The 129,602-nt window shown below is 36.9% G+C and overlaps 4 protein-coding genes across 6 annotated transcripts; 2 read left to right on the forward strand and 2 right to left on the reverse strand.

The window, feature by feature from the left end:
- Positions 1-1,682: 1,682 nt before the first annotated feature.
- Positions 1,683-14,696, reverse strand: LOC111054866 (CCR4-NOT transcription complex subunit 9). The gene is made up of 7 exons (XM_022341983.2): positions 14,406-14,696; positions 12,464-12,605; positions 11,915-12,106; positions 9,441-9,564; positions 8,409-8,603; positions 7,114-7,205; positions 1,683-3,597 (listed from the first exon to the last, which is right to left on the reverse strand). The coding sequence occupies exons 2-7, from the start codon at positions 12,592-12,594 to the stop codon at positions 3,423-3,425; spliced, it is 909 nt and encodes a 302-aa protein (XP_022197675.1). The 5' UTR covers positions 12,595-12,605; positions 14,406-14,696; the 3' UTR covers positions 1,683-3,422.
- Positions 14,697-17,511: 2,815 nt separating this feature from the next.
- LOC111049930 (dynamin-like 120 kDa protein, mitochondrial) lies at positions 17,512-56,902 on the forward strand. Its single transcript, XM_039423034.1, is given in 21 exon segments — positions 17,512-17,712; positions 21,193-21,454; positions 22,346-22,478; positions 23,640-23,747; positions 25,534-25,632; positions 38,012-38,166; positions 39,750-39,913; positions 40,396-40,534; positions 41,102-41,230; positions 42,499-42,729; positions 43,785-43,930; positions 44,311-44,469; positions 45,499-45,686; positions 47,024-47,040; positions 47,042-47,239; positions 47,615-47,734; positions 48,457-48,594; positions 50,957-51,157; positions 51,746-51,839; positions 53,376-53,486; positions 55,420-56,902. Coding segments are annotated over 21 exon segments (2,901 nt in total). The 5' UTR covers positions 17,512-17,677; the 3' UTR covers positions 55,494-56,902.
- Positions 56,903-59,699: 2,797 nt separating this feature from the next.
- LOC111049928 (pyruvate kinase-like) lies at positions 59,700-62,371 on the reverse strand. 3 transcript variants are annotated; one of them, XM_039423035.1, is made up of 2 exons: positions 62,247-62,371; positions 59,700-61,383 (listed from the first exon to the last, which is right to left on the reverse strand). In XM_039423035.1, exon 2 carries the CDS (start codon positions 61,333-61,335, stop codon positions 59,785-59,787), a length of 1,551 nt encoding a protein of 516 aa, XP_039278969.1. In that variant the 5' UTR covers positions 61,336-61,383; positions 62,247-62,371; the 3' UTR covers positions 59,700-59,784. The 3 variants fall into 3 exon arrangements, with proteins under 3 accessions (XP_039278969.1, XP_039278970.1, XP_039278971.1); XM_039423036.1 differs by having other exon boundaries at positions 62,281-62,363; XM_039423037.1 differs by having other exon boundaries at positions 62,117-62,357.
- A 25,255-nt stretch (positions 62,372-87,626) lies between these two features.
- LOC120350196 lies at positions 87,627-88,823 on the forward strand. The gene has a single exon (XM_039422714.1). The coding sequence runs from the start codon at positions 87,627-87,629 to the stop codon at positions 88,821-88,823; it is 1,197 nt and encodes a 398-aa protein (XP_039278648.1).
- The last annotated feature ends 40,779 nt before the right edge of the window (positions 88,824-129,602 follow it).

Genomic DNA, 129,602 nt, shown 5'->3' on the forward strand with positions numbered 1-129,602 from the left:
CGCATGACGTCTTATTCATAATGAGAGTGCATATTATCAATATTATTAAGAGTTTTAATCATAATAGTTCAATAAATTATTGCAGTTCACAAAATTATAGACTTATGGTGTAATTTTCAAGGGCAAATAAAGTATCAAGACTTGATAGTAATGCAAATGAATTTTCCTACAGTTACCTTAAAAAGTGACCATTCCTGCACTGATTACAGAACGCAATCACTTTTCCGCTCTAGTGCGCAAAGTATTACTTTGCATACTCTTAATACTTTGCGTATTATCTTGCAGCCATCCCAATCAGCTGTTGACATTGTTGGCGTGTATTTTGAATGCGAATTTGTTCTATCAAATTTTTTTTCTGATTTTTAAATAAATAAAAATGAGAACTCATTAAATTATACATTTTGAATATTATTAATTATTCATTATTTCAAAAAATGGTTCATTCATAAATTATTGGTTGAAAAATTATTTAGAAATCAAGATTTACTCAAAATTATTCAAATTTTCAAATTAATTGGATTAATTTAATTTTTAATTTGAATAAATTATCGATAATTAATTTCCAATTGGATTATCAAGTTTAAAATAAATTAAAGTTGTTATTAATAACAAAATTATACAGACAAACATTTGATGGATTTCAGTCATCATTTTACCCATAATCAATCACTTCTCATATTCAATGGTAACTGTAGGAAAAATTTTATGTGAATTACGTGAAATATATTCAAATACTGTATTAAAATTCACGACAAGATATCAGGTGACATTTCAAAGTGATTCTCTCACTTTGAGAGAATTCAACTGCAGCTGAATATTGATGGTAGAAGCTAACCATCAATACAATACAAAACTATGATTCTTTATATTTTATTATGATAGAAATAATAGCTTGATGAGTATATGAAGTGCGGTTAAGGCGGAACAGGAGTGAGTGGCGGTGTAGATTTCTGTTTTGATCGCTGCCACTAACCAAAAATATTTAAATGTCATCGTGTTGAACCGAAATTGAGACTCAACCGTTCTGTTCACTCCCATGGTTTACATGGAAGCATTTACAGTGCTTGTTACAAGAAGGTCATTCTTTTCGTATCCTTAAGCCCTGTCCACACTGAACAAATGTTCGGCAAACATGTCTGTTGAGGAGCTCAGGGACAAACATTTTAAAAAGTTTGGACAATCATTGTTTGTCAAACAAAAAATTACTGTTTTTCCGAAAATTTTCAGTGTTGACAGCTGTGAAACATAAAACCTGTGTTATCAGGAGACGCGTTCACACTGGCCACGGCCAAACATTGTTTGTCAAACATAATAAAATTTGCCCAAACTGTTTCAAACAAACATGTTTGTCGAACATTTTTCAGTGTAGACACGGCTTTAGTTTATCTATATTTTTTAGATGGATATCACATCAGGCAAGAGATAATAGAGCTGGACTGCACAGGTCCGGTAATATTATCTGCCGATGACGTTTTCTTCTGATTAATCAAAATAGATAACTTCAAATTTCTACCTGAAAATTATTATCTTTGAGTATGGACAAACACTACTCCACCATAGATAGTGTCTATTCTTAGATAAATTGAAAAATGTAAATGGTTTACTTTTGTTGAACTGTACAATATTGTTTATACATACTAACACAATGGATTTGATTGGAATTAGAAAAAAATACTCCGATAATATTATCACTAATCACTTTTTATTTAGATGCAAATTTAAAAATAAAATTCACGTAAAATATAGGAAACTATTAATAGATCAACTAGATGCATTACAAATTCAGATTTATTCAAATAGCTTGATTTTATCATGAAATAAATCTTTGTCTGGAGATCTTATAGAGTTGACACATTGTTAAATGCAAGGATGAAATATGAATACATAAGATATGAAATGACAACTTTTGAGAACAATATTCACATTTCATCATGAAGCTTTCAGCCCAAGCTCATCGTGCCATTACTGACTTGAAACAGTTCATGGTTCTGGCTTATCAAATGCGGAAATAAATTATTGGTTTCTTCAAATTGACACACCTTTTGAAAAACGATCATGATAATGAATCAAAATTAAAAAATATTTTATTGAAAGAGCATAAAATACAATGATGATAAATTTAATTCAAAAAAAGCTTGATTTAAAATTTAGTTAACGTAAAGTCAAATCCATTAATGAATTCTCTAATCTCTAATAAATGATAACCTAATAAAATATAAACATTAAGAAAAGCAAAACAATGAGAGAGAATGAGAGAACCATGAAACACACAAATCTGAACATTCGTCTTATATAAATATATTTTGCAACATCAATAGAATTATCTTATAAGTAATATTCCGTAGTATTAATATACAAATTTAGACATTTTCAAGTAGATTAAAAAATATGAATCTTCAAGATATTTCTTCAATAGTAGATCAACTAATTTACAAATAAGTCATACTGATTTGATCAAGTAACTGCGCCTTCACCAAACATAGACAGCTATCAGGATAAATACATGCACAGGGACTGTTTAATGATTATCAAGAAGGGTAACAACTAATGCCAATAATTAAAAACTTCTACATTCTCATTCCAAAAGATAGTTATACAAAATTGAATAAAAAAATAAGTTGTAATTGAAGCAGTCATTTGAAATGCCCAAAATAAATAAACCTACGGATGAAATTGTTGTGCGTCGTGCTTTAAACAAGACATTTTCCATAATTTGATTAATTGACTAGTGACAATAAATAACATTGAATGTTTATTGCCATACAAAAACAATTATACCAAAAATATTGAGGAAACAAAGAATGATTGAACTATAAAAAAAAATTAAAAATATAGTTGTTTTGATGTCTGTACTATAAAACAAGATAATCAACTTTGGCATCATTGTTACAAGTCTTCTAGATTCTAGATGTAAGGGTTTGTAGAATTCCTGGCCTGCAATATTGATGTCTAGTCGGAAAATTGACAAGGATCACAAAACTGATTTTTATATAATGAAGAAAGCAATCACTAAATTAAATTAATAACTTCAGTCACATCCGTGATTTTTTCAACTTGGCTTCGAATATTCTTCCTGTGAAAAAATTATCATTGGAGGAATAATTTAGGGCCAGTTATTGGGTCATCCAATAGGATAATAAGGATTCAATAAATTTCAAGTTTTTAGATGATTCATTTTGTAAATGATCCGATTAGAGAACTCTGTATACAAGACATTAATTTATAGATATATACACGTTTTTAAACATTGATTTTTTTGCTTTAGTTTTCTCGATCTTGATTGGTAACATTATATGAATAATGCTGTAACGCAAATAACGTCAGATTATCACAAATCAGAAGCTAACAATACGGAATGGGACCATAATTCGAGTTGGAGATTGTTTTTGTTATCACATGTGATCAATTAGAGTTGAGTCTAGTCACTGCGGTACCAGTGGCGACATGCCTACGGTCACTCCGACGCCAGGGCTGGTTTCCAGGTTCTTGAGCAGCTGGGCCAACCAGTGCTTCGTCGATTTGTCCTCCTGAAGGCAGGCGGCGAACGTAGCATCTCGCAACTGATCCGGTAGGCACTGGCGAAGTGCTTCCCTAGCTCTGCAACATTTCAACAATTAATTTTAAACTGTTCAATTCAGTTTTGTCTGATAAACCTTTATTTGGTTTACTTAAATTAAAGTTATTTAAAAGTTATTTCTTGTTTAAAAGTATTTTTACAAAATTGAACTTAAACCGTGAGGGGGGGATGAAAGGAATTTTTTATAGAAGAAAATTTTTTTATTGTACCTTTTATTTCAGGGTGAATTAATTTTTTCAAATAATTGATTAATTAAGTATTTCAGAGAGTGCAGCTTTCGCAGTAAAACTCCTTCAAGGTGACCAATAACATAGTGGTAGAATTTGGCGTTAATCGAAGTTAAGAATTTCTCTAATTCGCATCTCTAAATAATTGTATCATGTGTGGTCAATGAATAAGTAGTTTAATAGAACAGAAACTCGAATAGTTTTACTTTCCTTGCCCTATTGCCATAGGTAAGGAAAGTATTGCTTTCCGAAAAAAATTAAGGTATCCCAATTTCTAAATTTCTATACGTTTCAAGGTCCCCTGGGTCCAAAAAAGTGGGTTTTGGGTATTGGTCTGTATGTATGTATGTGTGTGTGTGTGTGTGGTGGTGTGTGTGTGTGTGTGTGTGTGTGGTGTGTGTGTGTGTGTGTGTGGTGGTGTGTGTGTGTGTGTGTGTGTGTGTGTGTGTGTGTGGTGTGTGTGTGTGTGTGTGTGTGTGTTGTGTGTGTGTGTGTGTGTTGTGTGTGTGTGTGGTGTGTGTGTGTGTGTGTGTGTGTGTGTGTGTGTGTGTGTGGTGTGTGTGTGTGTGTGTGTGTGTGTGGTGTGTGTGTGTGTGTGTGTGTGTGTGTGTGTGTGTGTGTGGTGTGTGTGTGTGTGTGTGTGTGTGTGTTGTGTGTGTGTGTGGTGTGTGTGTGTGTGTGTGTGTGGTGTGTGTGTCTCATATCTGTAAAAATTTCAGGAGCACTGCACAATCTATGCAAAGTTTGATTTTAGATTCTCAATTATCAGGCTTTAGATACAATTTAAACAAAAAATTTCAAGTGGAAAAGATTGAGCATAAAAATCTCTACAATTAATGTTCAGTAGCATTTTCACCTAAAATTGAAAATAAGCTCTAAATTCGAGAAAAAAGATTATTCAATTGCAAACTGTTGGCAACTGTTGATTCTATTAAATCATTCACTATGAAGAGATAGCAGACTTCGTATGTCTGCAGCGCTATTGTCCTATCACCAGCTGGCTCAGATCTTAGAAAAGTAGACCTGAGATGCGCGGGAACACTAGCGTCAGTTGATCAATTTTCATAACGGCAAGGAAAGTTGTGTGAGTGCACCACACCAGATTTTTTTATTTATTTTCTGCTTTTCTACAAAGTCAATTGTAAGTCTCAATTTTCAATTTGTTGGTCACTATGAATTTGACAAGAAATATGTATTTTTAATGAGGTGTATTTAATAATTTTATAAGGGTAATGTGACACCAAGTTTGACATGACAGGAACGACACAATTGGAATAAAAATGCACTGCGCGTATACAAAATGTCCGGCTTTGTCTGGCATGATATGGTCTTACCTACTCAAATGCTGAAGACTTCCCACTCAGGGGACATTTTAACCATTCGTATCCGGCTTGGTTAGACATCACCCCAAGATTTCTTGCAACGATTTGATAAAAAGAATATCTCTATTCGTTGGCATGCTTTCAAGAAAAAGGAATATAATCCATCCTAATATACAGTATGGGGGCAATCAACCCGCAATGACAAAGTATAATAAAAGAATATATGGAAATGGGTTTATAGTGGTATTTATCAACAAATTGAAATTTTTATGAAAGCAGAAAAATCGTCATTTTTACAATTTGACTTTGGCAAGATTTAAAAGTACTTTACAAGAGCAATGGTGTGACGCCTGGCATATAAGTGTAAACATAACCTATTTTTGGACAATTTCTATCTAAATTTGGTGAGGAACAGTTTTGGGCTTCAAGTCTGTTGTTCCTTTCCCAATCATTCATAATTGAGGCGGTATACGGAAAAAGGGCACATAGAGCAAAATTGTGTTTTGAGAAAATCTTATTCAAGTTTTTAGTTTGGATGGATCAATGTACTTTATGATTGAATTAAACATTCTATTAGTACCAAATCAAAATTCATCATATTGATCTCATGTTGATCAATAATGATACATGATTACATTTCTAATTTATTCCAATAAATATGTTTGAAAAGTTGCTTGCATGTGCCCTTTATCCAAAGACAAATTTATTTTGTACAAATTCGGGTTTGATCAACTTCAAAACACATGTTATTCAATGCTAAATGCTGTATTTCTCTTAAATTAAAAGGTTATATACATATAAAAGAGTTTTCAATCATTTTATTAAAATATGTATGTTGAAAAAATCAATATTGAAATATGCATAGGTATTCCTAGCATAGGTTTGAAATTCACAGTATTGAAGCTTTCAGAGAAAAGCAAAGAACGATCTTGTTGAAATATGCATAGGTATTCCTAGCATAGGTTTGAAATTCACAGCAAAGAACGATATTTATAATAACATATTTCATGATAGTGAGCGTATTTGACTTTGATGAAGATTTTGACAGAAACATAGGGAGAAATAGTCTCACTGACCACCAAATCCCTCCTTTACACAACTGTTTATAAACAGTTGAACCAACACATCAGTTTTCAAGATTTTTGTTTGAGATTTTCAGGTTATATGCAGAACAAGATGACCGATCTAATAAACCAATCTCCGGAAAAATGGCATAAGTTCTGTGTCCTTTTTCCGTATACCGCCTCAATTGAGAATGATATTGTATGTATCAATGTATAAATGAATGTTATCTAAACAATAAAATAAATGCTCCTACATTATCCATTCTACATCCTCTATTCTTATACTACAGTACCAAATTTTCATAGTTATTTATGTTTGTGAATTGTTAGCCTTGAAAGCAGTATATTCCTGTCTAGAACTGGAATATTTTGTGTTTTGTGAAAGATAAAAATACGAATTTACATTGAGCAATTCACTTTTATTTGGGCATTGTTTAAAAATGCACAAACAGCAAACTATGTTGCTTCTATAGATCGGGAGTTGAATGTCAGCAACTTGCTTGTATTGCATGCTACCATTGTCCGATTACGGTCATCCGAATTCGTACCACCGACCGAACTATTCAGACCTGAGCGAACTACTTATAGTGAGAAAAAAGAGATTGCCGTTGTTTTCCTTCCTGAGCTAATAAAGTAGAATAAATAAAAATAAAGTAATTAAATCAGTAAGCCAATTCCACAAGAGAAAACGCTGCAGCTGAGTCTGACCATACTCACAAGACTATATACTTTTAGTAAATAAATAAACTAACACAGAGTAGACATAGATGTTGAAGTGATTCAATCTTGCAGACCTCTTGGCTACTTCCTGAGTTCAAACGATTCATCGAAAGGTACATTAAGAGAGCAACACAGTATTGTTTGAGTCTTTTTTGTGTCTGAGATGAATAATTCATCACATGGTACGATGAATATCAACTTACCTGGGGTTGTCGGACAGACGCAGGTAGCATCGTACAACATGTTTGAGCAAGCGAGCCGAAGGATCTTTCGCCAAAGACAGCACCATTTTACCCTGAGAACAACATCAAATGAATCAATCATCGGTTGGGTGATTATTTATAGCTTAGTGAATTCAATTTGAATCAAGAATGGTTTATAATCATGATATGACTATGTACATTCATGACTTGATTCATGTACATTAGTACTTGATACTTGAATAGGACATGTGAAAATAGAATATGATAACCAGAAGAATGTCTTGTATCTACTTAGACCAGAGGAATTTGGAGAAATTAATTTTCATTGTCTGATGTATTCAGCATCATTTTTTAAATTTTCAAGCCCAAAAATTTGAGTATAAATAACTAGTTATATTTACAATACAGAAAACACTATACTTTTACAATTAGAAGAAGGTCGTTCCAACTACATCTTTAGAATAGAATATATTTATTAGCCTCAATAGTAACGAGTGTTTCGAAAAGGACGCACATCGAAGTTTGAGGGAATATATTTTCTGCATAGGGAATATTTTGTTCCCCCAAACAACAGTTGGCACTACCGTACTCATTGTTGAACCGGCATGCACAATTTTACATTTACTAGTGCTTGTTAGTATTCATATTTTGTAATCTGTAGTGTCTGTGTATGTTCAACTATGGTTTTTTATAGTTGGTTTGTTCATTACTAGTGGAGGAAGCCATTTTGAACATTTATTGTGAAGTTTTAAAAGTAAATTGAATATAATGAAGGTAATAATTTCATACAGCATAACTTATAATTACTTTAATAACTTGATGTAATAAATTCACATTCTCAAACTTCCATGTGCGTCCTTTTTGAAACACACGTTACATCACACAATTTGACATATAGGCCATCTTAAGCTGGCCACTAACGATAGTACATGCTGCACATACACAGTCGACTCGCATTGTTGTGTTATCACTGCTGTTATCAGCAAGAGGCTTCTAACATGAAATAGTCAACAAGTAACAATAAATAAACCACTAGAAAATCACAAATTATAAAGGTAGAAAAATAATTCAATCTCAATTAGAGCAGCGAAGAAAAAATAAATCACAAAAAATGGAGATACAAAAACCTAATCTCAAAAAAATTGCTCGAAGCGTTTTGCTGTTATCACAGCTGTGATGACACCACAATGTAAGTCGACTGTGTATGTGCATGCATGTTATACCGTTAGTGGCCAGCCTAAGTAGAGACGTTCTGAATTGTGATGTAATAGAACTTCAGAATAAAAAAGAATTACCAGAATCATTGCAACATGAGAGAATCGATCGTAGGTTTGACATATGTAGGAGAGCCCACTGTCATCTAGGAGAATCTTCTGCAGGATGAAAGTAGCTACTGTCTTACTGAGTTCAGATCCTGATTCCATTATTCGTAAACACAGAGGTATTATCTCAGTAGTCAACAAGAACGTTATCACTTCTTGCTCGTCAGTCTGCAAGTGAAACATCTGATGAGTACAAAATCTGATAGAACATACAAATTTGTTATGAAACTTGAATGCATAAACAACTCACAAATATCAATTTTTTTGTTTAATGATTTATTGTTGCACTGCTTCTCAAGTGTTTCTTGAATCTTCAAGTACAAAGAAAGAAGAGTTATTATGAAACTTGAATGCATCTACCACTCACAAATATCTATTTTTTTCAAAATGATTTATTGTTGCACTGCTTCTCAAGTGTTTCTTGAAACTGGAATCTTCAAGTTTTCTTGAATCAAGTAGATGTTGAACATGTTTGACTTTTGCATCCAACTTCATTCTTGAAGGTACAATCCAACCTACAAATAAGACAATGGGAAAAACCAAAAATCAGTCAATGTAGAATGTATAAAAACAACCAGATAAAAAAAATGCTGATAAAGAAGAAAACTTTGAGATTAATTAGATTTTTCTCTTCATAATTATATACTTTTGAGGTTATGTAAACTTAAATTCAAGTAAACTTGAAAAATATGAACGCTTCCAATATCTTTACAATATCATAATTACCCTTGAAGTAATCAAGTAAACGAATGAAGACGCTGCATAAGCAAGGTAAGTTTGAGTATTATAAGACAAGTCCTAATAAAGTAGGTTTATTCATTTATTAATCAATCACAACTATATTTTATTATCATAATAGATAATACTCAATTACTTACTTCTTACATACTTACTTACTCCTTGGCTCTAAAACCCATTGAGGGTCTTCATAATACCAATGATAATAATAACAATGACTAACGGGTAATAATAACAATGAAAGGGTAGATAATAACAATGACTAACCTTCACAAGGGCTCCAATCACACCCAAACTGGTCAAACGCAGATATTCGAATGGCCGAGTTTTGCTCACAGTGTGCAGAAATGGATAGAGGAATAAGGGAATATGAGCTTGCAGGAAAAATGACCTGCAACAACATAAAACATGTCAAATTGAAAAATATATAAAAAGCGATCAAAATATTTTCTGATTGGAATTATAGTATATGTGCAAAATAAAGACGATTGAGCATGATTCTCAATTTTGATAATTTTTCAATTATAAATAGTTGCTGCAATCAAGAATATTTGAAATAATTCCAATAAGTCTATGAAAAATCTCAGATATTTCCAATTCAATAACTGTATGTGATATCTATTGTACAGCAAGGAAACCACATCAATGAATAAGTTAAAATTATTTGTAAAAATGTTAGTATAAATTTACGACTGCATTTATGTAGTGAAACTTGACAAACAGAATATTCACATCAGCCATTAACCGTACATTCATGTTGAGATGCATGTGTGATGTGTAAATTACAAAGCTTTTACGTGTCTGACTTGTATCGGAATATGTGAATAGGGCTTAATTTCTCACGGCAATTTGTAAAATTGGTAATCTAAAAAAATGTGCTTCAACGGTGTTTTGATACGATGGGAGCTCAACGTTTTTGTTCAGAGCGAATAGAATAGAATAATGAAAAAAAAACCAATAGGCAACATGGAGCAAAATGAAACCATCAACTACATGAGCTGAACCACCGAACACAATCTTGCTTTGTATTTCTAATCTATTAGAAGATAAATTATGGATTAATTGAAAGATAAATTATGAATAAAACAAGTTCTGATGATAATATTTATATACTTTACTGATTATTTTCATTCATAATCAACTTGAAAGCCAATAATTATCAATTTTCTAACATTTCGAATCGTAAACCAAAAACAAAACTAAAACGTTTGAAAATATTGAGATTTCACTCAAATTTCGCCCCGAAATAAAAAAAAACTATTTTGAACTGTTTTAACCTGAATGTGGGAGAAAAATAGTAGAAGAATCTGTTTGTCCTCACAATACTTTCAATGATTCAATGTTCATTCTATTTGATGTTACGGTTCAAGTTGGTTATGGAAACTCATCAATAGAAGCATTTTTCTTCAAGTTATTCATTCATTCCGTAACTGTGAAATACCAATAAGAGTTAGAAATCTAAGTAGGCTACCCTTTTGAAATTGTCAATCACGACACGTTTCGCCTATATAATGTCATTATCATTTTCTAATTTTTATTCATATTTAAGTGTAGCCCTAAAGAAAAAAAATACTGTGTAATACTATATGCTATTAAAAGGACCTAATCTGTTACTGGCATGATTTTCACTAGTTTATCTCATGTTAAAAATATGGAGGAAGCTATTACAAATAGCAACGTTGAAGCAGAGCTGTTATATCCGCTTAAACAAAGATATGAATATGTTTCATAATAGAGAAAAGATAGCATACGAAGATATCCCATGATATAGCGAGTTTATGTTCAAAAATGTCATCGTATGTTCAATCCGATAGTCCACATAGTTTCTTATTGCAAAGCTATGTGATGCAAGTAGTCTCTCATATTATGTCGTTCATGCACTCTTAGTCTGGCCACTAACAGGTAGAACATTCATGATAAACCTGCATGTCAAGTTTACATAAACACATACACATGTTCATTATCAGCGAGAGACTTCTAACATAAAATAAACAATAAATAAACCACTGGAAAATAACAAATTATAATGATAGGAAAATAATGTAACCTCAAACAGATCAGCAAATTAAAAATAAACAAAAAAAATGAGATACTAAAAATTGACATCAACAAATTTTGTTCGAAGCGTTTCGTGGTGATCACAGCTATGATGAGACAACAATGTAAGAAGACTGTGCATGGCATGTATGTTCTACCGTAGAGAAACAATAGTGTAAGTAGATATCCCATGGTTAAGGGCGTTTATGTCGCAACTTTTACTGTTATCTCATGCCGATATTTCACGTAGTTCTTTTCCGTGAAGCTGTGTGACGCTGGTAGTCTCTCATATTGTGCCGTTCATACACTCTCACCCGTCCAAAACCGTAAAATTCGACAGTAATCGGCTTGAGTTAACAGTAAAAGTTACGACATAAACGCCCTATACCATGGGATATCTACTTACGCTATTGTTTCTCAATGGTTCTACCGTTTGTGGCCAGCCTTACCCGTCCAAGACAATAGTAATCAACAATAGTCGAGCAAGTAATCGACTCGAACAAACGGTGAAATTTGGAACACAAATACCTTACTCCATGGGATATCTTTTTACGCTTTTCTGTATTATTAAGTATTAATAATCTGTTTGAACAAACAGTGAAATTTGGAACACAAATGCCCCATACCATGGGATATCTTCTTATGCTATCTTTTCTCTAAGGTTAATGTGAACTGTCTTAGGTTAAGTGTTAATGTGAGCTAACCTGGTATCAGGATGGGAGGCGACACATTGGAGCAGGGCGAGTGCGTTGCACACCCTGTTCGACTGATGAGCAGTAAGTGTGGGCGGATTAATCGCCGGGTAGATATTGATGATCTCCTGCAGCAGAGCCACTATTGTTCCGAACGAGTTCCATAGCATCGGAGCCAAGTCCGAAACCACTTCTCTCTTCTTGCTACAACAATCACAACACACAACAAATCATTGCAAACCCATTCATACAAGTCTTTTTTTGCTTGTATATGTTTTTCTAGTACATTGGTGTTGTACCTTTAGAAGTTGAATTAATAAATAAATGAAGAAACTAAAAAAAAAATACAAACCCAATGATAAATAATGTTTATTCTTACAATAGTGAAATATATACTGAAATATGTTTAGCCTTATTATATAGAATCAGATTTATCCTTATATTCTCTTTGTGTTATTGGATGGATTAAAAAAATGGTTCTATAAAAAAAACTATATAATAAGTGATTCTATATAACAAAACTTCTACGTAGCCGAGTATAAGTAAATGAAAAAGTCAAACCTTAGTTCAAGAAGAGCATTCTCTCGTGTCTCTGGGTTGGAGAGCTCAATTATCCACTCGTAAATCTTTTCCTTGTCAACAGCCTGTTGTTGTTGCTGCTGGATAATAGATGGACTCTGGTGAGTACTCATAGTAGAATAGGCTAGAAAATAGGAAGGAAACACATTAAAACACACGAATTAAAAATTGCAAAGTCACTGATTTCTAGGAATGCCTAGTTATTGATCTATACATTGAAAATTATAAAATGAATTTATTTGATTCGACTAAACCATTTTTGCATTTCTATCAAAATAATCAAGAGACATTTCGAAACACCGACAAAGTAAGATTCCGTCAATGGGAGACTAAGCCCCCGTGCATGCAAGCGATCAACTCAGTTGGTGAGGGATGTAAGACAAGCGTTTACTAAATTACTCAAACAAGTTACCTTTAACGTGCGGGGGTATCAATTTCTCTTCTTTTTTTGTGTAGTTGAGATAAATCTCTGATAGAGTTTATCAGAGATTGACAATGGTGTCATAACCAAAACCGGTCTTTCTAAGTATCAATAAATCTGTGTTTTTTGTCAATTTCTTAGTCTTTTTCATTTAGTATCTATTTCTATCAGCTGCTCAACAACTGAAAATCGCGCTTAAGCTGGAGACCATGGATAGTTGGGTCCACGTCAAAAAGGATGTATTCTTGGACGTACTGTACCAGAAAATATTTAGGTACCTGACAATTTATTATTCAACTTACAGTAAATTATTGTTATTGAGTCAGTTCTAATGTACGGTACCTATTTTCAGTAATAAAATTATTATCGATGAAACTATCAAATCACACATTTGTTCAGAACCTAATGCCTATCCACACTCTCACCAAGACGCTGACCAGCAACCAGCAAACACAACCAGCTTGTCCATGTTGGGTCTTGCTATCCACACTTCTATGTGACCGTTTGTGGATCAAAGCGTGATTCAGATTAAAGTGTGGTTGCAGGATGCAAAGGCTACTCGAATTGGCTTTCCTGGTCGTCTCTTCTCGTCTCGACAAAAATCGGAGCGGAGGCTAATGAAGGCAAACGCTGACAAAGCAGCCATCCACAATCTAGCATTTGTCCTCATTTGAACGCCCTTGGCGAAAGTGTGGATGCATAAACATAAAAGGTTCTTTGTGTGATTACTTATGTTTCAATAAAAAAATTGTAGGTTAGATTTTTGCTTTTAAATTTCAATATGTGGGTATTACTATTTTATAAATAAAAACATAAAGTAATTATTGAATAATGTTGCTTCATTGTCAATAGATAATAGAGACACCAGATACGAAACTCCTCCCTTGTTATTTTTTTTTAGTTAGCAAAAGGTAAATATGTTGTATTTTAAACTCAAGTAGTTTTAGCCGTCAATAGTGCCGCTGCAACAAAACCATACAATTGGGATTTATTGAGTAATTGAGTTTAGGTTATATCACTTAACAGAAGTTATTTTTTGAATAACAAGTTGTATTTCAACGTTAAAATGAGTTTTCGAGAATTACATTATAATTCTTCAATATAGCCTATTCTTTTTTAATTATTCTTCATATCTATAAATGTGTAATAAGTACCGTAACTGAATAGCTGAAAAGAAACTAACCTGGTATTACAAATTCATTGACCTCATGTTCACAATATTATGAAAAACATATTCATATTTAGTAACTTTAAACATTATTTTAGGTATAAAAGAGGATTGACAATCAATGACAATATAAATCATGGGTTATCTTGTTTATCAGAGTTATTTCATTCCGGCATAACCATTAACAAGCTGATTTGTAAATTAAAAATATCGAGACAAATGAAGATTGCATTAAAGATACAAAATTACGGAAAATAAAATTAATAAAATAGAAAGCAAAATAATAAAAAATATTATGGTATAAATAATCAAAAAGCAGTGACTACATTGCTTACCTCAACTTGATAGGTTAACTTATAGTGTAGATTTTATACAAGTTAAAAATGCATTATAATCAATAGCGAGATCAAATTGTAAGCGTTTGAAATAGAAAATAAAAAAGATTTACATTTAATGACCGTGGGCACTTTTACTACAAACCGAAAATAAACAGAATTAAATTTCACTTGGATTGCAGGATGCAGGCTGACTTGGGCTGTTTCGTTCAGTCTTGATGACAATGCGCCACACTCTCGCCAAGTTACTTGCGAACACTTTACTGTACTGCCGCTTCCACACACTTGCCAAATGCAGACAAATTAATAACGATGAGCGCGAAATTATTGTGGATGGCTTTAAAGAGGCAGCGCTCGCCTTCACTTTACCAGCAATAGCGTTAATGCCTTAATACCTTCTGCTTCATCCATCACCCACACTTGTGGGATCGATGGCGTCAAAAAACTCAAAACATGTAATTGAACACAACATGCCGTAATCGTTCAGACAGCAGCGAACAAGTGAACGCATTCAGTAAGAATTCATATTATCACCCATGAATTCATTCACACTGTAATATGTCTTGTCACACAGCAGCTTCCAGACAGTTATTGAAGGCGGCCTCATCCAACTACTTCACACCATTGAGCAGCTTAAGGGAGCGCAACGCATAATGACAGTCTTCAACCTCTACATTTTCAGGTCTGCCATTGCAGCTTTTCGGGGACTTGTTGCCTTGCCTACCAGAGGTGACTTTCATTGGCATGACACCAGGAACAGGCACAGGTGAACCTCCCTTACTGTATAAAAAATAGATTGGGGAGGAGTCAAAGCAGCTTGGCCTACCAGCCGGTGAGGATCCTCAACAAGCTGCCCATTTCCGCCAGAGGTTTGCCTGAGTCGGTCTTGAGGAGGAGACTGAAGAAGATCCTGCATGAAAATCCCTTTTACTCCTTAAGGGAATTTTTTGAATGTGATACGGCAACTGTAAGTAGCTACTTCTTGCAATAGCGCATTCACCTGCTGCTTGGTTGTATTTTTTGTGTTTCTTTTTTACTTTCTGTAACATTTTCATGTTCTGACTGTCCATCTAAGGACTTGTTTTTATTATTATCTTGATGTGTTCCCTTATGGACATGCCCTGGTGGCATGTCTGTGCTATGAACAAAAACCATTATTATTTTTTTTATTATTATTAGCTTGTTGAATAATTTCAGGGTAGAAATCCTATAACTGGCCTGTGATCAGTGGAGGCATCTCCTGGGAACATCCAATTGTGTTGTGGTGGTGGATGTCACCACAGCTAAAATAAGCTGCATACTCTTGACCTAAACCAAGCACATGAGAATGTAATGGCTGATGACCATCAGTACACCAAGGCAAGCTAATATGGACTTACAGTGGGCAAGATGGTCACTGCCTGTTATGATTCTTACAGCCCTCTTCTTCACCCTCAGGACATCAGCAGCCCCTGCCGAATGACCCCACAGGAGCAATCCATAGATGACATGGCAATGGAAGAGAGCGTGATACATCATAACCAGATACCTCTCCATCACTGGGCTCCTCATCATCTTGAGCAGCAGGAAGCAAATGTGATTGAGTCAGCTGGTTACCTGCTGTATATGACTGTTCCAGAGTTTGCAGTCAAACGCAAAACCCAACAGCCTAACTGGATTCTCAGGGACAAGCAGTTCTCATGTCAAGCTGCGGAAGATCCTTTGGGCCCTGTTCTGATTCAGCTGGAATTGATTAGCCAGAAACCATGAAGTGGTAGATCGAAGATGCTCCACAGATCCTCCAAAACACGCTTAAGCTCAGCACCCGACAACAGCAGAGATGCATCATCTGAAAACATCAGAGAGAAACCGTGGCCGTCAAGATCATTTATCATGACTAGGAACAGTGTAGGCCCCAGCACTGATCCCTGAGGAGCACCAAAAGCAACCGGAAGGGTCTTGGAGTTTACACCACTGGGGGAGACAAGCTGAGTCCTTCCAGAAAGGTATGAGCTCAAGATGAAAAGGGCTGAGTCCCTTATACCATAGAAACTCAGTTTTTTAAGTAGAATGCGATGGTCCACACAGTCGAAAGCTCGGCTCAGATCACAGAGAACCAGAGCAAGAGACTCACCATCCTCAAAGGCAGCATCAATCCGCTCTGCTACATGGTCGACTACACCTACTGTCAATCTTCCGACTTTATGTGTTGTGCAACAGTAAATAAAAGTGGAAAGAATCCTTTGTTTGTGCTTAATCCTCACTCTTGCCAAATCTGCCAAAAACAGATAAGGGTAGGGGTATAATCATATTGGATGCAAGAAATATGGTATATATGTTATACATGAGACCTCACTCTTGCCAAATCTGCCAAAAAAAGATACATAAGGGTAAGGGTATAATCATATTGGATGCAAGAAATATGGTATGTTATACGTGAGACCATACTTGACCATGCATACAGGTGAAAAACTTAAATCTTAAAGGAAAAGGAGCCATAGAAACAAGTTGTGATTCTTCTGACATTAATTACACTAAACGCCACCAGCAAGTGCACGCGTTCAATGTAAGAATATTTATGGCTCTTTTCAGATTCTTTTATCATCTGCAAGCTTGACTTGAGTTGAAGTGATTGAATATAGCACTAAATCTTATGACAATCATTTTGAATAATCCATTAATGTGAGTAATTTTAGTGAAAAAAGTATGTTTTCAAATATTGGTTTCTCATGTATGGCCAATCAGATGCTGAAAATGTATTTCAACTTAAGGTGCTCTTATCTCAAAAATATTAATCGTGATAAAAACGTTTTTTCTAGAAAATGTATATTATTTTAAAAACTTAATAATGTTTAAAACAAAAAGCTCTGAAAAAGAACACTATTTAACAATTTTAAAAAGCTCTATGCCAAATATTCAAATGAATTTCCCAAACTCAACAAGCAATTGAACAAGATTGAACAATAAATCAGACCTGAAGTACACTCTTCGAACAACTATAAATCGTCAACTTTCTTCACCAGCAACTACAATTTTTTTCAAAATTTATAGTTTAGATAGTAAACGTTCATAAGCAGTCTCTAATAATCAGTTAGCTTAGCTTCTCTATTGTTTACCGTACTCTATCATGAAAACACCTCTCTACTGTCACTGTGTCTGTACTCTGTGATCGATTGTCCGGTCGTACGACTTTTGATTTTTGATTTGATGTAAAGGATTTTTGTAGTTTAATAATTTATTGGAGATTATATTTGGATATGATTTATTAGCACTAAAATTATATTTTATCCATAATGATTCATCAAATGAATATCCGTGGAAAGTTTGGGTAAGTTTAAAGATTTATAAATACTTAACCTCAACTACACCCAATACGGTTTTATCTTAGGATAGAGACATAAATAGATGAATTGTGAAAGGTTACTTTTAATTATATATTTTCTTGATAACTCTTATGTCTAAGTTGAGATAATAACACACAATAGTTATTTTATATCTAGTCTATCTGAACTAAATATATATATTTTGGTTATCCTAACAAATTCTACGAATCTCGTAAGTTCTCTTACCTCTTTATGGAACTAGATAAAATTATTTCTCAATTCACAGTAAGATAATTGTAGAAATAAGACATAGTGTAAATTTTAATATATCTGATACAAAAATCGCTTATTCTCCCAGATGAATTTGTTGTAATAGAATATTAATGATAGTGGTGTTAATTCAATGATACAAGTTCAGTTATATGCCATAGTTGGCGGCTTACCTTTACCTTTATGCCTTTATACCTAAATTTGCATCGTTTACCCATAATATGGAATCGATGGCGTCAAAAACATAAAATACAATACACAAAAACATATATAAGGCATGTTTAGCAAGACAGCATTTCGACGGCTTAGTGGGGCCTAGCCCCCCAGGAATTTTGGTTGAACTTTTATGGAAATTGTGAATTTTAAAAGTAAGAACTTTTTAATGTTAACAAGATATTCAGTCCATGACTGGCAGTCGCCAGACAGACTTCGTCAAAGTTTAATACATTTAAAAAATTAGTTGAAATGAGTGCAGATACTTTGTTTTATGTGGATCTGTAGATGGACTGCAATTACAAATTATGAAACAGTCTCAAACTGTTCCTCATGTCCACTGGTTTCATCATCTCTCATTAAACACAGAGGGAAGTTGATGAGTTTCTCACCCAACAGCCTACAAAACTTCCTATACTCCAGCCCCAGCTAAAACACTAAAGTGGTGGTGTTCTAAATACGGATCACTTTTGGTGTCTAAAGCTAGAGTGGCAGCTTGCTCTACTCACAGACACCACCGACCCCACTGCTGTCCCAGACAATTCAATTCAATTCAATTCAATTTATTTCCATATGAAATTACAAATTTTTACAATATAGTTAAGTAACAATAAAATAATAAATATAAAGATAAATCACATTACTATTTTGTTTTAAAATTGTAACAACATTGAAAAGTGGAATCCCCCAAGAATTTCAAATTCAAATTCAAATTCAAATTCAAATTTTATTTATTCAAGTAAGTTACAATACATTCTGGTTCATACACGAATCTACAATAAATTACAGTACAACAGCCAACTATGCAGCAAATTTCACATATTATGAAAACTTATTAATTACAATGAAGATTGAATGCAACATTAGAATATTGATAATATAGTATTGTAATATAACTACATAAATCAGCGGTGTTTCAATAATGAATAAATGATAATTTCAATGAATAAATATACACCCCACTATATATTATATGTGTTGGGGTAAGACAGTTTCATGTTTTCTTAAATGTGAGTTCCTTTTTATTTTATTGTAATATAGCCTACGCCAAATTGAGCTGCCAAACAAGAATTTATTGTCTTTTTTGCATATTGAAATTTCAAGAGAGAACATTCAATATGGCACGAAAGCAATTTTTCAAAAACGAGTAAATACATGGAAAATCTTGAATAGTGATTTCAACTGGCTATGGATTTTATGTAACTAAATCTTCTTACTGTTGCCAGTAAAATTAAAAATGCGAAATGCCTCTAGGGGTAGGATAATCTTGTCCTCTTTTATTTGAGACTAAGTGTGTCTTTCTTTCTTGGATAGACTTTCAGGTAACCTATACCCAATGTATATTAATAAAATTTCCCTCGGAAAAAAATATATTTAGTTTGAAAATTTTGCAGAGATGTCTATAAGTTATGCTCTTGAAATAATCATGATCCATCAGGATTAGTCGTTGTCCACCTTAAATCTTTGTATTCCCTAGTGGAGGACAGTGGTAGTTCAAGGCAACTATATTTTGTAAAATTATCTTCAATTCAAGTCAAGCTACAAGTTTTTATCTAGCATTAGTTTCTAATAAACTCTTTTTTCAATCTATATATTTTTCCTATTATACAGAGTAAGGTTGATTATTATCATCATTCGTAAAATATTGTGAATAAAAAGTGCAGAACGTTGTACTATATTGTGAAGAAATTTATCCAGATTTAATTCCTATAAATAATTCCATAAAGCATAACATATAATTTGGAAAAAGTATCATAGATACTTTCATTATTGACTTCAATGCCTTGGACGAGATTAGCAAGTCTCTGCAGTATTACCTGCATACTGAAGCATTACTACTACTTACTACACTGTACTCAGGCTCGTATTTCGTTAGTAATGGTGATATCCCAAACTATCCAGTATTTCAAATCGGTGATATCTCAACGGTTTCCTGGCTGAGAGCCTAGTGAGGCACCAGCCGGACACAAAGATATATGCTGTCTTTAGCGTGCCTATAGTGTACTGAGCGCAAAAAGAATGTCCTCTAATCTAGCTCAGATATTTAATCCAGACGAACATTAGCTGTCACGATGTATTTTATCACTTTTTGCTTTTGGAAAAAACGACTAGCAGTCAAATATTTTACAATAAATGAATAAATCGCTCACTGGACAACGAGATCTTTCGGCAGTTTCGCCATCTTCTTGGTTGACAACAACTACGTGGTCAATTATAATAATCAATATAATTCATTATGACTGAAATGGATTCCAAACCTTGCGAGTGTACGGTTTGGACCTTATGATTTTGTTCACGCTAATCACAGTATGATCACAGTATGATCCATCGAGTTAGGATCCAATAGGTAGGACAAGTATTGAGAACAAGAATGTATTTTGTTAACAAAATGTATTAGCTAATACATCAACTAATGATGTCTGGGTTGACAACCAAGAAGATGGCGGAACTGCCGAAAGATCTCGTTGTCCAGTGAGTGATTTATTCATTTATTGTAAAATATTTGACTGCTAGTCGTTTTTTCCAAAAGCAAAAAGTGATTTAATAATAAGCAGTTCGTGATGGAAAACAACAGTGAAGATGTATTCTAATTACTAGTTCTACTTCAAAATCTATAAAATTGGATTTACAGTAAAAATTCAACCACATTTTCTCTTTGATTACGATCACAGATATTTTAATTGATTCTATAAATTATGCCTATACTATTAGATAATTATTGAAAATAACGATTTAAATATTAACAATATTTACTTTACACACATCTGACTACTCCCCCCCCCCCACCTGGTATTGAATAAAAACTGATGAGGCAGCACCGATCTATTAAAAAACCTATTCTTGTTTCTTTCAGGCTAATCAAGAAAAATATGAATGTTTAAAGCATGGTTATATTTTATTATTGCAAATAAACTTATTGAAACAGTAGGGTATTGCAAATTTAGAATTAGGCTATCCCTTGACGTCATAATTTAGCTATACACATTCCATTATTGTTTCAGGTTTAAGTTGAGAAGATTTCCCGGTGCAGCCCTTTTAGCTGTGATAAAATGTAGACATGGTCAGCTGCACTTTTCACACTGGTCGCGCAATGGTGGTTCGGCGCAGAGATATCGGAGACTGCTGGTGGTTCGACCTCTGCCTCATCAGGCCATTGAATCAAGGGGAGCTGCCATGTTCGTCGGCAAAATTCTCAAAAATATTTTGAAGATTCGATATCTTTTATTGGGTGGAGCTGTAGGAGGTGGATACACGTTTCACCAGGTAATCATTGTTTACAAAGTAATAGGCCTATTGTAGTGATTACTTGAAAATACTCTACCTAAAATTCTAATTAATAAACTCATAACTTGACCGAATTAATTAACTCATAACTTGAACAAATTCAATTTATTATTAAGTATTTCAATATTTGTCTTTCAAGCTTCTGAAAAGTTCTTAATATTTATTACAAATTGACTAATTATTCAAATTTAACTGTAGATTACTTCTACAGTTCACTTTTCACAAAAGTAAATGTTATACAGATTTATAATCAATTAATAATGTCATTAACTAATTAGGCTACATCTTTTTCGATGATGCATTTACGTATAATGGGACTTTGTACAAGGTTTAAAGTGAGTAAATAGATTTTTCAATCATTATTCTCACTATCAGCTATAATTGCATTATGAATAAAATTATTGTTCTCCCCATGTGAAATGCTTATATTTAGTAATAGTATATTTGTGTAATAGTAATGATTATTGTGTTCAACGATGTGTCTAGTTTGATCTCCAATAAACTATCAGAATAGTAGGCTATTAAACATTTACAAACTTTACAATATTAAATCAATCGTTGGCCAGTCTCAAGCTGGATAGATTCTGTCAAAAATAATGAAAGTAAAACATAAAAACACAAAGTTCGTCAAGATCGCAGATGAGGTCGTTCGAAGATGTGAGGATCAAATAACCCAAAGAAAATTGCCATCTCGCCAGCACCAAGAATCAAGAATGTTTTACTGTCACAAACAAAACAATTTCATTGACAAAAGTCACTTCAATACCATACAATGGCACACGAACAACTAATAACGTATGAATTACTTTTGCATGAACGTTTTCATGGCCTAGTTGATCTCAAATCTCATGAAAACTTGTTTATTTTCAGAAAGTTCAGGAATGGATGGATGCAATTCCTGACACGAAGTGGATTAAGGACTATATACCTGATAATGAACGTTTCGATTCCTTTAGAGCGAAAATGATCACTTTCAAAGATAAGCTTGGTGACTTTGAAATAGGTTTGTATAGTACACTCAGCTTAGTTTTCAATAACTTTTTCATTTTTGAATGCCAATTAGATTTGATTCATTGAAGCAACACAGTTTTATTTTGTCACATCCACATGTATTAGACATTAATAAAAAAAAATTATATCGAATGACCTGGCTGGCTCAGGTCTGGTGTCAGAGTTTCCAGGTCGCAACTGATCAATTTCAGGGCCTCTGACATGACCTAACGACTGCTTTTTAGGCAGCCGGGACCGACGGCTTAACGTGTCCATCCGAAACACGGGAGTGGCCCGAGATAAATATCTTGCCCGGGCCGGGATTAGACATTAATACAGTGTTAAAGATGTGTTGGTTTTAACACGAAACTGCAGTGTACTGTATTATTTTTTTTTTTTTTTGAGCTATCCAATAATCCACTGTATGTAATAATTATATTAAATAAGATTCCGAATGCATCAAAATTAGTGTTTCCTTTCTCTCTATCAAACTTATAATATACAACTCTGGTTTGCGCACAGGCATTTTTTGCCCATGCAGACCATTTTCTAAAGATTAATTTGGCTTAGTGTATTCATGAAGTTGTTTTTGTTCTTTGTTGCTGTTTTATATTGAAAATGAGTAGGCCTACATAAGATTGTTATATGTCTGTTAAAATGTCTAATAAATGTGGATGTGACAAAATAAAACTGTTTTTTTACAATTATGGAAAGATTCCAAAATATCAATTCTTATTCAATAAATTAATATAAATATTCAGAACATTTATAATGTATATCCAAAAATAGAGAGTAAAAGAATACCATTTCATTACCTTCGCACAGGCAACAAGCTGTGAGCATCAATTCATATACAAAACAGATCTTTTAGTAAAATCATTGAACGGGTTAAGTTTGAAAATGTGGTATCATAGTTCTTGTAAAAATAAATAAGTAATAAGTTATTCATGTTTTTCAAGTTGCAGACTGAATTGAGTTTTTTCCCAGTAACCTCCTAGAGAGGACCTAGAGCATGGGGTACTTTTCAAATCTGACATCATGTTTCTCCCAACATATTCATTCAATCATATCTATTTTCAACACCAAAACATGACTTTCATTTTTAAATTGATAGAAATCCTCTGATTTCACAAATTGTTATTCTAATATGATAATTTTACCTTCCATATTTCAGATCCTCGTTTGAAGCAGTTTAGCGAAAGTAGACTTGATAAGGTGAAGGATTGGTTTGACAGGAAGCTGGATGAAGCGGTTGTAGCTGCTAATGAGCAAGAGCAAAAGGGTGAGTTTCACTATTTTTAATTCATAGTAAAATTCTGTATACGTCTTTTACACACTTTTCAAACAATCTGAAAATTGAAGCACAGATTTTACTTTTAACGTTTCTACATTGTTTGTAGCGCTGCTCTTTCTGAAGAATTCAAAAGAAAGTTTTATTTTTTTATCTTCATCAGCTGTTGAGGCAAAGGTGAATTGTAGCACTTGAAATTTAAGGTTGTTCCATTCATCAATTGTTTCTAAAATATATCATTTCATTTTTTTCACATCATTTATATTTTGCCTAAGAGCCTGTTCACATGACAGCGATTGACCAACCGAGCGGTTGCTAGGTATAGGGAAACACATGGTGCCGTACACATGCAACACTCGGTTTGAGTAGTCGCCGGCGAATCGCGGCGGTTGTAGTTTCAGACTACAACCGCTCGGTTGCCGGGCGGTTCGATATACTAGAGCAGGCATGAGAGCGTACACATGTCTTCAGTCAATCGAGCGGTTTCGAGCAGAGCAATTCACATTCTATTACAATTTCAGTTCAATTAAAATTATTCATAAAAGTAGAAAACCATGTATCTAAAAGTAGATTGTTCATTCATGTATCAATTATTTGAACCACACTATACGATGATAGTTAACTTTCATAATACTTTTCATCTATAATTAAAACTTTTACTTCAAATCATGCACTTCTTCAGCTCCATATTATTATTAAAGAAATTTTATATTTTTAGTTCTGTATCTGTGGCTTAGTATTCATAATAATTTCGTTTGTTGTGGAAAAGGTTTACTTTTCAAAAATGAAATTAAGTTACTTTAATTTTTTTATAAATTTTACTTGAGTTCACTCATAAATTTTCAACTAGGTATTTCCTGTATGATATTTTTATAATGTTCATCAATGTACAATATGAAAACATTTTACACGCTCAAATAATGTGATATGATTTGTGATAATTGTCTTCAATTGAATTTTGTACTTTGTACAGTTTTAATTTATTTTTAAACTGTATATTGAATGATACCTTCTTTTGTTTGAAATTTTCGTTTCTTTTCATGGTTGCCTTGAATTGAGAAGAAAGTATTCATAATAAATATTTTATAAATGCAGTAAGTAACCACGTTCTTAACCACTTGAGACTTATACTCTGCATAATTTCTCCAAAAGCATATTATCTCTCGGTTTCAGAATTTTGAATGCTGCAAAACAAATGTTTCTCTCGAGTATGAGATAGAGATGGTGGGCATTTAGAAGAAAATAAAAATAGCGATACCACATGAATGAAAAAAATATATTTTCTTCTAAATGCCCACTATCTTTATCTCATACTCGAGTGAAACATTTGCTTTGCAGCATTCAAAATTCTGAAACCGAGAGATAATATGCTTTTGGAGAAATTATGCAGAGTATAAGTTTTACTCTTTTTCAAGAAAATTTGAATTCTTCTGGAATTCATCATTTAACCTATCATATAATCAGCAAAATCATTTCATAAATAACTCTGGTTATTGACAAAACTACAGATATGTCATGTCCACTAGTACTACAACTGTCAAAGTTGAAGAAATTGAAATATTTCAAGGAAGATCAAGTAAGAAAGTAGATAGAATATTCTTTCTTGTATTATATTTATATTTATTCGATATGGTATCCTCTCTACCTTAAGATCAAGTTACTCATTATAATAGAATTCGTTTGGAAAAGTTCAATAGATCTAGCCAGGTCTACTTTACAGAACATGATTTTGTCAATATTAATGGTTTAAATTCCATTCTTATCCCCGTTTGTTTAGCAATCCAGATTGATACGAAGTTGGGAACACTATCAGCTGCATCAATTCCTTCCGAAATGTCTGGCGGCGGGAGATACAGCAAGGAGCAATATAGACAAGGTGAGCAAATTATGAAGGTATTTTTCGAGTACATAATCAAGATTACTCATCTATACAATTTGAAATTAATTTCCTCCATCTTGAGCTCTACTATAATATTTTAGCTACTATAGATATGGAGCATTCAGAGTTATAATACAGTTATCATGTAAAAAGTAAATTTATACAGTAACTGAAGGATATAAGTGCATGCTTGCCTTTAATCTGGGATTAGTTGAATTCCAAGCAAATACGATCAGCTGATTCTAAATGGTTGATTTCGGCTCGTCCACCTTCACACATCTTTGAGAGTAATGGTAGGAAACTGTTTTATGAGTTCTGAGTAGATTTTTGCCCACACCTATCTCTATCAGAGTTCCCAGTGTCGCTCTGGGCCGGCTAAACTCAGTCGGCGACTGGGGAGGGCCGCGGCAGGGGACGGGAGTCTTGGTGGGGCGTCCGTCAACCACCCTCGCTCGGGTTGGGGGTTGAAACAGGGTTGTGAGTGCTTTGGAGAAATGTTTCCCTCTTTTAGGAAAGAGGGGCCGTGCTTTCGCACTGCCAAACAGGGTTGGTCGCGGAATGAAGGGAATAGGAACCTTGCAGTGTTAGTCGTGAGAAAGGGCTTCGTGTCGGGACTAAGTCTTAGTCCTTGGGCACCGGGTGTCCTCCCGGGGTCCGGGTTGGTCGCGGAGCTCTGGTAAAGGCCTTCCCTGGCCTTCCCAGAGGTCCTCTTTCGCTTCCGCACTGGGTCAGTGCGCTGCGGCGGCTCGCGCTCTGGACTTCTCTAAGTCCTACTTGTCGGGCACCAGCTGTCCTCCTGGGGTCCGGATCGGCCGCGGAGTTGCGGGAAAGGCTTTTCCACACCTTCCCGGATGTCCTCTTGCGATCCCGCACTGGACTAGTGCGCTGCGGCGGCCAGCACTCTGGACTTTCCTAAGTCCTACTTGTCGGGCACCAGCTGTCCTCCTGGGGTCCGGATCGGCCGCGGAGTTGCGGGAAAGGCTTTTCCACACCTTCCCGGATGTCCTCTTGCGATCCCGCACTGGACTAGTGCGCTGCGGCGGCCAGCACTCTGGACTTTCCTAAGTCCTACTTGCCGGGCACCAGCTGTCCTCCTGGGGTCCGGATCGGCCGCGGAGTTGCGGGAAAGGCTTTTCCACACCTTCCCGGATGTCCTCTTGCGATCCCGCACTGGACTAGTGCGCTGCGGCGGCCAGCACTCTGGACTTCCTAAGTCCTACTTGCCGGGCACCAGCTGTCCTCCTGGGGTCCGGATCGGCCGCGGAGTTGCGGGAAAGGCTTTTCCTCACCTTCCCGGACGTCCCCTTGCGATCCCGCGCTGGACTAGTGCGCTGCGGCGGCCAGTACTCTGGACTTTCCTAAGTCCTACTTGCCGGGCACTAGCTGTCCTCCTGGGGTCCGGATCGGCCGCGGAGTAGCGGGAAAGGCTTTTCCTGGCCTTCCCAGACGTCCTCTTGCGATCCCGCACTGGACTAGTGCGCTGCGGCGGCCAGCACTCTGGACTTTCCTAAGTCCTACTTGCCGGGCACCAGCTGTCCTCCTGGGGTCCGGATCGGCCGCGGAGTTGCGGGAAAGGCTTTTCCTGGCCTTCCCAGACGTCCTCGTGCGATCCCGCACTGGACTAGTGCGCTGCGGCGGCCAGCACTCTGGACTTTCCTAAGTCCTACTGGCCGGGCCCAGCTGTCCTCCTGGGGTCCGGATCGGCCGCGGAGTTGCGGGAAAGGCTTTTCCTGGCCTTCCCAGACGTCCTCTTGCGATCCCGCACTGGACTAGTGCGCTGCGGCGGCCAGCACTCTGGACTTTCCTAAGTCCTACTTGCTGGGCACCAGCTGTCCTCCTGGGGTCCGGATCGGCCGCGGAGTTGCGGGAAAGGCTTTTCCTGGCCTTCCCAGACGTCCTCTTGCGATCCCGCCTCGATGCCCCACTGGTGGCCTACCAATGGGGAGTCAGGTTTCGACCAAACCTGACGTGTTGTCGTTGGTCGAAACTGGCAACCCGTCGTCCGAACAGGTTAAGTGTCGTTTAACACTCGCCCCAAACGAGTGTAGAGCAGTGGAGTTCACTGTGTGAGAGGCTAATCAACTTTAGCCTCGACACAACTCCCGGTCGCTGAAGAAATCGGATTTCACGTAGTACTGGTGTACTGTGACGTTGCTAGCTGCTCGCTGCTTCCTTCTCACCTCTCTCGACCGCTCGACTTGGCTCTCCGAACTCGACTGCCTCTTGCTGGCCTTTCTCGAGCCTCCTCGGTGACCGAGAGGGAGGGGAGAGAGGATGCGCAGCAACGCTGAGCGGTAGGCCAGTGGCTGGCTTGAACGTTGACCCCTCAGATTCTATGAAAGATAGCCGAGCGTCGAATAATTGAGCCCTAAATTCAATGCCTTTCTCTAGTTACGATATACATCGTGACACACTGTTCCTACTAAGGGAAGGGGGGGGGAAAAGAGAGGGGGAGGAGAGGGGGGGGTGAGGATGGAAGGGGTAAACGGCAGACAGAAGGTCCCAAATGCCTGAGTACATTCTGCCGCCTCTCCGCCGGTCAACGCAGACCGAACATAAACTGGGCGCCAGGTTGGTTCCTCGCCAACCGGTGGTGATGCGTCGGCACCATCCGAAGAAATGAGCAAGCTACCCGGCCAGATCCTAGGCCTAGCTTCAGAGAAGATCTTGAAGATCTGCGCCGTGCTTTCGCACTGCGTTGAGACGCCGTGTTCGCACACTGCAAGAGACCGCCGTGTTTGCACACTGCAAGAGGCCGCCGTGCTTCCGCACTGCGATGGGGGACGCCGTGCTTTCGCACTGCAAGAAACGCCGTGCTTTCGCACTGCAAAGGACCGCCGTGCTTCCGCACTGCAATGGGGGACGCCGTGTTTGCACACTGCAAGAGGCCGCCGTGCTTCCGCACTGCAGATGAGAGTCGCGGTGCTCTCGCACTGCCAGGAAGGGCGGGTAACACACAAAAAAAACGAGGTGAACAACACCTCAGACAGGTTCTGAGAACCTAAATAACATTGCAAGGGAAACGCCGTGCTTCCGCACTGCAATGAGTCGCCGTGCTCTCGCACTGCAAAAATAAGGACGCGGTGCTTGCGCACTGCAAAAGGAACGCCGTGCTTCCGCACTGCCCGGGGCGCCGTGTTTCCACACTGCCAGGAACGCTATGCTTTCGCATCGCGAAAAGGACGCCGTGCTCCGCACTGCAGAGTTGCCGTGTTTCCACACTGCCGAGGACGCCGTGCTTCCGCACTGCAGATGAGAATCGCGGTGCTCTCGCACTGCCAGGAGGGGCGGGTAACACAAAAAACGAGGTGAACAACACCTCAGACAGGTTCTGGGAACCCAAATAATATTGCAAGGGAAACGCCGTGCTTCCGCACTGCAATGAGTCGCCGTGCTCTCGCACTGCAAAAATAAGGACGCGGTGCTTGCGCACTGCATGTGCCGGGCTTTCGCCCTGCATGGCCGTGTTTTCACACTGCCTTGCTCGCCGTGCTTGCGCACTGCATGTGCCGGCTTTCGCCCTGCATGGCCGTGTTTTCACACTGCCTGCTTCGCCGTGCTTGCGCACTGCATGTGCCGGGCTTTCGCCCTGCATGGCCGTGTTTTCACACTGCCTTGCTTCGCCGTGCTTGCGCACTGCATGTGCCGGGCTTTCGCCCTGCATGGCCGTGTTTTCACACTGCCTTGCTTCGCGTGCTTGCGCACTGCATGTGCCGGCTTTCGCCCTGCATGGCCGTGTTTTCACACTGCCTTGCTTCGCCGTGCTTGCGCACTGCATGTGCCGGGCTTTCGCCCTGCATGGCCGTGTTTTCACACTGCCTTGCTTCGCCGTGCTTGCGCACTGCATGGCCGGGCTTTCGCCCTGCATGGCCGTTTTTCACACTGCCTTGCTTCGCCGTGCTTGCGCACTGCATGTGCCGGGCTTTCGCCCTGCATGGCCGTGTTTTCACACTGCCTTGCTTCGCCGTGCTTGCGCACTGCATGTGCCGGGCTTTCGCCCTGCATGGCCGTGTTTTCACACTGCCTTGCTTCGCCGTGCTTGCGCACTGCATGTGCCGGGCTTTCGCCCTGCATGGCCGTGTTTTCACACTGCCTTGCTTCGCCGTGCTTGCGCACTGCATGTGCCGGGCTTTCGCCCTGCATGGCCGTGTTTTCACACTGCCTTGCTTCGCCGTGCTTGCGCACTGCATGGCCGGGCTTTCGCCCTGCATGGCCGTGTTTTCACACTGCCTAACTTCCAGCATCAGACAGCTGGAATGAATCTCCAACACGACCAGGAACTCGTCGTGGTCTCAGCAATAGTCAGCTGAGATACAGCTCCAATAATTCCAGGAGCTCGTCGAGGAAGTAGACTCAAGTTGCAGTCCCCATCCTCAAGAAGAAACGTGATACACAACAATGTACCACTTCACAGGAGGCAGAAGTTGATAGAGGCGAATTGGAGTCCAGGAAAATTACCAAGTGTCAGAGTGATGGATACTCTCAGTTAGTTCAGTGTATCAGCAACTTATTGTTCACAATAAAATATGAGAGATGATAATATGATGAGGAATACTGAATTATATGGTTGACATGAAGCCACTAGTTGTGATGTTACACCACATATTTCGATTTTATATCACAATTAAATGTGGTCGAAATAATAATTCATTTTCGATCTGTTATGAGGATCACAGCCTTCTCACTATATCACAATAATAAAATCGAAACTATAAATTTCAACTCAATATTCCACTTCTCACTGTTCATTTCAATAATGAAATCAATCACATGATTTACTTATGCAAAGTAACCTTCCATTGAATATAAATGACAGTGTGTTTATTATAACAGATAACATCTGCTAATTAATTCACAATCAGTGAACATTTAATGCTCAATCTCTCTTTCTCACTTCAAGACTTATTTCACCCCGAAATAAATCTCAATTTACTTTTTCAAAGTAATTACTCACACAAGGTGTGTATAATGACACAACAGCTGTTAATTAATTCACACTCAGCAAATATTGATTTTCCGAAAAATAATCACAACAATCAGCACAAATAGTAATAATTGAATGAATTAATGCACCGTCAATAAACTCATGATGGTAGGCTGAGTAAAAATTAGATTCACTCTCGAGACGTGATCTAATTCCAAAACTAACAATAGCACGATCAAACACAGACTGACTCAATAACAGTAGAATATCTGGAAAAACTAGAATTCACATGAATTCTATTTTATAAATTGTTATTGAAAAGGAGAAGTAATTCTCTTCTACAGACTAGAAGCTTGGCGATAGCAGTTAGCCAGTTGAGATAATGTTTATCTTATCTGCACAGCACAAGTAACTTCTCGATCCAACATAGAATTAATTCGAATTGAAATAATAATTATTTTATTCCAATTTATAGTAAGTCCTCCGACTTTATTTTCAAGTGAAATATTAGAAAATTTTTATCATAATCTGAAGCTAATAATCCCCGATTGTAGTACATCTCGACTCACAATCAAACGCAATTTATTCATTCCACATGAATAATTAATTGCAACGTAATTCACTTTTATCCCACAGTATAATAACGTCTGTTAATTAACTGTACCGTAACACTTTACACGGATTAAAGCAATTACCACCAGCTTCATTAAATGATTTCAATTATTATAACCATTACCTCATGGTTAAAATATTGGCCAGATCATACTGATCTATAATATTTTCTAATATTCTCTATCCACTCATTTCGCCATCAACTATTTATGGCAAGTAGAAAACAAGCTACTGCAAGTTTTGTTTGTTAACCTGTACCTGGTTACAACAACATCGGTAATATACCGATTAAGAAAATTAAGTCTAGTTGGAATCGACATTGGCTGTTATTAACTAGTCATAGACTGTAGAAAATTTTCTTGATTCCCCTTGCTTGGTCACATCATAATAAATTTCAAAATGAAATTATTGAGATTGCCTTCAGATCGAAAGAAATGCATTAATTTGTCAATAATATCTTTTCCGTCTAATTCAGCCATTGCTTTATGACTGATTATATCAATTAAACTGTAATGGTTGAGTTGCCATTTAGTTTAAGTAGAACTCTATTTCATGAGAAAAATTAAACGGAATATGCTGTTTCCTTTTAAAAAACTATTGACCAATTTCTTTCAATAACAATAATATGTCAGCCTTTTAATATTTCCATTATTTTCGGAATCGTGCTAATGCTATTAATTTTCAAAATTCGGCTAATAAATTCGTGCTAATAATTCTGAATTAATTTTCTTCAATTTCTATGCAATTTTGTCTTTGACAACAAAATTTAATTTCCTCATTTTAAATGGTATAATTTATGAATCAAAAATAGCTCTAAAGCTGTGATATGATTGAACTCTTTATGTTATTCACCCCTTCTCGCCTCTTACCTCCTTATTGGCGGCGCGTGACACCTCTCCGGTATCCCATCCTTCGGATAGGCAGCGACCCTCTATAGACTCGCTCGGCCTCCTGCTGTCCATCCGCTCGAATTCCGTCCACCTTTTCCGCAACTGCTCCATCACCATCCTCTTCCTCATCTTCGGGCAGGTGTGGCTGGAGCTTGGTGCCCTTCTCGTGCACAGTAAACCTCCTACCGGCACTCAACATTTCCTCGACCTCATATGGCCAGAAAATTCCGGCGCTAACTTCGCGGCAAGCTGATTAGCACCCGAGGACAGGTGACACTCCTTCCTGTTGACTAGCTGTCCAGAGTTCACCTTCCTTGTCCTCCTTTTCCAATTATAATACCGGTTGGCATTATAATTCTCGTCTCCAATATCTGAAACTACTTTGAGTGTAGTTTCCAGCACCGGCAGTCTTCTAGACTGCACTGCTCGACGATTATCTCCAGCTCCTTGCTGAAAATGATCCTCCTTCTTCCGCCTCCGGTACAGTTTTTCCGGACAGTTGAACCTCCAGTGCCCAGCTCGTTTACAGTGCCAGCAAATGAACTTTCCACGGGCTGGAGAAATTTTCTGAGAAATAAATTCCTCTTTTCCAGTCTTCCACACGGCTCCTACGTGTTTCTGGACTTGAGGAAATTTCTCCTTCTCCTGCTTCTTCACAGGAATAATTACAGGTGGCTTCCTTGACCTCCCTATGTCAGGCTGGGTTTTAACAGTAGCCAGCCTCAAGTTGACAGCTCCTTTTCCCACTTTTGGAGTGGAAATATCGTCTCCAAGGTGCTTTTTGACGAGATGAGGATCCCATTCCACTGACCGGGAATAGGGGTCTATTTTCACCCGGTGCTCACGGAGAAACTCCATACCAAGCAGGATATCTGAAGAAAGCCCATCCATTATTGTGAGTGTTGTTGAAAGGGATATTCTGCCGATTTTCAGGTTGGTTATAACACCACCTCGCAGACGTGCAGCCGCTCCGTTAGCCATAACAGCGCCGCGCTGCACAGGCCCTCGTTCCACTGCTTCCAAACTATTAAAAGCTTTATAGCTAATATAGTTGGACTCTGCTCCGGTGTCGAGAAGAGCACTATACTGTCTGTCTCCTATTTTCACTGTAGTGAAGAGACGGTTGTCATCCTGGAGCTCTGGCTCTAGCTGGATTTGAAGCGTTGTTTTAACCCCAGCTGTTTTATCAGAAGTCTTCTTCTGCTCTCTCTCACAGGAACAATTTGGTCGTGGCTTCCCGCACTTTGAGCAGAGTGAAACCTCCGGACACTCTGATCTCCAGTGTCCCACCTTCTTGCACTGCCAGCATACGGGGCCTTCTGGAGGTTGTTCACTCCGGCGCTGTGTAGTAGTCGTCTCCTGTCGAGGCTTGGTCTGCTTCCTCACCTCCTCCTGCTTCACAGCTCGTTGTCTCTGTTGAGCACTCTTTTCCTCGAACTTAATTCGTTCATATTGCCTCGCTAAGTGTAGCAAGTCGTCGGTGGCGTACACTTCAGCCTCCCTGATGTAGAGCTTGTAGCGTGGCAAAAGATTTTTGTACAATCTCTGTACCTGGCTACTCTCTGAAAAACCACCTCTTCTCCTCATCAGCGTTAGCAGCTCCTCAACATAGTCGTCTATGAGCTCGCCTTCTTTCTGCCGCCTGTCGAGAATTTCATTCTCAAGATCCTCCACATAAGTAGGTGGATAGTAACGAGACCGAAAGTCTCTCAGGAAATCGTCCCAGTGTCTCCACTGTTCTCTCCTATTCCTCATCCATAAGGAACATTTCCCCGCTAACATTTCAGGTAGCGCTGGAAATAACTGTCTGCCAGACAAGCCATATGCTTGTTGCAGCTCCTCGAGCCGCTCCATAAAACTTGGAGCATCTCCACTCCCATCATATGAGAGCCGCCACCCTCGAACCTTGTCACACACGGCACCCGGGTCCATACAGGATGTAGCAGGCACCGCTGACCTGGTAGGTGACCTCAACACATGCCTAGGCATGTTATTATGCCTCTCCGGCATCTCCGGCCTCACCAGTGCAGGCTCTGCCTCCTCGCTAACTGGTGCTGGCCTTCGCGCTCCTCGACGAAGCGCCTCCTCCCCATTATCCAGAACGGGGAGCATCGCAACAATCCGCTGTCGTTGCTCCAGTAGAGCCCTCCTCAGGCTCGTACTTGTGCCATCTGTCAGCACTGAGTCGAGTAGTAGATCAATCAAGCCCTGATCGTGCACTCTGTACACCCAGGAGTTGCTGGAGTCGCCATCAAACTCTGGAGACGTCTCCTTGGGTATTTCTTCCAGTCTGGAACATGCAGTGGCCTCCGCGACTGGTGGCCACAAAGCTGCAGCTCCTTCCTCTTCCTGACCTGTGCCAGCTCCGCCACCGATCCTGTTTAGACCGGCGGCCTCCACCATTGTCCTCCGGTGGTTTTCGACAAGAGCTCTCCTGAGCTCTGCCATGGTACCTGTTGTAGGTAGCCCTGCTGATGCTGCTAGATCCACTGCTTCATTCCGGTGGAGTTTGTAAATCCAGGACACTCCTGGATCGCTGTTATCCTCTCGCGCCTCCTGGTCTTCTCCGGCGCGATTACATTTCTCTTCTGCACTCATTGCTGTTTTACTCCTCCTGCCTTGGGCCCCACGTTCGTGTGCCAATCTTCTGAGTAGATTTTTGCCCACACCTATCTCTATCAGAGTTCCCAGTGTCGCTCTGGGCCGGCTAAACTCAGTCGGCGACTGGGGAGGGCCGCGGCAGGGGACGGGAGTCTTGGTGGGGCGTCCGTCAACCACCCTCGCTCGGGTTGGGGGTTGAAACAGGGTTGTGAGTGCTTTGGAGAAATGTTTCCCTCTTTTAGGAAAGAGGGGCCGTGCTTTCGCACTGCCAAACAGGGTTGGTCGCGGAATGAAGGGAATAGGAACCTTGCAGTGTTAGTCGTGAGAAAGGGCTTCGTGTCGGGACTAAGTCTTAGTCCTTGGGCACCGGGTGTCCTCCCGGGGTCCGGGTTGGTCGCGGAGCTCTGGTAAAGGCCTTCCCTGGCCTTCCCAGAGGTCCTCTTTCGCTTCCGCACTGGTCAGTGCGCTGCGGCGGCTCGCGCTCTGGACTTCTCTAAGTCCTACTTGTCGGGCACCAGCTGTCCTCCTGGGGTCCGGATCGGCCGCGGAGTTGCGGGAAAGGCTTTTCCACACCTTCCCGGATGTCCTCTTGCGATCCCGCACTGGACTAGTGCGCTGCGGCGGCCAGCACTCTGGACTTTCCTAAGTCCTACTTGCCGGGCACCAGCTGTCCTCCTGGGGTCCGGATCGGCCGCGGAGTTGCGGGAAAGGCTTTTCCACACCTTCCCGGATGTCCTCTTGCGATCCCGCACTGGACTAGTGCGCTGCGGCGGCCAGCACTCTGGACTTTCCTAAGTCCTACTTGCCGGGCACCAGCTGTCCTCCTGGGGTCCGGATCGGCCGCGGAGTTGCGGGAAAGGCTTTTCCACACCTTCCCGGATGTCCTCTTGCGATCCCGCACTGGACTAGTGCGCTGCGGCGGCCAGCACTCTGGACTTTCCTAAGTCCTACTTGCCGGGCACCAGCTGTCCTCCTGGGGTCCGGATCGGCCGCGGAGTTGCGGGAAAGGCTTTTCCTCACCTTCCCGGACGTCCCCTTGCGATCCCGCGCTGGACTAGTGCGCTGCGGCGGCCAGTACTCTGGACTTTCCTAAGTCCTACTTGCCGGGCACTAGCTGTCCTCCTGGGGTCCGGATCGGCCGCGGAGTTGCGGGAAAGGCTTTTCCTGGCCTTCCCAGACGTCCTCTTGCGATCCCGCACTGGACTAGTGCGCTGCGGCGGCCAGCACTCTGGACTTTCCTAAGTCCTACTTGCCGGGCACCAGCTGTCCTCCTGGGGTCCGGATCGGCCGCGGAGTTGCGGGAAAGGCTTTTCCTGGCCTTCCCAGACGTCCTCGTGCGATCCCGCACTGGACTAGTGCGCTGCGGCGGCCAGCACTCTGGACTTTCCTAAGTCCTACTGGCCGGGCACCAGCTGTCCTCCTGGGGTCCGGATCGGCCGCGGAGTTGCGGGAAAGGCTTTTCCTGGCCTTCCCAGACGTCCTCTTGCGATCCCGCACTGGACTAGTGCGCTGCGGCGGCCAGCACTCTGGACTTTCCTAAGTCCTACTTGCCGGGCACCAGCTGTCCTCCTGGGGTCCGGATCGGCCGCGGAGTTGCGGGAAAGGCTTTTCCTGGCCTTCCCAGACGTCCTCTTGCGATCCCGCACTGGACTAGTGCGCTGCGGCGGCCAGCACTCTGGACTTTCCTAAGTCCTACTTGCCGGGCACCAGCTGTCCTCCTGGGGTCCGGATCGGCCGCGGAGTTGCGGGAAAGGCTTTTCCTGGCCTTCCCAGACGTCCTCTTGCGATCCCGCACTGGACTAGTGCGCTGCGGCGGCCAGCACTCTGGACTTTCCTAAGTCCTACTGGCCGGGCACCAGCTGTCCTCCTGGGGTCCGGATCGGCCGCGGAGTTGCGGGAAAGGCTTTTCCTGGCCTTCCCAGACGTCCTCTTGCGATCCCGCACTGGACTAGTGCGCTGCGGCGGCCAGCACTCTGGACTTTCCTAAGTCCTACTGGCCGGGCACCAGCTGTCCTCCTGGGGTCCGGATCGGCCGCGGAGTTGCGGGAAAGGCTTTTCCTGGCCTTCCCAGACGTCCTCTTGCGATCCCGCACTGGACCAGCGCGCTGCGGCGGCCAGCACTCTGGACTTTCCTAGTCCTACTGGCCGGGCACCAGCTGTCCTCCTGGGGTCCGGATCGTCCGCGGAGTTGCGGGAAAGGCTTTTCCTGGCCTTCCTAGACGTCCTCTTGCGATCCCGCACTGGACCAGCGCGCTGCGGCGGCCAGCACTCTGGACTTTCCTAAGTCCTACTGGCCGGGCACTAGCTGTCCTCCTGGGGTCCGGATCGTCCGCGGAGTTGCGGGAAAGGCTTTTCCTGGCCTTCCCAGACGTCCTCTTGCGATCCCGCACTGGACTAGTGCGCTGCGGCGGCCAGCACTCTGGACTTTCCTAAGTCCTACTGGCCGGGCACCAGCTGTCTTCCTGGGGTCCGGATCGGCCGCGGAGTTGCGGGAAAGGCTTTTCCTGGCCTTCCCAGACGTCCTCTTGCGATCCCGCCTCGATGCCCCACTGGTGGCCTACCAATGGGGAGTCAGGTTTCGACCAAACCTGACGTGTTGTCGTTGGTCGAAACTGGCAACCCGTCGTCCGAACAGGTTAAGTGTCGTTTAACACTCGCCCCAAACGAGTGTAGAGCAGTGGAGTTCACTGTGTGAGAGGCTAATCAACTTTAGCCTCGACACAACTCCCGGTCGCTGAAGAAATCGGATTTCACGTAGTACTGGTGTACTGTGACGTTGCTAGCTGCTCGCTGCTTCCTTCTCACCTCTCTCGACCGCTCGACTTGGCTCTCCGAACTCGACTGCCTCTTGCTGGCCTTTCTCGAGCCTCCCTCGGTGACCGAGAGGGAGGGGAGAGAGGATGCGCAGCAACGCTGAGCGGTAGGCCAGTGGCTGGCTTGAACGTTGACCCCTCAGATTCTATGAAAGATAGCCGAGCGTCGAATAATTGAGCCCTAAATTCAATGCCTTTCTCTAGTTACGATATACATCGTGACAGAGTAAAATAAGTAGATACTTGACAAAATATTGGTGTTGCCAAATTGTGTGAAATTGCGACTTTCTCATGCAAGCCCATATAATTGGATACCTTGAATGTGACAATACTGATGGCGCTAATAGATGCAGCGTTGTCACATTGAATATAAATGGGCTTCAGTGAGAAATTCTCAATTCCACACATTCCGACAACAGATTTGGGCGGATGGAAGCTCAAGTCTCAACTTATTTTATTCAGAATATAACTAACTTTGTGAATAACCAAAAGTTGACGAAACTTGCAATCTCCTATTACGCTCTGTATGTTTCCAGCTGAAGACAAAATAAACGAATTGAAAAAGCAGCTCACTGACATGCAACTCAAGTATGAGTTTGAACTGATGAAACTGGAGAAAGAAAATAAACAGCTTCGACAAAATTTACTATTGAAAAGAGCTCTGGGAGACACACCCAAGAAGGAAGCTCAAGTGAGTATTCACTTATATTTATACAGGGAGTTTCAAAATGTTCTTCGGGGTTACAAAAATTCCTACAGGAAGGCTATTTCACTCACCTAAATGAAAGTTGTATGTGCATCTGCAGGGATTCAAAAAACAAGTTATTTGAATATACGAGATAAATGTCCAATGTGTGCTCCTTTGGTGATACGGCATACGTCAACACAAAAGTCTAGCTCTTGCCAAACACGCCCTAACATGTCTCTTTCGATAGAGTTGACCGCATTGATTATGCGATCCTTCAGCTCAGCGATATCGTTCGGGATTGATGGGGTGGAGACCTTGTCTTTCACATAACCCAAGAGAAAGAAGTCACATGGCGTGAGGTCTGGTGATCTTGGTGGCACAGAAAATGATGTTGGTCTTCCTCAGACCCGCATCTGAGGTTGATGGACAACCAGTTCATTTCCGCTTGCACAAGCAACCAGTTTCGCCGAATTGTTCGTACCATGCACGAATTGAACTGACACTATGTGGATCCTTATGAAATTTCAACCGAAACGCACGTTGCACAGTAATTACCGACTTTGACGAGTGAAATTCCAAGACACAAAACGACTCCTCGCTACCATTCTGGCAGCCACTTTTCTCTACTGTCTACACCTAGCGGGCAAACGGTCAACTAACTGCCCAGTACCTGTGGAAAAAACTGTTTGAATTGCTCTTTCCTACAGTATTTGTTCCATTATTGTAAGTGGAATAGTTATTTGTAATGAATTTTCGTAACCTCGAAGAACATTTTGAAACTCCCTTCTATGAATCAAATGTCAAACTCTTTATGGGCAAAAACATAGAATGGTCACACTAAACCATGCAAGGTTTTTCACCAGGTACCTGTATCAATAAAAATAATGTATACAAAATAGAAAATTAAACTTCTTGAAAATGTAAGTGAGGGGGAAAATAAGTACGGGAATTGGTCAGGATTGGGAAGAAGAGGAAATATGATCGGTAATATTGCATTCATAAATAAATAAACATTTTCTTTGTAATGATAACATAATACCAAGTCTTTCAAAATATTTTCCTTTTCCTTCCTATCACAGTCCTTTTCAGGAAGTTGTGATACTTTTCCATCAGTATTTTGTATTTTTTGTGCAGTTATTAGACCCAGTTGAGGATTTTCTCCCACTTCAAACTACATCAACAATACTCATCGATATATTATGTCCACCGCTTTTTTTAACCAAACAATGACTTCTTGAAACTTGCAAATAGGTTTGTGAGTGCTGTACTTTTATGTATTTTTTATAAATTACTGCTTTAGAAAACGTAAACAGATCAAGTTGAAGTTTTGGAACGTGTTACTTGGGCTATAAGGGTAATTTTAACAAAAACACTTATCCTAAAAAATGCAACTTTAAAAAAATTATTCGTTAAAACTCCCAAACTAACCTACCCTGTACTAGAAAATGAGTTTGCGAGTGTTTTACTTTTATACTGTTTTTTTTTATATAAAGTACTGCATTAGAAAACTAAAACAAATCCAGTTGATGTTTCGACACATGTAGGCCTATTCAACAACTCTGATTCTCGCAATATATATTTTTCAGAGATCACTGATTGACATGTATTCGGAAGTGTTGGATGAACTGAGTGGTTATGATGCGAATTATCAAGCTCAGGATCACCTCCCTAGAGTGGTTGTAGTTGGAGACCAAAGTGCTGGCAAAACGTCCGTCTTGGAAATGATTGCAATGGCCAGGATATTTCCGAGGTAAATCTTTAATAACATTCATTTTTTTCACATATTAGAAAAATTGGCAATTTTATAAGGATATTTCCAAACAACTGGTCAATAGCATTCATCATTTACTGTGCATGGAAAAATCTATAGTTACTCTTTTACTAATTTAATTTAACACTACTTATCATTTATACTTATGTAAACTAACTAGGTCTTCAGTTTTTTTTTCAAGTATAATGACTACCTACTTGAGACCTAGAATGTATGTACTACGGTTTTAGGTATGGTATAAACAATCTGAGAGTCTTTTTGAAAGCATTTTAAAGAAACAAATCCACATCCGTCCCTAATGCTGTCTACTGCCCATCACTGAGAATAATTTACAATATCACTTTCACTTGTAATAGAAAATGTAATATCTCTTCTTTGACATGTATGCTTTATTTTATTTTGTAACTGAGTTTTTAGGATTTTATTCAGTTTATAATATGTTTCATAATTTTGTTTTTCAGAGGTGCTGGTGAAATGATGACAAGGGCGCCGGTCAAAGTAACTCTGAGTGAGGGCCCTTACCATATTGCACAATTCAGGGATAGTGATCGCGAATATGATCTCACCAAAGAAAGCGATTTGCAAGAACTGCGAAATCAGGTATACTATGAATTATGTTGTAAAACTTTTTTTTAAAGATTTTCAAGATTTTAGTAGTTCCGAATTATTCATTTTCTGAATTAATCTTTTTGAATCCCCAATTCGAATGTAAATGTATAACTTCTCGAATTTTCAAGTTCATTTTTCGGCTTATTTAGATTGGAATTTAAAACATTTTTCAAATTATAACAAGCTGGAATCAAAAATGTAAATGTCTATTAGGTAGAAAAATCAATATGACTCAAAATACAAATTGACTGATAACGTTTGTAGAGTGAATATTGATTTTATGGAACTTTTCCATAATTGAAGAGACTTGAAATATTGTCTCGTGAGATATTTTTGACAGTATCTCAAGTCTCCACAAATTGACTGAATTATAAAAATGATGGAAATCTTCGAGTTTTAGCCAATATCTACTTTTCATTGATTGTTTTATGTTTATTTGTATCAGAATTGGAATTATGTAGCTTGTTATAGCTCGCTTAGTCTTGCAGGATTTTATCATGGATAGCTTATAGGTTTTGATACATAAAGCATTCATTTTTGAAGTATAAATTGTTTTAGGTAGAGCAACGGATGATGAGAAGCGTTATAAGAACTGGAAAAACTGTTTCAAATGATGTTATATCCATGACCGTTAAAGGACCAGGTCTGCAAAGAATGGTTCTAGTTGACCTTCCTGGAATAATTAGTGTAGGTATAATTTGATTACATTAAATAAGGTTTTACTAGTCTATAAAATATCAATTGAGTTAACATTCGAGTTGATTTAATCAATTTTTTGTCTTTTACTCTGGCATAGTTTAATGATGAACATCTATGAACAAATTCATGCTTATATTTGTAATTTTAAGTTTAACACTATTTGGTCATTATTATTGAACGAAAATCCAAATAAGCCTGCCCTGTTTACCCTGTTGTCAATATTTGCAGTAGCAGAATTCTTCGAAGTGATTTACAGCATTTAAATTTAATTTGGATTTTCTTTTAATAATAATTATTAATTCATTGGCATTTGAATGATTGCAATATCTCAGTAATTTCCATTATTTTGTCATATTTCTTGTCAAATGAATATTATGGCTAGATCTCGGTCATATAACTAAGATAATGTAATAAACAGGTTGATAATAGACTTATTTGATATTGAACTTGAGCTAATTAATTTGTTATTTCAATAATTGTGTTTGAGATGAGTGTAATAAAAGCCAGATTTCTATTATTCTGCGATTTTGCGGAAAAACTGGCTCAAGAATCCAGGGCGCTAGAGAATGCCGATTTACTATTTAGCTTTTACTGGTAAAGTTTTTTTGGTTCAAGCAACATTCTGTGTATCTTCTGTAGAATTAAATAATCTTCTGTATTCCATCTCAGTAAATAACTTGCACTTGAGACAGGTGTTTTTAGTTATGGAGACGGCAAAGAGTTCACTGAATAAAAGATATCTTATTAATCATTATTGTGAACCGTAATTTTTAAGCACTTGAAGCTGGATTTGTACACAACAGTGACAGTGAACAGTGAAAATATAGTTCCCATTAATTTTAATGTGATTATTCATACTCGCATGGCCGGGAATAGTACAAATAGAACTGGTGGGAATTATACTTTCACGGTTCAATGTCACTGTTATGTGCGAATACAGATTAATTCTTTTATAGAAAAAGAATGTGTCCCTTTTAAATTTTTAATCACTTTGGACAAGTGATAAATGTTGCATTACAGTAAAATTAAGTAGATTGAGAAGTAGTAACTTTCTGTCTCTCTGTCATTGTGGGTTAAGTAGAAGAGGGGGCTCTTATTGCCTCAACTTCACCCACATCACTTTTTATAATGCTATAAAGTGGAAATAAAAGACATTTATCTATCTGTCACTAACAATATATCGATGTCTTATTGATATGCCATCGTCTATTTAAATGTTATTATTTGTTGTGCTCATTTCTATTTTATATCCTCAGACTGTAACTAGAGATATGGCTAGCGACACTGGTGATGCCATCAAGAAGATGACCCAGCTGTACATGGCGAATCCCAATGCCATCATCCTGTGCATTCAAGACGGCTCAGTAGACGCCGAAAGGTCCAATGTGACCGATCTAGTGTCCCAGGTGGATCCTCAAGGCAAGCGCACAATATTTGTTCTCACAAAAGTTGATCTCGCCGAAGAAAATCTCGCCAAACCTGAAAGAGTGAGTTGACGCTGATTGAAATTTTTCTATCCATTGAGATCAGTTTCTTACAAGTAGATTGCTACACGGAAAAGTGAACTTTGAAATCATTACCACATTTAACATGAGATGTAAATACATTAATAGATCTTTGCTGGCTGAATATCAAAATAATATACAAATTTTCAAATTCATTCTGGTTCATGCATTTTTGTCAAATAGGGCATCTGTTTTTTGTATTCACTTTCATCAAAATAGATGTACCTTACACAAGACTGAAAAAAGTATTAACTAGTCCTAATCATGTATCCTTGAAACTTTTCAATATTCTGCCAGACTCAGCCAGAAACTTGCCTTTAACAGTATTCCGACAAAAACTCGAAAACCTTCTCTTACAGTACCCACTATACTCACTTTCTGATTTCCTCCAGCTGCCAATAGAGAATTATTTTTTGGAAACAATACTTAATAGTACTCTGTACTCTCTAACTTTATATTTTTATGTGTTTATATTTAAATGATGTATTATGTACGTTGGATTATTTTACTCTTGGTATTATTGTTTTATTGACGTATATGGAGGAAACCTTAAATAGAGGTTTCCAATAGCATTGTTTGTGTCCTGAATGGAATGAAACTTTTATTCTATTATAATGTATTTATAATGTATAATTTGACGTTTCCGATAGCATTGTTTGTATGCACTAAATGAATAAAAATCATTCTTCTTATTCTTATCAAATAATATAAAAAAAGCCAACTTGTATAAGTGTGATGGACTAAAAAATCCAAAAAGAATGTTGGACATGACTATGTTGGCTAAGAACCGAGCAATGTCATTTGCATAATAATTCTATTTCTTTTTAAAATAATTTGATGAATAATGTTGTAGTTTATAACTTCAATAAATTGAGATGAATATTGTGATAATAAGCTACTATGAACCGATCAATATAATTTGTGTGATTCTATTTCTTTATAAAATAATCTGATGAATAATGTTATAGATTATAAAACTTCAATAAACTGAGATGAATTCCACGGTAATAATCTACAAAATATTTCAATTCTTCTAGGTGAAGAAAATTCTAGCTGGTGAGTTGTTCCCCATGAAAGCTCTTGGTTATTTTGCTGTTGTTACCGGAAGGGGGCGCAAGGATGATTCCATCCAATCTATACAAGAATATGAGGAAGACTTTTTCAGAAAGTCCAAATTATTCCAGTGAGTATTTTCGTTCAAATCAATGTTGCACATTATGGTTGTAACAATATCAATTTAGTAATGAGTATATTTTCAATTTGTTGGGTAGATTACTGTATTTTTATTCAATCTGAACTCCATCTAGTTTGTAAGAACAAAATCCAAGGAGCAATATCACAATTAATAAATTTTGAAAACGTATTCTAATCAATTTGATTTAAATTTACACTATAATACACCATAATTTACACCATAATTTTTTCTGCATCGGAAGAAGGTCTTGCTTCAAAATAGTGCCAACACTTTATCAAAACATGCATGTGAAATGATGAAATACAATTTCAAAGTCTTTTTGTTTCAAAAAATAACATTCACTCAGGTGATACTCGTTTGAATTTCAGGAATTTATCGATCACCTCTCAAGTGACGACCCGTAATTTGAGTAGAGCTGTAGCGGACCGGTTCTGGAAAATGGTGAAAGAAACAGTTGAACAACAAGCTGACTCGTTCAAAGCCACCCGATTCAATCTTGAAACTGAATGGAAGAACAACTTTCCCAGGTATTTACCGAATATATAATATCTGTAGCTGTGGTTTTCTGTAAAGTGTGAAGTTTTTAGCTCATAAATTTCTAGTTTCATTCAAAATTTAGTCTTCTTGAATAATTATCAAGTTACTGTTCTAGATTTTTTGATTCTAGACTTTAATAGTATCTATTTGATTCAAAATTTGCTCGTTTATCTGAGTACCGAAGAGCGTAAATTGTATTTTGAAGAGTGAAAGTGACAAAACCAACATTTTGATTTGGACAGTATAGCATAAATTGGAAATGGAACAGTTTTGGGCATGAGCCTGTTGTGCCTTTCCTCATGTTAAGTATTTTTATACAATTTGATAAATAAATAAATATTTATTTACACTTCTTGCAAAAATAACTTTACATTTGATAGAAAAACGAAAATTCAGTTTTCCTTTATAAAGTCATACTTTACTGTATAGTACAGAATACTTGAGAACTTCTTTACCCTTCATAAGGAATAAAGTACTCACTTCACTTTCTAAGGACTAAAAGTAACCTCATCAAGTTGAAATCTCAAGTTTACGGGGGAATCTCTTCAAGTTTACGCATCCAAGGAGGACTAAGGGCTGAGGTTAGCGATTGGAGATTGGAAGTCTAATTGCAGGTTATCTTTGAGGTACGTTCTCGTTTACCGAGGCCGCTGACTGAGAAAGAATTCCATCGATTCTTATGGAATTTTTCACACTTTTGCTAGCTGCGAACATGTGAAAACTTATCTTTAGGAGTTAGACTATGAGTAAGCTCTTAGGAATGAATAATTTAATATATTGTTATAAAAATAGGTGTAGGAAACATTTTGTGTGTATTAAGAGAGTACTTAGGAAGTACTTTTTCACCTTCAGGGCGATTGTCATTTGCCTTATGGAGAAAAAGATACACTTCACAACCTAGAAACACAAGTAACTATTTCAATTCAAATTTTTGAGCAGTCTTTCAGCTGAACATGTTTCTATACATCTTTAACTGAAGTCTTCTTTCTGTATTTCAACCAGTAAAATGCAATTTGCAGGTTACGAGAGTTGGATAGAGATGAGCTTTTCGAAAAAGCAAGAAGCGAAATATTAGATGAGATTGTCAACTTGAGTGAAGTGTCCGTTAAGCAGTGGGAAGAACTCCTCATCAATAAGATATGGGAAAAAGTGTCATCATATGTCTTCGAACATATCTACCTCAGCTCTGCCCAAGCAAATGATATGAGTGAGTAAATTCTACAGACTTATGTTTCAATGTTTGTCAAACATTAGATAGTTCAAATACGATACGCCTTCCGTTTTTTCAAAGCTTTCAATATTGATAATTTGTTCGTATCGACCAAATAATGAATTGATTCGATTAACTCTAATAAATTGGGAGTGTCTCGATTAGACCAGGTTTCGTTTACACCAGGTCCTGTTCTACAATGAAGCTGAAAACCTGGTCTAAACGCACACCTCGGCTAAACGAGATGGAATGCTTCGATTAACCCAGTAGTTCGATTACACCTGGTGGTCTTAACGAAACCTGGTCTTCGAGTTACAGGACCTGGTGTAATCGAACTACTGGGTTAATCGAAGCATTCCTTCTCGATTAACCCAGTGTTTCGATTACACCAGGTGTAAACGATACCTGGTCTAATCGAGGCACAGGACCTGGTCAAATCGAGACATAGGCTAAACGATACGGAATGCTTCGATTAACCCAGAAGTTTGATTACACCAGGTCCTGTGTCTCGATTAGACCAGGTTTCGTTTAGACCACCTGGTGTAATCGAACACCTGGACTAAACGAAATACACCCAATAAATTGGTTTAATATTTTAATAATAATGAATATAATCTACGTATCATAATTGACCGAGAGTGGTAAAAACATGAATAATTTGAAGTATAAATCAATAAATAAGTATAATATAAAGATAAAGTACTTTAATTTAATACTACTCTACTTTAATATAAAGTAAAGTATAATAAGTAAGTAAATAAGTATAATGAATAAGTATAAAACTAATTATTCGAAGTATAAATCCTTGAGTCAACTTGATTTCCATTATTTTTGAATGAGTAATTTAATTTTTGTGAAGCTTCGGTTGTAAAATGAGAATTGGAGCTTGTCATTCTTATTCCTTGAAAACTCAATTAGAGGCTATTAAAAATTTTATTATTCCTTTTTTGACCATTCTGTAAAATTTTCAAGTAAAATTGCTCTACTGATTTATTGAAATGCTTTAAATGGGTAGTGAACGATTGTAGTTTAAAGTAATAATGCTAAATTAATCAACTAATAGTTGCACTTGTTAATATTAATACTGTGTATTTTTCTCTTTCTATAAAAAAATCTTTACAAGGATAGAAGTAACTCTCAATTCCAAACAAATAATTTCAATTCAGCTTGTAGTATTTCTGTTTTAGTGCAGTATTCTCAATCATATAATTACTTTCTATCTGATTTTACTAATTACTAAATTTTATGCTAAAATGGAGTATGTATTTTAATTTTACCATTCAATGTATTCCACTTTTTGTTTATTTTCATTACTCAATTGCGTTGTTTTGCAGAAATGTTCAATACAAAATGTGGATATTAAATTGCGGCAGTGGGCAAATGAGAAACTGCCCAAGGACTCTGTGGATGCCGGCTGGCAAGTTCTCAAGGAGGAATTCACCAAATTCACTCAGCGCGGCATGAATGACAAGAACCATGACAACATTTTCGATGAATTGAAAAAGTCTGTTCTTGAAGATGCCGTCAAAAAACATGTTTGGGAGGATAAGGTAAATCCTAAAATATGTTGCGTCTATCATGCATCAAGTCCGGCTTTGAAATAACTTAAATTTTGAACTGTGTTTACAGAAAAGATATATGAGATACTGAAAGCATGATTTATTATTGTGATACCTCCCCAGTGGGATAACAATTGAACACTTACTACTATCTCATTTTACATGATAACGTTTTAAAATTGTATCTGTTCTCCATTCTCAGTGATTTAGTTTTCTTACTTCTCACTTCATACTCAGTGATATAGTTTTCCCAGGATTTCTCCATCTTATGCGTTGTATCTCCTCTTAAAACTAACTGAAGGCTACTTTGTATTGTGTTTTTCATATAAATATGCGTCTAATACTTATTTTGTTCTAATTCCCTAGGCGAATAATGTACTTAGGGTGATGCAGTTGAATATATTGGAAGACCGTTGTATCCGAGATAAACACCAATGGAAAAATGCAGTTACGTTCTTAGAAAATAGCGTTAAAGATGAATTGAAGGTAATTGAATTATAATTATCAATTTATTTCTATTATCTCCATGACCAATAATTGTGTTGAAAATTTACGATACATTTAAATTTTTCTATTCTACTATAATGAATGAATCCATAACAAATAATGACTATAAACTAGGTCTGCAAATTTTATTTTATATTTATATTCATGATAATATTGTAATATTGGTGAAAAATTCAATGTTTATGTATCTTGTTGTTAGAAGAGGTTGCTTAAAATATTGAACTGATAGTTTTTGTTTATAGAATTGCACTTTAAAAATAATATTGTTTAATCTGCAAATCAATTGAGCTGTTGGTGAAAATAAAGTCATTTTAAAAAATAACATTATTGAATGAAAATGTAGAATGTATTTGAAGTGAAACGTTAACTAATATTTTGTGTATTATGTAGATTTCTTGAGGTCTTTTAGATTTCCAAGCAAATCCAGTTATAGATGTTCGATTCACCAACAAAAATGTAAACTTATGGAAGATGCTTTCAAAACTTATAACCTCATACCTATGTGTCTATGTTTTTATTTTCTACCATGTAACTGGTGTTTGTTATTGGGTATTAAAACTATTAAATTTGAATCATATTTACATTTTTTCAAATCAATACTTTGTCAAGCCTTTCTGCAATATGTGTGTCTCTTTGGTGAACAATTTAATATAATTCACACTGAGTCACAATCACATTAATATGAACTGTTGTGTTTAAAGGCTGTGAATGAGAGATTACATGAAATGGTTGGACCTGGAACGAGGGAAAAGTGGCTGTATTGGAAGTATTCAACTGAGGATCAAAACAAAAAATCGGCTGTGAAAAGTGAACTAGAAAAAATTCTCTATTCGAATAGGGTGAGTGAAAGTATCCAGGATCTCAATCTAATATTGCTTAATTCGTAATAGGAACTGTCAAGAAGTTATTTTTAGTTCTCCTTCTATATTATTTTAATTAACATGTTTTCTATAGTTTATCAGCCGATTAACCGAAAATTGCAATTGTAACATATATTATTCTATTACAGTATTTCAATTGCTTTTGTATCAATAACTTTGTTTCTACTATACTGCGTAACCTTTAATTTCTAACTTTGTTTTTTTTTTTTTTTTTCTTAGTTGTAATAATACTAAAATACGATTGGTGGATTGTATTGAATTCTTCAATTTCCATGTCAGTGATTCATTCATTTATTGTAAAAAATCTGACTGCTAGTCGTTCTCTTTAATAGCAAAAAGTGATTTTATTGAATTTAAATTTAATTGCACTATAATTTAATAGTTTCATCCAATAAAATATGCACACTTAGTGCGGATACTTGAGGAATTATAACTTGAACTAATTGGAGTTTCAGTACTAAGACAGACTTTACAAAAACGTATATTACTATGTAATTGACGATATTCACATTTACCGACAATTTATTGGCCGCGTTGACAGGGATCAGTAATTTCATGCAAATCAGACGTGGATGAAGCTTTAGCTATCTCAACTAGGATAGGATTAGTTATCCAGTCAGTCTGTTAGGAAAACAGGTATTGGTTTAAGTGTTTGGATATTTTGGATTTGAATGAGGTAAAGGAGGCCGGGTTGCTAGTGGTCAGGAGCGTTACAGTCTGCTAGCACCGCCTGGTTATAGTTGGCCAAACGAAAATGGGTCCCTCAAGGTCAAAGCTTGCTCTTGACACCACGACCCGTCTCTACCAACACTGTTGCCACTTTGTACTAAGGGTGGCTATTAAGAGAGAAAGTGAATGTGTGTGTGAGAGAGGGTGTGATAGTGAAGTATTGTTATTGTGGGGAGTATTGTTTGTCTTCTCTGTCCAAAGCCTGGATGAAGTGTGATGGGAATCAAATGAGAATTCATGCAAATTGAAAAATGCAGAGTGAAGTGGGCACTACAAGAATATTGACTGAAATAAATAAAATTACATCACTCCACTTCCAATTGATTATTATAAAAGTCTTCAAGTAACCTTTATGAAGTAATAGCTCAGTTTATAAATAGTTGCATTTATAAAGAAAAATCTAATCATCATTATAAAATTGGATTTCTTGATGTCATGACTCAAGATAGAGTTATACATTATACATAACAATATTCTTTCCTTCATTTCATGATGAAGAATATAGCGGATGATGGGAGGAGGTAACGGGGGATGTTATTGTTCTAACTTCAAAGAATGACACAATAGAACTTTTGAACCTGACGTGCTCAAAAGAATTTGTGACAGGTAGTGACGGAAAAGAGGTGTAGAAATATAGTCAATGTATATAGACTGGTCGAGTGAGGGGTGGCCACCAGTGGCAACATTGCATTGGCCTTGAGAGACCCATTTTTGCTTGGTCAACTATAGTGAGTTCGAATCCCGCCGATGGAATGGACGTTTGATCAACAACTCATCAAATCACCCACGCACTTTCCATTACAAACGCTCAGACTTTATTATGTTGACATCTTATTTTTGGTCGCAATAAAAAAATAAGGGATAGTCAACTAAATCAACGAAATGTTTCCACCAAATATCTAAAAACTAATAACTAAATCGTTGTCACGCGTAGATATTTTTTTATTGTTATTTTTTGTTGATATTTTTTATTATTATTGTTATTTTTTGTTAAAGGTAATTGAATTACTAATAACAATTGTTGGAATGGCGTTAGGGGAGCATTTTTCCTTATTTACAAACGTGTTGATGCTTTCGCCCGAATTGATTTGTATTCATATTGAATGAAAAAGACTAAGAAATTGTCAAAAAAACCACTGATTTATTGATAATTAGAAAGACCGATTTCGGTTATTACACCATAAACTGTTTATCAGAGATTGACAATGGTGTAATAACCGAAACCGGTCTTTCTAATTATCAATAAATCAGTGGTTTTTTGACAATTTCTTAGTCTTTTTCATTCAATATGAATAATGACCACAATATCAACTTCTCAACTACACAAAAAGATTTGTATTCACTTATCAGTCCACTTGGAATAAATCTCAAACTACCTACCTTTCGCTCCCATCATTAAGAAAGTTCCAGTCCAGCCTTTCCATATTTGGCTTTTATTATTTATGGGACTAATCTCACCTCACTTGACAGCTCTTTAACAAACAAAGTTCTATTGTAAGGCATTCTAGATATTCATTAATTTTTTCAACTTAAGACGTTTAAATTTTGTAACGAATGCATTCTTCTATAGCCTACTGTGTTCCTTTTTCAGAATCATAATAAATATCTGAGTGATGATGAGCTGACGACAATAAGGAATAATTTGCAATTGAATGATACAAACGTTGACAACCAGCTCATCCTAACCGTATGGGAGCAGGTTTATCGGCGAAATTTCCTCAATTTGAGTCTGGCAAGAGCCTACGACTGTCGGAAGAGTTTCTATTTGTATCACGAAGGATTAGAATCAGAGGTAAGTTCCATTTGGGATTTTATTTTGATAATTTGTATATCTTATCTTAATTTATTACATAATTTGTATTATATTCCTTTATTTTGTGAATTTGAATTCTCTATTATTTCAATGTTTTAATGGTCAATCAATATATTTCATAAAGTTCATGTGTTGAGTAACACGTATCATCTCATTCAAGGAAATCACAATAATATTATTATAAAACCAAGTTGAACTGAATAAAATATATTAGCTTTTTGTCCATCCTTCAAAGTTTGTATACTTTCCGCATTTTGTAAAATATCAATGAAGTACGATACTCATTTACATGAAATAATAACAACATCCGTTGTGTTATATATTATTCACTAAATAGTTTAACATTTATAAGTTGCCACTTTATTATGAAATATTTATTTAAACTGCTCTTTAGTCATAACATAATCTTTATTATTTGTATGTTGAGTCGAGTTGAAATTTGTGGTTTGTCTATCTAAATAGAACAAGACACATTGTGTTATTATTCCATTATGAAAAATTCTTTATTTCTGAAAACTTTATATTCTGATGTCGAATTGTTATTGAGTTTTATTTTTGAATTTGCAGGTAGAATGTAGCGATGTGGTTCTTTTCTGGAGGATAGAACAAATGCTGAAAATTACAGCAAACGCTCTAAGACAACAAGTCATGAACAGAGAAGGTATTAAATTGAAATATTATTCGCTTCATTCCCTTAATTCCTGACGATAATCTAGCTTAAAACCACTTTTATATTAATTGTTTGTTTTTTCATAAAATTAAATATGTATCAACTAAATTCATTCTTATGTTTGATGTCAATAATATTATTAAAAAATCGATCGTTAAGTTGCTTTTATGTTCACTCTCAATGGGGAATTTAGATGAAAAAAATAATTATATTTCTATCTATTGTAGAATAATTTTCCTCCACCCACTCACTATCTAAAGTCGTATTTTACTTTCTGGAGCAAAATATTGGAAAAACTAAAATAATACTTTTCCCAAAGTAAGGGACTTGGAGTAACTCCATTTACCACACATAGCTTGTGTGTGTCATATCTATGAGTGTTTACGTCTATTAAATTAACGTCAGTCATTGGAAATAGTTAGCGGGTTAAACGTTATGTTGGAAGAAGCTCTTTGAAGCAAATAATCACGATAAAGAATAGATGACTAATATGTATTGTTATAAATTAAGATGGAGGAACATTGCTGTGTAATTCACGGGTCCAAAGTCCATAGATCCCATAGGGAATGGGATTTTTTGTCCTTACCTTCACTCGAGTGACAACTGCATGTGCTTCTCAGGGAGACAATTGTTAACTTTATTCCCTAGATGTACAGTTAACTATTTTTCAAAACGCAATTTATGAATCAGGAGACTTCTATGTGATTTCTACAATGGCTCTTTCATACCTGGGAGTCCGATCTCATAAGATGTCAAATTATAGTGAGATTAACTGAAAAAAATCTTCAATAAATTATACCTGAAGTTTCAAACTTCGTTGTTTTGGAGATCAAATCATGTAGGTGTCGTGACGTTCTTCATACCTAGTTTCGTCTTTACCATAGACTTTTTGAATCAGGTGAGAAATTGAATACGTTCAAATGCTCTTTAATAAATAATTATTATTAAACGAAAATCTAATTACAGTACAGCATTTAATTTGGATTTTCGTTTAATGATAACTATATCGACTTTTGTCGCTTTATGAAAACTCCATGCATATCTCGTAAATTTGTTCCTGAATGTTGTTCTATAGTTTTAAATCAAGTGTTCTGAATAAAAATGTTGAGGCTCATTGACAACTCAAATTATATACTCAGGTGCCTTCCGAGTATGGCAAGTGTTTATGTGAACTATCCAAGGACCCTATAAGATTTGAAAAACATCATTTAGGAAGAAATTCACAACATAACGTCTCAACACCAGCTTAGCTTAGAAGAGTCATGATAAATTTCAAAAATTGGTTCAAGGTATTTGATGTATTGAGAATAAATAAATAAAGAACGTCACTTCTAAATTTATTCAAAAACATGTATAAAACTTAATGTGTGCAATTTCATTTTTAAACATAATAAAAACTTCTGATCCATAAAATTAGTTTGATTCAACGCATGTTTAAATTTCATCAATTGTGTAAAAAATGTAATGCTACTGCCAGAGCATTTTTGAATTTTCACTTCATAAAAATAATTTGTCATACATTTTCAGCCCAAAGGTTAGACAAAGAAATAAAAGAAGTTCTAGAAGAATACAGCAGAGATCCAGAGAAGAAACGAGCTTTACTTCAAGGAAGACGCGTGGAATTGGCCGAGGAATTGAGTGAGTACAAATATAATTATTGAACATTTCCTATCCTATTCAGTCGTTTTGACTATCGTATTCAGCAGTTACAAATTATCGTTTTAGCTGATAACTGGCAACTATAATAAATTCTATTAGTAAATCAATAAGGGTACAACCATACTGGAAGTGAAGCGGAGTGTGGCGTAGCGTGGCCAGAGCGTTCATGAAACACACTGGAAGCGTCTAGAAAATGGCGTTGTCCAAGTTTGCACGGTCATTACTTTGTGAAAACAATTACTTAAAGTATTGGATTTTAATTGAATAGACTTAGAACGTTGTCAAAACGTTCAAATATTTCACAACATCTAACACTACAAACTTAATTATTGGATTTTAGCTAAGCCTGCTAGGGCAGAGTGGGTTAATGAAATTAACTTGAATCGTAGACTTTTTGGTGAATATCACCATCTGTTTAATGTTTTAAGAAAGAATGAGTCTCGATTTTTCAAGTACATGCGAATGTCAACTTCAACCTTTGATTACATTTTAACAAGAGTAAAGCCTGATGAGGAAAAACAAGTCACTAATAATTAGAATTTTAATTCCAATTATTGGAGGAATCCAGTATCTGCTGAAGATTGAGTGGAATATTTCTAATAATTTATTAATTCAAGCCATCTAAATTTGAAATTTATAGTTTTCATGTTTATTTTGGACTAAAATTTTATAAAAATTGTACACTTGAAATTTAACTTTTCTTGGACTTTGTCGCCTATAAATTTGGAAGAAACATAGCTCAAGGACTACCTTATTATTTTATCAACCAATGTTATTACATAAGTCTCAATTTTATTGTAAATAAATAAATGAGGTAACCATATTTCAAAGAAATTTGAATGAAATGGATTAGAATAGCCTTACTTTTGATTTCAAAGTGCAATAGATGAATGTTTTCTTTTAAATACAAATAATACACATTACAGGGGAATTTGGGCAAACATTAAATGTAATATACTAGTGTACTAGATGGTAGTAGAAAATGTAGTAGAACAAGTGCATTATTATGTACAAGAGTAGACTACGAAGACGTAGCCTACATTAGTAGGGCACTCGAACTTTGAAGCTCCGCTCGTAGACGCTCCAAAGAACAAACCAGCTTGATCTAAAGTTTGACGCCATGCTCCGCTCCGCTCTGCGAGTAGACGCTTCCAGTGTGTTTTAGCTCATTACTTAACATGATATTGTTCACGACGCTCCTTGCCGTCACGTCACGCTCCGATTTCAGTGTGGTTGTACCCTTAGTGAATTCATAAACTTGAGAATTGAGCCAGATACAAGATGATATGCTAATATCAGTGGGATGACGTAGTGTTTAGGTTTAGAATATTACCAAGTTGTACACGAGATCTCGATAATTAATTTCGTTGTCTAGTTTTATCATCCATATTATCTCACTAAAAATTACAAACAAATACTAATCACTACAAATAATGAACAAAGGTTTTGTTCATTAGTTGATTAGAAAAAGGAACAGCTACTTAAGTTGTGGGTGTTGATGATCTTTGAGATTGGATAATATTGAGGAATTTTTATATTTATTTTTATAATTCATTAAGTTCTTCCAATATCTCTCTGTTCTCAATCTTAAATCATCAGTTGATGGAATTGCAGTCTTGATAAATTATGGTGTCTTGATGAACGTGAAGGGAAATGGCAAATAATGGACCTTTGTAAATCAGAAATATTTTTTATAAGGCGGTTAAATTACTTGAGATTAAGCACCGTTTGTCATTGGATCTTGTGCAACTGGCCAATTCAATTTTGTTTGGTCAATAAAAACCGTTCAATGTTAATGGACTCTCTAGGTATGTGAAATGGTTATGCATCATTGGGGGGCTCTCAATTGTTGTCCTTTATAAATGTTTGTGTATACACCAAATTGATTGCATTTATCATTTGTTTTTTACAGAACATGTGAAGAGGATACAAGAAAAACTAGAAGAATTCATTCAAGCTCTGAATAAAGAAAAGAAAGAATACTGAGTGTTCACGTTGGGAATAACCTCTTCACTTGAAAGCGATCTGAGCCCCAGTAGAAGCTGGTACTTTCCACTAGCCTAGGAGCAAAGACAAGGTGCTTGATAAGATGACAACGATCTGAATGATCTCATCTTAGTGAGCATAAACTCTCCTTATCTTCACCATAAATAATTAAGTTATTGTTGATTTTGCTGTGAAGACGAGGAATGAGTTTGTGATTTAAAGAGCTAATTCAAGACACTGTATTGTTAAGTAATGCAACCCAAACTATAGAAATGCAATATTTGCAATTTTAGGGTTTCTTAGATCTGGAAGTGCATTGTCGTAAATGTATTTTTCTCAACGAAAAATTTGGACCTCCTTCAAGATGTACATAGTCTGATTTCATCTATTCAACGTCTTATTTCTTAAAAAAGTCAATGATTTGTATTACTCGCTGATTAATGAACCATGTGGATTTCTCATGACTAGTCATTGATATTTTTAAAAAACCTAGCAAGATTGTATAAAAATAATCATGCAACAGTTACTTGTTATCGCTAATAGCCTACTGTTATTGCAAATGAACTTGTATTTTAAATTATGAGCAGTAAACAATATACTCACTATGATCGCTTCAATATTTTTTGCATTTTCAAGATACTAATGATTTCTTAGTTCTTCTTGAGCAGCATAATTCATTACGAGCTAATTAGAATATTTTGCAAAGAAAACTTTATTTTAATCCCTCGAATTGTTCATTATGTACAGACCGTGATTGAAAAGTATGAGTAGATTAAATAATTTTAGTAGTTATTTTGCTAGCTGGCTAAAGGATAAATCAGAACTCGGACTGCTATTGTTTACCCGTATAAAATGTATCCATGAACGTCACGAACATTTTTAATCCGAATTCCAAAACCTGTTAAGTTTTTTATTAGTTTCTACAATCCTGAATTTATATAATTCTGTTATCGTTATGCTTCTACTGTTTACGTTGTAATTTAAATGCCTTGATAATGATAGCTGTGTAATGGCGAATTCACCTTGCAGGGACTCAAATTTGAATTATTTTGGATGTATTTAATTTATCGTTTCTGAAAATATTTTCAATTTTTTGAGTAAGAATTCAGTAAAAACAGGTTATATAGAAGTAACAGAACTATTGACCCCTTATTGTATTTTCTTCACAAGAAGGAATTCGAAATGAATTTCAGTACTGTATCTGAATTTTTCCAGTCTCAATGTAAAAGCTATTTATCATTATTCCTATTGTTGTTTTTGGAAAAACTGAAATATTCTTTGCCAAATTGTGTCATTGTATCAAATTTATCATAGCTTTAATTTATTTTTCAGCGAAGAAATTCATCAGCCGTTCTTATCTAAATTGAATTTGTTTATTGCTATCAAAATAAATTGAGATAGTGACGTTATTTGGTGGTCTTTTCTACCTTATCAAATAGATTTAAATCAGACTTGAAAATCCTCTAGTAAGTTACTGGTGAATTTTCAATAAGAAATTCATTTGCAAGCTCACAAAAGCCAGATGCATTAAATTATCTATGATCAATTAATTAATTGGAGTATAATATCATCAATAAACATAATTTTGACTTTGGAGAACAAAATGATTTCGATTAATTGGAAGATCAATTTCAACTGGATAAATCCGTAATTGATTTCCTCATTCTGCTATAAAATAATAAAAAACTTTGATTGATGCATCAATCAAATCCATCCATTAAGGATGCCTTTCGCAATGTATCATCGAGAAATTTTAGTCATCTACTAAAATCCTGATTTTATTTTCAATTCCACTTTATTATTGAAGGTTAAAGGACTGAAGTTTCACCAGTACAGCTGATAACTGAAGATCTGTTGGTTTCAGAACGAATCAGCAATCCTGTTAATTGAATAAAAAAGTGGAATTGGCAATAAAGTCAATGTTTTTTTATAAAATTTTAATAGGAATTGATATTGTGGAATTAATTGAATTGATTAATTAATCCATAATTGAAAAAAAAAACAGTTTTATTTTTGGCACATTCGCATTTATTAAAGAAAAAAAAGTTGTAATATATCAAAAGGCGTTGAACCACTGATATCCCCAAATTCATTTAACAGTTACTGTGTTGAGTCCGTTGATAGGGTTAAAAGAGAGATTGTCAAACCTGATATATCAGTAAAAGATTGTATTAATAAAGTTAATGTTAGGCTAAATAGGTGTTTCGAGTGGAGACCTGTCACAATAATTGATGTTTTAAAGGCAGCAAAACAGTTAAATAACTCTTACAGCTATGATTATTATAACATGTCGAACAATTTTTTGAAAAAAATAATACCTCACATTGTGCAACCACTGACCGCATGCATAAACAGAATATTGCAAGAGGGGAAATTCCCTGAGGAACTTAAAATATCAAAGGTGTGCCCTATTTTCAAAAAGGGGTCTAAAGATAAACCAGAGAGCTATCGTCTTGTGTCATTGGTGCCTGTTCTTTCTAAACTTATTGAAATAATAATATGTGAGCAAGTTGTTGTATTTTTGGAGGAAAATAACTTATTATCAGGAGTTCAGTTCGGCTTTAGAAAAGGCAAAGCAACTGTTGATGCAGTTGAGGGTTTGGTCCGTGACATTTTGCAGGCATTTGAAAATAGGTCTTATGCACAGGTTACATTCTGTGACTTAAGCAAAGCATTTGACTGCGTCGACCAAGGTGACTTGATAGAGAAACTTCATTATTACGGTTTTCGGGGAGTTTCTCTAACACTATTTGAGTCTTACCTGAAGAATAGAAAGCAGACCGTCTGCGTCAATGGAGAGTGGTCTGATGTAATTTTCCTGAAGTATGGCATACCTCAAGGATCCGTCCTGGGTCCTCTATTATTCCTTATAAGTATCAATGATTTGCCTCACAATGTTTCGAGCAGAGCAGTATTATATGCGGATGATACTACCTTTTTGAATGTCTCTAATGATATAGCTAAGCTCTCAAATGTTGTTAATAACTCACTTGATGAAGCAGGAGCCTGGTTCAGAGCAAATGGATATCTTTTAAATGCTAATAAGACTGAAAATGTCATATTTAGTCTGAGACCATATGATAATGAATATACTCAGCAGGATATTGTAAATAATGTTAAATTTTTAGGGGTACACATTGATCATCAACTGACCTGGGGAAAACACATTGATTATTTAAAAGCTAGGCTTTCAAGAGTCATCTATCTCATTGGACGTCTGAAGCAATGTGTGACTCCACATAGTGTGAGAATGGCTTACTTTGCGTTTTTTCAGTCCCTTATTAAATACTGTCTTCTTGTATGGGGCAATTCTCCGAGGGTTGCAGAGATATTGAGGTTGCAAAAGAAAGTTGTTAGAATTATCAATGCTTCAGGTCCCTTGGATCACTGTAAGCCTATATTTATAAAATTGAATATTAAGACTGTCATCAATCTTTATATCTTTGAACTTGCTGCTTACTCTTTAAAGAAATTACCAGAAACAACTCTTAATGAACATGTCCACTCACACAGCACACGTAATAGGGGTAGAATGAATTTCCAATATTGCAGATTAAGTAAATCTCTTAATAGTCACTGTATAATGTACAAAAAGGTTTACAATAGTTTGTTGGGGTCCATTAACAAATATGATAATATGACTTTTCTCAATAAACTGGATATTTGGCTGAGTGAAAATCCTTTCTATGACATTGAGGAATTCTTTGAGCATCCACATATAATTATTTAGTGTTAAGTATTAGAAGTGCTGAAGTGTTGTTTCAGTCAATTCTGTTATTCAATTCCAAATTTTATTGTCTGTCCTGGTGTTATTTTTAAAGTTTATTTATTTTTAATGTTTAAATTCTATATATATTATGTTTTTATTCATCTCGGCTTTAGACTAAGGACTATGCTCCGTTTTCATGACTTTGTCAATACATGTATAATTGTGAACGACAATAAAAACATTTGATTTGATTTGATTTGATTAGATTTGTTGTCAGGACTGCAGTTTCGTGTTGCAACCAACACATATACAGCTGAAGTTGTAGAATAAATCTGATAAATGTGGATGTGACAAAAATTAAACTGTATTTTTCAGTTATGGAAAACTTCCACAATATTAATCAAATTAATTCATATCAATTTTCAATCAAATTTTATTGTTTGGTAAATAATTGAAATTGTAAACATCTTTGTAATCGAGCATCCTCAGCTCTCACACAATTCAATGTAGAATTTATTGTTAACTTGAGAGAGTTGGCAACATGATAACACAAGAGAATGAAATGTTTTACAAGAACAGTAATTAATTATCCTCTAAATTGCATTGTTCTACTTTGATGGTATTTAAAAGTCCAGTATTTGGCTTCCAGCTGCTAACAACCACCACCAAGTCGCCAGTTTCAATCATGCCGAGGTTCATGCCGTACTGCAACGCAAAATTAAGACATCTCTCCAAATAGTCTTCCCAGTTGTTGCCGACGGGCTCTTCGAAAAGAACGGGGTTGAGTGACCGGTAGAAACGCATGTCACTGATTGGTTTAGCACTGCTGCAGACGGCGATTACTGAGCACTGTGGACGCAGCTTGGACATGAGCTTCACCACTTTGCCGATGACCGGCACCGGCAGCGTCACGATCGCACTCGCCTTGCATTGGATTGACGACTGCACCGCCATGTATGCCACTGCCGAATTGCCCTCCACCGACGACCTAAACAGCGACACGCTGTCATTGGAGATGCTCAGACAGGCGTCCGCCTCCAAACACATCTTATCTGTGTATTTGATCGATTCCAGCAAATACTGACAGTTCTCATTGGACAGCATGAGACAATCTACACCCAGCATTATCAGATGCCCCAGATCACTCAAGTCGGTGAATTCAGGCACAGGAGATACAGTCATAGATGGTAGTATCGGGTCGAAACTTACAAAGGGCTTCCCAAGCTGGTTGCACACATCTAGCAGAGACTTGTGGTGGTAGAACACTGATTCTCTAGCAAACTCCACAGATAAATCCATCCTTGAAAGAACAATACCGTCTGCAACCTGCAGTATCTCTTTCAAACGTTTCGCCCCAAATTTGTTCTCAACTTTAGCAAACACTAAAATTTCTCCAGTCATTTTGTAATCGAACAACATCTGCTTTATTCTGACAATGGATTCAGCAGACATGGTGTACGAATTCATTATGCAATCCACTTTTTGGCTGATTGCAAACTCCAAATCAGAAATGTCTTTTGGTGTGAAATCCAGTTTCTTCCTGAATATGCCCTGACCCTTGACATCTTTGTAGCTGCCCAACCAGCCTCCGTCAACAATGGTGCAGATGAGATTGGGCTCGTCCACTCGGTCTACCACCAGCATTATGGAGCAGTTGTTAATGTACAACCTCACTCCTGGATCAACAACATTGGTCAGATCCTCATAATCTATGTACAGAAATTTCGCATTACCTTTCATTTTGAATTTCTCGTCTGTTGTCAGGGTTATCACAGCTCCACTCTCCAGGAACACATGTCCATTCTCTAAAGCTCCCGTCTGTATTTCTGGGCCTTTTGTGTCAACTGCTATTGAAACGTGTACTAGAAACTTTGATTTGGCGCTCACATTTTTGGATGCTTCTCTCACGTTATCAATTATTTTCTTGTAAATACTTTGATCGTGGAGAGAAAAGTCTATGCGTGCGATATCCATCCCTGCTAAGATCATATTTTCTATTTCGGAGACAGTGAAGTCTGGGTTGATGGTGCACATAATTTTTGCATGGCGCACTGAATTGTACATCATCTCAGGAAATAATTCGTTGTTGATTACGTTTGAACTCATTGAGCCAAACATTTTTCCATTCTCCATTCTTCAGTGATTGTAAAATTCCGTATTCTTTAGTGATAAATGGTCACTCTGAAATACAAGCAGTAAGCGTTTTATTCTTATGTTTAATCATTCAATGATATAGCTCAAATGTATACTCAAAATGAAAGAAATGAATAAATAATTCAATAAGTTTATAATAACTTTTTAATGAAAAATTAATAAGAAGAGTAAAGTTTTATCCTATAAAAATTTAAAAACATCATTTTATTCCCAAAACAATCATTTAAAAAGGCTTGATAGATGGTGACCGTGGTGTTTGAAGACATTTTATCTTGAGTGCACCAGTACCACCTATCGATATTGAAATATTGATTTCAAATTGTATTAGTGGGTATTTATTTTATTTATTGGATAGAGTGAACATTATAACAATGGTATTTATACTATCAAAGATAAAACTGGATCTAATACTGGGTTGCACAAAAGCCGGTTAAAATTTAATCATGATTAATTTCACGACAACCAATCAAAGAAGGCGTTTTTGAAAAGACGGCTTCTCTGATTTGTTCTCGTGGAGTTAATGACGATTAAAATTTAACCGGTAAGTTACTAGACCTATTGATACTAGAAAAAATTAGAATAGGTACCTAAATAAAAACAAATTAAACCAGTTGTCTATCTAATAACTTATAACTGAAATTAAAATAAAATTTACTGGAACTCGATACGATCAGTGCAGCTTGGATGTTTGTTTTATTGTGTTCAGGCCTAATCATTCTGACAAACTAGGAATAGGCTAATATTAGCCTACTTTCTCTACCTTAGCTGGATACCATAACCTCAACAACGAAAAATTTAAAACTTCAGTTTTTCACTATTATTGTAAGGTAGGCTACTTTCTATGCTCTACATATTAATAATTTTTGAATTTCCAAGAAACCTCAACTAACCCCAAATCTGCTCTAGAATAAATTAATATCTTACGATGCAATCCAAATATTATGAAGCTATAATTTCACGATTATTAAAATTACTATCAATCTTTTCTAACAAGATTATGTGATCCCACTGTGTAGAAAACAGCTGAAAAAAGATTTTCCATTTGTCACTTCCTCAATTTAGGTTAGTTTTCATATATAATAGTGATTTTAATATAATTATGCAATAAATTTATTTAATTTTCGAAGCATTTGGAAAGTTTACAAGTATCTTTACTCCATGGTTTGAGTTAGACTCTTGCAGTGTTAGTTTTTGAAAATTAGTTTTTTTATTATTTTCTTAAAAATCTGGTGTGGTGCACCCACACAACTTTCCTTGCCGAGTTACCGTTATGAAAATTGATCACCTGACGCTAGTGTTCACGTGCATATCAAGTCTACTATTCAAAGATCTGAACCAGCTGGTGACAGGACAATAACGCTGGAGACACACGAGGTCTACTATCTCTTCATAGTGAATGATTTAATAGAATCAGCAGTTTGCAATTGAATAATCACATTTTCTGGAATTTTGGTAATAATTTCGGAAAATCCAGAATTGAGCTGATAAATTTCGCCTGTATTTTTACTTTCCTTGCCTTATTACCATAGGTAAGGAAAGTATTGCTTTCCAAAAAAATTAAGGTACCCTAATTTAATATTCTCCATATGTTTCATTACTTTCCTTGCCCTATTACCATAGGTAAGGGAAGTATTGCTTTCCGAAAAAAATTAAGGTACTCCAATTTCTAAATTTCTATACGTTTCAAGGTCCCCTGAGTCCAAAAAAGTGGTTTTTGGGTATTGGTCTGTGTGTGTGTGTGTGTGTGTATGAGTGTATGTGCGTCTGTGTACACGATATCTCATCTCCCAATTAACGGAACGACTTGAAATTTGAAACTTAAGGTCCTTACACTATAAGGATCCGACACGAACAATTTCGATCAAATGCAATTCAAGATGGCGGCTAAAATGGCAAAAATGTTGTCAAAAACAGGGTTTTTCGCGATTTTCTCGAAAACGGCTCCAACGATTTCGATCAATTTTATACCTAAAATAATCATTGATAAGCTCTATCAACTGCCACAAGTCTTATATCTGCAAAACTTTTAGGAGCTCCGCCTCATCTATGCAAGGTTTGATTTTAGATTCCCAATTATCAGGCTTCTGATACAATTTAAACAAAAAAAAGTGAGAAAAAGATTGAGCATAAAAATCTCTACAATTAATGTTCAGTAACATTTTCACCTAAAATTGAAAATAAGCTCGAAATTGGAGAAAATGTGATTATCCAATTATTGCAAACTGTTGGCAACTGTTGATTCTATCAAATGATTCACTATGAAGAGATAGCAAACCTCATGTGTGTCTCCAGCGTTATTGCCCTGTCACCAGCTGGCTCAAATCTTTGAATAGTAGACTTGAGATGCGCGTGTACACTAGCGTCAGGTGATCAATTTTCATAACGGCAAGGAAAGTTGTGTGAGACCAGATTTTTGAAGTTCATAACGCTATTCTGCTCATCATTGCCATTACAACAGTGATTTTCAACCGTATTTAAAATTTAAAGTACCGTTCGTACCTCGACTGTTCGTTCAAAAGTGTTATTTCGGCAAAAAGTAGGCTACTGTTGAAACCTCGTTACCCAATGTTCATGCATGTAGTCAAAGATTCTACTGCATTGAGTAGAATAGTAGATTGCACCAGTTTCACTTCTGCTCACTTCGAATGGGAATGATTCTATGGAAGGAAACTTTTATTTGTTGAGATGTTGAACAGTTGATACCTGCTGCAGCCGGAAATCCCCCGAGGGCTCTCGACCCGGACCCTTATCAGTCTGTCAGAGGCCTTTTTCGTTGTCACTGCTCGCTATGGGATTTGAGAAGCGAACCAACATCGAAAGGTAACCTAGTATCGTGTAACACGATTTCGGGCGAGGGAAATTTCAAGGTCAAGTCCTTGGTGAATTGTGAGAAGCAACTCACTGAAACTTCTAGAACATTCCTCTGTTTAGAAACTTGAAATAAGCGAATACGATGAACCTATAATCTTAACTTACTGATGCTTTTTAAATCTTGGGTGAACTGACGAAAGGCCAAAAGGATGACTCTTCTTCAATCGAGATCTTATTTAGCATTTGATATAAATAACGTTTGACAATAAATGCGTTGGAAATAATAAACGACGAATTAGTAATAAAATGTGAAGATTGACTCGTCATTTGAGAGCATCAGAGAAGACATACTTAGTTGTTAAGTTTATATCAATTTATTCCAAGAGCTTTTCTCGCTTTTTTAAATTTAACTCGAGATGGCTTCAAAAAGGTATATTTTTTAACGATTTTCAGCGTTGTGCATTTCTCATGGTAATGATACCAGTATGGTTCTACCAGTATATTTATACTCATAGTGCCAGTGCACATCAAAAGCCGGTTGAATTTTAACCGTGATTAATTCCACGAGAACCAATCAGAGAATCCGTCTTATCAAAAAGGCCTTCTCTGATTGGTTCTATTGAAATTAATCAGGGTTAAAATTTAACCGGATTTTGTGCAACCGGGCGACAGTCTCCCTGATTTTCCCATTTATTTCAGCACTTTTGCTCGTTCAACTGAAAAACTTTTAACCTGAATCCATTCCATAAAAACGTAACAAAATGGAACATTGCAATATAATTAGTGATTATTTCATCTCATTTCCTGATAAATTCGTATATTTTTTACGATTTTTTTATTGCCATTGACAATATGCTTACTGAACGCAGCTGTGGAACATAGGGTAATTCGATAGTTTCGCACCACAAACACTTTCAAATGGACGGTTTTTCTCTGGGATTAGATACATATATTTCTTTCTATTACTACATTGGCCATTATAATTGGGCATTAGTAGAATACTTGGGCCTGGTTGCACAAAAGCCGGTTAAATTTTAATCGTGAATAATCCCACGAGAACCAATCAGAGAAGCCGTCTTATCAAAAAGACGTTCTCGTGGAATTAATCACGATTAAAATTTAACCGGCTTTTGTGCAACCGGCACTTAATACTTTTTAATTATTACTGAGCGAAACTGCTCCATCGCCAATCTTAGTTTTCATTGTTACTCTATTGTTTATAAATTTGTAATACGTATTCCAACTAAGTACATTATTAAGGCGATCACACACAGCAACAGACAGAAGGAGGAAAAATCTGCTCATGTCTACATATGAAGACATTTGATTTTTTCCTTCTGCTGCTGTGTGCCTGTGTGAGTTCGGCTTTTAGTATGATATGAAGAGAGATATAGATAAATACTTCTATATTGCTTTGCTGTAGATAAACGCTGTACACGTAAAGGTACGTTTTCGTTTATGCATAAATTTGCGCAGTCCACGAGGACGAGCATTGTTGACATTCATATTGTCCAAATTTCAAGTGTGCTAAAACAGCTGATGAAATAACTTTTCATTATTTGTGTTTATTATTCAAGAAGCAAACATTTCTAATAATATCAACATATTGCTATTCAAAAGTATAAAAAAGTATAAACTCAATCTCCCCCATTAAAACATTATTGAACATAATTTTGAGGTTATTTAGACAAATTTAAATCTACCCAACTTGAGATCCTCACCCAGTCGTCGTCGACGACGGCATTTACGCACAAACGAAAACCCAGTTTTAGAGTATATCGAGTAGACCTTTGACGAACGCCATTTTCGTTGCTGAAAATTTTCCGAAATGTAAGCGCGGCTACTACTGCGGGGGTTGACAGAGAGGGAACGGAAAATTGAAATGGAAGGGGAGTAATGGGAAGAGGGATGGAAAGGAGCGTGGGTCGTGGGGTTGTTTCGATTCGACAGGAGACAAGATGGCGGGATCCAGGATGCACCCGAATGCAGCAAGGGGAGTGGCCCAGGCCCAGTGCAGGGAGATCCCCCTGCCATCGATAGGATAGACCAGCTGCACTGCGTGACGCCTAAAAAATGTATTCACACACAGCAGACGTCCACTAAATACACCCAAGCCTTGCATCTTATTAATGACGACGCTGCATCTAATGACGACTTTCATTCGAAAGGGGCACGAGCCCACCTTTGTTTGCACGCATGCGGCCCACCCCATCCCGACCCAACTATAGTATTTTTCCGAAAACTCTTTATTTCGAAATTCACGTCACGATCGCTGTGCCTTCTATTGTCAACAGCTAGCGCCTGCCTATCTCCAGCACTATCCAAACCTAAGATAATGTACGAGAACAGAATCATCAAAACTACCCGAATTTAGAATATTTTAAGTGAAGAACAAAAATTATCCAATATTATCCTGCTATTTAAATCATGTACAATCAATTTATCCGTCCTTCAAAATTAGTGTATTCGAATGCAATAAAAATTCTTCAATGTTTACAACCAAGAAGATGGCGGAACTGCCGAAAGATCTCGTTGTCCAGTGAGTGATTAATTCATTTATTGTAAAATATCTGACTGCTAGTCGTTTTTTCTAAAAGCAAAAAGTGATGCAATAAAAATCTCGACATAATCTTTTATCATAGGGAAAGTTCTGTATTTCGAAGGAGGCTGAAAATATTGGTTAATCTGGTGTATTGGTCTATTCACATGATATATGCAGTACAGTTGATTTGTTAATGGAGAATACTACATAATGTCACTACACTATCAATCATTGTTAAATCGCATTCACATTCATGAGTTCATACTAGTCTAACCCATTGCTTTGAGATGATGTAGCAGAAAATGAACTAGTCTCTCAAGGGAATATTCAAGGAACAATTTTGTGAATTTTCTGCAAGAATTAATAGACCTATCGTACTGTATAAGTAACACTTGTAACATTGTATTATCGAATTGAATGATTTTCTAATTTATTGAATGATAATGAAGCTACTCTTTATTCTAAATTATTTCATATTAAGTAGAAGAAATTGAGAACGGAATTAAACAAGCAGAAAAAATAAAGTATGAGTGAATAAGAAGAATGAGAATAACAATGTTAGCTTTTAATTAGTTCATTATTATACTCTTCAATTACAAAACGATCATTCAAATTAATTAAGATCGGGTAGATTCCAGTAATCAAAGATAATCAAACAATTAGTTGGTAAACGACTTGAGAAGTTTGTAATATGAACCATCACCCCTTTTCCTTAAATTATTTTTCGTGATTGTCTTGTACAAGGATGCAGCAATTTGTTTTGAAAATAGTTGAAATCTTCATTGGTGTATTCAAAGTCTGACAATAGTGCTCAAATCTCGACGCCTGGTGCCTGGTACCCTGGCTACCCTTGCACCAACCATATTCAATTGATCGATAGATGAGCTTATTTATTAAAGAAATAGTAAAATAAATATCAACAGTTAATTTCTATGATTTACGAATTAGAACAAATTGAAATCAGTTGAGCCATGCTCCGAACAGTAGTTTCTGTGCTTCAATACTATAAAAAACTGATTTTTATATCAGTTTTTGAAATTTATTAAAAATATTTTGAATGACAAACATGACTATGGTCTCATTTTGCAGATAGGATCACATTCGAATGCTGAATGCTGAATGTGCTTTGACTGTCATCAAAAGCGACTTGACTGTTTCAAATATGAACGCAAAAACTATTCTACAAGGGAACGAAATTCCAGTAAACGCAAAATCTATTCTACAAGACAAAAAAATCCCAGTTCTATAAGTTGGAGTGGAAGACAAATTTACTTTAGTTTTGATCCAAGTCACATCAAGGAATTTACTTGGATGTTTCATATGATTTTCCACTTCCACTCCAACTACTGTGCAACGGTTTTTCAGAAGTCGAGCATACAAAATTATACTACCAATTCTTTGGAAAGTAATTATTATCTGGTATTATTTTTACAAATCAATAAAGATAATTGATTTCAATGAATTCAAAGTTCAATCTATTCTCGTACAACATAAATGAATTTCCAACCAATTTGAAGCCATCATCAGCTTCTTGAATAATGTGATGTGTTTTACACTTTATATGGAGTATGAGCTTCCTTCAAATAATCATGGCTTTTCCTTATGGTTCTACTTCTTTGTTTGTGGATACATTAACTTCTCAATTTCATATTGATTTCTGAATTATCTATACTATAATAAAGGAGAGAACTGGCTTATACACATACGGGATAGGAGAATCATGTTTGACTCATCATCACGACTGAAGTACTGGACTGATTAAATTGAAAATTTGCATAAATATGCTTAATTAAACGAGTTTGGTTATAGGCCTATTTTCAATTTTCCAAGATTTCATTACGTCGAGTTTTCAGTTAGTAAAGTTTTGAAATAGACCCTTGCGGAGCACGGGTTACTTGCTAGTCTAGAATCAACTGAAATAATCTCGGCAGGAGATGATCCCGTATTGAAACGTATAGAATGTTTCGTAACATTATAAGCGTCGCGAATCTTACGTAAGTTAGAAGGCAGGTTTACAGATCAGATACGGTACTCGAACTTTGAATTCAAAACTTCTCAGATGTTTAGTAAATATTGAAAATGAATTTTATTTCCGATGAGAACAATAAAAGTGAGAATGAGTGATGAAAATGTGGTGATGGAGTGGAATCTGTTGCCATGTTGACCGGAGACGGGACCGATCCCGTCGGTCTTAGCTACAAAAAACGTCTCAAGCTTTCTCAATCCTCACGTACGGGAAGGGACCGAAGGAAGCCTGTTCTTGAGCAGGTAGAAAATGTCCTAGAAAATTCCATAGCAGCGTTCCGGACCATTCATCACCCGTTTGAAAAGCTTTAAACTCTCACAGTGTTTCTTTCACAGCGGGCCAGATGAGAACACTCCCAGTACATTTTTCAAAAACAGCAATAGAAGACTGTACACTGTAGGTGGTGGAAGTGGGAGACCATTTCAAAAACTCACAAAAGATCTTTCAAGCTCTCCAAATTCTAAATGGGAAGATAAAAAGGAGAAACACATCCTTATCCTTCAGAAAAGGTTGAAATGTGCAGTGAAGGATTTGTATAATTACTGCACTAATTAGAAGCTGAAACTCGTATGATATAACTTAATAGATAGTTATTCCACTGAGCTCATACTAAAAACTGTACTAGTATGATTACTATTTTGCTAAACTTCACTGGAGATTGTGGGCGTCTCTTCTCTATGCGTCTTCAGCTTTACAAATCGATCTCACTAAATTGTTCATGCTTATCGATAATAACAATTTTTTTGTTGATATTTTTTGCTAATAAAACCAATCATTGTATCTCTATCCATTTTTATTCGGACTTGCATTCATTGGAAAGATGTTCATAAGTCATGTGATAAAGCATTTTTCTGTGAATTTTATTAGATGAAGATTTTTGAACTCATAAAAGGACTTTGTTGTAGTTCAGACACTGTGTTACTTGTAAATATTTGAAAAAAACACTTACTTTTCTTGGAGTATTGAGGAATGCATTTCACCCCTGAAGAGGAGCTTCATCAGAGGATCAGCTTCATCAGGATCATCAGAGATCAGATTCATCAGGATCAGCTTCATCAAGCTCCTCCTCAGGAGTGAAATGCATTCCTCAATACTCAAAGAAAAGTAAGTGTTTTTTTCAAATATTTACAAGTAACCCAGTGTCTGAACTACAACAAAGTTATTATAGTGTTTCGTCATGGAAAGCAACATTAATTTCATAAAAGGAGTTCTATTGAAAAAATACTCTGTTAAAAATTGAGACTATTGAAAATTGAATAAACCATACAGTAATTACTTTCGAAATTTTCGATACCTTATTCTATGTATTTTCACGATAGCTACTTGTTGAATACAAATATTTCCCCTATTACGCATTTATGCCGTGGTGAAGCTTCAGAACTGCTGGAGGAAAACTGCAAGAAATTGTACAAAATTAATGTTTCTGAGAAGTGATACTCCACATGTATAGATTATCCAAGTCCATGAAGTAAGTCCGTAAATTGATTCAAAATCCAAACTGATTGATTTCAACAATTCAATTTGTTGTTGATACCGACAAAATTCTAGAAGGTGTGATGTGGAACTTTCCCATAATTGAGGAAGTCTACTATAATATCAATTCTCTCAATTGATTTTAGTATATTCTCAGTGATTTTGATCATTCTCACTCTCTCTTTACACGATACAATAGAGTTTTCTGACCTTGAAATTTTTTAATGATCTTCATTTTTCAAGTATATCATTCAAAACTGTTAATGCTTAATGCTTTCCCAGCAGATTATTGGTCATTTTCTATAGTCCATTGTGCATTATTTTCTTTCAGAACAACAATATTTCAATGATTGCTTTGATATTAATATAATATGAAACATATTTTTCTTTCAATATACTCACTCAACATTTGAATATGAAATAAATACAAACAATTTGAATAAAAATATACATACAAAATTCCTAGAGAAAGAAGAAATTATACTCTGTCCAAATTCGCATGAGCTCTGAAGGATTAAGCCGACCCTCCTACTACTCACACACACACAAGTGCAGTTTCCTTATGTGTGTGTGGGTAAAGGGACGGTCTGTCTACCTGTATACTATGTAGTATATCAATTGCGCAGGTAGGCCGGGCGTGTGTGCATGCGCGTGGGGGAGCGAGGGTCGGCTTAATCTTTCAGCGCTCATGCGAATTTGGACAGAGTATAATGATCAATGATGTTCGTATTACAAATAATGACCATACACCGTATTATTCAAGTTCTCTACGAGTTTTTTGTGTATCTTTTATGGAAAAGGGTGATTGGAACTATTCCAAAGATTATTTATTCCCATATCTCAAGAGGGTTACTTTTTAATCTGAAATTAAACTTTTATTCATTTTATTGAAGAGTTTCGAGTTACGGTCTGGTTTCAGGTTCATAACGATGAAGGTATAAGGAGAAAGTAGCTTTCTTTGATAACTCATCCAAGTAAGAAATGAGTAGAATATTCATAATTTTGTCATGTTATAAGCTCCTGGAAACTGGAATACGGAAATTATGTTATTCATAGGCCTATACATTCTTCTCTTCACTGATGAATGAAGTTGAATTATACTGTACTTTGAAGTGGAACACTCACATCTTATAAGATAAAAGCCAACAGAATATGATTGATTAGTGATTCAAAGTGTCCACTTCAAAGAGACTACTACATAGACTACTACTACTATAATATCAGACTTATAAGAGTCTACTACATTCTTTGTTTTTACATGAAATTGCGGAGAGTTGTCCAAAAACCATCTTACTTCCTTCGCTGGTCGCTGCAGAAATAAAACTTGTTTTTCTCTTACAATAATTGACCGAGCGATGTGAGGTCTAAGATTCAAGTCGACGGTTTGGCATTTCTCTTAATGTTTGAATGTTTAAATGTTTTTATGTTGCGCATTTACGGCGAAACGCGGTAATAGATTTTCATGAAATTTGACAGGTATGTTCTTTTTTCAATTGCGCGTCGACGTATATACAAGGTTTTTGGAAATTTTGCATTTCAAGGATAATATAAAAGGAAAAAGGAGCCTCCTTCACACGCCAATATTGGAGTAAAAATCAGACTATAGAATTATTCATCATAAATCAGCTGACAAGTGATTACACAGATGTGTGGAGAAGCCAGTCTATTGCTGTATTTCCATAAGGTCTTTAGTTTCAATCAGGTACTTGTGGATGAGAATACTGCGTGAGGTCTACTGTTCACAGAACTACTAGTAATTGAACACGTCATTGATATGAGTAAATTTGATCCAAGATACGGATATACCTTGAATGACATGTTGCTATAGTGAATAGAGATGAAATTATAAAGTTAATGCTTTATTTCAAACTGACTTATCTTTGTAGCCTCATGAAATATTTCGAATTTATGCAGTGCTTGGATTCTATTACGGTAAGTAATTTATACACATTGCCCACAAAAATTGCTCAAAATCAACAAAAACTACATAATCGACAATATAAACTACATACTCGTAGCTCCCTATTTTAGTCCAGTCAATATAGACATGAAAAAGGGGGTGTACTTGCAATTTCTATTGTAGTACTGATTTTTCAATATATTATTTGGGTTCATAAGAGAAGTCCAGAACCAATTTCTTCATGCAAAATCTCCTTGTGCTAGATACAGACTGGCCCAAAAACCTCGTATTTTCGGCTCATTTTCCAGTTTTCAGCTATTTCTGCCAAATCTTGTGATCGGACAGAAAACTTTGCTCTTGTCTTTTTTCTAGATTATGAAATTCTGAATAGAATGAGATCATTCGGAACTCTCTATCTCCAATGAGTACTGAGTTATGATTTTTCAAAAATGAGTGAAATTTGAAGAAAAAATTAATTTTGATGAATTTTAGTTTTTGATCAACAATATCTTCCGATTGTTACCATTTAGATGTATAATTAAAAATCCCTCTGGGCGTATTTTTTTGCTCTACAATCTGAGATCAGGTAGAGCGCTCTATCTCATATAGATTTCCCGGTACACCTGACAACAATGCTCCTTGTATTGTGAAAAACACCTAATTTTCAGCTTCAACCATCATCACCAACTACATAGTCTTCACATTGATATTTCGCACAATGACATAAGTTCATAAGATTATGTTTTACGAGAATCACCCGTTAGATGCACTTCATTCCAGTATTTCCTGGTGGAGCGGCGCGCTTAAGGACTCCTCAAGGATCAAAACTTCAAACACTTATAACTTCTGACACTATGCTCAGATTTCATCGTACTACACTTAATTCTTCTCGGCTCGTCAAGGCGGTCCAAAATCATGCATAATAAGTCGAATTCGGTCAAAAAGTGGAAAATTTATTGTTGAGTGTACTAAAGCCCATATTCCAATACACAAAAAATGGCCAATTTTTCGTTTACCGGTAAACATTTTACTTTCAAGAAAACTTGAAGTGGAACACCATTGGTCACCCATTTCCTTTTCTTATGGTTTACCCTTCAAATTAAACTATTATGATCGTAAAACAAAATGGATTGATACTAAGGAACACCTATGTATCTATTTTAGTTTTTATTGCAGTACATTTTCTGTCCAATTCCTGATCAGTTATACTCATAAAATACATTTTTGAGAAAGTAAGGATCAATAATGCTCATCACTAATGACTTTTCCACTAATTGAATAAAATTTGAGGACTACTCAAATTTGTAGTATGTTTAGAGCTTACTCAAACAATAAACTTTAAATTGTAACACTTATAAAATAGATTTGTATGCTAGTCTATGCTTTTTGAAGCCTTTTGATGTCACCCCAGAGTTTTGAAGCTATCAACATTTTGATCATTCCTTATTAGAGTTCTCATTTCAGGTGACATTCAATGAGAAATTGATGTTGCAAAATTATGAAATTATTATTTCTCTGGAACATTCATACCAAGTCACAATTACTCAAATTTTAATTGCCCAAAACCACATTCTAAAATCACTATTCTATTCTGAACCATGATGCTTTGCAATGAATCTCAAAAAGAATATAGTATTCTCTTATTTATTCAAATGTAGGAAAGATGTAGCTCTGATTTGAGTTCGGTTTTATACTGTGGTTCAAAATATTTTGAATAGTTTCCATGAAGAAATGCGTGAAGTTCGGATTTTGAGCGTTGCGAGCGCTGCGGAACATTTTTGAAACTATCTGTGGGGTAGGATTCGACTGTAGAAAGTGGGGAGAATAGAAATAGTTTTGCCGGGTGGTTAGAAATAGTTTTTCTTCTATTCGAAAAGGGAGAGTTGGGTTCACTCTTCGTAGTAATTTAAAAAAGGGAGGCCAAATGAAGGGGAGCGCTAGAATTAGACTTTGAGGGATGACAGGCTGATAGTTTGATAGCGAGTGTGTGTGAGTGCGCGCGCGCGCCAAGGGTTGCCGGCGACTCTCGAATATGATTGGTCGAACCAACAGCAGCCATCTTTATCCAGCACGCGTTGGCGGGAACACGATCTATAGTTATAATAATACATCACAGCTACCAGACTGTCTTTTACATTGTGGTCTTTCATTGAAAAATATCCAATAGAAACTCAAATATCATGTATAGCTCAAAATTATTCAAAGGTTTATAAACGCAAATAAAACTAACTATGAATCAAAGATGCTAAAAAGATGACAAATTTATTTTGCATCGTACACAAAAAATCAAATAATTGGATTCCTTGAGATTCTCAACTATACAGTATTAACAAGTTTCAAGTTCAACGAGCATCGTTTAATGTGTTTGTGAATTAGATTTCAATATGTATTTGTATTTATGCCAATTGATTGATAGATTTGGCTTACAATGCTCAGCGTCATGCATTTTGCATCAGATTGCGTTGTATTCAATATTTGCCTGTTCTTGAAATCACATTACGTGATTTTAATATTTTTGAGACGTCCTGTGATTACACGATTAGAATAAGTTTATTAAGCTTTAATAATGATAGAGTAATTCAAAAGTATTTTTAACAAACAATAGATGTGTCTATTCTGAAACAATAACATCGAGCAGTCTGTGTTTCTCTAGATGGTTTAAAAGTTTATCAAATCTAGTCAATACTGCTATTACACTAAAATTAGTTTCCAAATAATACCAAATTCATTGAAAGGTGGATAAATAATTCTGTAGAGTTTTGACATCCTCATCATAATCTCCTCAGCAGGAGTAAAATGCTTTTTGCAATGCTAAAAAAGTGAGTAATTTTAAAAATATAACTTTAATATATTGACTCTTCATTGATTTTTACAACAAGTAGATCATCAAAAATGATGGGGAGAAAAACTTACTGTGAAAAAAATGTGTAATATGTCATCTTATAACTCAGTATTTTGTCGTGTTGAAAATATCAAAACTTATTCCGATCAAGCTTGAAAATAATGAAGATACGGTAAGATGTGAGTAGTAGGAAAACACTTCTACTCAAATTAGATAAGATAATGCATTTAGTTATTCCAATTCTTATTCGGAATCTACTTCATTATTCCTTACCGATATTACTCCAATCACGAAAACATTCAGACGAATGAGTGGGTTCAACTAGTAAGAAAACATTGTGAAATCTATGATCTACTCATGAAAAAACGATTTTGTTGAGGGAAATGGAATACACAAATTAATATTTGTAAAAGTATACAAATGTGAAAGTATCATAAAGTATTTGTAATTTATAGAGGAATTTTATAATAATGCTATACCGGTACTGAATACAAGGGATAGAACACATAGCATAATGATAATGAGTACTACCAAAGAGGATAATAATAGAATAAATTCTAAGAATAGATTAATAATTATCTTTTATCATATGAATTGCAATTTAATTTGGGAATATCTTATCTAATATTATTCATAATTGATTGATCATACTGACTGATAAATGTCATGCTTTCATGATAATTCAATGGAGTTTCAACCGGTTTAGAAAGTTGAAATACTTCACCATATTAAACATTATTTGAGAATAATTGAATACTGTAGACGTGAAGTGTACGATTCAGTGGATCAGAATGTATCGTCCGAATGGTAGATCCCTAGAGGAAGACGAAACTCAGGTAGAAAAGGCAGACCTTTTAGGAGACCTAACGGTACCACATCCCCTTGAACAATGGAAGACTACCCTCTACAATATTCCTCACGTTTTGGAGAAGTATTGTGAGAGTGCACTGAAAGGTGTATTTTTGCGAATTCCATCTTTTCGAAGAATTTTGGTGGCTGTCTTTGCTTTTACGAATGTGTTGAACAATAAATAATGGTGGAGATTCATTGGAATCATGGAGAGAGTGTAACCAAACAATAGTTGGTACTTGATAAAAAAAAAATATTATATTCATATTTATTAGGTAAGCTCAAACAATACATAGATCGGAAAAGAAAAAACAGGTTATTGCCCAAAACTTCTCCAATTTCCAAATTTAGTTTCATTAATATGTGAATTAAAATGGCGTAGAAATTGAAGGGAAGCTATCGCTGGAAGAGTACAACAGTTTACAGTAGTATTTCCAAATAAAATATTGAAAAAATAAATGCGAACAAACATTTGAAAATTGTGTGATGTGAAATACCGAAATTCCACAGATATTATGAAGATATGGAATCATTTATTTGAAGTTACGGAATTTTTTGAACAAAGAGTTGGATATCCGCCAATTCGATACAACAATAAGAGCATTGTTTTCTCAATAATATATCTTACGAAGCAATTGAATACAAGCTAAACCGGAAGAAATAAATGAGGTCTATTGGCGAAACAAATACGATTCAGGGAGCTCTTCATTGGATTCAGTCCCAATGAAGTTGGGAATAACTGTTGTTAAAATAACTTTGATATTGATATTGTTTTCACACTGTTTTATGCTTTAATAACTTTGATATTGATATTATTTTCACTGTTTTATGCTTTACACTTAATTATAATAATAATGTCCATTAAATAATTCATAAAACTTGTATTTGTTCCAATTATGCTTCTCTGTAAACCAATTTTCTTATAAAAATTTAACTCCAATTCATAAACTCTATTTCTTTATTTTGTTCTATTTTCCTGGAGACTATAGCTTTCAGATATATGAGTTTGAATCATGCTGATATATAACATATTGATACACAAATCTAGTTAATCTGGATCTACAACTTACGTTTCAAATGCAGACAACAATTCAATTCAATTTTTCTCAATCCAAAAAAATAATTTATTCCGCACAACATAATACTATTACAAAACATTGTACCATCTAACAATACCATAAAAATACTAATGAAAATTATAAAGGACATGTTTGTCATATCATTTACCAACAATTGAGAACGCACTACAAAAGAACTTAACAAAGCAACAGAAAATAATCCAATTAGAAATAACACTGATACTATATTGAAATCACAGAAGGACAGTAGAAATGGGAAAAGCAATATCTGGTCGCTTCTTCAATTTTATCAATAGATGCTTTTCTAGATCAATATCATTTTTCGTTGAAAGATCTATGCCTCTCTATAAATTTAGTAGTCCGGCCCGATTTCATGATGATGATGATGATAATGATTATGATGATGATGATGATGATGATGATGATGATGATCCACTCATGCAGTCAACAGTGTACCCACTCTTTAATTTCAGACTCACTTGATTAGATAGTTGAGTTTAAAATCTCTCCGTATATATCGGAAATGACTAGCATTGCGATCCAAAGATAGGAGATTTTCTTAGAAACGAATCGATGATTCAGCTCTATTCTCTTTTTATAAGGAGGAAATGCCTTACTAAATCAGACTGTTTGCTCAGGTCAGACAGCCTTTATCAATAACATATTCCTATTTATTAGCTTCTGAAACATTTCGCTTCTGGGTTACAGAGCAGCCTGTTCTCCATTACCGCGATTCTATCACTTTTCAACATTCCTTTCGACAAATGAATGTTTCTCTTATATTTTAGTGGGAATCTAGGGAACACAAACAATAAAACAGTCTATAATATTTGATAACAAACAATTTCTCAAGTGAGTGGCTACCAACTATAATTTATACAGAATGTGCTTGAGCCATAAATAATAGATCCATTCTATAGTGAGGTCCACGTTATAATGACAGTATTTGATCAACATTGGTGTTGCTATCTTTGTCTATCATTCAACAAAGCAGATAGTGCCATCATTTTCCAGCTCAGCAACGATGCCTGATCAGTTTTTAACAATATAGAAATATAATTAATCAAAAAATATTGAATCATTCGACAAAACAAATATCGCTCTCCTATAGCTTCGCAACGTTGCCAAATCCATTTTTACAATGTAGTATAATAAATTAAGGCAGAGAATCGGCAACGCTGTTCTCCTATTTCTATCCACTGCCATCATAACGTGGACCTCACTATAGGAACAATGACATACCAATAATTGTTCATTTTCGATATCATTTATTTTGAATATCATTTAATAGAAATTGCGCATTTGAACAATTTGATTTCATAGAAATCCGATTTTCAAAAATGTCTAATCAAACCGTTTTTCGATTAAATATCCGGTTCATATGAAAATCTTGGATATTAGCTGAGTAAAATATTAATATTCTTGATAATTCGCTGGCATTGACTTGGGAATGAATTAAGCTATACGCCCACCAACGGAGGCATTATTTATCGGACAATAGTGTGGACCTACTCATTTGGACACGGTGCGTCAGATTCGAGACAGCCGCAGCCCGCAACCCCTCTCTTATTATGCATGCTGGCCCATTTCTTGGCACAATAGTGGCGTCATATCCACCCCCACACATCCCCCCTCCCCAAGGGAACACGTCTGAGAAAACTATGCTCATATTATATAATATTTATATGAATGTCGGATTGTCGGTTGTGAGCAGAGCTGTTTTTTCCAGATCTTTTCCTTCTCTTGCTTCGCATTTTCTCTTCGTCTTCACTGCGTCCTTGTTCTTGAGTACCACCGTCTCGCTCCCTTGTGAATAGCTTACATTAAGTTATCAATTTATCATAGCATGCCCTATGCTGGCGTGTCGTTGTCGGGTTTTTGTTGTTTGGGATCCAACTCGTGCCTCCGCCTCCTGCATCTGGGAAAACAGCACAGCCACGGCCTCCTCAATACTTGTTATTATTTCTGTCTCATTCACGCCCGCTGCACCAGGTGACACGCCGTCATCCCCTCTCTTCTTCTCACCACCAATGTTTAATTTTTAATTCCGACCGGCGAAGGAGAGAATTATCGTCCCTGCATCACATTCACATCCACAGAGGCAGTTTCCTGTTCCTGGCTGAAACTTCCTTATTTTTTGTTTTCCCACCCGGATAGTAATTCCTGTTCTTTCCTATAACTTGAAGGAAGACATATCAATAACTGCATTCCTCAATTCGATTAATTTTGCTGTTATAATAACATAATACAAAGTTTTGCAAATGGTATACCTCATACCATCTTTCGATTCCCAAAAACTGTTTTAATTCATCTCAATTATTCTTTTCTCCCGATAAGTCCAATGAGTTGTGCGTAGAATGCCATTGAGTGCTAGATGAATGGTAAACCCATACATGAATGATCGAACCCATGTCCTATCCAATGTAGCGATAGAAGACTCACATTGCGATGTTAGCACTAGACAGACCATGCCAGCTCGACAGTTGTAATTATTGTAATCAACAATGGTTTCGAATTATTTCATTTTTCAAGTCTGAGAAGAGTTTATGGGAAGTAATCTCAATAACTTGATCGAACAAATTAATAGTACTGGTTACTTAATAATTAATCATTGGAGTTAATAAACGTTAGCGTATAGAGCATGTCTTTTCCTGCGTTCACAATTGTGCCCCTGGAGCTGTGGATTGAAGCAACAAGCGTTACAGTCAAGTACGGCGCTAACAAGACAAGTTTGTAATGTTTGATCCGTGAACTGTGAAGAGAAGTTATGAACTTTTGGAGGAATCTCTCTCTACTATCATTCGACCTACAAATAATAATTGACAATAGTAGGTTAAAAAGGCCGGTCCTGGGACACAAGTGTCCCAGACTCCCCCTTTACCTCAAGGTCATCCAGGTCAACCACCCCCAACCTCAAGGTCATCCAGGTCAACCACCCCCACCTCAAGGTCATCCAGGTCAACCACCCCCAACCTCAAGGTCATCTAGGTCAACCACACCCACCTCAAGGTCATCTAGGTCAACCACCCCCAACCTCAAGGTCATCTAGGTCAACCACACCCACATCAAGGTCATCCAGGTCAACCACCCTAACCTCAAGGTCATCCAGGTCAACCACACCCACCTCAAGGTCATCCAGGTCAACCACACCCACCTCAAGGTCATCTAGGTCAACCACACCTACCTCAAGGTCATCCAGGTCAACCACCCTAACCTCAAGGTCACAAAAAAAAAAAAAAAAAATTAAAAAAAAAAAAAAAAAAATTAAAAAAAAAAAAAATTAAAAAAAAAAAAAATAAAAAAAAAAAAAAAAAAAAAAAAAATAGAAGTATTGAGTTCCCAGGAAATTGACATAGATAATTTGCATCGCATATCCTGTTTCAATTTTGATAAGAGTGAAAGGAATAAACACTTCATAATAGAACAAATTCACATCTGGACTAAGAATAGAGTTCGCGGGAAATGATTCACACCACATATTTCCTGCTTTCATTTTTTATTAGATGGAAAGGATATGCGGTCAAGAAGTGGAGCTATTTCTAGGACAGGAAACCATAAACAGCTTTACTCACAAACTAAATAAATGGGAAAAGTGGGAAAAAAGGGGAAAAAAGGGGAAAAAATGGACATTGTGTCTTGTGCAGTCATGCCACCAGTACGTGGGTGATTTTCGTATAGTAATGAGATCACGCCAGATGAATATGTCCATGGTAGACCTACTAGATCAAGATGTCCATGGGAGACTCTAGATCAACATGGCCATGCTGCTCTAAAGATCAAAATGGTATTGAAAATAGATATTTTCAATGACTCCCACTCCATGTTCAGACATGACATATGAACATTCTCAATGACCCTCACTCCTCCTGTCATATGGACCATCATGTCTGTATGGTATAATTGGGTCGTCCACCCAGTGGTCAGTCAGTCAGTTCAATTACTGATCAGTTACTGATCAATCACTGTTCAGTCACTGTTCAGTTACTGTTCAGTCACTGTTCAACTGTTCAGTTACTGTTCAGTCACTGTTCAGTTACTGTTCAGTCACTGATCAGTAATTGAACTAACTGACTGACCACTGGTGGGCGTGGTCATTGGTCATATGACCGGGGAGGTGGAGTGGGGTCGTTGAAACAGCCTTCATTGAAAGCATAACAAGATGATTTCTTACCTATATGAATATGGTTTGGGAACGAGCTGTGGAGGGATCTCTCTGCAAACGAGTCCACTGCTCATACAATCTGCGCACATGTCTTCACCCTACATTCACATTGCAGGACTTTTTGGAAGCAGTTGTTGCAAGGTCAGTCAAGGTCTGTGCACCGTACTGTGAAGAACAAGCATCCATTGTTATTACTACTCCAGTGAGTACTGCAGCTGTTACAACAACTCTTGCTGCTAGCATCACAACTACTCAAGCTAGTACTACTCCAACTAGTACTGCTGCTACTACAACTCCTAACAGTGTGCCAGATCTAGTAACAACATCAGCCTGCAGTGGAGCAAGCAGATATGTGTGAGTGTGGAGACTGTCTACTAGTAACCAGCAACCAATGGATTGTGCAACCATTTCTGAAGTTTGGAGATAAGGACCTGCCTGAACCGTTTGGAACGGCTCAAAACTTCTTGAAGACATTGACATACATCTTCCACGACGCTGAAGTATCAAGCTGCACCGATCTATATGAGGGAGCAGTCATCTTGAAATTCATGTTCGGCAGAGGATTTTGTGAAATAAGCAATCGACTAGGAGATTTGTATCACTACATAGTTCTTCATATATTGGACTGAAATATTATCTTTGTGCACTATATTTATATATTTTCATGCATACACTGTTAATAAACATTTAGTAATACCACAATTGTTACACATTTTATTCCATACAACCTTCAACTTCTAGAGTAAGCATTAAGGTGTGAGATAAAGCATAAATTACATCCTATACTGTTAGTCATCCAATACAATAGGAATCATCCTACTCTGATAAACTTATCTTTATGCAGGAAGTTGGTTAATCATGACTTCCGCCAACATCATGGTCTGATGAACTTGTTGCCTATATAAATGCTTATTAACAAATTCATATCGCCATTATGGATAAGACAGCGATAGCGCGAGAGCTGCACAGACAAGCTCGTCGGAATTTTCCGACAAGAAAGGTTATAGTCAAAGGTCTTGACGATCTCTATCAGGCTGACCTTGTTGAGATGATACCGTATGCTCGACATAACAAAGGTTACAAGTACATTATTACAATCATAAATTGTCTCAGTAAGCATGCATTTGCTATACCAATAAAAAATAAGTCGGCTGATGAAGTGGTTAAGGCAATGCAACCTATATTTGAAAAACATCCAATGAAAAATCTACAGACCGATGATGGTAAAGAGTGGTTCAATACAAAATTCCAACAACTTGTGAAACAGTATAATGTGAATCATTACTCAACTAGATCAGATAAGAAGGCATCTATAGTGGAACGCTTCAACAGAACACTTAAACAGTTAATGTGGATCAAGTTCACTGAGCAAGGAACCTATCGTTGGACAGACATTCTAACCTCACTTCTCAAAGAGTATAATACCAAGATTCATCGAACAATAGGTATGAGGCCAGTAGATGTGCAGAAGAAGCATGAGAAAGTGCTGCTTTCCAGGCTTAGCAAACAAAGACGAGAGTATAAGGATAAGTTGGATAGTAAACTGAAAAACAAGTTCTATCCTGGTCCTGGTCAAAACATTGAGCCAGGCGATAAGGTGAGAATCAGCAAGTATAAAAAGACTTTTGACAAGGGTTATCTAGCCAATTGGACAAATGAGCTGTTCACAGTAACACGTGTACGTCACACAGTACCTGTAACATATGAATTGGAAGACTATAGAGGTGAACCCATTGAAGGAGGATTCTATTCTGAAGAAATTGTAAAGACAAAAGTGCCCAGTGTTTTCGAAATTGAAAAAGTTTTGAGGAAAAGAGGAAATAAACTGTTGGTACGCTGGAAAGGATATAGCTCCAGTCACGACTCATGGATTGATAAGAACGATCTTGTATAAGATGAAACAGGTTGTGCAACAGAAAAACCAGTTTAGAGTTATCGATTTTGACAAAGTGATTAGGGGGTGTGGCTTGGTGGAAATGGATACAAAGAAAAAGCGCCATGGACCATTGTTCCCCAATCATATGAGATGTATTATATGTGGACCTTCTGGTTGCGGCAAAACCAACCTACTATTCAACATGCTTTTTGATGAGAAAGGAATTCAATTTTCAAACATCTACCTTTTTTCAAAGACTACATTCCAGTCCAAGTATGAGCTGCTCCGTACAATCATGCAAGGACTTGCAGGAAATGGAATAAACTATGTCGAGTGTGATACAAGTGAAGAAATACCCGACCCGCATGAGCTGCCACCCAACTCAATAATTATTTTCGACGATGTGATTTGTGAGCAGCAGGATACCATCAGGAAGTACTTTAGTGCAGGCCGACACAGTGACGTTGACGTGTTTTATCTAGCACAGACCTATAGCCGCATTCCAAAACAGCTGATTCGTGACAATGCAAACTTTCTTGTCATGTTTCAACAGGATGAGCTAAACATGAAACACTTGTACCGAGATCATGTCGGCGCTGACATGACCTTTGATCAGTTTAAGGATATGTGTAACAAGGTTTGGTCATCAGCTGCACATGCATTCATTGTCATTGACCGCTCATCAGGAAAGAATGCTGGACGCTACAGAAATGGTATCGACACCTATTTAGTTGAGGTGTAAGTCTAGTAGAGTATCAGTCTGTTATTGTGAGGCAAGCAGGATGGTTAGACCTCGTCAGAAGACATTGGAGGAGGTAGCTTCTACCATCAAAGAGATTGCAAAGCTAAGACGTAACATCAAGAGAAAGCATAAGGAGCTCACACTTGGAAGAGAATTGACAGAGGAGCAACATGCAAAACATTTCAAGCCGCTAACTGAACCACTGGAAAAAATTATTGAGACTTTTCAGATTCCTACAGCACAGCAGCAACGACCTCCAGCTCAGCAACAAGCACCTCCAGCTCAGCAACAGCCACTGGCTCAACCATTAGCAGAACAACATCAGCTTATACCACCTACACCGCCAACAACACCAATCCGACCCAGACATGTTCGACGTCTATTACCATCACAACTAGAAGTTGTTGAGGAGCAGGAGGAGCAGGAGGAGGAGTCACCAACCTATGAATCATTTGGAGAAGCAGCAGGCTCCACTCCGGCTCCAAGTACTTCAGCAGTTGCAAGAAAATTATTGTCTGAGGCTAGGAGTGATGAGGAGGAGGATGAGGAGGAAGAGGAGGAGGAGGATATTGAGGCAGTGTTGAATAACAGCAGTCCTAAGGAAGTGTACAACATTTATACTCAAAGTGGATTGAGTGGAACTAAAGTGGGTCCATATGTTTATAGAGCAATGTTGAATGATAGTAGTGCAGATACTACATTTGGACCAAGATTAGTTGGAAACAAGTACTATTTGGGTAGTAGACGTCTAACCTTTGGAAGTGATGGCTCAAAGATTGAACTGACTGACCCTACAGATGAAGAACATAAAATGATTTTTGATGCAACAGCCGGACTATGTGAGCTGATTTTTAAAAAGAAGCCTAACAATCAACTTGTCACATCACCTGACTCAAATGCATACAAACGCATTCTGTATTTGACCAATTTGTATAGGAAAAACTATGACCCAGTTGGACGTATTATAAACTCCAATGATGCCAAGTACAAGAAGACAATTTACTCACTGATAAGGAATGGTAAGCATAGTGGGAGAGGACTGGTGACACCATTTAATATGGTGGCAAACAATCAAACTAAGATTGAGTACGTCTACTACAATGATCCCAATGAACTTGTGGACAGGCTGAAACTATTGGATCAGTCCAAGGCAGTTGGTAACACTGGACATGAGAATGAAATCAATTCAATTTTAGAAGAGTTGGTAGAAGGTGGCTACATAGTTGCTAATCCTGCATACTAGTTTCACTATATAAGAGACATTGCTTTGCTTATGTATAGCAGTCAAGTCATGGATTCCATAGGAAACATTAATGCTCGCTACAGGCGTTTGACCAATTTGGGAAATCCACGTGCTGACAGGGATGCTGTCAACTTTTCAACATGTAGAGAACTGATTTCAATGTGGCTGCCAAAGACAAGGGACAATACCACATCACAGGTATTTACAAGTCTCAATGATTCAATACTTACTGATATGATGGATCCAATTAAGCCTACTGATGGAGTGAACAATCGATATCTTGAGAAGAGGCTGATTGAGTTTGCTGGTAAAATGTTTTCATTGTATTTAGACATTGTGTTAGATCCGAAAAATACTAAAACTATGAAGGGATTGTCACCCAATGAAATGAAGAAACGTTTCATAGATCTTATGGGATTACCGGAACCCCCTCCTACAACACCACCCACACAAACATTGTCCACACCAAAAAAAGTATAAAACCAGCTGCTAAAACCGTTAAGAAACATTAGATGGCTGGATGTAAGAGAGAGAGGAAGTACCGGGGAAGAGGGGTACTGTCATCAATTGCAAAAGTTGCAGGTTCAATAGTTAAAAAGAGTGCTGGAAAATTGGTGAACAAGGCAATTGACATTCTACCTGTTGAACTTCACATCCCTGGTTACCAGTACTGTGGACCAGGTACAAAGCTAGAGAAGCGGTTGGCACGAGGCGATCCCGGTATAAATAGTCTTGATCGAGCCTGTAAGGAGCACGACATTGCTTACTCGAGGAGCAGTGATACAGCGAGCAGAGCAGTAGCAGACAACATTTTGACAGATCAAGCTTGGAGTGTGGTAAACTCTTCAGATGCAGGAGTACTTGAGAAGGCTGCAGCACTAGCAGTCACCAACATCATGAAGGCTAAGGCAAAGTTTGGGGGAGGAGCAAGAAGTTGTAAGAAGAAGAATTCTAGGAAAAGTCGGCACACATCGTCCAAGAAAGGTAAAGGACTTTATCTAAGACGTCAGCAGACATCATCCAAGAAAGGTAAAGGACTCTACCTGAGACAACAACGCAGGACGCAGGGAAATGGGGCACGTCGCCATCAATGTGGCGGCAAGAGAAGATGCTAGTTGCCCTACCTGATCGAGCCCTTACCGATGCTGATCTCCACAAGTATGCATGTCAACTGAAGCTAAAGCACTTTCGAGGAGTGTTTATGCGGGATGCTCTACCATTGAATGGACCCTGGAGGAGAGAATGCGGCATTATCAACCTGGACACCAGCACTGGAGCTGGCACACATTGGGTGTGCTATGTGAAGAAGGATGATGTGTCTCACTACTTTGATGGATTTGGCAACCTGAGACCGCCACAGGAGTTTATCAACTATATGCACAAAGGACTGGAGCCAGCATCGAGGATTGAGTACAACTATGATCAGAAGCAGGAAGATCTTTACTCACACATCTGTGGGCATTTGTGTTTACAATTTTTGATTGATGAAAATAAATAAATGATTCACTATCTCTCTTGTACATTATTTCCATCCCTATAAATACCGAGTGTAGGCTGATTGCTACTCATTGTGCAACTGTATGTTGAGCAGGCAACAACAATGATGTTGTGTTTTGGAGGTAGGACATCAATACTAAAGAGTGACTTTTATCCACCACTTGATGTGAGCAGTGGTGAATGGGAAATTGGTCTGATTAGCTTTACAAGTTGCAACTCAATACCTAATATTGAGGAAGGTTTCAATAATGTACTACATTTTTATGCAAGTAATAGAATTTCTAAGAAGGGTGTTACTAGTGCAGAGATAACACATGATGAGCTACGGAGTATGGCTAAAGCAAGATTTGAAGAGTATTGGAGCGAGGTGCTTAAACATCAGAAGCATAAACCTGGCAAGTCTGATGATGATGATAAGGATGGTACAGTATTGCCTAAAAGGACTAAAAGGAGAATGCCAGCTACTACTGTTGACAAGGAGGATTTGGTTCTGCATCAGGTATCATTACCAACAGGTAGCTTTGAATTTTCTACAATTACTGACTTGCTTGCACAAAGGCTGTCGGAAAATGATGTTGATTTCCAGGTGACTGTAGATCCATCAACCTTAAAGTGTATAGTTTTGAGCAGTGCTAAGCTGGATTTACGACCACAAGATTCAATAGGGAAACTGTTGGGTTTTACCAATACCCAGTTCATAGAGCCCAACACATCTACTAGAAGTGATAATACTGTACAAATCAGTCGGCCTAATGTGATACGCATCACCTGCAACATTGTGACTGGATCTTACTCTAATGGAATTACAGATCACGTGATCTATGAGTTTTACCCAAACGTTGATCCAGGGTATAAAATGGTGGTGACTGTGCAGAATGTAATCTATTTACCTATAGACATCAAGCAGATTGGTAGCATTACACTGCAAGTAGTCGACGAGTACGGTCGTCTTATAAATAATAGAGGCGAGGAAATAAATATTGCTTTACATTTGAGACAACGCAAGTGAAATGGTGCTGTTATTTGAAAAGTGGAATCAAGGATTGGATATGGAGGCTGCAGTCCATCCTCCTCCTTCTTCTTCTCTCCATCATCATCATCCTCCTTCACCTATAAAAGAAGATAAAAGGAAAGAAAGATTCATTCAGCATTCAACCTTGACAAGGTTAACATCTAGGAGCATCAAGTATTTGCAAGAACGAGGCTGTCAAGTTATACAATAGAAGAAATGGGAGTTTTGGATGTGACACGACAAGGACCTTCGTCAGACGATAGTATCATTGGCTATGACTATCATTCTCATGCCCCCTATACCACAAGCTTCAATGCCAACGATGAAGTGAGGATACCAATCCAGCAACAGGACATTTACACACTGCCATCGGAGAGCTATCTACATTTGGAGTATACTGTGACTGGAGCTGCCAACGCTGCTGTGGCCGGAACTCCATGTGTCTCTGGATTCTTTGCCAATCTGTTTTCAGAAATACGCTATGAAATCAATGGTGTGGAGGTGGACAGCATACGTAATCCAGGTATCACCAGTCTGATGAAGAATGCTATGACATTCGAGCGAGATGAACGCAGCAAGATGGAAGCGGCCGGCTACAAGTTTAGTTCAACCACTGGTTTTGCTAATTTTGCTGCAGATGGTACAAAAATGGATGTACCTCTACGATACCTGCTAGGTTTTGCTGAAGACTATAGACAGATTTTACTCAATGTGAAACAAGAGCTGGTGTTGAGAGTCAGTCCTAATTTCAATGACTGTGTGAATGTTGCTGCTGCCAATGTAGCAATCACAAAGCTTTTGTGGAGAATGCCATATTTAGAAGTGGCAGATGATGTAAGAATGCGTCTGCTACAGATTGTACAGAATGACACACCAATCAGTATACCATTTCGACATTGGGAATTGTACGAGTACCCAACCTTGCCGCAAAGTATAAAACATACATGGACTGTTAAGTCAACAACTCAACATGAGAAGCCGCGCTACATTGTGGTTGGGCTACAGACTGCAAGACGAGGTGTAGCAGCAGCTAACAGTTCAAAATTTGACAAGTGTAGTATGAAGGATATTCGAGTGTTTTTAAACAACAAATACTACCCATATGAGAGCATTGATGGTGATGATAATCGCATCTACAACATGTATGCAGCTTTCAATGGAGTCTACAATCATGATAATGCTCGCTCATCTAAACCTCTGCTTGAAACAGGAGCTATAAGCACTGATAATATAATGTTGTTTGCTTTCGATTGCTCCCGCCAAAATGAATCACTCAAAACTGGAAGTATCGATGTGAGGATTGAGTTTGAAGCTACTGACAACATACCCGCCAATACACGAGCCTACTGCCTAATGATTCATGAGATGACTAAACAGTATCGGCCATTGACTGGTCTAGTACAGTCAGCATAGAGAGAATATAAAATACTTATGATCTGGATTGTGCAGTTCATTCTTATGTGAAGCATTGAGTGATACAGTCATGTTCAAGTCGGCTACTGTTACCTTCTCTACTAAGGAAGATGGAGAGATAAGTGAAGGAGAGGATGTGTTAGACAAATCATTGATGAAGGATGATTCTACAAGTACTACAGACCTACATACTGCTTCTGATGATGGCGTGGTATTTGAGGACTGTAGTGGAGATGACAATTTTACAGCATTTACACCGAGAAGAGCTAGCAACATTTTTGGTCCACTACCACTCTACCTGATAAACTTCCAAGGATTTGAAGGACTGGATCATGATTTCATTGTGAAGGAGATGGCAGTACTGGAACGTGATGATAATTATCATGTAACAACTCATCACTACTTTTTTGAGCCACCCTACCCAGATATGCTGTTGAAAGCTAGTGCGGTGCTTGACAACAATTGTCTACATCAAGCTAAACATGGACTAAGATGGTCAGTCAAGGGAGCCGATCAACAACATCTTCCCTACAAAGCTCTGAAACCAATTGTTTGCGATATGATTGGTCGATGGCTGTCTGACAACAACTTGGGACAGTCAATCAAGATCTTTGTCTATGGATATGACACAATCGCTCAATTGGACAAGCTGCTGCAGCAGGATGATAAGGAGAATATAGAGTATGTCGACTTGACATCACCCTACCTCTACTACAAGATACCGAACCTGGAGGAATTGTTGAGGACTAGCACTGGACATGGGAGCTACTGCCCGGAGCATTACCTACTCAACTATGTGGAGTCTGTGCGGAAGAAGCTGACTGGATCAAGGAAGGAGCCTATGGATGCACCACTACTCTGCGCACTCAATATTGTGAACTCAACCCATGATTGGATTATGAAGACAATGCTGGAAGATAGATATTTTTGTCGTAACCTTTTCATGTCGATAAATAAACATTTGATTTAATTTACTGTTTTATCATTCACTTTTACCCCACCACCATCATTATAGACTATATATATAAGTGGAGGCGTTTGTCTCTCGAACATCAGTCAATCGCTAACTGTTGACAATGTCATACTTTAAAGGTTATGTTCTGTTTGGTGATAGCCAACGAGTACCTTTGGATACTATCTACAGTCTCAAGTATAGTGAAGTAGCTGTTGTAAATTTGGATGAAGTCTATAATTGGCAAAATGAAGATGTCAAGATTGAATTAATCTTTGATGATCGTTCATCCCGAAAGTATTGGTGTGAATTTGAATGCGGTGACAAGAGTCTAACTCTTATCAGCAACAACAGGAAGGTGACCTTTGCAGGATTCTCATACTGCAGAGATGATGGACGTGTGAAGAGATTCAGAGTTACAGAGGGCTGTTCAGGAGACCCTGCTCTACTAATATCTATCTACAGTGCTGCTTTTCGGGATACTGTACAAACTGATGGAGTATGCAGCATTTCAGAACGAGAGGAGAGGTCAGCAGAGGTCTATCAGGAGACCACAAAATATAGAAGAGGATTTTCAATGACTAATATATATATTCTGTTTTATAATAGAAAATAAATGTATATGAGAAGAATAAAAATATGGTTTTCTTTTCTCTACCCACTACATACAAAAATAGTCATGGTATTATCTCGTTGACAGACATTTTCAATGATGCAGGACATTTGAGTTCAGAGTTTAGAGTCCAGAGTCCAGAAGTCTGGAGTTCAGAGCCCTGAGTTCAGGGCCCCGAGTTCATATAGGTAAGAAATCATCTTGTTATGCTTTCAATGAAGGCTGTTTCAACGACCCCACTCCACCTCCCCGGTCATATGACCAATGACCACGCCCACCAGTGGTCAGTCAGTTAGTTCAATTACTGATCAGTGACTGAACAGTAACTGAACAGTGACTGAACAGTAACTGAACAGTTGAACAGTGACTGAACAGTAACTGAACAGTAACTGAACAGTGACTGAACAGTGATTGATCAGTAACTGATCAGTAATTGAACTGACTGACTGACCACTGGGTGGACGACCCAATTATACCATACAGACATGATGGTCCATATGACAGGAGGAGTGAGGGTCATTGAGAATGTTCATATGTCATGTCTGAACATAGAGTGGGAGTCGTTGAAAATATCTATCTTCAATACCATTTTGATCTTTAGAGCAGCATGGCCATGTTGATCTAGAGTCTCCCATGGACATCTTGATCTAGTAGGTCTACCATGGACATATTCATCTGGCGTGATCTCATTACTATACGAAAATCACCCACGTACTGGTGGCATGACTGCACAAGACACAATGTCCATTTTTTCCCCTTTTTTCCCCTTTTTTCCCACTTTTCCCATTTATTTAGTTTGTGAGTAAAGCTGTTTATGGTTTCCTGTCCTAGAAATAGCTCCACTTCTTGACCGCATATCCTTTCCATCTAATAAAAAATGAAAGCAGGAAATATGTGGTGTGAATCATTTCCCGCGAACTCTATTCTTAGTCCAGATGTGAATTTGTTCTATTATGAAGTGTTTATTCCTTTCACTCTTATCAAAATTGAAACAGGATATGCGATGCAAATTATCTATGTCAATTTCCTGGGAACTCAATACTTTTTTTTTTTTTTTAATTTTTTTTTTTTTTTCCCCTTTTTTCCCACTTTTCCCATTTATTTAGTTTGTGAGTAAAGCTGTTTATGGTTTCCTGTCCTAGAAATAGCTCCACTTCTTGACCGCATATCCTTTCCATCTAATAAAAAATGAAAGCAGGAAATATGTGGTGTGAATCATTTCCCGCGAACTCTATTCTTAGTCCAGATGTGAATTTGTTCTATTATGAAGTGTTTATTCCTTTCACTCTTATCAAAATTGAAACAGGATATGCGATGCAAATTATCTATGTCAATTTCCTGGGAACTCAATACTTCTATTTTTTTTTTTTTTTTTTTTTTAATTTTTTTTTTTTTTATTTTTTTTTTTTTTTTAATTTTTTTTTTTTTTTTTTTTTTAAATTTTTTTTGCAAGAAAATTATTGTCTGAGGCTAGGAGTGATGAGGAGGAGGATGAGGAGGAAGAGGAGGAGGAGGATATTGAGGCAGTGTTGAATAACAGCAGTCCTAAGGAAGTGTACAACATTTATACTCAAAGTGGATTGAGTGGAACTAAAGTGGGTCCATATGTTTATAGAGCAATGTTGAATGATAGTAGTGCAGATACTACATTTGGACCAAGATTAGTTGGAAACAAGTACTATTTGGGTAGTAGACGTCTAACCTTTGGAAGTGATGGCTCAAAGATTGAACTGACTGACCCTACAGATGAAGAACATAAAATGATTTTTGATGCAACAGCCGGACTATGTGAGCTGATTTTTAAAAAGAAGCCTAACAATCAACTTGTCACATCACCTGACTCAAATGCATACAAACGCATTCTGTATTTGACCAATTTGTATAGGAAAAACTATGACCCAGTTGGACGTATTATAAACTCCAATGATGCCAAGTACAAGAAGACAATTTACTCACTGATAAGGAATGGTAAGCATAGTGGGAGAGGACTGGTGACACCATTTAATATGGTGGCAAACAATCAAACTAAGATTGAGTACGTCTACTACAATGATCCCAATGAACTTGTGGACAGGCTGAAACTATTGGATCAGTCCAAGGCAGTTGGCAACACTGGACATGAGAATGAAATCAATTGTATTTTAGAAGAGTTGATAGAAGGTGGCTACATAGTTGCTAATCCTGCATACTAGTTTCACTATATAAGAGACATTGCTTTGCTTATGTATAGCAGTCAAGTCATGGATTCCATAGGAAACATTAATGCTCGCTACAGGCGTTTGACCAATTTGGGAAATCCACGTGCTGACAGGGATGCTGTCAACTTTTCAACATGTAGAGAACTGATTTCAATGTGGCTGCCAAAGACAAGGGACAATACCACATCACAGGTATTTACAAGTCTCAATGATTCAATACTTACTGATATGATGGATCCAATTAAGCCTACTGATGGAGTAAACAATCGATATCTTGAGAAGAGGCTGATTGAGTTTGCTGGTAGAATGTTTTCAATGTATTTAGACATTGTGTTAGATCCGAAAAATACTAAAACTATGAAGGGATTGCCACCCAATGAAGAAACGTTTCATAGATCTTATGGGATTACCAGAACCCCCTCCTACAACACCACCCGCACAAACATTGTCCACACCAAAAAAAGTGTAAAACCAGCTGCTGAAACCGTTAAGAAACATTAGATGGCTGGATGTAAGAGAGAGAGGAAGTACCGGGGAAGAGGGGTACTGTCATCAATTGCAAAAGTTGCAGGTTCAATAGTTAAAAAGAGTGCTGGAAAATTGGTGAACAAGGCAATTGACATTCTACCTGTTGAACTTCACATCCCTGGTTACCAGTACTGTGGACCAGGTACAAAGCTAGAGAAGCGGTTGGCACGAGGCGATCCCGGTATAAATAGTCTTGATCGAGCCTGTAAGGAGCACGACATTGCTTACTCGAGGAGCAGTGATACAGCGAGCAGAGCAGTAGCAGACAACATTTTGGCAGATCAAGCTTGGAGTGTGGTAAACTCTTCAGATGCAGGAGTACTTGAGAAGGCTGCAGCACTAGCAGTCACCAACATCATGAAGGCTAAGGCAAAGTTTGGGGGAGGAGCAAGAAGTTGTAAGAAGAATTCTAGGAAAAGTCGGCACACATCGTCCAAGAAAGGTAAAGGACTTTATCTAAGACGTCAGCAGACATCATCCAAGGAAGGTAAAGGACTCTACCTGAGACAACAGCGCAGGACGCAGGGAAATGGGGCACGTCGCCGTCAATGTGGCGGCAAGAGAAGACGCTAGTTGCCCTACCTGATCGAGCCCTTACCGATGCTGATCTCTACAAGTATGCATGTCGACTGAAGCTAAAGCACTTTCGAGGAGTGTTTATGCGGGATGCTCTACCATTGAATGGGCCCTGGAGGAGAGAATGCGGCATTATCAACCTGGACACCAGCACTGGAGCTGGCACACATTGGGTGTGCTATGTGAAGAAGGATGATGTGTCTCACTACTTTGATGGATTTGGCAACCTGAGACCGCCACAGGAGTTTATCAACTATATGCACAAAGGACTGGAGCCAGCATCGAGGATTGAGTACAACTATGATCAGAAGCAGGAAGATCTTTACTCACACATCTGTGGGCATTTGTGTTTACAATTTTTGATTGATGAAAATAAATAAATAATGATTCACTATCTCTCTTGTACATTATTTCCATCCCTATAAATACCGAGTGTAGGCTGATTGCTACTGTGTGACAAGGACAAGGCATATTACAGTGCAAATGAATTCATGGCTGATAATGTGAATCCTATTATATTAAGCGAGCAATTTCTGTATATATTTGGTTATTTATGTCCAATGGATTTCTAAAACGGCTCTAACGATTTTCACGAAATTTAGAACATAGTAGGTTTATGATATAAAATTCGATTGCACTAGGTGTCATCCCTGGGAAAACTCGCTGAAGGACATGAAAAGGATAATTCATCCTTGGGAAAAGATTAAAAATTTCGTCGTCTGTCGATAACAGAAGATGCGTGTGCCTGTGTGGGAGATCAGCTGTCTAATCAATTAGCTTACCGTATTCGCGAGAAATCTAGAACTTTTAATTGACTCGATCAAAATAATCTGATTTGTTGACATGACAAAAATGGTATATCATAATATTCAAAGTTCATAACTATTTTACAGTTTTAAGTGTTATTTTGTTATTCAATTTGGTTTGTAAACAATCTAAATTAGAGCTTTTATGTTTTCAAATATTGGACTAAAAATTGACCTGAATTCAAGTGTATGGAACATTACCTACTTTTTGGAATATTTATAATGTATAAATCAAAATTCGGGGATGAAACAGTTTTGGGCTGTGCCTGTTAGTCCTTCCCCAATCATTTTAAAGAATTGAGTTCTGTTTATCAATAAATAAATAACGAGCGAAGCTCGGTGCCCCGATATTGAATCTTGAATCTAGCCTACTGTGGTGACGCCTGTTTTTCTTTTCAATATTGAAATGTCTTTAACGTAATAAATGAATATTGATATCAGAATATTTGGTATGTCTATACCATAGGATAATAATACAGGAAGTATGCTTTCTACTAGTTTTGTACTGGCTATGCTTTCAACTACGATACTTTCTCTATATGCTTCTACTGAGTGGTGGATATGCTATATTTGGCTCAAGATAGAGGAATTTTGTTGACATTGACGGGAAATGGGTGGAGTGGAGTGGAAGACGTAGATCGGTCATCGAACCTGGGACAGTGACGCACTCACGCATCATCACTTGGAATTCCGAAGTAAATTCCTGAACCGGCTCCCGGCCTCCCGGTGGCGGCAGCCTAACCATTGGCGGCTCCTAACCTTCTAACCGCCCGAATCAAGTTCAACTCTGGAGAAGCAGAGCAGAGAGACTCACTCATTCAACTGGGCGTCTTATCAAACCCAAACTGCTACTTAGCACTACATTTCGGCTCTTTAAATGCGCATAGCGAGTCCATTTTTGTGTCTCACTGCAGGCTGCATTTTTGCTAGCAGCCTCCAGGTATCCAACCATGCCCGGAATGTGATTCTAAACAATTTAAGAAAGTTATATACAGTTATCTGAAAATAATGCCTTTCACTCACTTGAATATCTGAATACCTAAATTGAATGTAATATAAATATGCTTTATCATGTATGATTTTCTATCCAATTGTGTATACTTTTAAAATTTATGACTTACCTATTGCTCTTGTTGTAGCTTGATGATTAATAAAATCCCATTATATTAAGCGAGCAATTTCTGTATGTCTGTTTATATTTTTATATCTGGTAATTTTTATATCTGGTTATCTTTATTATGGTTTTTTATGATATTCCTTAACAAGCTGCCTAATGTTGTGAAGCAGTTGGATGAGGCCGCCTTCAAGAGAACTGTCTGGAAGCTGCTGTGTGACAAGGACAAGGCATATTACAGTGCAAATGAATTCATGGCTGATAATGTGAATCCTATTATATTAAGCGAGCAATTTCTGTATATATTTGGTTATTTATGTCCAATGGATTTCTAAAACGGCTCTAACGATTTTCACGAAATTTAGAACATAGTAGGTTTATGATATAAAAATTCGATTGCACTAGGTGTCATCCCTGGGAAAACTCGCTGAAGGACATGAAAAGGATAATTCATCCTTGGGAAAAGATTAAAAATTTCGTCGTCTGTCGATAACAGAAGATGCGTGTGCCTGTGTGGGAGATCAGCTGTCTAATCAATTAGCTTACCGTATTCGCGAGAAATCTAGAACTTTTAATTGACTCGATCAAAATAATCTGATTTGTTGACATGACAAAAATGGTATATCATAATATTCAAAGTTCATAACTATTTTACAGTTTTAAGTGTTATTTTGTTATTCAATTTGGTTTGTAAACAATCTAAATTAGAGCTTTTATGTTTTCAAATATTTGGACTAAAAATTTGACCTGAATTCAAGTGTATGGAACATTACCTACTTTTTGGAATATTTATAATGTATAAATCAAAATTCGGGGAAGAAACAGTTTTGGGCTGTGTCTGTTAGTCCTTCCCCAATCATTTTAAAGAACTGAGTTCTGTTTATCAATAAATAAATAACGAGCGAAGCTCGGTGCCCCGATATTGAATCTTGAATCTAGCCTACTGTGGAGACGCCTGTTTTTCTATTCAATATTGAAATGTCTTTGACGTAATAAATGAATATTGATATCAGAATATTTGGTATGTCTATACCATAGGATAATAATACAGGAAGTATGCTTTCTACTAGTTTTGTACTGGCTATGCTTTCAACTACGATACTTTCTCTATATGCTTCTACTGAGTGGTGGATATGCTATATTTGGCTCAAGATAGAGGAATTTTGTTGACATTGACGGGAAATGGGTGGAGTGGAGTGGAAGACGTAGATCGGTCATCGAACCTGGGACAGTGACGCACTCACGCATCATCACTTGGAATTCCGAAGTAAATTCCTGAACCGGCTCCCGGTGGCGGCAGCCTAACCATTGGCGGCTCCTAACCTTCTAACCGCCCGAATCAAGTTCAACTCTGGAGAAGCAGAGCAGAGAGCCGGACAAACACTCATTCAACTGGGCGTCTTATCAAACCCAAGCAGCTACTTAGCACTACATTTCGGCTCTTTAAATGCGCATAGCGAGTCCATTTTTGTGTCTCACTGCAGGCTGCATTTTTGCTAGCAGCCTCCAGGTATCCAACCATGCCCGGAATGTGATTCAAGTAGTATTCAACCAATCATTAGACGTCGATCCTGAAATTGAGTCTTAATTCGCTCGAATAATTGTGGGAGAATGGAGCAGATCGAGAAATAGAATCTCAGGATTCAATGGGATACTAACTGTAGAAGAATGGTTACATAATTCATGGGACTTTGCCCCGGTTACATAAAAGTCTGTTAAATATTCTCGTTGATTACGAGTCTGTTAAATATCTTTCAAGTCTGTTAAATATTAACGTTGATTAAATGACGGTTGAATATAACGAGAACCAATCAGAAAAGCAGTAATCGTCTTCAATTAGTATTTGAGATTTGATCACATATTATTAATATATGATCAAATGATAAAATATGTAATATGTGATCACAATAATTATTAATAAAATGTGCAACAGGGCCTTAAACTATAATATTGTCTACTTGAGATTCATTTGTGATGGTCTATTCAACCTGACAGTACAGAGATAATTTCAGTTCCTATTGGATGCTATACTTATAACGTTATATTATTGTTACAATCAATGAATGATTGCATATCCCTGCTACTAACAGATCTTACATTCGTATTTCCTTTCCTTATATATAAAAATGAAAATAAGATACAAATCATTCTCATACTATACAACATACATGAATTCTTCGGGAAATATTGGATTGTATCAAGTGGAAGATTATTGTAAAATTGAAGTGATATTGCATTTAAATTTAATGCTAATGATATGAGTAATTTGCATAGTTTGATGGAACATGAGTAGAGTAAATTGGGGTTTCCAGTACTAATTATTTTGATTGGAGATTTTTTGACTTGAGAAAGATATTGGAGGCATTCTGTTTGGAATGGAATATTACTGTTCTCTAATATATTAGAAATATTAGGATTGAAAAGTATTATCACTCTATTCTTCTTACGAAATACCATATTATAAAAACATTGAAATGAAACAATCTTCCTTTTTCTGAGAAGTCCATATCCGTTTATAATATAAGCCATTTTTGAACCAATGTTTGGCTTTCCTTACCTTTAATGTAATTTGATCTCGATTTAAAACACAGTGGAAAAGCTTTGCCCTTTGGATTGATGAGCGATTTGTAAACTCAATAATATAAGCTCTGTTATCACGAAATTGGTTAATGAAGTTCATTTTCAATTGGAATATAATCTTTATTGCAATAAAGTGTAATATCCTCTCGATAAGCAGTGAACCACACCATTTAATAGATTGGAAAATGAAACTAGGAACAAGAATGTCTTGGGAACGTATTCAGATGAAGCGAATTCATATCCAACGACATCAACAGGAATTCAGGATGTTTTTTATCATCTGGTTGATCAATGGGATCCACATTCCAGTCGAAACATGGTAACAGATTGAAAAGTCGAAAGACGTTAACCATGAAGGTAGGCAATTTGAGCCACTTGTTTTATTTTTGACAAACACTGGGAAGAACGTGAACATTGATTGAAGTCTTATGAAAAGGAGGCTAGTGATTTCGGTGAATAGAATAATTTGAATGGAGAAGTGATAGTAGTAAGCTACATGGCGGCCAAAAAACGAACGTGGAGGGGCCAACAAACCAGTTTTAATTTTTGTTAGGCTACTCAAGCGGGCACAAGCCACTGCTCATCATAGAAACGCTACACAAAGACAACCCTTGCTTCTTATTCAAATGCATCTACCACCAGTAGAGTTGGTTTGGCACAAGGTATCATCCTCACTTAACGACCATTACCCCATTTTATACTCGCAAATAATACAAAGCACAAAGCACCTTGTCCTGTCCATTGCAACACGACAAGACTAAATCAACGGTAGACGCAGACTACAATCAATTCAACGTTTCAATGGAATCTAGCCGCCTGCCTTTCATGAAACTACAAACTTTGCATTTTCTAAATCAAGATTTTTTTTTCAAACGTATAAATGCGATCTGCTGCAATCAGATCATCACATAATTATCTATTTATTCAAGTTTCATGTGTGTAGAATCAAGTGATACATGTAAACCACTTAAAATTTTATTTTCCCTTGACTTGATAGAATATGTGGTCTGTTAATGCTGGTCACACACCGATTAGTCAAGACAAGACTAGTCACGTTTAGTCACAATACTGCACATAGTTGCTTATGGAGTCATGTCTAATTGCAATGACTAATCAGTGTGTGTTGCGTCATAAGCAGCAATGTGGAGTATTGTGACTAAACGTGACTTGTCTAATACATAGCCTATCATCTAACCTCATCATTTATCATCTGCGATAATTTATCATAATAGATTCGGGATAATTCCTTTTTGCGATTTTTTCTACATTATACAATTATTTTACAAGTAAAACGGTGATAATGTCTACAGATGGAAATTACTGAGATATTGCAATTATTTTTAAATGCTAGTGAATTATTTACAGCATTTAATTTGGATCTTCGTTTAATAATATATACGGTGATAATGTTATTTAATGAATTGAAAACAAATATTTCTAAAAAGGTTTTATAGATGTCTCCAAAGCGGTTTAAATATAGAATTTTCTGTCGTTGAAGAGAGTCACAACAAAGTAAAAAAGTTAAAAACCACTGACCAAAGCCAAGGAATAAGTAGTAGCCAACCACAAAATTTTTAGTTTGCCAGCGAGTTCTCCAGCCTGGGGGCTTGTCGCGTACTAGTTTAGAGACTCAAGGCTTTTGACGTTTGTGGCTTCGACGATAACTATCGAACGCTTTGAGCAATCAACTTTGAACCCTTGAATCCTTACTCCCGGTTGCACAAAGGTCGAATAAATTTTAAGCGCGATTAAATGACCGTTAAACTTGAATGCCACGAGTTCAATAATTTTTCGGAAGGGAATATTATTTTATAATGAGGGAAGGGAATAACGAATTCAATCAACATTTAATCACGGTTGAATATGTATGAGCAACCGGGCCATATTCTTGGAACCCTCGGAATTTTGGAGAAACAACTGAAAAATGCAAACTGGAAATGTGAAAAGTAGAGAGTGTCTTTCAAACTGACGCTTAGAAAAGTGAGCATTTAAACCAGTGGGTTGTATAAAAGTGTCTGTATTAGTCTGCATTAGGGTGTGATCACATTCAATGCTATATGGGCAAGTGCACGTCATATCATGCATGAGTCGAAAAACAAAATATGAAAGTGTCATTGAAACACGTGGTGACTTGCATGTAGCTGCTCAAACAAACTGAACGCAAATAGCAAATGCACGCGTTAAGTGTGAGTGTACCTTTTGCTCTTTCTAGATTTCGTTCCTAATCTGTGCGCTTGGACATGCATAACCAAGCGTGCACTTCCACATATTCAATGTGATCACACCCTTAGTGCTTAGTCTGCATTAGTAGGAGGCGGATGTCAGACACTTCGTTAGATGCAGACATCATTAAAAAAGAATGTTTTTAACAAGAGTAATACTACTTCATAGGTAGTAATTTTCTAGTTTCCGGATAGTTTGTGTAATGCAAGTTTACATTTTCAGTTATTTGAACTCTTTTGAACTCAAATAACTACTGTATAAGCTGTGTGTAAGTCGGAACAGGCAATAGCCTAATCCTTGCACGTAAGATGATGATGATGATTTTCAGTATAAACAGTCCTTAGTGAAATGAAGTCATCACATACTACTGAAGTAATGAATCATTACTTGATGAAAACATCACATACTAATGAAGTAATACTACTTCATAGGTAGTAATTTTCGAGTTTCCGGATAGTTTGTGTAATGCAAGTTTACATTTTCAGTTATTTGAACTCTTTTGAACTCAAATAACTACTGTATAAGCTGTTTGTAAGTCGGAACAGGCAATAGCCTAATCCTTGCACGTAAGATGATGATGATTTTCAGTATAAACAGTCCTTAGTGAAATGGAGTCAACACATATATAATTTAACAAAACACTGCATTTCTGGTCTCATTCTTTAGCATCATATCGGAGCACGGGTTTCATTCTAGTTCTCTCAACTAAACTCACTTATGAATAAGTCAATTATAATCAAAAAGTAAGACCAATAATGTCATTTTTGTAACAGTATAGAACATATCAAAATGTCATTTACACGTTTAAAATGTGTCAGTTTTAAATTAAAAACGAAGTGGATATCCTATCTCCGGAGGATTTTTCATAATTTTAATCTAGAAAGGCCCAGAGGGGCAGTGAAATTAAAATCGTCATCCAGAACTTCAGAGCTCACACCCACACACCGATCCACTTTCAAACGTTCAGGGCTCCACACTCACTTGCTTCTTTCCTCTTCCAAATTCAAGTATTTCAGTACTCAGCTATGATCGTCATTCCAGGACAGCTACAACTCATCAATAAAAAAAGTACCAAGATGAGTTAGGAAATGACATCGATATGATAAAACCTATACCGAAAAAGATTTCATCGTAAATCTTCAATAAAATACAATCTTATAATAATGTTAGAACTTTATCAATTTGGTGTCTTTAGCATTGATGCATGAGTTATTGACCGAACGTAGTGAGGTCTATGTTTTAACTCGGATGTTCTTTTGTTTGTCTGTATATAAAGCGATTACGGCTAAACGCGTTGATAGAATTCAATGAGATTTGGCAGGAATATTCCTTTTTCAACTGCGCGTCGATGAATACACAAGGTTTTATGAAATTTTGCGTTTAAGGATAATATATGAAAAGAAAAGGAATTCCTCCATACTCTGATATCACTATACAATATCATCTGCTTCGAAGATAGGATCAATCAGACTATAGAATTATTCATAATCAATCAGCTGACAAGTGATTCATTGCATGCATTACCATAGAGAAACAATAGCGTAAGTAGATATCCCATGGTACAGGGAATTTATGTCGTAACTTTTACTAGCGTTAAAAAGTTTCCGCTGCCATGGAATTGAATTGAATTGAATTGAATGACTGCCTTTATTTTCGTAGAGAGCGAAGTTAGGGCGCAGTCGGCCCTCTCTTACACTTAACTCTCTATTACAAGATAACAATACAAAAAAATACAAATAATATGATAAAGAAAAAAAAATATTACAAACAATATGAAAAAAACAAACTATATCTACTTATTAAAATAATAACAAATTTTAAATAATTGAAAAGAGAACAAAATAAATTAACTTGGAAAAAAAATGTATATAACAATACTGATTAACAGTAGTGATACTTCATCACTGTAGTGAACAAAAAAAAAAAAAAAAAAAAAGATCCTAATGTATACAAAATACAAAAACGACAACTATAGTGTTTGCTATACATTCCATTCCTACATATTATTATAAATCTTGAAGTGAATAAGTAAATCACATTTATATTTAATTGATTGTAAAAAAAAAAAAGACCATCAAGGAGCCAATTTCAAGATTCTACATTCACACACACACACACACACACCACACACCACACACACACCACACACCACACACACACACAACACACACACACACACACACCACACACACACACACACACACACACACGTACAAAGAAGATATATTGATCAATACACAGTCGCTATAAGTCGCTCCAGCCAGCCCCCCTCACAAAGTTCATGACAGCCGCACTGAACTGGGATGGATTGCCGCTGAATTGCCCTCACCTCCATTGGTAGCGAGTTCCACAGTCGGCAGGCAGTCACATGAAAAGACCTGTTATAGACCACCGTACGATGCCTAGGCACAGTCAACACAGACAAACTATTTCTAGTTCCACCTCTCCCAACCTCTCCCAGAAATCTAAATTTAATACTCAAATAATCAGGGCTCTTATTGGAGATTAGTTTAAATAGAAACATAAGTATGCGGTAGGATCGAAACCTTTTGAGCCTGAGCACGTTAAGCTGAACGAAGTAGGGAGTGATATGTTCTCCTCGATCTAGATTATTAACAAATCTTAAGCAATAATTTTGAGCTCTCTGAAGCCTATCGGACAGTGCCACAGTCATGTCATGGGTAACAGCGTCACAGTAGAGAAAGGTCGGAAAGATTAGGGTCTTTACCAGCATCAATCTTACCTGAAAAGGTAGAAAAGGGCTGATCTTCTTCAGAGAATGTATGCCAGCAAAGACCCTATTACAAGTGCTAGTAATGTGTTCGGTCCAGTCGAGATGTCTGTTCATTAAGACACCCAAGTTTTTTACTGTATTACAGTACTCCAACTGTTGGTCATTTATTGTCACAAAAGGTCCATTGGCATAGTCAAGGTTAGGTAAGCGTCTATTATGTCCTATTACTATTGCTTTTGATTTATTTTCATTAATGTTTAAACCATGTTGTGATGTCCATTCCGTGATGCTGAGTAAGTCAAAGTTCATTTTGTTAACAGCGTTGTCAAAGTCGTCAATGTCAAAATGCAAGTAAATTTGCAGGTCGTCAGCATACATGTGATATTTAGTATTGGTCAGTCTGTGAGGTAAGTCATTAATGTATAAGCTGAATAACAGAGGGCCCAGCACCGATCCCTGTGGCACACCCCTATTGACCACTCGCCACCCAGATTGACCTCCATTTGCCAGTACACACTGCTGTCTATCTGCTAGATATGATCTAATCCAGGCAATGCTGTTGGCTGAAAAACCCAGATTAATCATTTTTTTAAGCAGAAGAGGATGATATATTGAATTAAAGGCCTTACTCATATCAATCAGTACCATCAGAGTGAGCTGTCCATTATCCATAGCCAAGCGTATATCATCTGTTACACATAAAAGGGCACTCATAGTACTGTATCCCTTCCTGAAGCCTGATTGGAATTTATTGAGAAGATTGAACGTTGAAACATGACCATTAATTTGTTCATGTGCATATTTTTCTAGCCCCTTGGACATGACAGACAGCACTGCAACTGGACGATAATCAGATGGAGAGGAAGGATTGGAAGTTTTATTGAGAGGGATGATTTTGGAGGTTTTGAATTCAGTGGGGAAAACAGAAGAAATGAGTGAAGTGTTATAGAGATGTGTGATGAATGGAAGGGCAATAGGCAAAATAATTTTGATAAATTTCATTGGAAGCAAATCAGCACCAACAGCTTCACTCCTGATGGACAAGATTGCATTCAGTACATTGGCTTCAGTGTCCGCAGCAAAGTAGAACTCATCCTGCCTTCGAGCTGTCCTGTACTGGTCTGTATACTCTTGTGCCATATCCAATGTCCCTGGAATATCCACAAAGAAATTATTCAATTCATCAGGGCTGTGATTCAGTATCAACCTGTTCCTATCCTTGCCAACTCCGAGTTTCCTCAGTGTTCGCCATTTGGATGCAGTCGATCTAGCAGACCCAAGAGTGCTGCGGAAGTATCGGCACTTGGAGTTTCGAAGTTGCTGTTTGCAGTGATTCCTTGCTCTTTTATACTCGGCAAACAGCAGCGGGTCACGTGAGCGCCTGGAAAGTCTACATAATCTGTCTCGCTCCTTCATCAGCCGCCTGATCTCAGGACTAATCCATGGCGCCGGTACTCTTGTTACGCGCCTTACCTTAGGAGGTACAAACTTGTTGAAGAGGTAATGTGTATACTCATAAAACATTGTCAGCATTTCATTAACATCATTTGTAAAGTAAAAATAGTACCAGGGCAGACCAGACGCCTCTCTAAAAAGTTCAGGATAGTTAATATTCTTGAAATCTCGATAATGAATCAATCTTGGCTCAGGCTTGGGAACTTTGATGGCATAGACACAATAAATAAGGTCATGGTGTGACAATCCTGGAGCCGGCATCTGCCCATGTGTTCTGACCGCATCCTCCTCTGAAACAGCAATCAGATCCAACAGGGTGTGGGAGGCTGAGGTATGGTGAGTGGCCTGCAGAGGCAACAGGGATAAATTACAGGAGTTGAAAATTGTCATTAATTGATTTTTCTCAGGTGAATTGTGTCTAAGTAAGTCCGTGTTAAAGTCACCCATGACTATGATATGTCTGTAGGCAGCCATACTCTCAATGAGGGCAACTTCAAACTCCTCCATAAACCCAATGTGCGGAGGTCTGTAGCACACAGCGATAAGCACCTTGCTCCCATTGATAAAAATATCCAGAAGCATGAACTCTGGTTTACTTGCTCTGTTTGTGTCGGATTTAACAATAATTCTAGGCTTTAGAGCATGCTTCACATAGGCTGCAACACCACCTCCGTTTTTATGAAGGCGATCATTTCTCAGCAACGAGTATCCCGCTAGTTCAACTCGGCTTGAAGGCACGATCGGTTTTAACCATGTTTCGCATACCAAGATCACATCACACTCCTGTGTCTCAAACATACAGCGAAACTCATCAATGTGACAACCTATAGACTGCGCATTCACATGAGCTACTTTGAGAAATTTTGAATAATTAAGAAAATTATTGCGGAGCTGCTCCCCAACGCTCAGCGCGGCGCCGTCATCATTTCGATAACTCATTGGCTGAGATTACAATCACTAACGCGAGAGGAAAAGGCCGACAGAGACAGACCCCACAACCATAGACTACATCAAAATATCTTCTCAACACTATCACACAAACATTCATACTCCCTTGCATACTTATTAATACTAATGAGATATAGATCATGATGCTTTAACTAAATTTTAAGATTAGTAGGGATAAAAAAAAAAAAAAAGAAGAGGGAAAGCAAGGGTAAAAATAGGTGAATTATAAGCGCGGAGAAAAAAAAATAAGCCCACCAGAAAGCCAGACGAACATCATTGACTCCAATATTATTATATATAAAAATTTTAAGTTCGATGATTATTGAATGAAACATTTAAGATCTTCCAAGCAACAAGTAACAGAACATGAGAGCTGACAGCCTGATGCTTAACAAGATGAGTTACTAGAGCAGATATGTAATAATTTATTATTTAAATCAATTCAGTGTGATACAAGAAATATAATTGGAAGTGATAAGTGAAAGGATTCCTATGCTTAAAGCGCATTTAAAGATAAATTTTCATTTACATCCTTACGAAAAAAAGAAGTAGATATATCAATAAAGTACAAAAGAAAAATCATGCTTTTTATTCTATGTAATGATATTCGATTGGTAGTGTCCATATTGGAAGTGAAATGTGGCTTAAACTAACAAGATAGAATGAAGGCATGAGGAAAATCATCACAAACTGAGAGAATTGATTTGAAAAATAGATAAATAAATAAATCAGTAAAATACCAACAGTAATAGAACATAGCACAAACAGCATTGATCTACTAAAATATAACATTCATACATAAGAAAGGAAACAGAAGAGAGTGGCAGATGTATAGGATAGCAATGCAGATAATTAAATAGCAAGAAAAAAAAATAATTACATTTAGTAGGTAACGAATTGTTTTGTAAATCTGATCGAAATAATCAATCTACTAAATACATGAGAAATATATTAATTACATAAGAACAATTTGCATTCGAATACTATATCAACTAAAATGCATCGCACAAGATAGAGTAATTTGCAAAGCAAAAAAAAAAAAAGAGAAAAGAATAATAATATTCATCTCAAGAATGATAAGAAGAATAAATGAATAAATATTTATATATTTTCTAATGAAAAAAAAAATAAAATAAATAGATTAACTTACCCGTGATTCTCATCTGCAAACCCACAAATCTACCACACTCATCCATCATCAAAAAAGCTTACATTATCTATTCTGTGAGTCCACAATGTCATGATTGCTCGAATGAATTTTTCCGTTTTCGATCCATAAAATTCTTCCATCGATTGTCCATACATTCTTGAATCCAACCCTTGCTGCCACCTGCCTGAAGAAGTCATTCCGCCGCTTCGTGAGGTCCTCGCGAATCGTGATAGGAGTGCCTTTGAGCCGCCGCCTTCCCGAGATGACAGCACGCCGAGTTTGGTAGCTGATGAATTTTACCAGGACAGCTCGGCTCCTGGACTCGCCGGGGGCCGAAGGGCGGCCGACGCGATGACATCGATCAATCAGTGAAGTGTCCACTTTCAGGTCAAGTTTCTCGCTAAACATCTTTGTAACGACAGTTGTTATATTCTCCCCACTGACTTCAGGTATGCCAAATATTCTGACATTGTTGCGTCGTTGATACTGCGCTAATCCGTCCATTCGGCTCTCCTGAGACTCCTCGCGAGCAGCATAATTTTTACGTATGACTGCCACTTCATTAGTGAGTGATTCAATCTTTTTTTCTATTTCGAAAAAGCGCGGCTCTATTACATCCATGACATGAGAAGTGACAATCTGTTTGAGTTTATCAATGACTTTATCGGCGACCCGATCCGCCAATCTGTCAAGGAATTCGTCGTTAGAGATGAACTCAGATAAGACTCTCTGAATGAGACTCTTCATTCCGCCGTCGCACTCCTCCTCGTGACCGGTAGGCGTGGTGTGAGGTGGAGGTGGGTCGAGCGATGCAGCCGAATTCTTGTCGCCTGCCTTATCTTTTGAAGCCTGTAACTTTGAGTTGCTTCTAGTACCAAAATTCATTTCACACGTTACACTTAGAACGTTTCTACACAAATGTCGTATGTCCAATCGCAATGAAATTGAACACTTCTGAAGATATCACTTCCCTACAACTGGTTGCAAAAAATCAAGTCACTAGCACCAGAACTTACGATAAAAACTCGAGTAAAATGCGGAGCCGACACAAAGCACGTCAAGCAAATTTCATGTTCCTTATCTCTCCCACCGTAGGAAAGTATTGCTTTTCAAAAAAAATAATGTACCCTAATTTTAAGTTTTCTATACGTTTCAAGGTCCCCTGAGTCCAAAATCATGATTTTTGGGTGTTGGTCTGTGTATGTGTGTGTGTGTGGTGTGTGTGTGTGTGTGTGTGTGTGTGTGTGTGTGTGTGTGTGTGTGTGTGTGTGTGTGTGTGTGTGTGTGTGTGTGGTGTGTGTGTGTGTGTGTGTGTGTGTGTGTGTGTGTGGTGTGTGTGTGTGTGTGTGTGTGTGTGTGTGTGTGTGTGTGTGTGTGTGTGTGGTGTGTGTGTGTGTTGTGTGTGTGTGTGTGTGTGGTGTGTGTGTGTGTGTGTGTGTGTGTGTGTGTATGTGTGTATGTCTGTGAACACGATAACTCCATTCCTAATCAACCGATTGACTTGAAATTTTAAACTTAAGGTCCTTATACCATGAGGATCCGATAATAAGAAATTCAATAAAATTGAATTCAAAATGGCGGATAATTACTAAAAAACCATGTTTTTCACGGTTTTCTCGAAAACGGCTCTAACGATTCTCTTCAAATTTATACTATGGATAGCTATTTATAAGCCCTATCAACTGACATGAGTCTCATTCCTGGGAAAATTGCAGGAGCTCCGTAATATTCTTGAGAAAAATGGCAAATAACTACTAAAAACCATGTTTTTCACGATTTTGTCAAAAATGACTTGACCGGTTTTTTTGAAATTCATACCCTGTATAGTTATTTATCAGCTCTATCAACTGGGATGAGTCTCCTTTCTGGGAAACTAATGGGGGGTCCAGCCCATCCTTGAGAAATGGACTTTGTAACCTCGTTCTCGTGCATGAGGTAGGTAGGTAGAGCAGTTCATAAAAAGAACACATAGTCGAGATATTTCATCTGTAGAACAGCTGTTTTGACAACTATTAAGAGAATCATCGAATTTCACAATTTACACAAAGGTAAAAGTACTCTGAAAACACACATATAATATATTATAGAAGTCTGATCGTAGTTTCAAATATGTTGCTGCCAATCGTCATTATGTTATTCCCCTAAATTATTCTCGTTTGAGAATGGGGCTTACAGTTCAATGAGCAAGGAAAGTTGTGTGAGTGTACCACACCAGATTTTCTATGATGCGTTATGTTTAGTATCAATATTCGCACATTAATTTGAAAAACAAATTTATTAGTAGATTGAAAATAAAATAAAAAATGATTAAATAAAATAGATAATGCTGAAGAAATTATAATATTCTTGATTGAAAAAAAATATATAATAGTTAAGAAATATTTGTATCAAATGTAAAGATTATCACGGAACTGGATAAATTATCATATGGGATAAAAATTCAAACATGAACTGAGTTTATTAAAAATAAGTGAGTTTTTGATCTTGGAGAAAACAAATAACAGTTTTTAAGAGTAAATTATGATTCAACTGTGAAGTGTGATGCAACTGAATTAACTAGAAAAGGTGACATCAGATACTTGTGGATGAGAAAACTGCGTGAGGTCTACTGTTCACAGAACTACTAGTTATTAAATGAAAAGCATTCCCTGTTCCTCCCTTGCTTTGCTCTCTACAGTGGCTGCGTCACATAAGTAGATGGAAAGATGTTGTGAATGATTGAAATATTATAGTGCTACAGAGTGATGTGAACAAAAACTTTTGTTTTGATTGGTAAAATTATCAGCTAAAAGCACAATGGGTTCATTCACATCAGTTTAAGCAGCTTTCCAATCCGATCACATTTTATGATCAGTGATGACCACAGGCTAGAATGGTGCATGCGATACATGCCTGGAATCTTATAATATTAATTATGTGATCTGTTCTACCACCACCCCTCTTTCCCACAGTAATATTGGGCATGAGTAGGATCGGAACAATATATAGTAATATATTATTAGACTAGCCGTCAGGCTCGCTTCGCTCGCCATATCCGTCCCCCTGGACCCCCGACTGGATCGTCCAGAAATGAGATCAGCGGCTACATTTTTCATTTGAGCATGCTTCATTCCATCAGAAAGTCAAAGTACCGTACTGAGAAAACGCAGAAAAGCTGAGAAAAACGTTGGAAAAACGCTGATTTTGGGCGTATCATTGATGACATATTAAAGTCACCTCATCACAAAATTTTTAGACCATAGCTAAACCTCTGTACCAAATTTGAACATTTTCTGTCTATTACTTGATGAAAGAGCTGAGAAAACGCAAAAAAACGTTAATTTTGGGCGTATCATTGGCGTTATTTCAAATTCCTTCTAACACAACATTATTACACCCTAGCTTAGCTTCTGTACTAAATTTTAACAATTTATGTTCATTTGTTCTCGATAAAGCTGAGAAAGCGCTAAAAAACGCTGGAAAAATGCCGATTTTGGGCGTATCTTTGGAAATTTTTCCAAATCCGTTCTTAGTGCGCCTCTAAACGGTCAACTGAACATACCTACCAAATTTGAACGTTTTTGGTCCGGTAGATTTTTAGTTCTGCGAGTGAGTGAGTGAGTGAGTCAGTCAGTCAGTGAGTGAGTGCCATTTCGCTTTTATATATATAGAAGATTACACTTTGACGTGTCATAGACTGCAGGAGAGCTGCTTCCTTGATGTAGTTTCATATGACGAACAAGTAAAGTAAAATAAAACGCTGCATGATACGTGAGGCACGGCTATTCTCGGTTTAAAGAGAATGAATCACAACTTTTTATCATCATCAAAAGGTGATTCAATTAACTGCATACTGAAATAATAGCATTCAAGTGAATTTGGCAAATCAACGCTTACATTCGAAGATGTGCTAGCCCCTTTAAGGTAGTTATATTTAGAGAACGACAGTTTTGTATTATTAGTCTACATATATTCTTGCTATATGTTTGAAAAACTTCTAACATTGCAATGATATGAATGAATCATAATTATTTATTATGGAATGGACCATTGATTATCAATCATTGTTGACATCTCGTTTGAAAGAATGGTAATAAATTGAGAATCAAGAGATTAATTTAATAATGAACATTTTATAGTCGGATGTAATTCATATTCTTGTAAGAAGTCACTATGATAGCATGGAGAAAAGATAGCCAAGTGGACCGATATAAGTAGCCAATATCCATCTACTTTAACAGTGTTAGAACAGTATTTGATTCTTATGAACAAGTAAACAGAGAGCATCTTTATGCTATCTTCTCTCTATGCTAATAGTATCTGTTAGGTCGGAATAATTTATTTATATCAACCGGTTAGCTGATGCGAAAAGTTTTTGCACACGCCTTTTGTCAAGATGAAGTGCACAGATGAGAAAGGTTGTCATCCGAATGCATGCAAATGCGAATGCAATGTTGTACGCATGCGCCCACCCACGAGAGGGGCGAGGGGACGGACATGTGGCAGCAGGTGGAGTGCGGAATTAATTTGCGAAAATTATACAATTGGCAGAGGGAGGGAAGGTGCAAATGCTATTGTTGAGTGAATTGCAGCGAGTGCATCGGTGTGGGCTCGTGCTGTCCAGTGGCGAAAAGGGGTGGCCACCGGCCAAGGGTTGCCAATGCGGTTTGCGAAACTCCCTTCGCATTGCAAAAAGCCCTTCGCAAAAAACACCGGTTGCGATTCTCGGCCGGTGCTACACGTGTGCACCACGTGCTTTACCCCACCTCACAATCGAGCGCGCGTGACCTCTTGTCCTTCTAATTGGTCCATCTTCACCAGCACTCCACTCCATCACGTTGTGCATTTCGCATGCCAAAAAATTGCCAGCATCCTTTACATTGCACGCTCAACAAGTGGATGTTTTCACTCACTCTATTGCGCCCTTAATCCGAATGATGATACTTTCAGCAATTTATTTCGTCATGCACATGATAACCTGTTCTAAAGGCATCTGATTAATAATCGATTATGGAATGAATTCATTCAATTTCTTCTATTCATTCAGAATCAGTTATTTCACTTGGAGCTGATACGAAATTCAGCATTCTTTAATTTCAAGGAGTAGATATATTATCGATTTCATATTTAATTTTTTGGAGATGTAATGGTAGTCACAAGAGTGTCAGAGACTTGTTGCTTACTAGGATAATTTTGTCATATCATAGGATAATATTGTCATTCATGGACAATAACAATCCAGGTAAGAACAACATTGATACAATTAAAGTACTACTTACGTAATCCTTCCAGGAAGTAAGCAAAATTTGCGCTGTAGTTCGTTCTCGACGGGACATGCAACAAGACTGAAATACTGAAATACGTATGTCAGACAGAGCCTTCATTCAGTAGGAGCACGCCATAAAACATCAGGTCAATCAGGAATAATGGCAAATGGAATATGATGAAGATGATGATTGACCGAACGTAGTGAATAATACTGTACAAAGTACAGTTCCCACCAATCCACAATCTTCAATCCATGATCATAAAATTGCGGAGAATTGACGAGAAGCATCCACATCTGTATTTTTCCTATAGATTCCTCCTTAAACCTTCTATGATCAAGAAATATGCAAAATTCTATATATGAATCCTACGTAGGTTCTAGGGCTGGATTTTCCAATTGGCCCGTGTCAAAGGGTACCAATTCCCAGGGCACACGACCATAGAAAGAAAAAATAAAAAACCTACTAGTTATTTGGAGTAGCCGAAACTCAACATTTTTTTGAGTTGACTGAAGAAATCAGGCTAACAATACATTCTTATTTCAAAGTTCATTGGATCATATAGTTTTCATAACATCCCAGATAGCAATAAAGAAGTAAACTCGTATTGTTTTTTGCTGGTGGGGGAGTCCCTAAAGGAAAGGTTCCACCTAAACTAAGTATATAATAATTCAAGCTGCCAGTAGGCCTCACGATTATTATATCAGCCGGGAGTGACAGTTTAACGAACCCAGATAACAATACTGCAATCACTTATTATGGTTGATGTGAGTAGCTTTGGGCCAAACTCTCAGAAAAAGACTGCAGGTTGCTATCAATTCAATAATTCCTTGCACAAAAATTAGAAACATGCTACAAAGAACCTCCATGTAATAGATAGATAGATAGATAGATAGATAGATAGATAGGCTGCCTTTATTTTAACCTGGAGGGCGAAGTTAGGGCGCAGCCGGCCCTCTCTCCCACTTAACCCTCCTATACAATTCTAATGCATCTACATTGCAAACAACATAAGGAATTAATCTCTTAAATATAATAATAAGTAATATGATAGAAAAAAAAATATGTATATACAAATCAATAATTGAAAAAAAAAATTAATTTGATTTAGTAGAATATATTTTGGACTGAAATAAAATTAAAAAAAAAGTTGGAAAATAGAGTTATAGGAAAAAAAAATTTTTTTTTTATTTTTAAGCAAGAAACAAGAAAATTTCATGCAAACACACACCTTTCACACAAGCAAACACACCACGCATACACACCTCCTCATCCTATGCCCCGATCGCCCTCCCTCAGCCACGCCAAGACCTCCGCGCCGAACAGTGTCCGCCTCTCCACACTCCTCAAAGATGCGGGTAAGCTATTCCACAGTCTGCAAGCAGTCACACAGAACGACCTATTATATGTCACAGTGCGATGGATGGGAATGCTCAACAGGCTTGCACCATGCCTCGTATCTCTTCTGTTGATTCCTGCGAGGAATTGAAATTTCTGACTCAAGTAGAGAGGTGACCCAGTTGCCAGAACCTTGTGGAGGAGCATCAGCACATGATAAATTCTGCTGTCTCGAAGCTTCAAAATACCCATCTGAGTGATGTAAGGGCTTATGTGGACGTCCCTTTCAAGGCCAAAGACGAATCTCACGCAGTAGTTCTGAGCCCTTTGCAGTCTTTCAGAAAGAGTCACTGTCATGTCCTGGATGACCACATCTCCATAATGGAAATGCGGAAATATCAAGGTCTTCACAAGCATTATTCTCTCCCGTAAGGGGATAACAGCTCCAATTCTCTTCAGTGAGTGAATGCCTGCAAAGACCCTGTTGCAAGTCTTTGTCACTTGTTCAGTCCAGTCTAGATGTCTGTTAAATGTAAGTCCTAAGTTTGTAATGTTTTCACTATAATCCAGTCTATGAGAGTTAATTTCGATGAAAGGTCCATGGTTAAAGTCAAGTTGGTTCAAAAGTCTCCTATTACCTATAACGATTGTTTTGGATTTTGATTCATTAATTTTCAATCCATGCTGTGCTGTCCAGAGTGAGACAGCAGTCAGATCCTCATTCATGAGAGTAACTGCTTCACCAAAGTTATCAGTCTTGAAATGTCTATAAATCTGTAGGTCGTCTGCATAAAGATGATATCTGGAGTGTCTGAGTCGGTCAGTTACGTCATTTACATACAAACTAAACAGTAGTGGTCCCAAAACTGAACCCTGAGGTACCCCCCTGTTGACCACCCTCCATCGAGACGTGCTGTCCAATCGAACACACTGCTGTCTGTCAAGAAGGTATGACCTCACCCATGCCACACTTCTCTCAGAAAAACCATAATTTTTCAGTTTTTTCAAAAGCAGCGGGTGATAGATACAATCGAATGCCTTGCTCAAGTCAATCAACACCACCAGTGTAGATTGTCTCCTATCCATGGCCATTCGAATGTCATCTGAAACACAGAGCAAAGCTGATGTGGTGCTGTGTCCTCCTCGGAATCCAGACTGATGTTCGCTGATGATTCCTTTCCGAGTAATATAGCCGCTCATTTGCTTATGAGCAAGCCTCTCCTGACCCTTAGACAAGACAGACAGTATGCCGACCGGCCGATAATCAGAAGGAGAAGTGGGATCAGGAACTTTGTTGAATGGAATGATCATGGAAAATTTGAATGCAGATGGGAAGCTGGAGGTCATAAATGAAGTATTGTATAAATGTGTGATAAACGGAGAAATGAGAGGCAGAATTAGTTTGATTAGTTTAATAGCTGTGTTTCTGAGATTGAAACTTATTACGGTACATACTAACTTAATATAACTATGATTAAGCACTAAAGTAATCGAAATTAATTTATTATGGTACCAAGTGGTAAACCCGCTCCACTCGCCTTAGCCATTTAGCCAGGGTGCTCCGCCCCCTGTGCCACCGATTAAGTTTTTGACTGTTAGTTTTCTTGTTATTTTTTCAAAATATGGAAAATAGATATATATCGAAAATTAAGGCCGATAAAAGAAAATTTCACTGAAAAATTTTTGTTGCAAATTTCATGTAATTAATGGTCTTCGGCTGTTGCACCTGTCGTGGGACACTCTGTATATCTCTTGTGATAGCACAAATATGTGTCTTGTCTTTGTTTGTTTGAGAACATTAAAAAATATATATCCATTTTCACATGGAGAAAAACATCACATGATCCTTTTCCACATGATCGAGAAATCATGAGAAATTGACAATATATTGCATTTCAGTATACTTCTCCAATCTCCAAAATTCGAGAAACTTTTACATCATTCATATTTCATTATTGCAAGTCTACTCGAAAATATGATAGAGTATTCAAGCAACGCATAGAATTTTTAAAACCTTGATAAAAAGAAAACTCTCCAATGAATTTCAAAAACATTGGTGAAAAAAACTCTCTAGAAAGAAACTTTCAGCTCCGCCTTCCAGCTGAACCTGCGAATCGGATTTGAACTTTTAGCTCGTTTCCGAGCTCGGGATTTAGCTAAGTTCTAGACTTTAAACAACTGGAGTCAGAAAATTGGCTTTCCGAAACTGGGCGTAGTCGTAGTCCACGTTCAAATTAAATTTCGAAAAACTAGAAAATTGAACACATAATAAAATAAAGAGAAATATTGTCAAGTTTCAGCTATTCTGAATTATTTACGAATGTTTTATTTCGTCAAGGAAAAACGTTTCCAATTATAGAAATGAGAAAATAAAGATTATAAAAAAAATGCGACTACGCCCTGATTGGGAAAGCCAATTTTCTGACTCCAGCTGTTTAAAGTTTACAACCTAGCTAAATCCCGAGCTCGGAAACCGGCCACTATAGTTTTATACTTTTGAACGTTTATACTTTTATCGTTGTTGAAATAAATAAATAACCCTTTCATTGTATTCTTATCATTTAATAACTTCTCAGAGCCATGAAATTGATGTAGGATTGGCTGAATTAGCAGTCCACGCCTTCAAAACCAGGTAGCTGTCTGATTAGTCGATGGGTTGAGGGATTATTAAGCCCTCCATTAATTGACACTTCTCTTAATTTCTAAGGGAATTCATAGTAGGCTACTCATAATACATATCAGAGAGATAAGGAGTCACTAAGAGAAATTTTAACAAGAATAGGTTGTTAATTTTTATAACAATTATTCAACGACAATCCAAATTAAATCCTGTTCATATATTCATAACTATTTGAAAAAATCAATCTTCCATTTACAGTATTTTCATTTATTTTTATAAAAGTGGTTGTATTCCAATTGTATAAAAGTGATGGTATCACTCAATAAATGTATAATTAATAAGCTTTTATGTAATGTTTAATCGGTCATTAAAGGTGGCAATTTGAAATTAGACATACAGTAGTATGAGGAAATTGAATCCAAAATTCTCCATGTTGGCTTACAACCAGGTGAACATGATATTGCCTGAAGGGATACTCTGAAGGGGAAGAATAATTCTGGGGAGGTTGGGAACCCTTGTTTCGCGCGGATCGCGACCAGATCTCGTTATTCCCGTTGAGAATAACAGTTTGGCGGTGGAAATTCCAGTTACAAGAAAACGATTCTTGAAGTAATCGGATATTTTTTTTTGAAAATCAATCCATCAGAGGAAGGGTTCTCCTAAACAGGCTGTTGTTTACATTACATATGCGTATTATTATAAACATGTTGTGATGCCGTTTAAGCCTACTCAAGCCGCTTGTAAGGGCGATCATTTTCTTTTCTGTTCTACATTGTTTCCCATTGTATTCCGGTTCATTACTCGCCAGTGCATTAGTGGGCCTATGACCTATGTCCATCAGGAGGCAAAAGGGCCGACAGAGTCTACATTTACCTGTGACCTGTGACCCCAACTATCAAGAGCTGCCGCTTAAGAGATCCCACGAGGAAATGGAAGGCTGCACCGCACCTGAATACAGGCTCAAACCGCAAATGAATAGAGTTCTCATAGAACAGCCCATGCATTTACAATTCAACCCACTTCCAGAAAGAGCTCCAAAAACAAAGACACTGGGAGAAACAAACGTAAGAGAAGCAATGTCCCTGCAGTGGAGTTTTCCTTTTCAATTTCCCATGAGTACCGGCGAAAGATTCTACTATACCTCACGTAGATAGATACAAAATACATTGGACAGATTGTATAAACAGTGGCTACATAGTGTATCCCAACTTCTAGGCTGCTACTAGTGGATACATTCAAAAATTAGATCAGAGAAAACCTGTACATAGTTTTTTACACTATTGATTTTTTTTCTATGACGAGATCAACTAAAGAGGTTTTTGAGATTCTAGGATGTAACAAAATTACTCATTCTTCAAGTCATTGGAATCAGTATTTTTGCCAAATTGTAATAAATCGAATCACTGTTCAGTTTTAGCTTGAGAACTGCACGAGTAATTAGAACTGCACTGCATCTCTGATCCAAAATTAAGTTCACTTACGAATAAAACGCATTCTTGGAGTGCTTTCATGCGGATGATACGCAAATAAGCTTTTGCTTTGACGTAGTAAGGGAATGAGGTGAAATGATCTAGTGACAATGCCTCAGTGTTATTGGAATCCACGACCACAGGCAGGAATATAGCAAACGGGCACCAAGCTTCGCTCCGGAGTACAAATGAATAGAAGCATAAAAACATAGTTTATGTTTATTTATTGATAAACAGAACACAATTCTTTAAAATGATTGGGAATGCAACAGGCTCAGCCCAAAACTGTTTCTTCCCCCAATCTTGATTTATACACTATAAATAGTCTAAAAGTAGGTTACGTTCCATATACTTGAATTCAGCTCCAATTTTCAGTCCAAGCATTTGAAAACAGAAAAGTTCGAATTTAGATTGTTTAAAAATCAAATTGAATAACAAAATGACACTCACTAATCAAATAAAACTTTAAAATAATGATTAACTTTAAAAATGTTTGTATACTTTAATTTAGAACGATATACTATGTTTTCTACAATCCTATACTATTAAACGAGCAATTTATATTCATATGTTTAGATGTTTATATATCTGTATGTGACCGGATCTCGAAAACGGCTCTAACGATTCTCACGAAATTGGGAAAAAAGTAGGTCTATGATATGAAAATTCGATTGCACTAGGACTCAACTCTGGGATAACTCGCATTAATAAGGATAAATAGGTCCTCGGAAAAACAGCTGAAAATTTTGTCGTCTTTCGGTAACGTATGGAAGTGAGTGAACGAGTACATGTGTGGGATCATTCAGCTGATCTCACGAGAAGAAAAATTCAGCAAGAAAAACTTATTTTCGTTTATTTCTCTTTTTTTAGAAAACATGTTTACTTCAGAAAGTCCAAAAAAGTAGGTAGATGTTATTAGTGTAGAATAGTACCATAGAGAAACAATAGCGTAAGTAGATATCCCATGGTATAGGTAGTTTATGTCGTAACTTTTACTGTTATATCAAGCCGATAGTCCACGTAGCTCTTTCCCTTGAAGCTGTGTGACACTGGTAGCCTCTCATATTTTGCCGTTCATACACTCTCATCCGGCCAAAACAGTAAAAATCGACAATAATCAACAGTAATCGGCTTGAGATAACAGTGAAAGTTACGACATGAACTCCTATACCATGGGATATCTACTTACGCTATTGTTTCTCTATGATAGTACATAGTATATTAACAAATATTGTAGAAAACATAGTATTATCATTCTAAATCGAATTCATAGTATATCTATTTGTAATTGAAGATGTGTTTGTTTTTTGAAGTGTGAATGAATTGGTATTTTGATGAGTGATAGTAGCTTAACCTAGATTTTGATTTGGACTGTAGTATACATTTGAAAAGGGACAGTTTTGGACATAAGCCTGTTTTGCCTCCTCATATAACTGTAAAAATAATTGTACAACTGAGAAAATGAATACCGGTAAATAAATATAAAATATAAATGCAATCTTTCGTTTCAAATTTTCTATGCTTTTACACTCCAAAGCGAAGCTCGGTCCCCCGATATTATTTGTTAATATGAATAAAAAATAATGGATCTTGAATATAATCATATCGATGGTCATGTCAAGAAATCAGATATTTTGATCAAGTCGAATAAATTTTCTAGATAATATTTCTCGTAACAAGCTGATCTATTGAATAGTTCAACAGCTGAACATAATAATTCTGACTCACTACCACACACGCACTCGCATCATCTGTTATCGACAGACGACGAAATTACCATTTGTTTTTCCAAGGATGAATAATTATTATACTTTTCATGTCCTTCAGCGAGTTTCCCCAGGAATGAGACCATGTGCAATTGAATTTTTAAATCAAGTACCTCCTATATTGCAAATTTCATCAAAATCGTTAGAGCCGTTTTCGATATCCGTTGGACATAAATAACCATACACCCATAATATACCAATATACCCATATACCCATATAAATATAATTATAAAGAAATTGCTAAATTTATATATAATATAATAGGGTTAAGATATATTATGAGAAAAATAAGGTTTTTGAGATAAGCTTGCTTAAGGTTGTTAAGCTCTATGATCGAGTGAGCAGTTTTAAATAGCAGATGAGTGTAATTTATTTTTAAATTTAACCGATAATTTGTTAATAATAAATTGAAGATTTCATTGGTTTGTGAAATCATTCACCTCCAGATTATTCTACAATATCAGAATTGCTGAAAACTTTGATTGGAATAAATTTGAATCGATTGGAGTTCAATTAGAAACAACGAGATAATCTAAACAAGCTTTTGTGATTCTAAGACGACACAAAATTACTCATTATTCTTTACGTCATTGAAATAACTAGTTTTGCAAACTTGTAATACATAGAATCAATGTCCAAATTCACTACCCAATTAAGTCATCAAACCGCAATTGAAAATCATAGTTTAGTTCATGAGTTTGCAATTTAAAGAATCCCCTTGTAAAATGAAATCATCAGTTTCAAGTAATTAAGTTGAATGTAATTTCGGTGGGAAGAATAACATTGGTTTGTTGCCAGTGAAGTGAATACTTTAATTTCACTATGATATGGTGTGAATCTTTCCTATTGAATCATTTTAACATTTTGAATGATCATGTAAGATGTGAGATTATTTCTGGATCGTCTGGAACGATAGCAATCAGGGCTATTCCTCTTCTAAGTGAGAAGTCAAGCTAATTAACAAACTTATATACTACATCATTTTCTAGAACACTATTCTATTGCCATGATTAATACAAAATTCTCATCAATAATTTATTATAATTATGACTAATCGGAGATTATTGAACCTATCTTGCTGTTTGGAAGTGGAAACTGGTCAATGAGATCATCTCATGAAAATAGGATAAGGACTGTGAAAATGAAGTGGCATAGAAAAACTGTTGGACAAGAAGGAATAGCGTGAGGAATACTCGAATAAGGGAAGAACTTGACATGAAGATGTCGTCAGTGAAAGGATAGAAATGAGGCAGTTGGGATGGTATAGTGACATGTACAGCGAATGATTGCAAAGCAAAACAGTATGTCAATGTGGGAGTGCAAGGAAGGAGAGCAGTGAGACGACCAATGTATTCGTATGAGGATCGGATTGAGGAGATGGGTCGGATAAGAGGAAAGATTGTTATAGAGATGTAGAGAAAGGCGATGGATAATGAATCATGGAAGAAATGGACTGAGGCTACCCCAACGCTGTAATGGCAACACTGGTGAGAGGCAAAGAAGAAGAAGATAATCGAAAAATAATTTATATAATTACATAAATTCTAATATTCAATTCTCAATTTCGTATTTCCGAAGAAATTTATTCAAATATCCACTAGCAAGATCAACCTTTTTTTCTTAAATCCTATCAATTTCATCCATGAATCCATCATAACTGTGATAATAAATTAATAGATGCAACTCAAATAATTCAAACCATAAGTTGGATTTGGAATCACCCGAAAACAATCACCAGTCATAAGATTAGATTGTTTTCAGAATTTGAAATGTGTAAGTGTGAAGACTGACTTCTCGGGGCCTCGTGGGTCAAGAAAAGAGTATTATATAATAATACTATTAATATTATATTATTAATAGTATTAAAATATTATTATTAATAGTATTAATACTATTAACAGAACTACAACAGAACTTTTCAGGATGGCTGTAAATAAGATATCCATAGTCAGGCTGATCGCCAATATTCGGAACGAATAGGCACTAGCAGAAGAAGAATAGTATTAAAGGAGTGTAATAGTATTAAAGGAGTGTAATAGTAGTAAAGGAGTGTAATAGTATTAAAGGAGATTGATCAGGATTCACCATGCTTTTCCTACTGTACTGTTCTCTCACAGTTTTCCAAGAATAAATTTCAATGATTTCAAATCCATTCTACTTCTCACAAAGTTTTTGTCAATGAGTGTGTAGGTAGTACTACGACCCCCCTGGTCACCCTATTCCCCTCATAGGGTGACGCAACTAGATTTTGTTTATTGATTTATACATTGATACATGCAATATCATTCTCAATTATGAATGATTGGGAAAGGAACAACAGGCTTAAAGCCCAAAACTATTCCTTCCCCAAATTATGTAGAAATTTAGTTTCATTCCTTCATCTCAATATGATTTAACAAAACTGAAATAATTCAGCTGCTGAATAACACAAAACTACTTAATATTGTCAAATTCTTGCCATATTTGGGCCTAAATGAGTCGTTGGGAAGGACGTAAACTAACATGAGATCAAGATAGGGGCACTCATAACACTAACACTCGGTTGCACAAAAGCCTCTTGAATTATAATCATGACTAAATGTCTCGAGAACCAATCAGAGAAGCCTTCTTTTCCAAAAAGCCTTCTCTGATTGGTACTCGTGGCATTTGATCATGATTTAAGTTCAACAGGCTTTTGTGCAACCGAGCCTAAACATTGAACTTTTCAAGTTAAAGACCTCCTTCGAGAAACGTAGTGAACCACTTGTAATATTCTCAAATCCATTGTTTGTTAATAGTACACTCATACACTCATATTCATGGTAAGATTAACATATTCTTTTAACCTCTCTTCTCGATTGTACAGAGACATATTTGAAAAATTATTTATCATTGGGCCCGAGTCTTCAGTTTCGTGATTCCTTGGTGATGATACACTGTTATTTATGTAAAATATTGTCTAACTATTGTTTATTATGTTCTATATTCTACATTATTTTGTAAACTGTCTCTTTTTGAAGAGAATAAACCTGATTTGAGTCATTCCACTTGAAATATGGTCTCAGTCTATATCAAAATTTCCTTGCCATATATATTTCAATCATCAAAATTACTGTAGCCCTATTGCAAAAATATATTGATGAGTCATCGGTTTGTTGGAGAAATGTTTACAGAGTGACTGCTTTATGGACTGCTGGGTCTCTGATAGAAAATACGACGAAATTGTACATGTAGCCACAATAATGTTTGCTGAGTAGACTTCTATGAAACAGGAAGATATTCTGTGATAATTCTTTTAGAAAAATGCATTACATGGATGTAAAATACTGTGAAAGGTTTTCTGTGAGTAGGTGCAGCAGCATCAGCAGCGGTGGTCACCCTCTTCGGTCACGGCTAGGGTGGATGCTCCCTCTCGAAGGGTGGGGAGGACCTCTCACTTGAAAGGGTCCCTGCCAAGAGGGTGCCCTGCTCTGCTCTGCTCACCCCCTCCGCTCTCTCTCCCACCAACACAGAGCGAAGCAAAGAGGAACGCTCTCTGTATCTGCCGTCGTCCAGGGATGGCAAAAATTCAAATAAATAATTTCCGGCAAATGTAGGTTTAATTATCTGTCATGAAACTGGTTTCATCGGCACTGTCATACTCCGAATAAAAACATCAACAAGCCAAAAGGGCCCTCTGATTTATTATCACGTCCTGTTGCAGTCAGCTTTGAGCTCACTAGAACGAAATTATTCTACTAACGCCTCCAACTTCAGAAAAAGTATTGACTGAAGATACGTATATAGAAGTATTTTTCTTATTTCTAAGGCGGTATCAAATTGTGAGGTTATTATTTGATTGCATCATTTGATATCTCTAGCGTTCGATGAAACTCGTTGAATCTATGAGCAGTATTGTAGTTGTCAACTTAAATTCTGACAATGGACCGAGAACTGTCATAATAGAAAGTCAAAACTTACCCAAAAAAGCGAACAACGCTTCTAATTTATCTTCGGTCATTGATAGTTTATACAGTACAGTGGATGAAAATTCAACACAAATAACGTTATTGTAGATGAACACCTTTCAAGAGACTTCTTTCAACACAAGCAGGGCTCTTATAAATGATCAACACCACAATAATTATTTTCTCATGTTCACATAATTAATAATGATTCACTTTTGATTTTTCCACTCTCCTCCTTTCCTCTCATTATATTTTTATAAACTTGTGGATTTGAATTAAAGAATTCGATATTACTCATTCAATAATGCTTCATAATCAGTTCAGTTTTCAGTGATTATCAAGTTTCATATTAAAACATAGTTCCGTCCTTCTAAATTTAAAATTTCAATTTCCTTTGTCTGTGGACAAAATATTTTATTCAAATTCTTGAAAGTGAAATGTCATCTGTTTTGGAAATGTCACTGTTCATGAAATTTGGGAGAAGAGCAGTTTAATTGCTGTAATTGATCTTCACAGTCGTTGAAAGGCTATACAGTACAGTGAATGAAAATTCAACACAAATAACGTTATTACAGATGAACACCTTTCAAGAGACTTCTTTCAACCCAAGCAGGACTCTTATGAATCACTATAATAATTATTTCATGTTCACATGATATTTCACTTCTGATTCTCATACATTTCTCCTTTTCTCTCATCATATTTGTATAAACTTGTGGATTTGAAGTAGAGAGTTCCATATTATATTACTCATTCAATAATGCTTCATAATCAGTTCCGTTTTCAGTGATTATCAAGTTTAATATTGAACCATAGTTCCATCCTTCTAAATTAAGATTTCTAGTTTCTCTGTCTTTAGACAAAATATTTGATTCAAATTCTTGAAAGTGAAATGTAATCTGTTTTGGAAATGGCACTGTTTAAGAAATTTGGGAGGAGAGCCGTTTTGTACTAAGCATGTTACTCTCTCCCGACAATAGTTATATGATTTATAATTGTATCAATAAATGAATAATTTGCGTCCGAATATGTCTGACCTAATTAATAGGTCATGGTGATGCAGTGGATCTGATGAGGCTTCGATGACTTGTACTACTTTAGATGGTATTGGCATTTGAACATCTGAAGCAAGGGAACAATCATCTAATTCAATTTAATTTTAATTTAATTCAAACGTCAAACTAATCTATCATTCAAATCTCATCTATCTAATCATTCAAAATCATTGACCGAAAAAAACTTTCATAAATGTCTATTACAAGACTTTGTTGCATGATGATACCCTGACTCGGGAAGTCGAACCGGCCTTGAGAAACAGGAAGCTCTACAAAATGCTGACACTTTATCTCTGGACTGTGACAACTACAATAGGCGATAATAACAAGAGACTGGTGTTTTAATGAGTGTTGAATGGGTCAATTTTGAGTGATAGCTTACCAGTACAAAACTCATAAGAATCCGGAACGTGTGTTCTTTATGTGAGTGGTGGTAGCCTATGTTGAGGGGTGGGGGAGGGAATACTCACTCCTCCCGGGAACGGGTTCCAAGACTAGAGCGGCAGCTAGATGTTTTTGATGCGGCCAGCATTACATAACCGACCTTAGGCTAAGTACTGCCATAAAGGAAGCGGGAAGGGCAAGGAGGCTGAGGGTTGGATATAGTAAAATGTTGCCATATAATGTACCCGTTGCCTGCAGCTCTCCATGTCTGATACGATTCTTACCATCACCATTTTGTTGTATTGCTTCATTGAGAAGAGTAACAGTAGCGCGCCCCAGTGAAGCGGCTATTCAAGCATCCTGTCCTCAAGACATCTTCAGAAAGATGCTTTGATAGTTTATCGAACCTCAGCCAACGAAAATCTCACTCATCATTTCTTATATGCGTAGATGACCACGCCGCCCTGAGTAATATTTTGCACTGATTTACAAAGTGTGATAGGCGAATTATGGTGTAAAAAGGCGATATAGGCGAGCTATGGAATGATTGATTATTCAAAAATAAACTCAAATCCTAAAGCGATTCAGGTCATATCATTCCACACCTCATCCCCCATCGTATTGACAATGCATTAAGATTATAATAGCACAAGTTTACCTTTTTTCCTCTCCCTATAATTTTGATAATGTACTTATTGTGTAAATGAATAAAGAATAAAGAATTGGCAGACGTGTCAAGCGTTTGTAGAAGTTCAATATATCAATGAATAGCTTCGAACCGATAGGACTATCATCCCCTTACAAGAGTTGTTGATTATAAAAATGTATCTATGTAGTCAAATACTGTTACTGTATTGAGTTTTGTATTACAGTACATTTTCTCCTGTAGAAATCAATGCAGTTACAGTTGTACAACTCCATCATTGATACGAATTTTGTTTAAAATAATTATTTCACTAAATTTAATTTCAACATTTCCATCCACATCAAGAGGAGGGATAATAGTTATTACTGTTATCGTAGTTGCTACTACGGATACAATACTTACCATTTTTTTAGGCATGTGAGATTGTAAGAGTTTATAGAGGAGGAGAAGAGATCAAATCATATTTAAAGAATGATTGCCAACGAATGGCTCCTCTACTAGAGAGTAGCCTACTTATAAAGCTCAAATATAGTGCATAGTGCACAATACCTATAAAATCGGTCCCGGCTGCCTAAAAAGCAGTCGTTAGGTCATGTCAGAGGCCCTGAAATTGATCAGTTGCGACCTGAAAACTCTGACACCAGACCTAAGCCAGCCAGGTCACACGATATTATTATTACTATACCTATAAAATACAGGCACCTATCAAATTGCCACAACCTTAGCTGTGAAATAGAGTGAGAGAGAATAACTGTTGTTGTTAAACCAATGTGTAAAGGACGGAGAGAAGTGAATATGCGGGTGATTGTGGGAGGAAGGGTGGCTGCAGGCCTAGAAGCCCTAGTCCTAGTCAAAACTAAACTTTTTCTGGCCAGCTGCCGTTTGGTCTAGGACTCTTCCACCTGCCATTTAATGACGTCAAATCAATGGCAGTTTGGACATTTCCAGCGATTCTAACAGCAAAATAGGAAAATGGTCTGGGCTGAGCACTACACTTTTCGCAATTCTCAACATCTGCTCACTCACAGCAAACAGAATAAGAGGAAGATTTCATAATTTATACTTCTTATCTCTCTTCTCTACTTTACCCTCTTTGATCACAGGTTCATCTCCAACAAAAACGTCACAACTAAACTCCTGAGCAGCAGCATTCTGTCAAATCTAGCAATCTAGCCGTCAAATAGTAGCACAGGCTGTGATGACCGTCTTATTTTGAATAATTTCAGCCAATGACTATTATGTTGGTCAAATTTTGAAATATGGTATAGCACCGCGTTGCTATAGTGAGGTCCTCGTTAAAATCTAACCTCCTTTTTTGAGACATTTATTTGTAAAAATTTGGGAGAAGACAGTTTTGGGCTATGCCTTTTGTCTTTTCCCAATCATATTTTAATCATGATTTGTGATTGTGAATAAAATAAATAAATAAATAATGGCAGTAGAGACAGAAAGGAGAAAACGTTGCCGATCTTCGGTCTTGTCAATGCCTTCTATAAACGGTAGCTGATACACGTTTATTAAAGTAATATTAACTGTTTATTCTCGTTTAAAATAATCAATTATATTTTATTAAGCAATAAATTATATTTTTCAATAATTTCATAATTAAAATGAAATATTTTGCTAATTAATTAATAATTCTACATTGTTAAAAGACGATCTGGCAACAGAGCAAAGCGAGAAAGAGATAGCGCTATACACTTTGTTGAATGAGAGACGGATAGCAATATGATTGAAGGATAGCAATACCATTGCTAATCAAACACTGCCATTATAACGTGGAACCCACTATAGTGGCTTTAATTTGAGAGTTATCACAGAAAACTAAGTCTTTGTATTTGGGTTGAAATGCAACATGGGTTCAAATGTATTTCTGTAATATAATGTTGAAATATTACATATGATTATATTCAATCTATATTAAAACTTGATAATTTTTTTAAAACTCATTCAATAGACTCCTAGATAGAGCAGAGCTGATTCTCCAAGATTACGTTGAGTTTGTAACAAGAGACAATATTTAAAATAATCAACTTATTAAGTTAAAGGTACAACAACATAAAAAGGTACTTATTTTGAAGCTTTCATCGAATCGAATAGAATATAGAATGCAATAAGAGATGTGATGGATTTTGAAACTGTGGTGGATTGTGCAACTGCAACTATTTTAATTGTTTAGTACGTCATTATAATTATTGTAATTTTAATTATTATTATAACTATAATAAATTATTGTATTCTCTCTATATTCTGTTATCTACGATGCTTTTATTTTTTGTTATCGATTATATGTAGAAGAAAATAAAGGTAAAATTTCACTGTATGTGCTGAGATTGGAAATTTGTAATATTTTAAGGCCCGGTTGTACAAAAACCGGTTAAATTTTAACCAACCAGAGAAGCCGTCTTTTCAAAAAAGCCTTTTCTGATTGGTACTCGTGAAATTAATCACGATTAAAATTTAACCGGTCTTTGTGCAACCGACACTTAATCTATCACTTCTAAGATTCCAAGAACTTAAGTTGTTGAAATTTTATCGAAAATCGATTGCTCTGAGTGACTGCATTTCCCATTTCCAGGATTCTCCTTATTATGAATAATCGACGACACTTGAAAACGTTATTATTCAGATGACTTGGGTCACGTCAATCACTTGATGCATTTCTTGTCATTTCCTGGTCCACCCTTGAGACCTCAACCACAGACCACGAAAATGAATAAATTGCTTAGCATTTGAACACGTCTACCTGTGTGGTAGCAGGGACCAGGAGAAGAGTGAAACAGAGAACGCATCTGAAGTTGACCTTCTTGTTCGAGCTAGAGGGCAGTTCGAGGGAAGCTAGATCTTGTCAAAATAATATTTCCAATTCATATTTCTCCACTTGATGCACGGGTTGTACGCCTGTCAGTTGCATGTTAGGTCAGGGTCAAAAACAATGGAGACGCGAGGGTCTGTAACCATGGCAACGCCATCTCTGGCGACGCAGCTCGATCCTTCCGACTCAAAAAAAGTAGTAGGCCTAGTTTGGTTTCAGTGGCCCAGTTTTAGATCCATAGTTTACTAAATAGCATCCGCTGGTGCAGTTGCAGATGCTCTGAAGGTCATCTGAATGCTATTCCATTGCAGTTCAAAAGCAAGACAAAAGCGAGCGATATTCTACACATGATAGAAATTATTTCATTAATTCGATTTCCTTATAGTGAGATTTTTAATAGAAAAATTTTTCAAACTTGAAAAATTCACAAAATTCTCAAAATGTTTTCATTTGAAAAATTTAGTATAACCATGACTATTCAGTCGAAAACACTGAATACATGCATTGTCTTGGAAACAATCGAACAAAGAATTGATTACACAGAGAAATATTAAAGTTTATCACAAACACGCCAATCTCTACCAACAATCCATTAAATTTAACGTTTATTTAAAATAAAATTCACCTACTTCCGCAAGTTAGCAGATTCCAAAAGAACTGTGATCAGTAGATGAACTTCTCAATCTGCGTACGTTTTTCAATGCAATGTTTAAATAGTTATTGTCAAAAATGAAATTTATTGGAACGAGTCTCTTTATTGAATTGGTTCTCTAGTGTGGCCTTTCTCGCCATGACATATAAATCATAATGGCCAGATTGATTTTCAAGATCTTATACATATTTTTCTTCCTAAATATACACTAATCTTCCTAAACTATAACTCTAAAATTGAATATTTATGTCCGTATCAATGAAATATTTATTAGTGGTTAGTATTTATAAATATTTATATTGTTGAGCTCTGCCAACCAAAGAGCTCTGCTTCTGAGAAAATATAACTTTTATCAACATCTGGTTTTTGGGATGAGCAAATATTGCTGAAGTTTCAGTAAATTTATTTGATTTTCATGTATCAATATTATGAATCTGCGGCGATTACACAATGAATTCAGAAATAATAATATTTCAATATTATTTAAACATATTTACAAGTTTTTTTTTGTTAAAAATGAAAATTATGATGACAAATAATTTATTTGTTTTGAGTTAAGAATGCAGAATCAATTAAGTTAATGTTCAATATTTTTTTAAAGAATTTATGTGTTCATAATTTTAATATACTTTTCAAGCTGATTATTCATTGATTTTAAATTTTTCTGAATAATATAAAATACGTTTGAACCTAATTTTGTATGTTTCCCACAAAAAAGCTGCCAACTGCTAACATAGCGCATCCAAAATAGTAGAAGAGTGAGTGGGCAGCAGGGTTTGTTTTGATTGTGACGGCCTTGAGAAAAGGAAAGGTCGATGCAGGCGAGAGGATAGCAGTACGGTACTGAGTTCATGAAGGAACCATTTTATAAAGGCTTTATTATTATCGGCTTAAAAATGCAATTTTTATTTTACAATCCAGTGTACGTACATAGGGTCATACTCTGTACGACGACCAATAATGATAAGAGGCGGGAAATGAAAG

The sequence above is a fragment of the Nilaparvata lugens genome, chromosome 3 (assembly GCF_014356525.2).
Source record: "Nilaparvata lugens isolate BPH chromosome 3, ASM1435652v1, whole genome shotgun sequence".
In the NCBI taxonomy this organism is placed as follows: Eukaryota; Metazoa; Arthropoda; class Insecta; order Hemiptera; family Delphacidae; genus Nilaparvata; species Nilaparvata lugens.

Excerpts from the sequence above, each read along its gene's own strand:
- LOC111054866 (XM_022341983.2), bottom strand. The coding sequence starts at position 12,594 with ATGAGTACTCACCAGAGTCCATCTATTATCCAGCAGCAACAACAACAG. Across the intron at positions 8,604-9,440 it reads TGATTGGAGCCCTTGTGAAG|ACTGACGAGCAAGAAGTGAT; the intron begins GTTAGTCATTGT and ends TTTCACTTGCAG. Across the intron at positions 7,206-8,408 it reads CTCATGTTGCAATGATTCTG|GGTAAAATGGTGCTGTCTTT; the intron begins GTAATTCTTTTT and ends TGTTGTTCTCAG.
- LOC120350196 (XM_039422714.1), top strand. The coding sequence starts at position 87,627 with ATGGGAGTTTTGGATGTGACACGACAAGGACCTTCGTCAGACGATAGT.
- LOC111049928 (XM_039423035.1), bottom strand. The coding sequence starts at position 61,335 with ATGGAGAATGGAAAAATGTTTGGCTCAATGAGTTCAAACGTAATCAAC.